General features: G+C 57.8%; 3 protein-coding genes and 1 long non-coding RNA gene across 9 annotated transcripts; 2 read left to right on the top strand and 2 right to left on the bottom strand.

Moving 5' to 3' along the window:
* The first annotated feature begins 31,338 nt into the window (after window positions 1-31,338).
* On the top strand, window positions 31,339-117,788 carry LTBP2 (latent transforming growth factor beta binding protein 2). Of its 3 annotated transcripts, XM_008272051.5 has the most exons (36): window positions 31,340-32,120; window positions 38,574-38,644; window positions 50,710-50,956; window positions 68,346-68,518; window positions 69,498-69,668; window positions 70,151-70,357; window positions 71,016-71,302; window positions 72,194-72,296; window positions 85,399-85,473; window positions 88,349-88,471; window positions 90,435-90,599; window positions 90,781-90,996; window positions 91,974-91,996; window positions 93,174-93,213; window positions 93,975-94,088; window positions 95,744-95,872; window positions 96,438-96,566; window positions 101,535-101,654; window positions 105,964-106,083; window positions 106,931-107,053; window positions 107,269-107,394; window positions 107,711-107,836; window positions 108,491-108,613; window positions 108,712-108,837; window positions 109,204-109,326; window positions 109,928-110,059; window positions 110,291-110,416; window positions 110,841-110,984; window positions 111,803-111,994; window positions 112,083-112,166; window positions 113,437-113,565; window positions 113,705-113,842; window positions 113,921-114,088; window positions 114,295-114,576; window positions 115,497-115,646; window positions 116,039-117,788. In XM_008272051.5, exons 1-36 carry the CDS (start codon window positions 31,636-31,638, stop codon window positions 116,182-116,184), a joined length of 5,436 nt encoding a protein of 1,811 aa, XP_008270273.4. In that variant the 5' UTR covers window positions 31,340-31,635; the 3' UTR covers window positions 116,185-117,788. The 3 variants fall into 3 exon arrangements, with proteins under 3 accessions (XP_089178496.1, XP_008270273.4, XP_089178497.1); XM_089322370.1 differs by lacking the exon at window positions 110,291-110,416 and having other exon boundaries at window positions 31,339-32,120; XM_089322371.1 differs by lacking the exons at window positions 31,340-32,120; window positions 38,574-38,644; window positions 50,710-50,956 and adding an exon at window positions 57,991-58,031.
* On the bottom strand, window positions 74,968-82,131 carry LOC149120111 (uncharacterized). Of its 2 annotated transcripts, none has more exons than XR_016226604.1 (4): window positions 81,964-82,131; window positions 80,637-80,827; window positions 79,863-80,478; window positions 74,968-75,353 (listed from the first exon to the last, which is right to left on the bottom strand). It is a non-coding gene; the product is annotated as an uncharacterized LOC149120111 (long non-coding RNA). The 2 variants fall into 2 exon arrangements; XR_016226605.1 differs by having other exon boundaries at window positions 74,968-80,020; window positions 80,112-80,478.
* On the bottom strand, window positions 96,264-123,611 carry ISCA2 (iron-sulfur cluster assembly 2). 3 transcript variants are annotated; one of them, XM_089322372.1, is made up of 5 exons: window positions 123,523-123,611; window positions 123,217-123,319; window positions 123,010-123,125; window positions 98,595-98,739; window positions 96,264-98,436 (listed from the first exon to the last, which is right to left on the bottom strand). In XM_089322372.1, the coding sequence occupies exons 1-5, from the start codon at window positions 123,591-123,593 to the stop codon at window positions 98,401-98,403; spliced, it is 471 nt and encodes a 156-aa protein (XP_089178498.1). In that variant the 5' UTR covers window positions 123,594-123,611; the 3' UTR covers window positions 96,264-98,400. The 3 variants fall into 3 exon arrangements, with proteins under 3 accessions (XP_089178498.1, XP_051682202.2, XP_002719694.2); XM_051826242.3 differs by lacking the exons at window positions 96,264-98,436; window positions 98,595-98,739 and adding an exon at window positions 98,863-99,096; XM_002719648.6 differs by lacking the exons at window positions 96,264-98,436; window positions 98,595-98,739 and adding an exon at window positions 122,098-122,603.
* Window positions 123,612-124,035: 424 nt separating this feature from the next.
* On the top strand, window positions 124,036-132,630 carry NPC2 (NPC intracellular cholesterol transporter 2). Its single transcript, XM_002719582.6, has 4 exons — window positions 124,036-124,152; window positions 128,978-129,085; window positions 129,897-130,069; window positions 132,003-132,630. Exons 1-4 carry the CDS (start codon window positions 124,068-124,070, stop codon window positions 132,087-132,089), a joined length of 453 nt encoding a protein of 150 aa, XP_002719628.1. The 5' UTR covers window positions 124,036-124,067; the 3' UTR covers window positions 132,090-132,630.
* Window positions 132,631-137,191: the final 4,561 nt, after the last annotated feature.

Raw genomic sequence — 137,191 nt, 5'->3', positions numbered from 1 at the left:
AGATAGGAAATCGCCATTAGGCAAGCAGCATAGTAATTGCTGTAGGCAAGACCCACCAGTAATGGATGCTGAAACCCCAGGGAGCAAATCGAAGGGGAACCAGGAAGTCTGCATCGTCTCTAGCCATCGCCGCTGAGACACGTATTAAGGAGGGAATGTCAATAGCACAATACTAGAGCAGAGACATATGGCGGACATAGGCTTAACGAAGTGGTCAAGGTTAACCTCACTGGTGATAAGCGAGGGCGACGTCACAGACCCCGGGCTGCCACCCAGAGAGGGGCAGCATCGTTCGAGGGTGCTCTCCCCAAAGGCACAGCCTTAACCTAATCACAAGGAAGCAGCGTGCCGACGGGAGTTGGGAGACAGAGAGCAGAAGAGGCTCATTCAGCGCGGCGAGGCCACAGGGACCAGGCAGACCGGGGCGCTGTCGCCCGGCAGCGGAACCGGGGACTCCGTTGAGTACATGCCAGGTGGTAGTCGGGAATGGGAAGAGGACGTCCGGGGGAAAACAGGTCAAATTTGGCCAAGATCCCTGGTTTATAACAGTCTTATACCTGTGTCAATGTGTCATTAGTTCAGCAGCTGTGCTATGGTTGCGGAAGCTGCTAACAGCAGGGAAGCTGGATGACGGGTCTGTGGGCACACACTGTGCTATTTCTACAACTTTCCTATAAGTCCATGACCTTTCAAATTAAAAATGAACATGCAGGGGGCCGGCACTGCAGCATAGCGGGTAAAGCTGCCTCCTGAAACACCAGTGTCCCTTATGTGTGCAGGTTCAAGTCCTGGCTGTTCCATTTACAATTCTGCTCTCTGTTGTGGCCTGGGAAAGCCGTAGAAGATGGCCCAAGTCCTTGGGCCCCTGCACCCACATGAGAGACCCGGATGAAGCTCCTGGCTTCAGCCTGGCCCAGCCCTGGCCATTGCAATCATTGGGGGAGTGAACCAGTGGATGGAAGAACTCTCCCTCTGTCTCTCTGTCTGTCTGTCTGTCTGTCTCTCTCTCTAATGCTGGCTTTCAAATAAATAAATAAAACTTAAAAAAGAAAGAACACATCAATTCCCTGACACCTGCTTACTGCCAACACCTGGGACACACAGGTGACAAGACGTCTCCAACGGGACTGACGCCGGCTCCCCAGCAGCAGTGCCTCTCACACGGTCAGGTGTGCACATGTTAATATTAATATCACACATTGTGACCCGGGTGTTGGTGGGGCCAGAGAATCTGCCTTTCAAACAAGCACCTCAGTGAGCTATTCATGCTGCTGGCCCGTGGACCACACTGTAGGAGAGTCAGCCAGGCAGGCACATGGCCAGAGTGAAAGCCAGCAAGCACACTGCACAGTGAAAGCTAAGAGCCCGTGAGACGGGCGCCACGAGGGTCTCGCGTGGACTCCTGAGCCGAGGACGATGCTCCAGGCTGTGTGTGCCTCCTGGCCTTTGCTCAGGCCTCAGCATGATGGTCAGTGTGTGTTTGTTCCAGGTTGCCTCTGGCTGTAGCCCCCCTCAGTCAGGCCAGGCTGGGCTAAGTGAAAAGGGACAGGTGCGGAGTTACAGAGGCATTCGGAGCCTCTATCCGTGCCCATGAGTGTGGGCCTCGGGAGCTTTCTTGTTGAGCTCTCAGCCGGCTAACACTGGCCCAGCTGTCCTGGGAGCTAGTCCTCGGATCAGCTTCCAGGCAACAAGTTCTCTGGGGACACACTGCTCTCTGGGGTCTAAGAATGCACACAGACACAGAGCCCGTCAGCCCACAGAGCCATATTATTTCGTCTGATCTCTGCTAGTGCAAATATGCTCCCCAAATGACCACAATGGCCAGAGATGAGCGGATCTGAAGTCAGGAGCCAGGAGCTTCTTCCAGGTCTCCCATGCAGGTGCAGGGGCCCAAGCACTTGGGCCATCTTCTACTGCATTCCTAGGCCATAGCAGAGAGCTGGATCAGAAGTGGAGCAGCCGTGACTTGAACCAGCGCCCATGTGGGATGCTGGCAGTGCAGGCCGGGGCATTAACCTGCTGCACCACAGCGCTGGCCCCTGATGTCTGTGTTTATAGTCAGAGAACCTCTGGGAGTCTGGCTGGCAGATCTGGACTCCACTAAGGAAGTGCATCCCCAAGATGCAGCCTGGAGAAGGTTGGCTGACCCTTGAAGGAGCACTTGCCGCATGCCAGATACGTGCCCTTTGACCTTCTCAGCCGTGCCTTTGGCAGGTAGTGTGCAGGGGAAGACTGATGCCAGCTGGGAGTCTGCCCAGCTTTGAATTCAGTTCTTCCCCAACCTTCAACATTTAGGGCTTACGTGAAGTTCAAGTTTTTCCTTAAGATTTCTGGGAATTTCTAGACTCGCATGTCTGTGGGCCCCTTTGCCACAGTAACAGCAAACCGAACCCAACTTCCTCCAAGCAAATCTGTGGCCAGTGTGCAGATGCCTGGGGTCAACGTGACCTTGGCCAGCCCTGTGCCCAGACTTCCCAGGGGATCTGTGGACATTCTCCCTCCCCCTTCTGTTGCTAGGTTCCTGTTCCGGCTCTGAATCCTTTGGACAAATTGGCGAAGTGATACTGCTCCTGAGGGGACGCAGTCCCTCCTGTGACCAGCAGGGGAGAGTGCCTCGCGTCCCAGGAGACATCAAGGATCTTCTTCCTGCCTGATCTCTCTTTTATTCACTCATCGTGTCCCCCTCCCAGCACACAGGGCCATCATCCTTCTCCGACCCCCTCGGTCTCAGGGTCAGACTCTTCTTGGGACGCAGGACCGTGTGGAGGTTACTGGTGCGGGTTCTGCACTTAGCTGTCTAGGTTCAAATCCCAGTCTCGCCATTTGGGAATTGTGTGTTGTTGGGAAAATTATTTAATATTTTCTTCTTCTTCTTTTTTTTTTTTTTTGACAGGCAGAGTGGACAGTGAGAGAGAGAGAGACAGAGAGAAAGGTCTTCCTTTTGCCGTTGGTTCACCCTCCAATGGCCGCCGCGGCCAGCACGCTGCAGCCAGCGCACCGCGCTGATCCTAAGGCAGGAGCCAGGTGCTTCTCCTGGTCTCCCATGGGGTGCAGGGCCCAAGCACTTGGGCCATCCTCCACTGGACTCCCGGGCTACAGCAGAGAGCTGGCCTGGAAGAGGGGCAACCGGGACAGAATCCAGCGCCCCGACCGGGACTAGAACCCGGTGTGCCGGCGCCGCAAGGCGGAGGATTAGCCTAGTGAGCCGCGGTGCCGGCCTAAAATTATTTAATATTTTCAGCCTCAGTTTCACCATCTGTAGGAGGATGGAATAAAAATAACTCTGGGGTGGGCACTGACCTAGCAGCTACGACACTGGTTACAACTTGAAGGTCCTACAGCTGAGTCCCTAGGTTTGAATCCCGGCTCCAGTTACTGATGCCAGTTCATGCAGACTCTGGGAAGCAGCAGGTGAGGGTTCAACTGGTTGAGTCCCTGCCACACCCATGGGAGACCTGGACTGAGTTCCTGGCTTCTAGCTCTGTCCCTGGACCAGTCCTGGCCACTGTGGATACTTGGGGAGTGAACCAGTGCATGGGTTAAAATGTACAGATGGAAGTGTTTTTCTTTGTAGAAAATCATTTGTAGTTGTTAGCAAAAGATAATGGATCTAAGCAACACAGACTAACACCTGGCAGGAAGCAGCAGCCTAATCAATGTTCCATTCCATAGCTGTTGGTGTCAACTGTTCGCTCAATACTTGATTTTTATGCTGCCTTAGAGAGGGGAGTCAGATGACTTGCCAGGAAGAGGTTTCCAGTTCTGAGTTTGTGCCAGGCCCTGGTGCAAGCCTCACTCACATTAACTCTGCATTTCAGGAACCACTAGCCCAAGGGTCCACAGAGCTTCTGTGGGAATGGTAGCAGATCAGGAGGGTAATTCAGCATGGAGGACACGTGCAAATACAAGGTTTTTTTTGATTTATTTATTTATTTATTTATTTGAATACAGAGGCAGAGAGAGAGAGAGAAGAGAGAGATAAATCTTCCATCCACTGGTTCACTCTCCAAATGGCCGCCATGGCCGGAGCTGGGACAATCTGAAGCCAGGAGCTTCTTCCAGGTCTCCCACGTGGGTGCAGGGACCCAGGTACCTGGACCATCTTCCACTGATTTCTCAGGCCATAGCAGAGAGCTGGTTTGGAAGTGGAACAGCCAGGACTTGAACCAGTGCCCATATGGGATGCCGGCACTGCGGGTGGCACCTTTACCTGCTACACCACAGCACTGGCCCCAAGGATTTTTTATTTTTTATGATTTCATGTATTTAATTGACAGAGTTAGAGAGAGAGAGAGAGAGAGAGAGAGAGAGAGGTCCTGCATCTGCTGGTTCACTCCCCCAAATGGCTGCAACAGCAAGAGCTGTGCTGATCTGAAGCCAGGAGCCAGGAGCTTCTCCCAGGTCTCCCACGTGGGTCCAGGAGCCTAAGGACTTGGGTCATCTTCCACTGCTTTCCCAGGCCATAGCAGAGAGCTGGATTGGAAGAGGAGCATCAGGGACAGGAACCAGTGCCCATATGATGTTGGCACCACAGGTGAAGGCTTAGCCCATTACACCACAGCGCCAGCCCCCCGAATACAAGGGTTTTAAATGTATTGCTTTGTTTGTGTGTGCTTTATTTCAGCTTGCATATAAGGGACTGGTAGACAGAGCTGCAAGGTACAAAGTTGCCAAGATTTTTCCAGACATGTCCAGGAGGTAAAGTGTTCTGATGATCTATTTTTATTTTTAAGAAGATTTATTTTACTTATTTGAAAGGCGTAGTGACAGAGAGGAGAGACAGAGAGAAACATCTTCCATCTGCTAGTTCACTTCACAAAAGGTTGCAACAGCACCAGCCCTCACTGGGCCAAAGCCAGGAGCCTGGAACTCCATCTGCGTCTCCCACGTGAGTGCCCAGGGCTCAAGTCCTTGGACCATCTTCTGCTGCTTTCTCAGGTGCATTAACAGGGAGCTGGGTGGGAAGCAGAACAGCTGGGACTGAACCAACACTCATGGGATGCTGGTGTCACAGGTGGTGACTTAACCTGTGCCATGACACTGGCCCCTCTGCTGACTTCTTGAGCAAAATCTGAAAATCTATCAGATGGAGTTATGGGGCCAACCTGTGACCCTCCGGTTTAGGTCCGAGGTAGCCTAGTCTAATTCCTCCCTCATTCCTCAGAGAGGCCTGTGCCCGGGAGTCGCCGGGTGCCACCCGGCAGGCCCATCTCCTCTGTTCAGGTGGTAGAGCGCTAAGGCAGGTTTGGCTCCCAGTTCTTCTCCTGTCAACTTGTGAGACCCGGACAAGGTGCCCCGCCTCCCTGAGCATCTGTTCCCTTATCTGTGGGATAAGGGCAATAATGCACATCCCCTTGGGTACCCTTGAGAATGAAGCCAAATAGCACGATGGAGGGCGCAGCATGCAGCCCGGTACTCGGCACTCCAGTAGTTTCCATTATTTTCCTCATCCTGGGACGTGAAACCTGCATTGTAAACTCCCCCTTCCCAGCTTCCTGGCTTTCCACGTTCTTAGGTAGTTCTGTTTCCTTACAACCCTCCTCGATAAGCTGCTGTTGGCGACTTCTGGCCAGGCGTCGGCTGAACTCTGGGAAGATGGGCGTGTCCCTGTGGAGCAGCGAGTGAGGGCTCTCCTTCCGGCTCAGCCTCCAGGGCTGCGCTGCGAATCTTAGGGAACTGAGGCAGGTGCTGGGGAGAAACTGAGGCGTGAGTCACTCCGGAAGGTGAGGAATAGCCCAGACGTTGCTGTTTTCACCCTGGGGCCATCAGCCTATCCCCAGCCAATCCCCAGCCCCTTGGTTAAGACCCTTAATCACCGTGTGCCTCAGTTTCTCCTCCTGTAAAACAGAAGCTCTGATACTATCAATGTCCTATCAGCCTCCTAAGTGGTTCTGGGGATTCCGTGAGATTGTATGCATAAATGCTTAGCGCCAAGCCTGGCACACACTCACCCAGTATTAGTGTTTCCTGTTTTATGGAGCCCACGATGCCTGGCATTGCTGGGCACAGGGTGAGGGTCACAGAATCCCGGCTTCCCGGCTCTCCCCCAGGAGGTGATGCTAAAAGCAGCTGGTGCTGTCTGGCTGGGGACCCTGGCTTGCTCCTGGCCCTTATCAGCGGTGTGAGGGGCCAGGCTGCGGCCCTGCTAATGAGGAAAGCAGGAGACCAGCCCTTCCTCCGCAGGAGACACGGTCTGCCCAGCCTCTTGGCCGACCTCCTTGCATTGCGAGATCTGACTTCCTCCCTCTGTTTTCTTTTGAATAGAAAATAACCCGTCCCTGCCTCTGGCCCTCACCTCCCGCTCTGCAGTCCAGCCTCTAACTTTTGGAAATGAGGCTGTTGGAAACACCCTGTTTTGAAAAAGCCAAAGCCCCCTCCCCCATCCTACCCCACTCCCCCTCCTCTCGCTAGGAGCGCCCAGGGCAAACTGCACCTGCGTTTCTCACTCAACGAGGCTGAGGTCTTTGCTGCAGATCACACAGCAGGAATGAGGAGCAGCCAGACTTGAAATCAGGCCGCGAGAAGTCTGCTCCCATACCTCCTTCCCCTGGGGGTGCAGGGCGGGGAGTCAGTGCTCCTGGAGTATGGAGCCAGGTGAGGGGCTGGAAGGAGGAAAGGAGAGGCTGTTGCCTGGTTTTGCCTCAGGCTGGCTATGGCTGTGGCTGGTGATACCAACTGCCAGGCCCCAAGGGACTTTTCTCCCTGGGACCTGGCCCAGGGTACTGCCCCTGCCTCTCCTTCAGCCCCTTCCCGCCCGCCCTACCCGCTTGGTGCTTGGCCCCTTGCAGGGTCTACAGTGCCTGTACCCCCCGTCTCCTGCTGGGGACCTCTGGGTGAGGCGGCTGTCTCCGAGCTGTGGCCGCCTTTGGCTTCTGCCCCAGGAGCTGCAGACTGGCCAGCCCCTGGTGTGTGTTAGATGAGGAGCAGCTGGGTTGGGACAGGAAAACCCAGCCTGGTGTTGAGGCAGACGGAACCTCAGTTCAGACTCCTGCACTGCCAGCTCTTTTTTACTTCCTGGGGGTGGCGGGTGGGGGTGGGGGCTCCTCCCCAGACCCCTACCCCTTGCAGGCCTGAGGACTGCTCTGGTCTCCAGCCTGTCTGCCCCAGTAGCTGCCCTTGTGGCCAGTAGTAACCGTAGCTATCTGGAGGCATTCCCCAGGGCTTGGGAAAATACCCTACCCTTGACCCTGACCCCTGGGGGAGAGGAATGTTGAGGCTGGGAGCTTGAGTAGGCTCTGCTGGCCTGGCAGGCAGCCTGCCTGTGCCTCAAAACAAGGATGGGGACAGGCCAAAGGGGACAGGGCCTCTCCCAGCACAAATAGACCGAGGGCCCCAGGGGCCGGCGACTGGCAGTGTCTTGTCCTTGGAGTGGGTCCCCGGGCCAGAGCCCCGAGCTGGCTCCTGAGGCTGTCCCCCTCCTTCTTGGACTGTTCACACGTGTCGTGTCCTGGGAGGCTGTCCCCAGAGCCCTCGCTCTCCAGGGAGGCTGGGTGAGCTGCCCGGGGTTAACAGGGAGGATCCTGGGGGTGGGTGACAGGCAAGTGTCTGTCTCCTTGTCTGAAAATGGCAGGCGGGGCTGGAGCTGTGATCTGAGAAGCCCGGTGATTCCTCCAGGGGCCCCACAGGCTGGGCAAGGGGCTGTGTGCTTGTGGCGGGGCGGGGAGGAGGGGCTCAAGGGTGGGCCCCTTTTCATCCACAGCAGCTGCTCAGCTTTCAGTTCACGCCCTTGACCTGGCCCAGGGAGGCCCCAGACGGCTCTGCTCTGAGCACCCGTCGCCTTCATCCTGTGCGGGCCTCTCCTACGGCTTCCTGTGGCTCCAGCGCTCTCCTGCCTCGGAGATTTTTCTCCTAATAGCTCCTGCCTGGTCCACTCTCCTCCCTCCTTTTCCTGCCCGCTATGCCTCCTTGAAGATCTCAGCTCCTCGGGGCTGCTTCCCCTCTTCCCTGTATTAGGTCACCTACCTGCAAATGCCCTTGTCTGAGCTCTCCTTCAGTGGCCACTCATTACTGACCTACTGATCTACTTACTTGCTCCATGTCTCTCTCCCCCACCAGAGGACAGGAATCAGGGGTGCATCGTGGCATTTGATGGATGCTTGTTGAGTGCTGAAACACTGTCCAAAGGTTTTTGCTGCTTAGTTTATATATATATATAAACATATATGTATATGCATGTATGTATATATGTATGTATGTATGTGTATGTATGTATGTATATGTGCAGTCACTTTTTAAAAAGATTTATTTATTTTGAAAGACAGAGTTACAGAGAGGTAGAGGTGGGGCGGGGGGTTGTCCTCCATTGTCGCTCCCCCTCTTCGTGGAGGAACGACACAGGACCCTGCGCTGTTCTTTCGTCTGCTCGGCCCTCCCCGGGTTTGCTGCTGGTTCTTCCCGGGTTGGCTACTATCCCTTCCACCTCCGTGGAAGGGCGGTTCCCCCTGGCCACATTCCCCACTTCCGCAGGGGAGCGGCACTCCGCCGGCCGGCTCTCTCGGGGGCTGCACAGGTGTTCCCCTTAGATGTTCCCCTTAGATGTTCCTGGTGCATGCCGTCTCTCTCCTCCTTTATAGTCCTCCTCTGCCAATCCCAACTCGGCTGCCCACATGCCGAGTACGCTGCTCTCCTCCAATCAGGAGCAAGTCCTACAGTTTATTGGTTGAACTGGAGGCAGCTGTGTAGAAGCTGTTTTCTTCTCTCCCAGCGCCATATTGTGGGAGAGCAGATGCATAGAATAAGTCTTAATTCCAGTAACTTAGTCTAGTCCGAGTTACTCCCAGTTGCTCCCCACAGATCCCCCTTTCTTTTTATTTTTTGGCGTTGATATGTGCCTGTCTTCGGTGTCCCGCGGCACACACTCTGCTCTACTTGCTAGAGTTGCCACAGGTTCTTACAAGTCCTATCAATCAAGCAAACCGAATCCGGGTCCTCTCTTCGCCATGTTGTGAGGAGGTTTTTAGGCGCTGATGCGTGCCTGTCTTCGGTGCCCCGCAGCGCATGCTCTGCTCTGCCTGCAGGGGCTTACAAGCCCTAACAATCAGGCAAACCGAATCCAAGCCTTCTCATTGCCGTATTGTGGGGGAGACTTATTAGTATTGATCCGTGCCTCTCTTCGGTGACCTGCAGCTCATACTCTGGTCGAGCTGCCTGCTGGTGCTTACCGCCTTACCAATCAGGCAGACCGAATCCAAGCTCTCTCATTGCTGTGTTGTGGGGAGGCCTTATTGATGTTAATTCGTGCCTGTCTTTGGTGACCTGCGGCGCACAAGCTGCCAGCCGCCCGCAGGTGCTCATCGCCTCACTAATCAGGCAGACCGAATCCAAGCCTTCTCATTGCTGTGTTGTGGGGAGGCCTTTCTATTTCTCTATTTCTCTATCTCCGGGCATTCCTATTTCTCCCATTTTGCTTCTATCTTCCAGCATTCCTATTTCTCTCATTTTACTTCTAAACTTCTGTTTCTCTTATCCCTGCAGCTTCCCGGCGCCCGCCCCGAGGCTGCTTCTCGGCGGCTTTCCGGCTGTGAGCCGCTTGGCTTCGCGCGCGCACTCCGCGGTCTCGCACTAGCCCTTTCGCGTCTGAACCACGGCCTCGCGCCAGCCCCGTGTTCCCTATCTATTCACGCCCCGTGCTCTCTCTGCACGCGGCGGCTTCCGCGAGTCACACAGCGTAGCTTGCGTCTCCGCCACTAGCATTCAATCCAAGTTCCCCGGGCTAACCTGGCGAATTCAACCCAGCTCACGTCTCCGCCCCACGATTTGGCTTCCCGTCCTTTGCTCCCCGGGCTAATCAGACGGATCCCAATCTGGCTTACGTTTCCGCTTCTGGTTTCAACTTTTCGCCCCCCATTCCCGGGCTAACTTGAGAATCCCAAAGTGGCTTTTGTCTCCGCCTCGGCCTGCCCCCCGCGGCTTCAATTTCCCTAACATTTTTCTCTACCCGGTATGTTTCCCCAAGCTTTCCTCCAACAATACTCCTCCCTCATTTCTCCTGGCCTCTCCCCACAGTCCGCATCCGAGTCTGTTTGTTCTAGCTTTCACTTTCGCTTTCGACCTTAGAGATTTCTCCCAGCTTCCCCCCGTAGTCCGTATCTGAGTCTATGCCTAGGCTTTCAATAGCTTCTTCCGGCACCTTTTTCGTCCGGCTTTTCCCTAGGCTGTTTGCTAGTCTCTCTCTCCGGTATTTTCCCAGTTCTTCCCGTTTCTTCCCTCCTAAGTTTCATATCCGTCCTAGGTTTCCTATCCGAGTCACGGCACCATTATGTCGCTCCCCCTCTTCGTGGAGGAACGACACAGGACCCTGCGCTGTTCTTTCGTCTGCTCGGCCCTCCCCGGGTTTGCTGCTGGTTCTTCCCGGGTTGGCTACTATCCCTTCCACCTCCGTGGAAGGGCGGTTCCCCCTGGCCACATTCCCCACTTCCGCAGGGGAGCGGCACTCCGCCGGCCGGCTCTCTCGGGGGCTGCACAGGTGCTCCCCTTAGATGTTCCCCTTAGATGTTCCTGGTGCATGCCGTCTCTCTCCTCCTTTATAGTCCTCCTCTGCCAATCCCAACTCGGCTGCCCACATGCCGAGTACGCTGCTCTCCTCCAATCAGGAGCAAGTCCTACAGTTTATTGGTTGAACTGGAGGCAGCTGTGTAGAAGCTGTTTTCTTCTCTCCCAGCGCCATATTGTGGGAGAGCAGATGCATAGAATAAGTCTTAATTCCAGTAACTTAGTCTAGTCTGAGTTACTCCCAGTTGCTCCCCACACTCCATCTGCTTGTTCACTCCCCAGATGGCTGCAATGGCCAGAGCTGGGGGGATCTGAAGCCAGGAGCCAGGAGCTTCTTCCGGCTCTCCCATGTGACTGCAGGGGCCCAAGCACTTGGGCCATCTTCCACTGCTTTCCCAGGCCAGAGCAGAGAGCTGGATTGGAAGTGGAGCAGCCGAGTCTCAAACGGGCGCCCATATGGGATGCCAGCATTGCAGGCAGTGGCTTTACCCGCTATGCCACAGCGCTGGCCCCTGTGCAGTCACTTTTACCACCAAAATATGCCAGGCCATCCCCCATTAAAACCTTGCTTGGCCTTTTCTTATCTCCTGGGGGTGCTTACAAGGCAGTGTGTGGGCAGTAAGGGGAAGAACAATACAGTGCAATAGACCCTTGCACTCCACTGGAGAAGTAGCTGAGGGTGGGGCCTGAGGAGGAGGGCGGAGCCTGTGTTCAGACCTTCCGGAGTCTCGGGTTGTGCTGGTGTCTGGGCACACCTGTCCCACAGTGCTCCAGCTGTCTGCTGGGGCGGGAGGGGAGGCAGCTCCTCAGACCACAACGACCACGGCTCTCAGACCAGCTGTTTCCTTGCCTTCCTTTCAGTGGCTGACCCTGTGTTGTCCCTAGCCTGTTCCAAGCAGCCTGGGAGACTTCCAAGCCCGTCTCTTACAGGCCAGCTGTGTGTCCCCTGGCTGCGAGCTCACGCATGAGGAACAGGTGGGTGGTAATTATCGTAGCAGGAGCGGAGCGTGACTGGAAGCTAAGGAGACAGCTCTATCAAGCTGTCAAGAGCAGAAACCGCCTTCTCCTGCGCTTGCTCTTGCAGGAGGAGAGGGAGAGGCGATTCGAGTCTGCAGCAGGAGCCTTGGCCCTGTGACGGATTCTGGAAGCTCCCATACCCCGCCCCCTCATCTCTCTCGGCTCTGAATGCATATCCCATGTGGAGTGAACATCTGTTGTGTGCAAACGCCCAGCACTCTGTCCCCAGCCTCCTGTAACAGAAACTCAATTTTCCTTTGGGGAACTCCCCGCTTCCCCTCCCCGCCCTCCGTTCTCAGACCTGGACACAGGACACAAGGTCCCAGCAGAGTGGGAACTTTGAATCTGGGTTGGAGTCGCTACCGACGGTGGAAGGCGAGTGGCCTGGAGTCATCCAGAGCCAGGAGCTCACGTGCCCCTGCCCCCAGGCCCCCAGAGCTGCCCGGACCCCTGGCTTCCCAGGCAGAGTTACTGAGTGCCTCCCTGAGTACCCTGGACCCGGCCACTGACTTCCGTTCCCAGTTTCAGTTGGCCAAAGCCGGCTTCTGTAACTGGCATCCCCTGCGCTGTATTCCAGCCATCTTCTCCTCATTCTACCTGCAAATCCGTTTTCTCTGCCCACGCCCTGAACACCTCCGTGTTCTCTCCCATCAAAGTCTACACCCACGGAAGGGTCTGCACCAGTCATTTGCGCTTCAAAGTAAAGGAAATTTGAGTCCTTTTTCTCCTAGAGGTAGATGCATTTTTAGCTCCATCTCTATGTGTTGGCTAAGGCTTGCCTTTGCCTCTTGTTTTAGGGATTAGGAATAGTCAAGAAGAGGTGGAATCCCCCCCAGCATCTCCAAGGGCCTTACTTTCCAAACCTCTCTCAGGTTCCTAAATCCATGGATGCACAAGTCCTTTATATAAATCAGTGTAGTATTTGCACATAACTACCCACATCTCTGTATACCTTAAATAGTCTCTTGTTAACATTCAATACCGGTACACTGTAAATGCTATGTAAGTGGCTGTTACGTTGCTCTGCTTAGGGGATAATGACAAGGCAAGGAAGTCTATATGCAGTCAGTACAGCTGCCACCATTGCAGGCCTAACTACATAGTACAAGAGCAGACGCCAGGCAAACAGTGCTTAAACAGTACGTGCTGGGGGAGGCAGGAATCTCTGGCCTGCTGGGGGCCACAGCACATGCGCAGTACTTGGTATGTGGAAAGTTCAAGTTTCGGCCTCTGGGTTTTTCTCAAATATTTCCTATCCTCAGTTGATTGAACCTGTGCACGGGGAGCCTTCGGATATGGAGGCTGCCTTTGTTCCAGGGGACAGAGTGGCCCTGACCACTGACCCCTGCATTTCCGTCACTTGCACGCACTAGGAGTTGCCTTGTCCCCGAACTGGTCCATCTGGTAGCTGTGTCTGTGTGCCACCCAAGTCTTATCCCCTGTACCCAGTGAACTTTGTCCCCTCTGGAGTCACCTGCTCCAGGCTGGGAGATCTCAAGGCAACACAGCTGAGCACCTGCAGTGCGTAGGGTCCTAAGCTAGGTGTATGCAGGCCAAATGCCTTGTTAAGCAAACGCTACTGAGCCTCTCCTCCATGCCCGGGGTGCTGGGGGAGAGCAGTTGGGGCGACCCAGGAGGAGTGCTGCAACCCGCCTCACCTGTCTCTCGGTGTCTATAAATGAGGGTTCTATGGTTGCAAGCAGCAACAAGGACTCTGACTGATTTGTATATATATAAAAAAGAAGAGTGAAGATACCTGAAACATTTTAGGAGCCAATAGAAAAGAAATAAGAACTGAACAGGTAGGAATCAAGAAAGCCAGGAATAGAGGCAGGCATTGTGGCATAGTGCCGGCATTCCATGTGGGTGCTGATTCAGGTCCTGGCTGCTCCACTTTCAATCTGGCTTCCTGCTGGTTCGCCTAGGAGGGCAGTGGAGGATGGCTCAAGTGCTCGGACCTCTGCCATCCACGTAGGAGACCCGGGGAGGTTCCTGGCTCCTGACTTCAGCCTGGCCCTTGCAGCCATCTGTGGAGTGGGCCAGCAGATGGAGTGGTGTCTTTCCCTCTCTCTGTGACCCCGACTTTTGGATAGATGAAATGGATCTAAAAAAAAAAAAAAAAAAAAAAAAAAGCCAGGAATCTAGGCCACGATGGGGCCAGCAGCCCCAGGAACTCACTGGAGCATGTCTTCGGGAGCTGAGTCGGAAGTTCAGGGTCAAGTCGTGGCAGAATTGGGCTGGGCCAGTTTGGGTCGTGTGCCCTGTGGCACGGAAGGGCAGGCCCCTAAAGGAAAAGAGATGCTGGTGGCAGAATAGGAGACAGGTGCTGGGCAGAGCCCACTGCAGGCAGCAGCCAGAGGGTAACGCCTTAGCCTTAGCCTAGTTCCATGGCAACCACAGGCGGAGCGAAGGCACCATCCCGTGAACCTTGCTGCAGGAGGGCTCAGTTTTCTCATGCGACAGGTGGGTAAACTGAGACCTCCAGAGGGGAAGCAGTCACAAGCTGGGCTCTGTGGGTCTCTGACCACAGCTGGGATTCTTTTTTTTTGACAGGCAGAGTAGACAGTGAGAGAGAGAGAGAGAAAGGTCTTCCTTTTTCCGTTGGTTCACCCCTCAATGGCCGCTGCAGCAGGCTCACCGCACTGATCCGAAGCCAGGAACCAGGTGCTTCCTCCTGGTCTCCCATGCGGGTGCAGGGCCCAAGCACTTGGGCCATCCTCCACTGCACTCCCGGGCCACAGCAGAGAGCTGGACTGGAAGAGGAGCAACTGGGACAGAATCCGGCGCCCTGATCGGGACTAGAACCTGGCATGCCGGCGCCGCAGGCAGAGGATTAGCCTAGTGAGCCACAGCGCCGGCCCCACAACTGGGATTCTAACCTGGAGCCTGCTACACAGGCTGGGTCCCCAGGCTCTGCTTCTGCTAGAAACTTTCCCTTCCAGAGGTGGGGCTGGGGTGACGGGCTCCCCATGTGTGTGCTCCACAGGTATGCATCCAGCCGCCCCGCCCTGGCCTGCTCGGTGCTGGGAGGCAGAGTCCGCTCCCTAACATTTCCGGCTCCATGCTCAGGGTCCAAACAGGAATCCATCCTTGAGCCCCTGGGTCCTGGGCCCCAGAGAGGAACAAACATTCGAGGGATGAGCTGCCCCTGCACGTGCAAAATACAGTCCTGGCTTGGGGGCTGTGGCGAGGCTTTCTGGGCAGTCCCTGGGGCTCCCAAAGGGCCCCTTTCTCCGGGGTGTCAGGAGAAATCCACAGTGAGGGCCGCCAGGCTCATCTCCTGCTGCCGGCCCGCCCCTGCCAGTCACGGAGCCAGACAAGCCCATCCCTCTCGGTGTTTACAGTCTGCGGATCCTTGTAGCCGTTTCTGCCACGCTGGGCTGCTGGGCCACCGCACCCCACGACCGCCCGGCCCTGATGAAGTCAGCGGCTGCCTGGCCCTATCCTCCGCTCAGCCTCTCTGTGCAGGGCCTGAGGCTGCAGCTGGCACCCCTCCCTGCCCTCCTCCTGGAGCCTTTGGCTCTCTCTCTCTCTCTCTCTCTCTCGCATGGCACGGTCCCCTGGCATCTTTCTAATCCCCTTTCCCCCAGGAGGCCGTGTTCCAGCCACATCTGAGCAGCCCTCGCCTCCCAGCCCCTTCTCCTGGAAGATCCAGCCCCAAGCCTGGGCACCCAGGGTGTGTGGGGAGGGGCGGGCCCTGTTTCCACCCAGCTTGTCCTCTCCTGTCCAGCTGGCATGGGGAGGCCCCTGCGCGAGCGCTGGCCTTCACACGCTGGGCTGCTTCCGCCAGCTTCCACCTCATTAGTGCAGGTATGACAGGAGCCAGACCTGCCTCCTGCCCGACACGGAGTCAGGGCCCCGCCCGGCTCCCTGTGTGTCCCACCCAGTCTAGAACACTTGGCACACAGCATCAGCTTCCTTGCCTCTCCTCCATCCCCTGTGGTGCACTCTCTCTCTCTCTCTCTCTCTCTCTGGCTCTCCCTGGCCTGGCTTTTTTTTTTTTTCAAGCTCTGGTGATGGGGAAGCCCTTCTGCCTGCACAACCTGTGGATTCAGTCCCACCTTCCCCAGCCAGCCCTGGGCTGGGGGCAGGGCCATGGGTGAGCCGAGCAGGACCTGAGCCCTGCCCCTGTCTCCTGGGAAAACGGGAAACCACCCCAGATGGCCAGGAATTTCACCAGTTCTTATGGCAGCTGCCTCCCCTCTCCGATACTGTCGCATGAAGCTTTCCTAGTGTGTGAATTCTCTCACTGTCCCTGCTCCCCATGGCTACTCGCCTGCCCATTCTGTTTTTTTTTTTAAGATTTATTTGAAGGAGTTACACATAGAGAGGAGAGGCACAGAAAGAGAGAGAGAGAGAGAGAGAGAGAGATATCTTCCATCCGATGGCTCACTCCCCAATTGGCTGGAGCTGTGTCGATCCAAAGCCAGGATCCAGGAGCCTCCTCCAGGTCTCCCACGCAGGTGCAGGGGCCCAAAGACTTGGGCCATCTTCTACTGCTTTCCCAGGTCATAGCAGAGAGCTGGATTGGAAGTGGAGCAGCCAGGTCTCAAACCGGTGCCCATATGGGATGCCGGTGCCCCAGGCCAGGGCATTAACCCACTGCAACACAGCGTCGGCCCGTGCCTATTCTGTTTTCCAAAGCTGTTTTTGTCCCCTCCCCTCCACTCTGTCTCCAGTGAGCACAGAGAATGCGACTTCTACATTAACCAGAGGCCAAGCCTTGAGAGAGAGAGAGGAAGACTTGGGGAAATCTTCCCTTGGCCTGCTTCTTCTCTGGGCGGAGGGGTTTCCAGAACCTTCTTCTGGGGAATTATCTATCGAGCAGCCCTGCTGCGTCTTCACGCCTTGTCCTCTTGACTCGTCCTCGTGTATCCCAATGTCTGCCACAGACTCCAGCGGCAGAGCCTAGGCACTGGGCTAGAGGAGCGCGGAAATGAGATTATGGGTGTGAAGTCACTGTAGTGAGTCACAGCCAGCGTTCAACAGATGAGAGCAAGTGGAAAACATGAGAGTGCAGCGCACACAGCAGAGAAGTGTCTGTTACAGATAGACGAGGAGACCGCCCAGCCTTTGTGGAAATGGAACTGAAGGACACGTTTAGGGCTGGGCACTTGCAGAGGTTCAGCTGCTGTTTGGATGCTCACATCCTACAAGGGAGCGCTTGGTTTGAGTCCCAGCTCCTCCACTCCTGTTCCAGCTTCCTGCTAACGCACACCCTGGGAGACAGCAGATGGTGGCTCAAAGTACTTAGGTTCCAGCCACCCTCCTAGGAGAACCAGGTGGAGTTCCTGGCTCCTGGCTTCAGCCTGGTCCAGCTCTGGCTGTTCTGGGCATCTGGGGGAGTGAACCAGCGGATGGGAGATATCCCCCCCACCTCGTCACTCTGCCTTTTGAATAAATAAATAAATCTTTTTTTTTTTTTTTTTTTTTGACAGGCAGAGTGGACAGTAAGAGAGAGAGACAGAGAGAAAGGTCTTCCTTTGCCGTTGATTCACCCTCCAATGGCCGCCGCGGCCGGCGCGCTGCGGCCTGCGCACCGCGCTGATCCGATGGCAGGAGCCAGGTGCTTCTCCTGGTCTCCCATGGGGTGCAGGGCCCAAGCACTTGGGCCATCCTCCACTGCACTCCCGGGCCACAGCAGAGAGCTGGCCTGGAAGAGGGGCAACCGGGACAGAATCCGGCTCCCCGACCGGGACTAGAACCCGGTGTGCCGGCGCCGCAAGGTGGAGGATTAGTCTAGTGAGCCGTGGCGCCGGCCAATAAATAAGTCTTAAAAAAAAAAAAAAGAAGCAGAGTGGGCGCTTGAACCCAGGCACCTAGATACGAGATGTGAGTGTCCCAAGCATCGGCCCTCACCCCTCCCCCACACCATCTGGCTGACTCCATGGGGCGGACTGAGGAGCACGCACTTAGCTCTGCATCTCCAGCACTGTCACCCACACGTCCGTGTGTCCCCGGGACTTTGGGACCATTTCCGCGTACCTCGGAAAAAACAGTGGCAAACTCTGCGAGGGGCCTGGCGCGTACAAGATGCTCAGCGAATGTCGGCTGGAAGAGCGGTCGCCTCTTGAGTGTCCCCTTTGATGCCAGACAGCACCCTATCTCGTCAGGGCCACTGTGGGAGCCAGTAAGGACTCCTTCCCTCTTGGCCGAGGCGTTGGAGGGCACCCTGGCGCAGTGCTGCCTGGTGACGGTCCCGGCTGGCGCTGGAGGGCACCCTGGCGCGGCGCTGCCTGGTGACGGTCCCGGCTGGCGTTGGAGGGCACCCTGGCGCGGCGCTGCCTGGTGACGGTCCCGGCTGGCGGCAATTCAGGAAGTGCAGAAGCCCCACCAGCTTTGCACGTCTTTGAGAACAAAATTCTTCTGGCTTCTAGAAGCTCCCACATGGGCTTTGATTTCTGCACCGTGGTGAGCATTCCCGGTGCGTGATTAACCAAGCAAACAAGCAAAGCCCCAATTAAGAAATCTGTGTCACATTCCTTTCTGGGACCCACTCGCAGGCTGGCTGTCCCCCAGTGGCCTCCCAGGAGGCGGGCACATAGACTTGTGTGGGGGGGTGTCTTTTATTTTTTATTAATTAATGAATTTTATTCATTTGAAAGGCAGCGAGAGAGAGAGAGAGAGAGAGAGAGAGAGAGAGAGAGAGATCTCCCGTCTGTGGATTCACTCCCCAGATACTCTCAACAGCCAAGGCTGGGCCAGGCCAAAGCCAGGAGCCTGGGGCCCAGCCTGGGTCTCTCACATGGGTGGCAAGGCTGTGATCTGCTGCCTCCCAGAGTGTGCGTTAGCAGACAGGTAGAATTGAAAGTGGAGCTGGGATTTGAGCCCGGGCACTCCAATATGGGAGCCAGCATCCCAAGGGAAGTCCTCACCACTATGCCGAATGCGCTCCCCGTACTTGTGTCTTGTGTCCTCCCCTTCTCCCTGTCTCGAGGGCCCTCGGCTTGGTCACCATGAACTTCGTCTTGCACCTTCTGCCTGCCGTGTCTTATCCTTGGGGGCGTGGTGGATGAGCCTGAGGCCCCTGTGGGGTGGGAATGGCCTGCACGGGGCCTGGTCTTCTCATGCCTTCCTCTGTCCCTTCAGCCTCTTTTCGCCTGACCTCCCAGGATCACTCAGTTCTCCCTGTTGACCTGGGTGACACCTGCTGCTGGGTGACACCTGACCACCGAGCCACTCATAGCTCAAGGCAGCTCTCAGAAGTTAAAGAACTCCTGGCCCCAGCAGTGCTGCTGTAGGGGGCAGGGCCACTCCACCTTCCACAGGACAGGCTCTCAGGCTCTTCGATGAGGAGCCAGAGGCCGAGGGTGGAGACGAGACCTTGACCGAGAGACAGAATGAAATCTCTGGCTACGTAGCCCTGGGATGTGTCCACACACTGCGTTTACTGGCAGTGGAAATCCGTGCTCCTGTGTTTTTCTTGATCCTGATCCTGATGTGGACGCCCACTGTGGACCACACTGCGACAGAGACGGTGGTACTAAGTTCCGCGGGAGGAGCACCCAGCAGCGAGAACAGCTATGGCCCTGGGTCCTTCTCTCACTCTTGGCTTCTGCGCCTGACCCACTCTCTACTTGGATATCCCGCCATTCTCTCCTTTCCCCAACCTCCAAGTAGCAAACCCTTAACTCTGAATGGGTTATATATCCTGTAACTCACCAATGTCAAGTGCGCCCTTCAATTACTGTTAGTAAATTTACCACATTTTGCAACCATCACCGTAAATCAATAGTAGAGCATTTTAATGACCCGCATCGCATCCCCTGTGGCCATGTATCATTAATCCCCTCCCTCAATGCCCACCTGAGTTCTTAGAATCTTCTTCCTGTATCTTTGCCTTTCCTGGATACCTCACATAAATGGAACCATGCACTCTGTGATGCTAGGTGACTGGCTTTTTTCACTGTGCATAATGGTTTTGCACTTCCTCCAGGCGTGTGTGTGTATTCACCATTTACACCTTTTGATCACCAAATGAGATTTCCACACGGGGCAATAACAGATCTCATCTGGTCCCCTGCTGACGGACATTACACCCCAGCCAAGGTTTGGCCTTTACGCCACTAAAAATTTCCATGTGCAGCTCTCTGTGCAGATCCAGTCGACCCCCGACTCTTCTCTTTGCTAAGATACTCTCTCCATGCCCGCAAGTGTGATTGCCAAGCTGTACAGCCCACAGCCGCGGCCTGTCCCTCCTGGTTTCCCTGTTGGGTGACATCTTCCAGCCTTCCTTGTTGTAAGGTACGACTGTGTCACTGAGCCCCGGCGAACGGCAGGTGGGGAGTGATGTTTGTCTCTCCCAGGCACCGCCCTGTGCAAACCCATGCAGTCTTCCACGTTCTTTTCTCTTCCCATCGTCGCTTGCCTGAATGTGAAGGAGGAAGAATCTCTTGAGATAGTGGAGCTCTGTAGTGGATGGATCCTAGATCCCTGAATGGCCCTGTGGATTGTGTAAGATGTCAATCTGTTATGAGTAATGCCAACACGGAGCAAGTGGACCCACTCTCCTACCCAGAGTCCTCAAACACTTGAAGGTTGTGTCTGAACAGCTTGGAATCCACTGTTACCATCTCTGTTCTGAGCCCTGGCTTCTAACCACGATGGAACCAGAGCTTTTGGAAGGTCGCATGTTAGTTTATTTTAAACCAGGAGCCAACTAGGCTCTGCCTCTTCAGCGGTCTCCGCACCACCACTCCCTCTCCCCAGATTCCAGCCTTTTCCCATGAACAGCTATCAAAGCAAGTATCTCCATCCTTAAATAAATGATTGATTGTTTTTGGACCAAGATGCAACACTTTTTCACTTATCGCCATGAAAATCTCAACTTATCTACATCAGTTGCTATCTTGCTTTCATGATTCAAGTTTTATAGTTTGTTCCTCCAGTCCTATGTCATGTGAAAATTTGATTAAAATGCTGTTTCTGACCTCAGGTTGTGAGAAGTCTTATGCAGGCCACAGCCCTGACTCATGCAGAGCCGTGGATCTCAATGGCGTCGCTATGGGGAACGGGAGTTTAAACATCTACCCATAAGTCCAACCACGTTACTGGGAGCTCTGCATTGTCTCCGTCTCTCCACATGGAACCTAGTTTTAATAGAATTAAAAATATTCGGCCGGCGCCGTGGCTCAACAGGCTAATCCTCCGCCTAGCAGCGCCGGCACACCAGGTTCTAGTCCCGGTTGGGGCGCCAGATTCTGTCCCGGTTGCCCCTCTTCCAGGCCAGCTCTCTGCTGTGGCCAGGGAGTGCAGTGGAGGATGGCCCAGGTGCTTGGGCCCTGCACCCCATGGGAGACCAGGAGAAGCTCCTGGCTCCTGCCATCGGATCAGCGTGGTGCGCCGGCCACAGTGCGCCAGCCGTGGCTGCCATTGGAGGGTGAACCAACAGCAAAGGAAGACCTTTCTCTCTTGTCTCTCTCTCTCACTGTCCACTCTGCCTGTCAAAAAAAAAAAATATATATATATATTGCAAAATGTTTCTAATCAAACACCCCTTTGAAAAAAGGAAATGGGCAGCATCTGATTTGGTTTATTTATTTTTTAAGGATATGGAAAGATACATATAGATTGTTTTAAAAAAGATTTATTTATTTTATTTGAAAGGCAGAGTTACAGAGAGGCGGGGGCGGGGGTGGTCTTCCATCCACTGTTCACTCCCCAGATGGCTGCAACGGCCAGAGCTGGGCCAATCCAAAGCCAGGAGCCAGGAGCTTCTTCCATGTCTCCCACACAGGTGCAAGGCCCAAGGATTTGGACCATCTTCCACTGCTTTCCCAGGCCATAGCAGAGAGCTGGATTGGAAGTGGAGCAGCCAGCACTCAAACAGGTGTCCATATGGGATGTCAGCACCGTAGGCAGTGGCTTTACCTGTTACGCTACAAGCAACATCCCTACAAATAGATTTATTTTAAGTACTACTCTATTTTTTAAAAAGACTTATTGGTTCATTTGAAAGGCAGAGTGACAGAGAAAGAGAGAGGAGTTATCTTCACTCTATTCCTTCACTCCTCAAATGTCTGGATTGGACCAAAGCCAGGAAGCAGGAACTCCACATGGTGGCAGGGATTCAAGTACTTGAGCCATCACCTGCTGCCTCCCAGGATGCATTTAGCAGGGACCTGAATCCGAAGCAGAGCAGCTGGGACTCGAACCAGCACTCTGTTATAGGCATCTCAAGTGGTGGCTTAACCCGCTGTGCCAGGACGAGCAGGTGGCTTGGGGTTGGGGAACCGGGAGCTCACCAGAGCTGAGCCTCACCTTGATCGACCCCAACCTACTCCTTCAGCCTCTTCTCCTTCCGTACCCCTTTCACATCGAGCTCCAGTCACCCGGGGTGGTTGTGACTCCCCCTGCAGCTCGGGCTGCCCAAGCACGGCCTTCCCCTCCCACCCTTCCCCACGTGGTGGACTCCTCTTTAGCCTTCAAGATCCAAGTTCAGGTCGTGACTCCTTGAGAAGTGCACCCTGGCCGACCCCTCCCTGCGTGGCCAGCACCCTCTCAGTGGGCTGGAGAGCCCGCGATAGTTCCCCTACAGAGCTACTTGGCTGCCACACAGGGTCCTGTCCATCCCAGTGTCTAGCACAGAGCCTGGAATCCCTGAGACCCCCAAAAATGTGTCGCTGCCTTGAGAGGCACCGTGATCCTCGCCAAACAAGCTGAGCCCGAGGGACAGGAGCTTAGAAGACCTCTGGGCCTCACGAATGGCCTGAGGCTCCCAGCCACATCTTCTTAAAAGCTTTACGATGTCTTTAAATTTTATTTGAAAGGGAGGGGGCAGAGAGAGAGAGAGAGAGAGCAAGAGAATCTTCCATCCATTGGTTCACTCCCCAATAGTCACAACATCTGGGGCTAGGCCCAGTCAAAGCCAACTGCTTGGGCCCCTGCCACCCACATGGGAGACCCGGATGGAGTTCTGGGCTCCTGGTTTTGGCCTGGCCCAGCCCTGGCTGTTGAGGTTATTTGGGTGTGAACTAGTGGATGGAATTTCTCTCCTCTCTCTCTCTCTCTCTCTCTCTCTCTCTCTCTCTCTCTTTTAAGTAACTATATGTATTTTTTCTGAAAAGGAGTCGGGGACTCATCCAGGGTCCCCCATGTGGGCGGCAGGGACCCAGCTGCTTGAACCATCACCTGCTGCTTTCCAGGGCGCACATTAGCAGAAAGCTGAAATTAGGCGGAGCTCAAACCCGGGCACTCTGGCAAGGGATGTGGCTGTGCCAAGTGGCATCTTAACTGCTGTGCCAAATGCTCACCCCACCAGCAAACACCTTAAGATCGAAGTTGCAGGTGGCAGAGTTGCACAGCTAGTGGGGGGTGGGTAGGGAATAGTGTGTGGGGGGTGCACATGTGTGTGTGTGAGAGAGAGAGAGAAGGAAAGAGAAAGGACGCTGTGAGCAATGGCTCAACCAGACATGGGGACTGTTTCCCCCGAGTCGTCACGGACCCTTCCTGTTCTTGCCAACCAGAAGAGGGGCGATGCTGACCGCTCACCCCCTGTGCTCCCTCGCCGCCCCCTAGCTCCTCTCCTGTCCTCCAGCAGCTCCGGCACTTGCCCTTCCTGTCCTGCTCGGCTGTGGGTGCTGCCATTCTTGGATGCGCACCTGCTTCTGGTCTGTCCATTCCTCAGATCAAATCAGCTCGGACTTCGGAATTCATTGAGTGAAATCCTTTATAGCTGAAAAACTGAGGCTTAAGGGCAGGGAAAAAGGCGTGATCAGGGAGACACGGGCGTGGGGGGCGTGGGGCTAGAATCCAGGCGTGTGCTCCCTGCTGTGACCCGACTCCAGCTTCCAATAGAAGAGCCTTTTCCCCCCGAGCTGCCTGCGTGCCCAGCCTGGGGAGACACGGGGCATGGTGACTCTGCAGTCTCAGGCCATCAGTTTGGGGGACACAGGGCTTTTGAGCTTGTAGCAGGAGCCACCCAAGCTAGGGGTCCTGAGACCTGCGTTCTCCTCCTCCATGTGTCACCGCCCAGCCGTGTGGCCCGGGGCAAGCCGCTTCCCTCCTCTGGCTTTGTGCCCTGGGATTTAATGAGCTGCATGGAATGGTGAGCTCCAGGGCACTGGGACCCGGCCACTCCCACCCACCCTGTTTTCAGAGGAACATTTCACAGCTCCCACTTTCAGAGACAATCTGATTGGTCCAATAACACATAATGTCTGTATTCAAGGGAGACCACAGAGTCTCATGCCGTCAGCCAACGAGAGGGCTGTCTGTGGGTCAGGAGCTCATTCCTGGTCCAATCAGCCTGGAGGGTTACGTCATTGGTAAATAGGAGGGGGCTTCAAAACATTCATGGAAAATAAAATTAAAGAACAAGTTTATTTCCCTGTTTAAAAAAAAAAAAACAAATTGAAATCCATGCATAGGAGGGGTCTTCAAAACATTCATGGGAGATGTGTCTTATGAAAAAGTTACGCTTGAATTTCCAAAAAAATTTTTTAAAGATTTATTTATTTGAAAGGCTGAGTTACAGAGAGACGAGGGTAGAGACAGAGAAAGGTCCTCCATCTGCCAGTTCACTCCCCAAATGGCTGCAACAGCTAGGCCTGGGCAGGCTGAGACCAGGAACCTGAACTCGGTCCAGGGATGGTGGGAGCCCAGGCACTTGGGCCATCTTCCGCTGCCTTCCTCCGCGCATTCGCAGGGAGCTGGGTCAGGAGCTGAGTAGCCAAGACTCTAACTGTTGATCCGATGTGGGATACAAGCATTGTAGGCAGCAGCTTAACCTGCCCTGCTATAATTCTGGCCACTCAAAAAAATTTTTTACATGAGCATAAACTTATCTTTTAATTCCATTTGTCTACAAATTTTATTTTATTTTATTTTTATTTTTTGACAGGCAGAGTGGACAGTGAGAGAGACAGAGAGAAAGGTCTTCCTTTGCTGTTGGTTCACCCTCCAATGGCCGCTGCGGCCGGCGCACTGTGGCCGGCGCACCGCGCTGATCCGATGGCAGGAGCCAGGTGCTTCTCCTGGTCTCCCATGGGGTGCAGGGCCCAAGTACTTGGGCCATCCTCCACTGCACTCCTGGGCCACAGCAGAGAGCTGGCCTGGAAGAGGGGCAACCGGGACAGAATCCGGCGCCCCGACTGGGACTAGAACCCGGTGTGCCGGCGCCACTAGGCGGAGGATTAGCCTAGTGAGCCGCGGCACCGGCCTTACAAATATTTTTTAAAAATTGATTTATTTGAGAGGCAGAGACAGAGTGCTCCCACCTGCTGGTTCACTCCCCCAAAACCTGCAATGGTTAGGGCTGGGCTGGAGCCAAAGTCAAGAGCCAGGAACACGTTCCAGGCGTCCCATGGGTGGCAGACGCTCAACTTTTTGGGACATCCGTGCTGCTTCTCAGGGTTTGCACTAGCAGGATGCTCAAGTCAGGAATCAGAGTGAAACCCAGCACCCTGACATGGGACACGGGCATCCTAACCAACAGAACAAATGCCCACCCGTGGACACGCTGCAGTACCCTCACCCAGCGGCTTTTTCTGGACGCTGTGTGTAGAAAGATGTCTAGTCAAACTTTTCTTTTTAAAGATTTATTTATTGGAAAGGCAGTGACAGAGAGAGAGGGAGAAAGATTCCATCTACCGGTTCACTCCCCAAACAGCCCAAGGACTTGGGCCACCGTCTGTTGCTTTCCCAGGTGCATTAGCAGGGAGCTGGACTGGAAGTGGAGCAGCCACCAATGCTGCCTTGGTCTTTACTGCTGGGGAAACTGGCTCACTGAGCCACTTAGCCCAGGTCTCATCACTGGCAAAGGTTAGAACTGGCTGAGGGTAGAACTGTAAAGCCTGGTGTTCTGCCCACTGTGCCAGAATCAAGGGCCACACCGAGAGGGACAGCAGGCTGCCTAGACAGAGAGAGGCATCTGGGAAGGCTTTCTGGAGGAGGTGGCCTTTAGGATGGGAGTAAGAGGACAGCTGGGGGGTGATGAAGAACATTCCAGAGGAAGAACGTGACGTGGGTGAGAGGACGCAGGGAGGGAGGAGGCTAGGGGGAGGCTCAGCCTGCAAGGAGGGGAGGGGTAGGGAGCCACTGAAGGTTGTTGAGCCATGACCTGAGCAGAACTCAGAGACTGTGCGGTTAGTTGTCACAGGTCTGCTGCTCCTGGAAGGCCCAGTCGGTGTGGCCCTCACTGCTGAGTCCCCTGGGGACTTGTAGCCCAGCGGAGGTGGGGTGGGGGTGAGGGGTGCTACGGAGATGCTGGTGGCACTGCGGTCTTCAGGCTGGGACCAGAGCGCGAGGGAGAGCACGTGGGCAGAGGCCGCCCCTGGCCACCGCCTGGGGTGGGGGTGGAGGAGGAGCTGCAGGCGCCTCTGCCGCCTGCCTTGGCCACAGCCACCCCTGGCCGCGGTCTGGCCTGGCGAGGCAGCGCACACAGCGTGCCTGTGCTGTCTGTGTGAGTTCCTGAGCGGTGAGATCTTTCATTTGTGTCTGCTGAGCCCTGATGGGCGAGGGGCCAGGCTGCGTTACAACCTCCCAGAGGCCTGCGGGCCAAGGCACTCAGACCAGAGTGGACGGAAACGGGGCGTGAGTCATGCAGCCCGGCGGGGGCCCGGCGGGACCCGGCTGCACCCATGTCTCCCCTCCCCCTCCCCCTCATGTCTGTGCCCTTGCCTGGGGGGCGGATTTCAGGGTCTGGCATTGACCCCACGGGCTTGGGGTCCCTGAGAGAGTAGCAGGCACCAGGGCGAACCCCAGTGAGGGTCCCCACTCCCAACACACACCCCAGGGGAAGACGGGCCAAAGACATGGGGCAGAGGGCCCCCTCATCCGTCTCTGCCTTGCTGATGAGCAGAAGGGAGCTTTGCAGGCCTCCCTGGCCAAAGCTGGTTCTGGAAAAGATCCCACAGCAGCCCCTCTTCTCTGTCCCCACAAGCTTCACCCCTCAGCTGTGAGAAAAGTCACTGTGTCCCAGCAGGAAGCCAAGGCTGGGGACAGGCTGGGAGAGCCCAGTGACGGCCAAGGGACATGGCTTCCTGTCCACCTTGTCCTCGGACTCCTGCACGGCCATGCCAGCCCCCTGGATCCGCCTGCACACTCCCCCAGCCCACTGAGCTAGCCTCTGGGGACAGTGACAGGGTGTGCCCGACCATGATCCCCCCGGAACTCCCCCAGCCCCAGGGGAGGGCAGGAAGCCCCTGTGGTCTTCCTGGGAGGAATTAAAAGGGGGGGGTGCCTCCAGTTACCCAGTGGTCCTGCTCCTGTCTTAGAGAATCTATCAGGAGAAGCTATGCTTCCATCCCCCCACCACCCCGAGTTCTAGAAGCTCCCACCCCAGCCAGAGACTGCAGGTAAGTAGGATATGACCTCTGAGCTTCTGCGAAATGCACAGAGCTTGGGGATTAGCCCCCTCTTGCAGCAGAGCCTGGAAACGGCGGGAAGTGTGTTATTTTGAAGGTGGTCCTGGTGGCAGAACATCCCGGAGCGAGTGCAGAGTGCCGTGGTGGGAAAAGCGCCGGCCCTGGAACCGGGCAGACGATGAAATGAATCCTGGCTCCACTCCGGGCGGTGGGACCTCGGACCACAGGCTTCACCCCTCGGGGGCTGCGGAGACGACCCAGGGTGGCAAGCTCCCGGGGATAGGGTGAGCTTGTCTGCCTTCTTCTTGGTGGGTGGGGATGGCATTCACTGAAACTCACCCTGATGGCATTCGTCTGTCTGGACCCAACGTGGAGCCCCAGCCGGCATGCTATGGCAGGGTATGTGACAGGGCCAGAAATTCAGCACAGCCAGCAGCACCCCCATCACACCACAAACAGCTGGCATGCAGCTGGAGGCGGACTCCCCTCCTCTGGAAGCTGGCATTGGCTTAGGGCCCGGGGCCAGAAAAACCTGAGTGACGCGCAGTGCAGTCACCGGTAGCCTTGGGACGGTGGGTGGGTCATTTTGCCTCCTGGCTTCACTGGCTCCTCTGACAGGTGAAGGTATGGTACTTCCTTCATGAGATTATCCTGAGCATCCAAGGAGACCCTGACAGTCACTTAGCACAGCACCTTGTACACGGCAGTGCTCTAGAAATACCCGCCGGCGAACAGCGCAGCCGCCACTCAGCGCTTTTTCTCTCTTAAATAAATAAATAAAAAGGAAAGAAAACAGAGCTTCATCCACAGGAGACAGAAACGCTCGCCACAGGGGAATGGGAAGACCCTTACCAGAATATTCTGCAGGGGTATCCACTCGATGGCCACCCAGCAGCAAGTCAGGCTTGAGGGGTGGGGAGTGGGGGGCCAGGGACAGGCACTGGCCGGCCAGGGCAGGGTGGTGGTGAGTTCTACGGGATGTCACACTGCGGTGTCTGAAGCAGAGGGGCTCTGGCAGCTTCTGTGGGCCCAGGAGGCCTCTCTCTGCTCAGTACCGGGGTCCCGGCCGCCGGGTGTCTGCACAAGGACCCCCGGAGCCTGTGCGCTGCTCCCATCTGGAAGGCTGTGTGTCCAGCTAGCCTTCCTTCAGCATCCCGACTCCTGATTAACCAGGAAGCCTGTTCTTTGTTCTGAGCAGGGGAGCAAGCTCTCCTGGGGAGAGGAATTCAGGGCTGGAGGTCTAGGCGCTTCCAAAGAAGAAAGCTCCCCAGAATTCCGTCTGCGGAGAGCCTGCGCCGGAGCACAGGCAGCAGAGACCGGTCCTTGCTCCGGGTCCTTATTTACCACATTAGTTCGGGTTCAGAGAGCCCTCCGGCCGCCAGCACTATTCCAGCAAGACGTGGGGGCACAGTGAGCTTGCCCTGGGCACCCAGCAGCCTGCCGACCCCGGCATCGTGTGCCTGTGCCGGAATCTCTTTATCAGCACCTTGGGACTCTCTCGGTGGGGCTTTCCAGAGATGACTTCCCTTCCTGGAGCCAAGAGATGGGCGACTGGGCTCGGCCACCAGCATTCTGTGGCCTCATTAGGGAGGAAGTGGGGAGCAGGGTGGGGATGCCGTGAGTCAGGCGCCCTCATAAACAGCCCCTGTTCTTTCACCGTGCAGAGCGCGGGGGGTGGGGGGAGAAAGTTCTGGAAACTCCCCATCTCCAGGGAATGGAAGTGTGACAAGTGTGACCATTCGGGAATTCAGGACTTTGGTGATGACACCCCCCACCCCCACCCCAGTGATGGACCACTTAAGAGGGGAGGTGGGAGGGTGCATTCCTAAGAGCTCGGGTGCCAGTGGGGAGAACCGACCATGCTTGAATCCTGCACTTGCCACCGAGCAGCTAGCTGTGTGATCTCGGGCAAGCCGGGAGTCGTTTCCAGCCCGTGTTCTTCGCTGTCTGTGTGGAAACCAAAACGCCGCCTTCCCTTGGTGAAACGAGCCAAGTTATGGAGCACGCTTAACACAGCGCTTGGACCGTAGAGGACTCCATAAATTTTGGCAGCTTAAAAAAAAAAATAAAAGAACAGAACTCGAGTGTTTATGAGAGTGGCGATTCCAAAGCGCGGCATCAACAGGTTGCAGAATTCCAGGCGAGGGGAGGGGCGGGCAGCCAGGGGCAGACGCGCAGACGGGCGGCTGCTGTGGGTCTTCGGAGTAGATCAGCCATGCTGGGGGGTCCCCAGGAGCACAGGGAGGGAATTTACAGGGACCCCTTGTCCTGGCTGCGGAGTGGGCAGGCACTGGGTGGCGAGGGAGGGTTGGGGCTGAGGTCACGGCGAGAGGCTGAATGGGCGGCAGACGTCCAGAAATGCAGACGGAGGAGACGGAGCAGTAATAATGACTTGGACACATAGGAGGAAAAAATAGCTCAGGGACGCAGATGACGCCAAGGTTTCTGGCCCGGCGAGGCTCAGGGGGCTGCGAGGTGAGCGCTGGGGGAGGACGAGGTGAGCTTCCTGAAGGCACGGGGCAGGTAGGGGCGAGCAAGCGAGCTGCACCTGCAGAGCCGGGGCAGCTACCTGGGCAAGGAAAGGTCGGCGTGGAGGGAACAGAACATTCCAGGAACTGGGATGTGACGTTCGTCCCCAGATGCAAGGGCTAGGGGCCTCCGGAGCCAATCCTGAAGACGCAAGGCCAGAAACTTGGACCAACAGCTACCACTCGGGACTCAGTCGTTCTCCCTGAAAATGGGCGTGCGGCTCCTAGCCCTTGACGGGCTTATTCTTTCCTTCAGTTAGCCGCTGCAGCCCTGCCACTGCTTGGCTGTCTCATAGAGCCAAGGGCAGTTCCAGGCTCTGGGGAAGCCAGAGCGCTCGTGTGGCCTGGGGAGCCGCACCGTGAATGGCTTTGTAGGATGCTGACCAGGACTTCTCCTGCAGGCTCAGGAGGTGTGCGGAAGCTGCCGAGCCCAGCCAGGAGAGGCTAACCAGGCTCACGCTCCACGAGGCTTCCCTAAAGGCAAAACAGGTTCCACAAGGATCAGAGCCCGCGCAGGAGCCAGGTCTCCAAATGAAAGGCAGCCAGCCGAGCGCCGAGGGCTGGAAAGCAGGGTGCAGAGTGCCCTCGCGCCCCCTACAGTGAGAGCCTGGCACAGGTCACCTGTGGAAGAGGAGACGGGCGGGCTCCCCAAGGCCAGCCCTCCACGGAGGCCGGCTGCGTTGCTGGAAGCTACAGGCACCCCCGTGTCCCAGATGGTAGTGCTGGGTGGAGGTCCTCCAAAGAGACCCCCCACACACACACACACCTCCAAGAGCACACAAGTGTAGGAGAAGCCAGGACTGGACACCTGTTCCAGTAGAGTTTGCTCCTTCCCTCTCCTGGTACCTTGACATGGAGAAACCTCTGCAGAAAGGGAGGCTCAGAAAGACAGACCACGCCCGGCTCCCCGCTGTGGGGTCTCTGGTCAAGGGACAGGCCTGGGGGGCAGGGGCAGTGTTCACTTGAATGGAACACTGACTCAACGGTGAGGTTTTGATTGGAACAGGAGCAGCCTCCAGTGCGTATGCACTGATCTTAGGAAACCACCCTGGCAGGGGTAGGCAGGCAAAGGGTCTTGCCCCAGGTGTCACCAAAGGGAGGGACCCCGGACATTCACCGCCGTGGGTTGAAGCCCCAAGCAGAGGAAAACGCAGCTGCTTCCGATTGTCCCTGCACAGGCTCCGACCATCCAAAATATCAGCTACAGAGGCAACCACGGGAGGGGACACAGAAACAGGGAAGATATCACTGGATGGAGAGACGGGAGCCAGCGCAGAAAGATGCACCCGTGGAATCCCACTCCAGGGAGTGAGGGCTGGAGTAGGACTCTGACCCAGAGGCAGGAGGCCGGCGTCCCTGCCCCCTCTTGGACACACAGCGTCTCCTTGTGTGCCCTTATTCAAGAGGCTTTGGGCCTGAACCTCTGTGAAAAAGAGGCAGGCCGGGGATTGATGAAGCCGAAGCTGCCAAGGCTGCTCCCCCGGCCCGGCTCCACCGCGGCCGCTACGCCGAGCCTGCGGCCGGCTCCACCAGGGGGCGCGCGCGCCCACGCGGCCCGGGCCCGGGAGCTCCCGGCGCTGCCCCGGCGCCAGCCCGCACTCGCGGTGGGCGCCCCCAGCGGCCGGGGCAGGCGGCGAGAGGGCCCGGGCGCACCTGCCCTGGGCTCTGTACCTGTTTCCCAGGCCTCTGGACCGCTCCCGCATCCCCCTGACTGCAGGCTGCCGCCCCGGTCATCCGTCCGGGAGTTTGTCCTCGAGGTCAAGGCCAGATTACCTCGGGACCGGTTAGCAGTGCGAGCTCGGCCAGGGCCGGAGAAGGGTAGCTCCGGGGCCCCTGTCCCGGCACACGCCATCTGCCCGGCCAGTCCTCAGTTCCTCACGGGTTAATCCCCCTCGCCGCCCGCCCGCTTCCCGGTGCCAAAGTGGGTGTTGCTGGAATTCCTGTCTCCCTCTCCGTAATGAGGGGGCCGAGCTGTCCCTCCGAGGAGGGGGCATGGTGTGGATAAAAGAGCCGAAAAAGCAGGAGGAGGTTTCCAAAAATAAAACCCTCCGAATCCCCTTCAGACGGCTGCAGCGCCGGGGCAGCGGCCGTGGGCGCCCGGCTGGAGACGCAGCGCCGACTCCAGACTCAGGGGGCAGCTCGGCCCCCCAGCGGCCGCCCTCAGGACCCCCTAGGCCCGCAGACTCGGACCGCCAGGCGGGTCGGCAGAGCAGTCCGCGGGCGGCCGGGCGCACCCACGACTGAGCCCGGCGCGGTCCCCCCTCGCGCTCCGCTCTCCAGCTGCCTCCTGCGCCATGGGGCTGCCGGCCACCTCCCGCCACCCGGGGCGCCCCCGGTGGAACCCCCGGCGGGGCTTCCTTCCACTCGTCCTGGCCCTCTTCGTGGTCATGGGCCATGCCCAGAGGGACCCGGTGGGGAGATACGAGCCGTCTGGCAGGGACGCGAACCGGCTGCGGCGCCCTGCGGTTAGCCACCCGGCCGCCGCTAACCCAGCCAAGGTGTACAGCCTGTTCCGCGAGCAGGACCCGCCCGTCCCGGGCTTGCCGCCCGCGGAGCGGACCCCGCCGGGCTGGGGGAGCCCCAGGAGGTCAGCCGAGGCGGAGGCCAGGAGGCCGCCCCGCGCGCAGCAGCCGCGCCGAGTCCAGCCACCTGCGCAGAACCGGAGAAACAGCGCCCTGGGCCAGCCGCAGCCCGCACCTTGGGCCCGGGCCGCGCCGGCTCTCTTGCGCAGCCGGACCCCGCAACGGCCCGGGGCCGCTCCGCGAGGGCGGCTCACCGGGTGAGCATGGGAAAGGGAAGCGAGCGGGACGCGAGGAGTGCGCGCGGGGGCTCCCGTGCGCTCCTTCGCGGAGGGGAGTGCGGGCGCGAAGTGGAAGCCGGCCATGCCCCGGTCCCTCCGCGGGGAAGCAGCCTCGAGTTTCCAGGGCCACGCTCAGACCCGCTTTCCGGGTGTCCGGGCAAAGCCCTAGCTCATCCTCTCCCTTTCTGGCCAGCTCGCCACGAGCCCCAATGTCCAGTGCCTTCGCAGGGCGCCTCTGGCGCGCACGCGCTCCTCCCGCGCTCAGCTCGCGCATCCGGGCAGCAGACGCCGGCGACGCTGCGACCAGGAAGCCCCGGGTGTCTGCGCCTGGAGCTGGGGGCACTGGGGAGGTTGGGCCGGGGCAAGGTTACGGGGGGCTACGGGGCCCAAGCAGACGACATCCTCTGGTAAGGGACTGACAACGAAGCCGCGCGCCCGGGCACGTGTATGGGTTAAGGCGCCAGTGGGCTGGGAGTGGAATGGGCGCGCGCTTGGGGGCACTGCGGACAGGACGTCGATCCGGATGTAGCGTCTGCACGGTGCGTACGTACGTGGAGAGTGGAGTGCTCTAGCGTGTGTGGCGCGACTTGCAGGGCTAAGCCTCGTTCCAATCCTCTGGGGGTGCCGCCCCCTGCTCGCTGCGGGGGTGCTGTCGCCCAGCGAAGACCCCCATCCTCCACCCCGGCTCCTCATGGCCCAGGGGGCTCAGCCTGGCCCGAGTCTGACAGGTGTCTCTAGATTGAAGACCCCGGAGCCCCGGGCACGGGGGACCCTCCGCAAGGCTGGGAAGGGCTCTGGCAGCCCTGCTTGGCCCGGGCGTGAGTTTTAGTAGGGTTTGGTCCTGGGGAGCAGCGTGAGGGCCGCATGCACCCCCAGTCCTGCTCCTGAGGCCTCGTGGCCCTTGCTTGCACTGTGGTCCTTGGCCTCATCCTGCTCTCTGCTGGGCCAGCCTCCTCCCTCCACTCCTGCCCGGTCCTCTCTCACTGTCCCGGCTGCCTTATGGTTCTCCACAGCGCTTTCTCCATCCGGTATGCTCTGTTTGTGTTTAGGATCTGGCCTCCCAGCCCGTACTAATGCAGGGTGTGGGAAAGCAGGGGCTTTGTTTTCTCATTTCTGGGTTACTGGTGCCTCGAACCGTGTCTGCACCTGGGGTTCACTAGGTGTCCGTTGAGTGACTTGTGAGCGGGCGCGTGAACCCCCTGCTGCCCAGGAAAGGGCCGGCTGGCATCTGGCAGAGAGTAGACCGGGCACTGCCCGGCTGCTTCCGCGGAGGGTCAGTCAACAGGTATTCATAGGGCACCTGTGCTGCTGTTTTTTTTTTTTTTCTTGTCCTGACTGCGAGTGAACAGATGCTCTAAAGAGAGTGCACGTGGAACGGGAGAAAGGGGATGGGGCCCAGAGACCAGGGCGTGGCTCCTGCTGGGAGAGCAACTCAGTGACTTAAAATCAGGTTGGAGGGACCGGAGGGTGTTGTAGTGCAGCGGGTGAAGTCACCGCCTGGGAGACCTGCATCCCATATCCGGGTGCTTGTTCCAGTCCCAGCTGCTCCACTTCCAATCTAGCTGCCCGCTGATTCCTCCTGGGGAAGCAGCCAATGATGGTTCAAGGGCTCGGGCCCCTGCCGCCCGGGTGGGAGAACTAGATGGAGTTCCTGGCTTCCGGCTTGCGCCTGGCCTAGCCTGGGGTGTTGGAGTCATTTGCTGGGAGCTAATCAGGAGAGGGAAGATTGCTCGCTCTCTCTCTCTTTCTCTCTGTCACTCTGCCTGTCAGGTAGATGACAATAAATAAACATTAAAAAACAAATTGGAGAGGTGAACAGATGCACGTGTGCAGCTTTCTAGTGCTGGAAGCTTTATGTTAAGTGTCGGGGGGGGGCAGACCCCCTGGGGATCAGTGGCCATCCTGGGGTGGAGGCAGAGTTGAGGGTAGCGTGCCAGTTAGCACTGCCAAGGTCCAGGGCTCTTTGCTGTTGGCACTGCTCCAGGGGCAGGACTGAAGCTCTGGTGTAGGGAAGCCACAGGGCCGAGGCCGGAGACAGAGATGGGGCTGGATCATGGAGTAACTTATTCTGTAGGCATTGAGCGCAGCTGGAGGGAAGGCTGAGGAGTGTGGGGTGGGGGTTGGATGGGGCGGGATCAGACTTTGTGAAGCGAGGTGTTGGTGAGCAAAGCAGTTTGGGACTGCGAGACCGGCAGGCATGCACAGATGTGTGTGTATGCGCCGGGTGCCACCCACAGGCCCCTGCTGTCCTCAGGTGCACACGGACCATACTGTGCTGCGTGTGGCTCCTCTCCCCCGCCGTCTTCTGTGCAGCTTCCTGGCACTCCAGCCAGCTACTGCGTGTCAGCCGCGTTGGGGCTGAGTGGCAGCTTTGTCCGTTGACTTCTTCTCCAACTCAAGTCCATTCTGGCTCCTGGCTTCTGGCCAGGCTGACTACTTTGGCCGTTGCCTGGTGGGATGCCACGAGCCAATGACCAAGTGCCACCTGCCGGTAAAGCTTGGAACTGCATCAGCACGACTGGTTCACTGCGTGTTTGCAGAAGGCTCGCTGTGTGCTAGGCTGTGCTGGACCCCAGGGGTGAGACAGTGGCCAAGACAGCCTCTGTCCTCAGGGAACTTTCAATGTGGTTGGCATTTAGTGCGCGCAGTGAGGGCTTACCAAGTGTGTGCCAGGCACGGCACTAAATATTTGGGACAGAGCCGTGACCAGAGCAGACACAGTGCCTGTCCTAATGAAATGTACTGTCTGCAGGGGACCTATTAAGTCATTGTTCCCCGATCTTCTGCATTTCCAGAACCAGTCTCGCAGCATGTGGCCCTCATATTTCCCTCTTGTTCTGATATTATTTTTTCTCTATCTACTGTTAAACTAACAGGGTCTAGAGTGTTATCTATTTTTAAGTACATTATGAAGTTTTTGAAAAAGATAAAGGTATTGGAAATACTAAAACCACAATCCAGGTTTACCACACCTTAATATTTTGGTTTATTTTGCTTCTGATTAAAAAATATTTCTTTCTGTCTTTATTTGAGAGGCAGAGAGAGAGAGAGAGAGACAGACAGACAGACACAGAAAGCAGGCTCCCTTTTGCTGACTCACTCTCCAGATCTCAGCTAGAACTGGGCTGGGCCAACACTGGGACTCAGAAACTCAGTTCAGGCCTCCAACATGGGCGGCAGCGACTCAGTTCCTTGGGCCATCGTTGCAGCCTTCCAGGGTCGGCATTGGCGGAAGCTGGAGTCAGGAGTCAGAGCCAAGTATGGAACCCAGACACTCGGAAGTGGGACTCAGGAGCCTGCACTTTACCCACCCTGCTTCCAGTATTTTTAGTTGAATTGAAATTTCCTCCATAAATTTGCCCTCCTCTGAGTTAACCACTAACCTGAATTTAGTTAATTCCAATGCATGTAGTTTATATATATATAGTTTATATATATGTATTATATATATATGTATATATATATATATACACACACACACACACACACGAAGCTGCAGTCAGGAGAGGAACTGGGACTCGAACCCAAGCACTCCAGTAGGCAGGCATCCCGGCCTGTGGCTTAACTGCTAGGCCAGAGTCTTGCCCCCCAATGCATGTTTTAATGCTGTTACTACAGACGCATGTATCCATAAAATACACAATCTTATTTTTGCATATTTAAGCCCAGAAAAATGATCCCATATTGTGTTCTTCCATAATTTGCTCCCCCCTCCTTATTAGATTCCTGAGATTTAATCATGTTAATACGTTCAGCCCAAGTTTATTCATTTTAACTCTTGTTTATTATTCCATTGTCTGAGTACACCACAGTTTATTTATCTGTCCTCCTGGTTTGGATCTTTGAATGAATTACATTTTTTTTGCTGCTATTACAAACAGGGCTTGACTCATTTTTCTACATAAATGAATTCATAATCGAAAGGAAGCTTTGTATCATTAGGGTAAGTTGAAAGGAGGACCACTTGCATAAGAGGCAGCGATTGTAGGAAAATTGAGAATGAAAACAAACGGTTCTTCAGTTCTGTTCAGGCACCATTCACCGCCTTAGAATAGAGCTGTGGAAGGGGGACTGGCAGGGCATCCACCCTCAGAGGGCGACACCCTGGCGACCCAGAGGGTCCTTACCATGTGACCCAGCGTCGCCGAGCCTGGTGATGCTGGAACCCCCAGGTTGCCTGTCCTCACTCAGTGTCGCTTCTGCCACTTTCGGGCAACGTGGGATGGAGCTGATGGAGACCGGGGAGGCGGGGTGGCCGTCACGAGGTTTGGCATCAGGCGGGGGACATTTGACCCGGAGGTCTTGCTGGTGGCAAGGGACATCACTCAGCAAGCACACGGGGCAGGCCTCGTGGGTGGAGGGGGTGCTGGCGTGAAGGCGTCGGTGCGACATCTGTGGTGGCCTCATGACCTTGGAGGAGTGCGGGGGCGGTGGGCAGGGTGGCCGAAGCAGCTGGAGGCACAGACAGGGGGCACCGCCCTGGACAGCCACGGGAGGATCTGAGCATAGGACCCGCGGTCAGGTCTGTCCCGGGCTCTTCCTAAGCTGGATGTCAGGCTGCTGTTTGCAGTGTGGTGTCATCTGGGAGATGTGTGGTCTCTGACCGGTATGAGAGCTGACTTCCGGGGGACAGAGTCCCAGGGGGTCACACTCATTTGCTCCCCCTGCTAGCCAGAGCCCCTGCCCAGCCACTTCCCACTGGCCCGAATCTACGTGTCTTGTTTGTACCGGCCGAGAGGCGACTCTCAGAAGCTCTCCCTGGGTGCTTGACCCCTCAGCTTAGCCCGGCAACTCTGCTTATGATTCTGGCTGGTCCCCATGTGTCATGACGGCCCTGGAGGCTTCCCTGTGGGCAGGCCAGGCCGGCCCAGCCTCTGCCCTCCTACATGCAGCCGCAGAGCCATCCTGCGGGAGCCTCCTTGGGCAGGGATCCATGTCGTGCCAGCCCTGCCAGGGCCCTCAGCTCTGATACTCCCAGGGCACCCATCCTCTTTCCTCGCAAGGGGGCCTTGTCACTGCCCCCAGGGCTCACACTCCAGAACCCCGTGTCGCGAGGGCAGCCTCTTCCCCAGGCCCCAGAGTTAGGGCCCTGGTGGGGAGGGGGCCTTCTTGGAGCCGGGAGGGGGGTTGGTCGAAAGCGGTGGTGGAGCGCGAGGCAGGGCTCTGGGACATCCTGGGGCGCTCCCTCGAGGCAGCTATCCACAGCTGAGGGCCCAAGGGCCAGGAATGGGCCTCGGCTTTTTGAAGTTGCAGGAATTTTATTTTGAATTCTTTGAAAGGCTCTCAAAACCACACAAGCTTTGGGGTCCACTCCAATGTCAAACAAACTCCTAACTGGGACCAGATGCTCGCCGTGCTGGCCACAGAAATCCCAGTCGTGGCCACCCCTGCTCTGCCCGTGGCCTCCCCCTCCACTGTCAGTGGACACTCAGTGGACAATCCCCAGTGGTTGTGATTGGGCCCAGCCTGGGCCGCGGAGTTGGGCCCCAGAGGGCTTCTCTGGAGGAGAAAGACTGAGTTTGTTAGCTGGAGAATCAGGGCTGGGGTGCTACTGGTGCCGGAGGCAGTTGGGGTGCATTGACTGAGCGCCCCGGTATTGCAGACCAGGGTCTCTTTCGGTTGCCCTCAGAGCCAGCACCAAGGTGTAGCTGGGCACAGGACTCCATCCCATGTACAGTGAGCCCCGTTAGCTTCCCCAGATGAAACGGCGTAACCACGTCCCCAGCCCCGGCTTCCCACCAGCTTGCTCTCCCGTAAGTTCTTCTTAAACAGTTTACTGCTTTCCCAGGCCACAGCAGAGAGCTGGATCGGAAGAGGAGCAGTCGGGACCAGAACCGGCGCCCATATGGGATGCCGCACTTAAGGCTAGGGTGTTCACCCACTGCACCACAGCACTGGTCCCAAGTTCTTCTTAAACAGTTCTAGAGCCCTGTTCCTCGGGTCTCAGTCTTATCATGCAGCAGCCTGCTGTGGGCCAAGGCTCCTCCATGTGCGAGTTTGGTGGCGGGCGACACGTCTGCCTGTCCTTGTCACTGTTTTATGTGTGTCTCCCAGCTGCCCCTTAGAGGGTCGGCAAGGACTGCGGTGTTTGCGTTTCAGTGAGCGACCCGGGTTGCGTCTTTGGCTGCGGCTCTTTCCTGTCCTTTCTCTGCGCTTGCTCGGTTGTCGTCCTGACGACCACTGTCCCTTTTGCCTTCTTTGTGTCAGGTGCTGAGCATCCGTACCTTGTTGAATCATCGCGGTCACCCAGTCAGGCAGGTTGGAGAGGTGGTGACAGGGACGTGTCTCAGGGGCCCGGGTTCCATCCTAGACGGGCACACTCCTGTCCCTTGGGTGTGCACAGTGCCTGCCCTGGGGCCATGGGGACAGTCTGTCCCCGTCCTGTAGAGCACTGAGCATCCTCGTGCTGACCCTGTGTTGCTGACCCCACAGGAGGAACGTCTGCGGGGGACAGTGCTGCCCGGGATGGACACGTGCGAACAGCACCAACCACTGTCTCAAACGTGAGTGCCCCCTGCCCGCTCCGCTGCCCTCTCCGCTGGGGTGAGCCGGGCTCAGGGACTTCAGCGTGGAGGCGCTTGCAGGGGGAAGGTTTAAAATGTCTCCGACTGGACAGAGCCTCTCCCAGCAACCCCCTGCTCCTGGCTTCTAGAGCTTCCTGCACACCCTCCGGCGCCCTCCCCCCACCCACAGGGTCCCCAGGGTGCTGCACCGCCGGCCCCAGACGCTCTGCACGTTGCATGGTCCCAGGGCCCCCCTTCGTGTTGTGTGCCTTGGGAATCCCCCTTCGCCCTGGCCTCCAGCTTGGTGGCCCTGCCCCATGTCAGGTACTCGGGCCCGAGGGCCAGGTGAGCCTTTGCCCCATGCCCACAGCCGTCCTCTCTTGGCCTGCTGTGCTGCTGGGCAAGCTGGCTCGAATGAGAGGGGACAGAGACTATCCCAGGAGAGGGAGGAAGAGCCAGGGCCTCCACACCTGTGCCATCCGCTTGTGGCTTCAGCGGCAGTGACAACGATGACAAAAGCCACTGCCTGGGTAGCACTCAGTTGGTGCAAGGTGCACTCTACACGGCCACTGCTACCCACCTGAAGAAACTGAGGCACAGACAAGAAAATCGCCCCAGGTCACAAGCCAGGAAATGCAGAGCTAGGATCTGAGTCCAGGCCACCTGACTCCAGGGTTCCCTTTCTTTCCTTTTTTAATATTTATTTTATTTATTTGAAAGGCAGAGTTACAGAGAGACAGAGACAGAGAGATCTTCCAAATGCTGGTTCACTCCCCAAATGGCTGCAGTGGCTGGAGCTGGGCCTATCTGAAGCCAGGAACCTGGAGCTTCTTCCAGGTCCCCCCATCAGCAGAGAGCTGGATCCAAAGTGGAGCAGCCAGGACTCACTCGAACTGGTGCCCATGTGGGATGCCAGCACTGCAGGCGACAGCTTTACCCACTACGCCACAGCACCAGCCCCAAGTTTCCCTTTCTAACACATTCTGGGGCCAGCAGTGTGACACACCTGGCTAAGCCGTCACTTGCAATGCAGGTATCCCACAAGGGCACCGTTTGGTGTCTGGCTGCTCCACCTCTGATCCAGCTCTCTGCTAATGTGCCTGGGAAAGCACAGGAGAAGGACCAAGCACTTGAGCCCTGACACCCATGTGGGAGACCTGGATGGAGTTCCAGGCTCCCAGCTTTGCAGCCATTTGGGGGGTGAACCAGCAAATGGAAGACCCCCCCCCTTCTCTCTCTCTCTTTCCTCTCTTTCTGTAATGTCTCTGGGAAGACAGTGGATGAGGGCACTTCACGAAGTTCATGGAAAATGAAATTCAAGGATAAGTTTATTTTGATATAAAAAATTTGAAATCCACGCATAGTTTTTCATAGAATGAATTTTTCATGAGCTCTTTGAGGACTCCTTGTGCTCGGTCTCCAGCTAGTAGTGGAGCCAGCACAAGGACTTTCAGCAATTCAAGGAAAATGCGTATTCTCAAAAAATGATGTGTGGGCTGCAACATTTTTTAAAAAAGGATTTATTTGTTTATTTGAAAGACAGAGTGACAGAGAGGGAGTGGCAGAGAGAGAGAGAGAGAGATCTTCCATCCATGTGTTTACCCCCTGAATTCCTACAACAGCCAGGGCTGGGCCAGACTGAAGCTAGCTGTTGTTTGATGCTTCCTATTTGCGTTAGCTGGAAGCCAGATCTGAAGTGCAGAGTTGGGGGCTCAAACCGGGAGGCAAGTGCCCCAAGTGGTGGCTTAACCCACTGCACCACAACACTTGCCCTGCATTTCAAAAACTTTTGCACCCAAATAAACTTATCTTTCAATTCCATTTTCTACCAAATGGGGGTGGCCAGGTGGCTTTATGCTAAGTCGGAGCTCTGGGGGCTGAGCCTGGTGCTGGTATTTTTCCAAAGTACTTTGGGTGATTCTGGCTGTGGCTGATAAAAACCACAGAGTTTGGGGTCCATTATAGGAAGCTCCCTCCCATTCAGATCCTTGGAGGCTCTTGGTAAAGGGCAGGTTCAGGTTCAGGTTCAGGTTCAGGTTCAGGTTCAGGTTCAGCAGAGCTGGGGTGGGCTGGCACCACACTCCAACCGCTCCCAGGGGTTCTGACGCTGCTGGTCCAGGGACCACACCTTGAGTTGCAGGGCCTCCAGGGACTCCCTCTCCACTGTGGAGGTGGAGGTGGGAGCAGGGCAGCTGTGGCCCCGGAGCTGAGCCTTTGCTGAGCACTGTCCAGGCACAATGTGGCTGAGATTGAACCGGCGGCTGGAGCTGGGGTGGGGACTTCTCCCCCACTTGCCTGGGGCATCTGGGATGGGCCTCACGGTGGCCCTCCAGTCCCCGAGGGTCTCAGTGTCTAATTTGCTTGTGATTCCCCAGCATTGCTGGATGCCAAACTGGAGTTTCAATCCTGGAGGCTGGAGGCTGGAGGCTTGGGGAGCCTGCGGGTTGTCATAGCAGGCTGCGCAGGACGTGGCCCGTCCCCACTGCCCTGGTGCCCCCTCTCCCACTCTGGCACCTGCTGTCCCCCTGGCGATCCATCCTGGCCCTGGGGTCCCAGACTGGCAGCTTGGTCGCAGTGGGCTTGCCCACTGGAGGACTGGTCCCTGTGCTGTTTGCTTGTTGCTGTTTTGCTGCTAATGAGCCTAATGAAAACCACGTGGGTGCTGGGGTGTTGGCCTGGATGACTGGGTCCCATGGGCTGGAGGACATGGGGCTCTTGGCTCGGCACCCCGACAGCTGGCTCCCTGCGTCCCCCAGTGACATCCCATCTTCCTCTCTCCTCTCCACGTCTGCCCTCTGGGTGCACACACACACACACACACATACACACACACACATGGGGTGCAGGAGGGGTGCATGGCACCCGCCCACTGCCAAGCACAAAGTCTCATTCCAGAACCACGGAGACACTCAGTCTCCCAGGCATCAGTGGGCCTGCCTCCCTGCCAGGCCCGTGGGGGTCCGTGCCGCCTGGCGTTCCGATGCTCACCTGGCCCTCTGTTTGCCGCCTCTCAGAGACTCGGCGCAGGTCTGTTTCCCACTGGTGTGTCACCCAGGCCTGCCGCCATCCTCCTTGCACAGTCAGTGGGACCGAGGAAGCACTGGGCAGCAGGTGTCCCCCGCCCCTCTGGGTGGGGTCTGGAGCTGGGCTCTGGTCCAGGCCCCGCCTTTCCTTTGCAGGCTCTCTCAAGGGATTTCTCTGTTTATGTGTTCATGGGGGCAGCTGACGGTGGCCTGCCCTGGCCTGGAGAGTGGGAGTGACTCCGTGGCTCCTTTGGGACAAAATCTTCTCAGGCTGGTTCATTCCCCACCCCCACCTCAACAAGGGCAGGGGCTGTTCTGAGGGGTTCTGGGCAGACCACTACTCCTCCGACCCTTGCATGCAGCAAAGCTCAAGGTTAGGACCATGCATGCTGTGTTCGGGGCGGATCTGGGAGGGGGTAGGTGTCTGAATCCTCGCTCAGTGTCATTGGGCAGGTGAATGTTTCTCCTAGCCCATGACACAAGGACAGTCCTCAATACCAAGTCGCTGGGAGGAGTTAGGGAGAGCATCACATGGTGGGTGCTTTGCCGAGCAGTTTATATTCTTAATTTAATTTTATTTTTAAAAATTTTATTTATTTACTTGAAAGTCAGAGTTATACAGAGAAAGAAGGAGAGATAGAGAGAGAGGTCTTCCATCCACTGGTTCACTCCCCAGATGGCCACATCGGCCAGAGCTGTGCCAGTCCGAAGCCAAGAGCCAGGAGCTTCTTCCGGGTCTCCCACGTGGGTGCAGGGGCCCAAGCTCTTGGGCTATCTTCCACTGCTTTCTCAGGCCATAGCAGAGAGCTGGATCGGAAGTGGAGCAGCTGGGTGTCGAACCGGCGCCCATATGGGATGCTGGCACTGCAGATGACAGCTTTATCTGCTATGCCACAGTGCCGGCCCCTGTGTTCTTAATTTTAAAAATGTATTTATTTATCCTAAAGGAAGAGAGGCAGAAACACACACACGCTCACTAACGCCTCCTTTCCTGGCTTCTCCCTCACTATCCAACATCTTTAAAAGAAAATTTTTTAGAGATTTATTTTCTTTATTTACTTGAAAGGCAGAGTTAGAGAGCGCGTGAGAGATCTTCCTTCTGCTGGTTCATTCCCCTAAATGGTTGCAAAAGCCATTGCTGGGCCAGGCCGAAGCCAGGAGCCAGGTGCTTCCTCCGGGTCTCCCACATGGGTACAGGGGCCCAAGCACTTGGGCCATCTTCTGCTGCTTTCTCAGGCCATAGCAGAGAGCTGGATCGGAAGCAGAGCAGCCGGGACTCGAACCCCAGCATTCCCATATGGCTTTACCCGCTGAGCCACAGTGCCAGCTCCGGTACCCAGCATCTTATGTGAGGCTTGCCCAAGGTCTTCTAAACTCCCACTTCTAAGGCGGGGGCCACGGGAGCCAGGCCACACATAAACCACAGCCCATTACTGAGCCCCACAGGTGCCGTGCCAGACAATGAACATGCACTATAACAATAATGAAATGATAATGTCCAGTGCTCGCTCTGCCAGCGACGCACTAAACGCCTGCCTCCTCCTCCAAGCCTGCGAGTGGCCACCGTGTGGTTCCCTGTCCTGGTGCCCTCCCGTGGCCCTGGCTGCGGCTTCTCCCCGACCTACAGCCAAACCCTGGGCTTCCTTGCCGGGGCTCCTGCCTGGGGTTCCCCCCTCTTTTGCTGCTCGCTGCTCTGCTCCCGGGCCGTATTCTCCTGAATGTAAACACCGTCTCCGAGCTGATGGTGCCCAGATTCACATCTATCCTCAGCCAGCCTTCCCTGCTGACCCCAGACTCGTGCGTCCGCTGCCGGCTGCACATCTGCTGTTGATCCCTCCCAGACGTCCCGTCCCCAGCCCATCCAACATGAACTCGTGATTCGCCCGCCCTGGAGCCAGCTCCCCTGCCCAGTTCCTACCCGCTCTGGGAGATGGCGTCTCTGTCTCCCTGCCCGCCTGGGGCCCCACCCCTGGTGGCCGTGCAGGACACCGTCTTCCCACTCAGACTTTGTCACCAGGCCCCCAGCAAACCCTCTCTGTTTTCTGTCACACGTCCAGCCTGAACACGGTGCCTTCTCTCTGGTCCCGAGCACGGCGTGGTGGCCTGGGTGCCCGCAGCAGGCTGTGCGTCTGCTCTTGCCCTCCACAGCCTCATCTCTCAGCACTGCCCCCTGCTGGCCAACCCCTGCCTGCAGGTGTTGCACAGGCCTTGCTACTCACCCCCTGGTTCGCTTCTCCTTTATGTACTGGCCCCTTGTCGGCATCTGGAGAGTCCTTGCTTCAAACCTTGCTCCTCCAAGGGGCTGCACCCCAAGCCCCCTGCCCCAGCTGCTTCCACCAACCTTGGCATTCTGAGTCTCGGCCCCTCATCTCTTTCCCCTTCTACTTGTGGGCTCGCTTGTTTTGGGACGGTCCCTCTGACTGTCCTGGGAGCCCATGTCTTGTCTACTGTCCTCGGTCGCGAGTAGCCGCTGAGTGTACCATCAGGGGAAGCTGGTCTGAGGTCACATGGTTGGAACGCAGGGCTCTGTGCGACCCCATGCATCTCCGTGCGTCCTCCTTGGCCTCTACTGCATCCTCAGTGGGGCTGGGGCCCCCTGCCCTCCTGACTTGCCCAGGGCCTGGGCGAGGAGCAGGTGCTGCGCAGAGGGGTGGGTGGCTCATGTCAGATGCAGAGCTATCTTCCACACCCTTCCCTGGGACACAGCTCCCGGGGCTCATCCCTCACGGTGGCTGTCCCAGGTCCCCAACTCGTCCTCTCTCTCACCTACAGCAGCCCCCAAAGCCCTGTCCTCTCCCTGAGGAGGAGCTGGGGATGGACAGGCGACTCTTCTCCAGCTTTGGGGCAGCTGCTGGGGACACACTCGGGCCTCAGCCTGGGACCACAGGCCATGGCCAGAGGTCCCCCAGCTCACGCCTTCTGGAGCCGGTGGGAATCAGGGCTGCTCCCTGCCCCAGCCCCCTGCCCCCAGCCCCCCAACTGGCCCAGCTTGGGGAGCATCTGTTAATACAATGAGTAGGGCGGTCCAGGCTGAGGGGCTGGGGGCCAAGGTCTGACTCACGCCTCCCCTTCCTCCCCTCCGGCCGCCAAACGGTAGAGGCCCACTTGGCCTTCCAGACAGTGTCTGCAGTGCGCGCGCGGGGCCAGGAACAGCATCTTACTCTCATTAGAAGCTTTTATGTGAACACAACTGCTATTTTGGAGCCGGGCACTTGGCCGGCTCAGAGCCCCAGCGCTGTCTCCAGCCGTCCCGAGCTGCATCCCCAACCCTGCGCAGCTGTGGTGGGAGCAGGGCGAGGCCCCCACGGACAGGCCGAGGCCTTGGCTGGATCCCAGGGCAGCAGGCAGACAGGGGTCCCTTGTCAGTGTCCCCTTCCTGTGCCAGGCCAAGGCCAAGGTAGTGGAGAAGTAGTGTAGGGCCCCAGCTGGGCCTCCCAGCAAGCAAGCTCCGGGGGCAAAGTGAGGGCTGCAGGTGGGGGTCTCGAGTGGGATGCTCAGGGAGGGGCCGGGGTAAATACTGGGTAAGGGAGGGCCCTGGGCTACAGGAGGGGTTGGGTGGCCCAGTGTCCTGGTGGGCTGCGGAGCTTCCGGTGTGGGAGGCAGGACCCGTCGTCTGGCCCCATCCTCTGGCCAGGAGCTGGGGTTCAGGTCTCAGACGAGAGGCCCTGGAGCTGAAGTCTTGGAGGAAGGCGGAGTCCCTGGGCCTCCTCCAGGGCCCTGGAGGGAGCAGGTGTCTCTGGGGCACAGGAGAGAAGATGACAAGCGTCCCGCCTGGGGGTGGGGGCTGTACTGTTGCCTGGAATATAGACTTCACTGTACAGTGAGTTCTTTTTTTTTTTTTTTTTGAAGATATATTTATTTATTTGAAAAACAGAGTTACAGAGAGAGAGAGAGAGAGAGAGAGAAAGAGAGGTTTTCCATCTGCTGGTTTACTTCCCAAATTGCTGCAACGGCCAGAGCTGAATCAATCCAAAGCCAGGAGCCAGGAGCTTCTTCCAGGTCTCTCACACAGGTGCAGGGCCCCAAGCACTTGACCATTTTCCACTGCTTTCCCAGACCATAGCAGAGAGCTAGATAGAAAGTGGAGCATCTGGGACTCGAACCGATACACATATGGGATGCCGGCACTGCAGGTGACGGCTTCACCCACTACGCCAGAGCACCGGCCCTGCAAGTTCTTACTTATCCATCAACTAGCCATGAGCTGAGCGGACCAGGCTTTTCCCTGGGGAAGAAGGCCCGGCTGAATGGTTCTAAGGCTATCCTGTCTCTAGGGATTCAGTGGGGTTTTGTTGCTATTGTACTAGAACTTTCTGTGATGATGAAAACATCTCTCTTCCGGTCCAGTAAGCCACAGTGAGCTGCTGAGCCCTTGCTGTGTGGCTGGTGAGACTGAGGAACTGAATTTTAAATTTAACTTTAATTGGATTAAGTTTAAGTGGCTATATATAGCTTGTGGCTACAGTATGAGAAGGTATAGGCGCGCCTAGCTTCAGGGTACAGAGTCCTCTCACACCCAGGATGCCTGCTGAGACCCACGCAACTCTTTAAGAGAGGAATGACCAGCCCGCTCGACGGGTGAGGCGGCTGAGGTGCCACGTGCCCAGGGTCACCGAGCTCGGTCCCGGCCGACGCCAACCCCATGTTCTTTCCGTTGCAAGTGGCTGATGCACCAGAGATGCTGGACAGATGAAGGGGGCAGCCAGCACAGTGAGAGCTGCTTCTGGAGCCTCTCCCAGGCCTGCCCATTCCCAGGTTGGTCTTCTCCCAAGACCAGGGTATTTGTGTGGAAAATCGGAGGAAGCCTGCCCGGCTGTTGTGTGAAGGCAGAGGGGGCACAGCCGGGCGGGGGAACAATGCCTTCCATTTCTGGCTTTCAAGGCACTTCCAGGAGTTTCCTTTTATTGCCCTGCCTGCTGGCAGCCGGCTCCCTCCGCAGCGAGACCTTGGACGCATCCGATGTTCAGTGAGGAAGAGAGTGCCAGGGAGGGGTGGCGAAGAAAGGGTTCTGGAAGAGCCCAAGTTATGAATGGCTAAAGGCTGGCGCCGGCGGGCGGGCACGGGGAGGCTGGGCAGCCGTGTGGCTTCCAGGCATCCGAGGGCACTGTCCCCCGCAACCGCTGCCCTCGGCCCCCAAGGAGTCCCCGGAGCCGCGGAACACACGGAACGCACGCTAGGCTGATTTCTCTGCACTCCGAGGGGCCCATGGGCGGGAAGGAGCTCCAGGGGCAAAGCTCGAAGACTGCCTAGCCCACCCAGGCTGGCGATTTCCGCTCTCTGATCCCTGCAGCCCCGGGGCTGCCCCTCCTGCTACCCCCAGCATTTCCTCCTTGGCTTTGCGCGACAGTCCCTGCCACCGGCGAATCTGAGATGCTGAATTTCCCTCGGGACACTTGGGTCTTGAAATCTCTGCTCATTTGACCTGGGAATGTTCTGGTCCAGGGTTCTTTACACAAAGAGCCACTTCCTGCCAGAGGGTCGCTGGATGATACAGTCTCCCAGGTTTCTTAGGTGCCAGCCGGTGGCTGGCTCTTCATTTTTCCAAGTGAGGATGTTAAGGGAGGAAAAGCAACAACGAGCAAAAAAAAAGGAAACTGTTTTCCACCACTTTTAATTGAAAATTTTAACATCGAAAACATAGGAAAGAAATCATCTCAAAACAAAAAGTGCTCTTTAAATAAATGGGACAAAAATAGCATTACAAACACGCACACACAGAGAAAACTGTATTCATTTTCCTTGTTTTCTGGCAGACCAGCAGAAACTAACAGAATGTTCCTTCCATAGGCAGACACTTGGAGCCACCCCTGTGGGCCATTAGGGGAGAGAGAAGGGGAGGGGAGGACAGGGGAGTTGAGTTTATGTTCCAGTCCCATAGTGTGTGCACTCAGCCCAAAACAAAGCACTTTATTTATTTATTTTAACAGATTCCTATTTATTTATTTCAAAAGGTGTAGTTACAGAGAGAAAGAGTGAGAAACAGAGAGGGAAAGAGAGAGAGAGAAAGTGTTCTATTTACTCCCCAAATGGCTGCAACAGCTGGGGCTGGGCCAGGCTGAAGCCAGCAGGAGCCTCAACTCTCCCATGTGGATACAGGAGCCCAAGCACTGGGGCCATCTCCCGGGGGAGCTGGATTGGAAGTGCAGCAGCCGGGACTCGAACCCCTGGTGCTCACACGGGGATGCACGTGTCCCAGACGGCAGCACAACTGCGGTCTAACCCACTGCAGCACAACACCGGCCCCAGAACAAAGCACTTTAGCACTGCAGAGAGGGAGCCATGACGGCTGCTCCATCTTGCTAAAACCTGTGAAAACCACCCCAGAGACATGGAAGCGGCGTTGGTAAGAGCAGGTTCAAAACCTCCGACTGCTGAAGCTTGTGGGGGCCCTTGCCCAGCACGTGGGGCGTCGCTACCGTCTCCGAAATGGCCACACTGTGTGGGGGGGGATGTCTCCTCCAGCGGTGTCTCCCACCAATGCGTAGGCTGGCTTTGAGGCTGTTGAGGTTTTACCTGTGCTACTCTAGACAGCCACAGGACAGCGTGTCCTGCCCCTGACCGCTCGCTGCTCATGCGCTGTCGCTGTACTCAGCAACGTTTCACGCAGGCCCCAAGTTGCTGCTCTGTGCGAGGCTTTGCTGAGCCAGAGGGAGGCCGAGCTTCCTCCACCCAGGGCCCTGCCTTGGCCGTGTTTCACTCCCTGCACCCAGTGCAACCCAGAGAAGGTGCTCGTGAAGTGTTTGCATAAGGCGTTCGCGAATGAGGCAGATGCAGAATTCAGCGAGGCACAGATAGACGCCAGTGTCTCAGCGGGTCCCTAGGGTGGAAGGTCTGATTGTTAAATCCAGGGCGGAGGGCCGGCGGTCGCTGCAGCGGCGGAGGCACCTGCCTGCTTGTCGGCGAGCCTGGGCTTCGGTCCTGGCTCCTCTGCTTCCGATCCAGCTGCCTGCTGCTGCACGCGCCGGGAGGCAGCAGCGACGCTGGCTCGGGCCCCTGGGCCCCTGCCACCCACACAGGAGACCTGGATGAAGTTCTAGGCTCCTGGCATCTTTGGGGTTCAGGAGGGGAAGGATGGAAGCTGGGTTTTTTGCCAAAGGCTGGCTTTGGGGCACAGACCCCCCTCAGAGGTGGGAGCTGCGTGAGCCTCTGGGTATCTGTGCCAGGTTTGGGGTCTTTGTCACCAAGGAGGGTGGGAATCCACCTAGGCCTCCCTTTCTGCTTCTCTCCAGAAACAAGAACCAAGCACATCTTCTCCCTCCCCCTCCCCCCCGACCCCATGTGTTCACTGGCCCTGCTGTGCGTGCTGGGTTGGCAATCTGATAGTGACAGCAGTGGGGCCTGGCAGGTGGTTGGACCGGGGCTAAGTCTGCTTGGCAGATGGAGTGGAGACCAGGTGATAACCCCAGACCTATCACTGTGGTTCCCTGCTCCCCTGGAAGCCTGGACACCTCCAGGAAGGGGTGCTGAGGCGTTGAGGATAATGCCTGGCCTTGGAAATCCAGCCGATGGCCAGTGCCCTGCAGGGAGGCCTTATTTCCCCACACTCTGCTGAATAGGTAGGCAGGCCCTCAGGTGCCCTGAGTGTGCCCAGTGCCCAATCTGTTCATCCTTTGTGTCTCGGCCAGCATCACCTCCTCTAGGAAGCCTGCCCTGACTTCTCCCTGCCTCAGCCTGCGTTAGAGGCTCCGATTGACCCAGTCCTTGTCCCAGAGTCTGTGCGTCCTGCTCTCTGTGCCAGGCAGGATGCAGGCTCTGTCGCGGGCTCACAGCTAGTGAATGCACGAGCTTGCGTTCATCCTCTCTTAACCTCTGAAAGCACTGGGTGGGCTCCAGAGGAGTCTGGGGTCCTGGGATACCAATCCCTAGGCCCACCTGGCACAAACCGTTTCCCAGGGAGTGTCTGGTGGCTGACCTGAAGCCAGCTTAGATCCTGAAGGTACTGGGAAGCCACCGACGGCCTCTGAGAGCCGGAGGGGACCCAGGCCAGGTGGAATCGGGGGAGATGTATCCAGCCTGTGGTTTGGGTTTGAGCTCAGAGAGGAGAGTTGAGGGTGCGAACCCGCAGGCACCTGCTCATGGCGTTTGTGCCTGGCGTTTTCACAGGTGCACCTGGAGCAACCGAGGCGACGAGGTCTGCGTGTCTGTCCCTGCTCCCTAGCTTGTGGCCGCAGACCCCAGCCCCCGGGTCCCTCAGGCTGCCTCGGAGCTAACCATGCTCTTCCCGCCTGCAGAGTTTTGTGCTGGCCTGGGCCGCCGCCTGGGAGGCCCTGCCTGGATCTTCCGGGCCCAGCCCCTTTGAGCCCCTCTCATCCCACCTCTCGGAGAGGTACCCTGACCACCCTTTGCCCCCTGAAAAGCCCCTGGGTAGGCCTGGAGCACCTGCCCAACCCTACATGGTGCTCCTGAGGACCTTCTACTTGTTGCTGTCCCTCATGGGCCTGCAAGCCCCATGCGGGCAAGGACTTTGTCCCAAGTGCCCAGCACCCAAAAACTGTGGAATGATGAGTGATGGGTGGATGCGACATTGGGTTTGGGAGGATCCAGTATGAGCAAGACCACGCACTCAGGGGTGCGAACGTGTTCCCCCGGGGCAGGGCCCCTGTCCCAGCGCGAGACCTGGTGTGCGACCGCCTTGGCCACTGAGCAGAGGCTGTGGCTCTGCACTTCTCCAGCTGACGAAGGGTGGTGAAGAGGGAAGCCGTGGGCTGGGGGCTGCTACACTGTCCTGGCTTGGAGGAGAGAGGCCAATTTCAACCACACCTGTCCCCAGGCTGGACTCCATCCAGGTCTCCGGTGTGGGTATCAGGGGCCCAAGCACATGACCCATCATCAGCACCTGCTACCTCCCAGCAGGAAGCTAAGTGGGAAGACGAGCAGCCAGGACTCAAACCCAGGACCTCTGCTGAATATGGGATGTGGGTGTCCCAAGTGGTGGCGTCACCAAAGGTGCACAGCCGGGAGGCCCTTCCCACAGGATGTCGCCCAGTGCTGCCCAGTGGCCCCGGCCGCGGCCCTTACCCCTCTCCCTCCCTCTATCCTCAGCCGTGTGCCAGCCACCGTGCCAGAACCGGGGCTCCTGCAGCCGGCCCCAGCTCTGCGTCTGCCGCTCGGGCTTCCGCGGAGCCCGCTGCGAGGAGGTCATTCCCGAGGAAGAGTTCGACCCACAGAACTCCCGGCCTGCACCGCGGCGCTCCGCCGAGGGCGCCCCGAACCTGCGCAGGAGCAGCGCACCCAGAGAACAGCCGGAGGCCAGAGCCCAGCTGCTGGCACGGCAGCTGCCACCAGCCAGGTGAGTCCCCTCTCTGGAGGGGCTTCTTCCTGGGAGTGCTTGGTGTAGCCCTTGATGGAGAAGGTGGAGTTGTCCTTGGCTCTTCCTGCCTGCCTGGCCAGGGCTGTGAACTGCGAGCAGGCATGGGGTGGGGGTGGAGAGTCAGGTAGTGGGGTGGCGGGGCGCCCTTGGCCAGGATGGGGGTGAACTGGAAGTGGGCATGTCCCTGGGGTCAGGTCTCTTGCTTTGGTTCCTGGCTTTGTCACTTCCTAGGTGGATGACCTGGGCCAAGTTACTTTCTATCAGTCAGGTGGGGGTGATGCTAATGCGTGCATGGTGGCCTTATGATAAGGATTACTGTGGGGTGCCCGTGACAGCTCTCTATGGTGTCAGCTTCCGCCCCCTGCCCTCTGCTGCTGCCCGCGGCCTCTGCGATGTCGGGAGACCCCTGTGCCAGAAAAAGCCCCTTCTGTTCCCTCACCACCCACTGGAAGGAGCGTGTGGGAGCAGAAAGTCGAATAAACAGCAGCGAGGGGACGCGGCCGGGCAGGCTTCCCTGGCCTGCTCGCTGGCCAATCTGGCCAGACTTCCTCGAGCTCAGGACAGGAAATCTGAACTTTGCAAAGCGGTCCGTTTTTTTAGGGGGCTGTGTTTTGCTTTGGGTTTTTCACGTTAGTTTTTCCATTCGCTGCCTCCTTAGGAAGCTCTCTCTGAAATGTTGCAACCCCGTCTTGCTGAACTAAGGGGAAAAAGGATTTGCCCTGTCAGAGGCCAGGGGAGCCGGGCAGGAGGCGACCTCGCAGGTCGGGCCCCCGGCAGGGAGGGTCAGGAGCGGCCGGCTGAGTTCTCAGGAGCGAGAGCAGAAGAGGCTGCAGGTGTCCAGTGGCTCTGAGAGCAGGCGGGGCTGGGCAGACCAGGGTCTCGGGGGAGTGGGCTTCCAGGACCTCAAAGGCAGCTGGAAGCAGCAAAGCCCAAAGCTGGCTTCAGGTTGAGGCCCAGGGAACCAGAAGAGCCAAGCCCAGAAGGCAAGGCCTGTGTGCAGAGCCCAGGGGCTGGGTGTGCCACCCAGAGGCCTGGGATTGGCTGTGAGCAGGTGGGCAGGGCTGGCGCCTTATTCTGATTGGTCCTGGCTGTGGGCGGGCCTGATGTGAAGGCACCTGGAGGAATGCTGGAGGCGCCAGCCAGGGGCGAGGTGGGCTCAGAGTCCTTCCTGCTGGGCTTGAGGGACTCACCCGTCTGTCAGGTGCTGATCCCAGTGTGTGCACGCTGCTGCTGCCGGCTCGCTCTGGCCCTCTCATTTGCCCTGCCCTGCCTCATCTTTCAGCCCATCTCCCTCCTCCCGGTCCTCAAGGCCTGGCCCTGCTTCTCCCAGCTCCCTTCCTGCCCCCTGCCTCATCATGGCTACACAGCTCTTTGAGCCCCTGCAGCCCTTACTGGCGCTGCACCTGCAGATCCATGGGCGGGGGAGGGGGAGGCCTGCGCCCCGAAAGGCAGAGACATCACTTGCTCTCAGAGCTTCCCCACAGCTTAGCTCAAAGAAGGGCCCAATTCCTACCGGATCTCCAACACTTGGTCCAAACCACAAAGCTAGGCTAGCAAAAGGGCCCGCTTGGCACTGAACGCTCGCCCTGCACCTGGGGCTGCTCATGGGGCGAGAGGGGTGAGCCCCCCCTCCGGGCAGGGGTGGTCTCTTCATTTGCTCCCTCACCCAGGAGCTCCCTGGGAGCCGACACCCTGCACGCGTCTGCGCGCCTGGCACACCAGAGGTGCCCGGTCGATGTGAGTTGGGTGGATCACAGTGAGCACGGGCACCGTGGGCCTCCAGCCCTCAGGGAAGGTGTTCTGTGCACCAAGACCCTGGGGGAGATCTCGGCCCCCCGCTGGGGCTGTCCCCTTCGCCTGTCACAGGCTCCCAGCCCAGGGGCTGCTGTGATGGTCTTAATGAGCTGCCACCCACAGGCCGGCCCAGTCCCTCTCTGCCCCCGGGGCCTCGGTGCCATGATTCTGGGAAACGCGAGCGCCCTGCTGTCGGCCCAGCTGTATTTTGCTTTGGGAGGCCAAATCCCACTTGCCTGGTGGTGTCAGACATTTCCTGTGAGCCTGGCCAGCTTTCCCAGGCAGCCGCTGGCCTCTCTCCTGATAGCAACTTGGACAGGCCCTGTGTGTCCAGAGGGCCCAATGTGGCCTAGTGCTCAGGGCATTCTCAGAGTGGGGGGGGGGGTGTAAAATGCAGGGAGACCCTGTGCGATTGAGGATCAGCAGAGGCCCCTCGGGCAGAGGCCGGGACACGCGTGTCCCCGACATGGACAGAGGGAGGGTCCAGCAGAACGCCCGACAGAGCGCCAGATGCAGACGGATGCCTTCCAGCTGCCGCCGGGGAGTCTCCCTGAGCCGCAGCCCAGGCTTCTGCCCCAAGGCTGGGCAGAGCGCCTTGCCCTGCCTGGGGAGCCAGGGGCCACGGGGAGGGACCTCAGAGATGGGGCAGCGGCTGATTCTAAGAACCTGGAACCCACAGGCTTTGGGAAACAGTGGTTCAGGCCGGGACGAGGGGGCACAGAGTAGAGAGAACCTTGCAGGGTGTGTGTATGTCTGTGTCTGCGTGTCTGTGTGTGCATGCACGCACGTGTGCAGAGCCCACAGCCAGCCTCGGGGGAGGAGCAGCTTTGGCTGACCTGGGGGCTGGCTGCTCCCCCAGACCTCTTGTTACCCACTCTCTGGGAGACCGGGTTTTGGGGACGCATTAGGCTGGGAGGGACCTCCGCTAGGTTTGCTGCTTCTGCATGTTCTGAGGATCTGGAAATTGAGCCCCGGGGACACTGCTCAGGCTCAGTCAAGGCGTGGACAGGGGCCTGGAGGACAGCCCTGAGCCGGACAGGGGAGGGGAGGGGCGTGTCTGTGACAGGCCCCGCAGGATCTCCACTGAAGGGGCTGGGGGCTCCTTCCCCAACTGCACCCCTCCCTCCGTCTCTGCTGGCCAGCCCCTCTCTGCCCACCCCACCTGTCCTCATGCTGTCCACACGCTCCTTGGCTGCTATAAGGAAACCCCACCAGAGACGCAGGTGCAGGCAAGCGCGGTTTATTGTCAGCCAGGGCCTCTGGCAGGCTGCGCTCCCGGAGGCCCGGGGCAGAGTGTGTCCCTGCTCCCTGGGGTGGCTGGCAGAGCTCAGGTCCTTGCAGCTGTGGGGCTGCAGCCCCGGCCTCCCCTGGCTATCAGCTGAGATGCTTCCTGGCCTCTAGAAGCCCCCCCACCCCCACCCCTTGGCTTGTGCCACCTTCCTGCACCTGTCCGCGGTCTCAGTCTCCCCTCCGCCTCACTCTTTGCTGGGTCTCCCCTGGGGCTCTCCTGACGCCCTCTCCCACTTTCAAGGGCCCCTGGGATGACACTGGGCCCACCTGGTTAACCCAAGACTATCCCTCTATTGTTTAAAAAGAATTGATTTCTTTATTTGAAAGCAGAGCGTCAGAAAGAGTAGGGGGACAGAGAGACAGACAGAGACCTTCCGTCAGCTGGTTCACTCCCCAAACAACTACAATGGCCAGGGCTGGGCCAGGAGCCTGCAGCTCCATCTTGGTGTCCCGCATGGGTGCAGGGGCCCAAGCACTTGAGCCATCTTCCACTGCCTTCCCAGGCCCATTAGCAGGAAGTTGGATTGGAAGTGGAGCAGCCGGGACTCCAACCGGTGCTCACGTGGGACGCTGGCATTGCAGATGGCTTAACCCTCTGCAATCACAACACCAGCCCCCCGCCCCCCTATATTAAGGTCAAAGGATGCCGCGAATATTTCCCAGAAATGGGGATGGGTTACCCGGGTACTAGGGGGCTGGCAGCTGGGAGCCACACTCCGTATGGCGAATCAGCTTGGTGCCTTGTCTTGTCTTCTTCCCCCAGCACCAGCAGTCAGGGGCTGGGTGTAGGGGGAGGTGGGACAAGGCTCCCCGTGGGGCTGCGTGGACGGGTCTCCTGGTGATGCTGTGAGCCCTGACTGGCAGGGAGGAGGCCCTGCGGCGCTGGTGTAGGGGAGGCAGACTGGTTCCTGGGCGCCCTGCGGATGGAGGGCTGGTTGTTGGAGGAGGGGATGAGTGGGGGTGCCAGGGCTTTGGTGCCCTCAGGAGTCAGCCACGCAAGCCGCTTCAGCCCCGGAATCCCAGTTCCTTTGACTCTGACATGGGCCAGTTCACGCCCATCTTGGAGGGGGTGTGGGAGAATTCAGAACCCTGCGGGTGGAGCCATGAGTGGGTGCCTGGCAGGCACTAGGTCCAGTGCCGGCAAATCTCATCAGCTACCTGCCCCGTTCCGTGGCCCATCAGTGTGGGGCACCCCATCTGCTAGGATGGGCTTTCCTCCACTCTGCTGACCAGGCTTATAGACGGGCAAACTGAGGCAAGGCGAAGGTTGGCAGCTGGGGTGCGGGCCCATCGTGGGGACCCGAGAGACGCTGACTCTGGGTCAGCGGGAAGCTTGCCCCGGCCCTCTGAGCCTGGCTCCCGCTCCAGCCCCGCCCCCGCCCCCCACCCCCGACCCCGTGGCTCCCTCCCGGGCTCCAGCGTGCCCTGGGAGCCTTCCTTCCACTCACTCCTTTGAGCCACGTGAATCCTGTTTGTCCTCCTTCCTCGTCAGAATGCTGCGCCCCTCAGACCCAAGACCACTGTCCCATTCCCGCGGGACATGACAGGGGTCCACCTTACAGAGGAGACCCTGGGAAAGCCCCCTGCCCGCCCTGGGCCAGAGGGGAGAGCATGTATCTGCCCTGAGGTCAAGAGCGACGGCGTCCGGTTGTGCCCTGTCCCGTCCCTGGTGCCAACAGGTGCCGATTCCCCACTTTGCCCCTCTCCAAGGTCACGTCCAGGCCAGGCCAGCCTTTCCTGGAGGAAGACCTCAGCTGTCGCTTTTTCCTGACCTGAGTCCTGACCTTACCTCCTGAGGTTTTCTGGAACTCACCAATACCTCGACCTTGAGAACACGATTCCCGGTAGACTGGGCAGCGGGAGGCCCCACGTCGCTTCCTCACCGTGCGATATTGTGAGGATGCCCTTGGACCAACGTGTGAGAAGGAAAGCTCGCTCTGCGGACCGCAGCATGCCTTGCAGATGCTTGGGGGTTTCTTGGCTGTCCTGACAGCAGGCTGGAGTGTTTGCTGACGCCTCGCGTATGTCTATGGGCCGTTTTTTGGAGTAAGCTTCTCCAGTGGGTCCTCGTCAAATGTCTCTGTATCCTTAGGGTTAACCTTCGCCGCTGGACACAACACCGGGGGTGTCCTTCACATCAGAGCCTGTTACAAGCATCCGGGGAGTTGCACAGTGCACTACTTGTGCAGCTGTCCCAGGTGACCCTGGACCTGGCCTCGTCCCAGGATTGGGATGGCTCCCATGTTCACATGATTGGATATCGTCAGCCCTCAACTTGAGAGTCCTTTCATCTGGTTTACTTTTGATTTTCCATTCCCTAACGTAGCGTATAATGTGATGATTTATTCTGTTTGTTTTCCCCCTGCTACTGAGAGCTCCGGGGCGGGGATCTGTGTTGTGTTCACTGACACATCCCAGGCTCCCAGAACAGCGCCCAGCAGGTAGCTGGCTCCCGGGAAACAAGGATCCAGCGAGTGGACATTCCTTCCCCACGCATCTTCCGCTGCTGCCTGGGGCAGGGCTGGTCTGAGCCCACTCTGAGCTGACCTTCAGCCGGCCCCCAGCTCTCCTCACCGGGGGTTGGGGCTTCAGAAGCCGGAGGCTCTGAGGGGAGGAGTCGTGGGTGGGTGCTCGCTGCAGGCCCCCAGCCAGAGGAGTGACAAAGGTTTTATTTTCCCAAGCCCGCAGCTGCAGGCGCCCTAGTACCGCTCTGTAAGGAGCGCAGAGACCTTGGCCTCTGCCGCCCAGGCCTCTCGCAAGGCATGGGTTCCGGAAGTGCAGTGGGGCTGCATCAGGGTTTCCAGAGGGTTCTTTGGCACTCGGCCCGGCCAGCCCCAAGCACATCCCTGCCTGTTAGGGACTGCTGGGCGTGGCCGGGCGGGTCAGAAGCACTCTGTTCCAGCCAGGCGGGGGAGGGAGGCAGCCAGTTCGGCCCTGGACCTGTCAGCTGCTGGACACAGTGCTGGGGCTTGTCCTTCACACTGCCGTCTCTGTGATAGGCATCCTGAGAGTTGTGCAGTACACAGCGTGCGCAACCGTACGTGGTGACCCTAGATCTGGCTTCTTTGTTAGAGAGACAGAGGGAGAGAGAGGTATCTTCCATTTCTTCCACAAAGCATGTGGCTTCAAGGGAATCCTTTCTAGTTGGATTTAGCTACTGAGGTTCCTTCTAGGGCCCTCTGAAAGAGGGTGGACATCTGGCTTTGTGCTATTGATGTGCATCTCCAAAGCCACGCACATACCTGAGACCCAAGGCGTTCAGTCCCTGGGCGGGGCCGAGGCTGGCCTGAGGGTGAGCTTGTATGTAAAATCCCTGTTCTGGACAGAGCGTGAAATGTGGCTCTGCTTTGACCCTGGACCTTGGGGCCCCAGCAGAGACTGCAAGGGGGGTGGGGGCTGGGTACCTCCTTCCTCCTCATGCAGCCGCTGTGGGGCGGGGCTGGGGCTGGGTGCAGAGCTCAGGTCTCTCAGAGCTCAGAGCAGCACTGGCAGATGGGGCGGGGGGCGGGGCAGGGACAGCAGACTGAGGGGGTGGCAGGCTCGGGGGCCACTGGGGCTGCTTCCTGCTCCCCATTCCTAGTGGAACCTGACAGCAGACATCCAGGCCGAGGCAGCCACCACAGCGCTGATGAAGGCCCCACCTGCTCCCTCTCCGAGTCTCCCTCTCTGTCCGTGGGATTAATTGCATCCACAACGTTCTGACTTCGCCATCCCCTCCTGTCACAGTCCCCACGTCACAGTTCCCCCGGCTCGAGGCAGGCAGGAAGTGGGTGTTGCACAATGTCTCAGGGCTGAATTGGGCACAGATGTTGTATCCAGCGAGTGGAGTGCAGGTGGGGTGGGCTGGCGGGCTGCACCTGCCACGGTGGGCAGAGGGGCTGGGAGATCCCCAGTGCTCGCCACAGTGCTGTCAGAGGTGTGTTTGGACCGGAGCCCCAGGGTGGATGTCAGCCAGGACGGTTACGGAGCGGTGGGTAGGGTGCAATTAGGGGTGTAGCTGAATGAGGCATTGGGCTGAGGTTTTAACCTTGAGGTTGCGGTTGGGCTGGGTTGGGGTTACGCTCCAGGGAGGACTGTGGGTGTGTGGGGCCTGGTGTGGTTGCCGGGTGCATCTGCTGTTTGGGGGCCCTTTCCTGAGTGGGCCGGCACTTTGCAGGCTTGGGGGGGATTTCATCCTTGGGACACTCCGGCCGAAGTGAGAGCCTGGCTCGGGAGCCACCCAGCCCGCCCTTTCATCCGGTTCTGCTGCTCTCCGGCCATTGGAGGCCGTGTGAGCTCTTTCAGTGTAAAATGATGCTGACGTTAATACCGGCCCCACAGGGCTGTGGTCAGTGTGGTCAGGAAAGTGGCTACAGGGCTGAGTCACATACTTATGTGCTCAATGCTCGATAAGAAGACTTATTTGAAAGAGAGACAGACATACAGAGACCAAGACAGAGAGAGATCTTCCACCTGCTGGCTCACGCCCCAGATGCCTGCAGCCAGGCACCAGGAACTCCAGCTGTCTCCCACACGGGTGGCAAGCACTCGAGCTGCCTCCCAGGGTGTGCATTCGCAGGAAGCTGGATTGGAAGCCGAGCCTTACCTTGACCCCAGGCGTTCTGATGTAAGAGATGGGCATCTTCCTGTCCGAGTACTAACCACGCCCAACCCGGCTTAGCTTAGAATGTCAGGCGCGTTCAGGGTGGTATGGCTGTAGACGAGGCAGGCAGCATCCTCAGTGGCAAACCTTAACCTTAACCTTAACCTCTGCACCAAATGCAGGGTGGCCTGATAGCTGATATTCTTCTTGTCTGGATCAGAGCTCCAGCAGGGAGGAGCTGTCACACTTGGTGGGCATGGATGAATAAAGGGTCCGTCTACCAGGGCTTGAACAGGGCGAGAGGCAAACAACACAGGGGGCGGAGCATGCCTGGGGGAGCCTCCAGGACCAAGGAGCAAGGGACCAGGGGTTCCTGAACCCAGAGCTGCCACAGCCCCAGGACACGGCCACTGACAGGGCTGTGGGCTCTGGCAGAGGAACCGGCCCTGCCCACCTGTTTGGGGAGGGTGGTCCCTCTGCTCACCTCTTGCTGGGGCTCCCTGTCGGCTGAACCAGACCGAGGGCAGTGGGGGGAGGAGCCTCCCAGGGCCCAGAACGGGCTGGAGAGGGCCGGCCAGGGTCCCAGGAGCAAGTGGAAGGTCTCTGGCACGTTCTGCAGCCCTCAGCGCCCCTGTGAGCAGGGTAGAAACCAGGGGCAGGGGGAGGGCAATCCAAGCTCTCCTCTGTCCCAGCCGAGAGTCTGTGTTCCCAGGCACTGTGCCGTCAGCCCCAGAGCAGGTAAGCAAGGCCAAGTGTGGGGGCGTGCAGCTGGCGGGCACTGCGCAGGGCCTGGCAGCCAAGGCAGAGACGCGGAACGAGAGCCTGGGGCAGCCTCGCTCCCAGCCACATGGGGGAGGCCAGGGAGCCTCGTGAAAGTGGCTGTGGGTGCGGTTTCCAGCATCCGGCCTCGGAAGAACAGGAGCAGCACGCGGCTCGGGCTTGCGCTGTCCTCGGAGCCCTGGACTGACTTAAGCCCTTTAGGATTTTTGTTCGAAAGGAAGAGAGAAGGAGAGATGAGGCAAGGAGGGAGTGGATGGACAGCCCAGGGTCTCTTTCAGGCTGCTCTTTGCAGAACCGTGATGCTCAGTGAGTCCCTCTCTCTATATATATGGGAAAGAGAGAGAGAGAGACAGAGAGACAGAGAGAGAGAGAGAGAGACAGAGGCAGGATGTGGGTGGGAAGCTGTGGCATGAGCTTGCCCTGAAAGTCCTCGTGGAGATTTTGCAGACCCTGTGAAATCCCCTTTTGAGCTCAGATACACATCGGGTTTGCCCCTTGTCCTGGCTCCGGGTCCGATGGGTTTTCCAGGTGCTCCATCTGTACATTTGTCATCAGCGGCTCTGAACGACCCCGGTGACAATCCCTTTAGCAAAGCAAAGCGGTATCCTGAGAACAGTAATAAAAAGAGCGGCTATGAAATGGACACGTGTTTCCACTTGGGGAGCGAACTGGATCAGTGCCCCCGCCTGCCCCCACCCCCGACCTCCCCCCAGGCACGGCACACGCAGCCCACCTCTGCAGGGATGGCTAAAGGGGGAGGTTGAAGCCTTGCAGGGTAATCTTCCAGACAACGATTAGAAAGGGAAAACGGATGAAGTTCAAAGTCATCTGATGACCGTGGTGTAAGGCGGCGGCCCTCGGGTCCCAGCAGGGTGCGGCTGTGTCCGTCCATTGCTCTATCTGCAGATGACATAGTGAAAATTACTAAATGATTTGCAATCATCAAAGGAGAAAACACACGGCTCCTTTGTCAGCCGCATAGCTGTGGTTTGGTACCCGTGATTCACTGTGGAAGTGAGTGGCTCTAACAGGCATTCTCTCGAGTTTTTTTTTTTTTTCCCCTCTCGTCTTTTTCTTCTTATTTCTCCTAAAAAAATATTTGTGAAAGGTCTAAAATTCGAGGAAGTGAAGTACTTTTTAAGAGAAAAATCCCCGGTCCTTGCAAAACAGAGATTACAAATCAAAACCTCCGGGCAACCGCATCTCTGTGTCCAGCCAGTTCGCCCACGCGTCATTTTCCTCCTGGAACCTCCGCCCCTGACCACTGCCCGGGGTGGTGCCCATGAGTGCCCCATGCAGGGGGGAGGGCTGGCTCTGTGGGGTGGCCGTGTCCTCTCCACACCCCAGCCAGGCCGCCACCTGCTGCGAGGAATGAATGAACCCCCAGCCAGGCCGCCACCTGCCGCGAGGAATGAATGAATCCCATATTTCTTTTTCCTTTGATGTTCCCGGGTTGAGGTCACAGGCCCTCCAGAGCACAGGTCATAAGTGAGAGCGGAATTGTGAAATCACTTGTGTCCTACAGGGAGGAAGCCTGAGTGTGAATCTCAAGGGGCTTAGCTTCCTGGCCTCAGTTTTTCCATCTGGCAGATGGGAATGACCACCACACCCTTCCAGAGTTGTCAGGAGGACTCCTGTCTGAATGCGTGTCCATGCTTCAGGCACTTTTTAGGCCTTCTGCGAGTGGTACTTCTCTGGGGCACTTTTGAGTGGCACCCACTCTTAATTGTCCCTGAAAAGAAGCAGCCGCTCAAAATCAGAGTTTGCCAGGGCGGTTGTTGGAGTTTCAAGCCCTGGTGAGGTTCCGGTCACAGCTTGGGTGGGCAGCAAGGTGGGGGGAAGCCATTTGCCGAAGGCAGGAGAGCTCTGGCCTGGAGACCCCGCTGGGCGTGACCGGGGCTGGCTGACAGCTCCTCCGTGCTTCCACTTTGTCTTCTGCAAAATGGTCAGCTGCGGTCAGGAAGCTAAAAAGCTGAAGAACGGAGCTGCCACGGCAGGTGTCACACGCCTGGCAGTTGACAGGGTTGGGCTGCTGTGTGGCTGTGCACAGACTTTTTGGGTCAGGGTCCTGGCTTATGGTCCTGGTGTATCTGTGCCCCTGGAGGAGCAGGCAGGGCTTTGGCTGTCCTTGACCCAGGCCCCGCTGCTGTTGTCTGCAATAGGCCGGTTCAGGCAGGCCCAGGAGTGGGGAACCGCACGTGAAGTCATAGGCCTGGGTTTGCCAAGTGTGCACTGTGGGAGGGTGTGTCATGGCGGGCGGACAGCACCCAAGGGCTGTGAGCTGGGAACCCAGGGTTCAGGAGGCTGGCAGCTCATGGCCAACTTGGTGGAGGTGAAAAGACCACACACGAGGATCCTGGCTTTGGACAGTGGTCCTGCTCCAACCCCCTCAGCCTAAGGTCACCTCCTCCCCTCCCCCAGCCTCCGGCAGCTCGTGCCACACTCCTCAGACCCCTGTTGGCCCGTTTCTCTTCCTTCCAATCGTTTGCGTCTGTCATGTGGGGAGAGTTTCAGAGGCTTCCGCTGCAGGCGAGAGGCCGGGCGAGCTCCAGAATCGTGGGTTTCTCCGTGTCTGAGCCCAGTCCAGCCTTGAGCTTGGGCTCCTTTCCTTCTCCGACCCCCAGGGTGGGTAGGGGGCCTTGGCAAGGTGATGTTTTGGGGGTGGGGTGGGGAGTGTCTTAAAAAAGTTCATGGAAAGTGTGTCTTATGAAAAACTAGGCCTGGTTTCAGTCTTTTGCACCGAAATTAACTTACTGTTGAATTCCGTTTCCATGCACTTCCTGAAGCATCCTTGTATGTTTGCTGCCTGGTGCTCCCTGTATTCAGCAAGGGTGGTTGTGTTGGTCTGGGTGTGGATTGGCGGCTCCCAGAGACTCCACCGCCCCACCCCAGCCACCCCTGGGACCCACAGTCCCCCGAGGAAGGATGCCACCGCTGGGCAAGTTTCCTACGGGTCAGCTCCCTGCCCCTCTGGTCCTGGGACTAGGAGCAGTAACTTCCATTGCACAGCCAGGAGCCCCCCAGCCTCGCCCTGGTCCCCAGCAGCTCCTGGGCACACCCGTTGTTTTCTGCAGTTCAGATTCCTCAGGGGTGTGCCCCACAGCACTCCTGTGCCCAGAGCTGCACCCCAGGAGGAGAGATACCCTCTCCAGGGTGGCTACCGCGCTCCCGATAACCGCTCCGCTGTGTGTTGCGTGGGTCCTGTATGGATTTCCTGGTCCGTGGGGAGAAGGGATGCTCAGAGGAGGAGCAACCGTGGAAGCAGGCAGCTGCCAGGGCTTCTGCTCAGGCCCTGCAGTCCTCCCGCCCCGTCTGGATCCCAAGTCCTTTCGTGCCAGCTGGGACTGTGCGTCTTGCGAGGGGCTCCCCAGCATACTGGGCAGTGGCTGAGTGATGAATTCATCAAAGCCAGGCTCTCCCCGAGCTGGCTGGGGAGACGGCTTCCTAGCTGGGAGAAGCCCTGGGGAAGTCCCAAGTTCAACGTGACCAGTATCTTTGGGGCAGCAGCTGTGTGCTCGGTGCTGTGGTGACTCCATGGAGGGAGCACGTGTCCCTGGCCAAGCTTCCGTGCTGCGGGTGGTCCTGTGGGCCAGAGGCAGGCAGACAGAGGGTTCTGGAGCGGCCCTTCCTGGTGGAAGGAGGAGGCTTTTCCTGGGGCCCTGGGCAGTCCCTGGGGGCCACCTTGTCCTGCCACTCTGCCCCCAAGGTGCCCCAGGGGGAGCCCCGGCAGCCTGCCCCAGCTCCCCCACCTGCTCCCTCTCCCAGGCAGGAGGGGACAGGGAGACAGTGTCGGTGGAGAAGTGTTCACAAGGGACGGAGGGTCGAAGGATCTGGGAGGCAGAGGAGAGGACGAGGCTAGTGGGAGGCTCTGGGCCCTTGGGAAACGGAGGCTGCCGCTGAGGCAGGGGTTAGGCCTCCCAGGGCCCCCCACCTCACATTCACCCACTGTGATCAGGGACGCCATGTTGCCTCCAGAGCCGGCTGGGAAGCAGAGAGGGGTGCAGCAGTGGGCTGGAGAGACTCCCAGGGTTCCACGCCCTCCCCATCCCAGCCTGGCAGTCTCCTGGGGCCTCTCCAGCCCTCTCAGCCCTGGTGTGCCACACACAGAAAGAGCTAGGGGCCCAAGGGGGATGGGACTCATGGCAGCCGCGTGGGGGCTTTGGGCTGACTGGGGAGGCCGAAGGGGCTGGATGGGGGAAGGCACAGCAGGCACAGCAGTGGCAGTGGTCTTGAGACACCTGGGAGCCACCTGCGGATGCCAGTGTAGACGCTGCCCCCATCAAGTATGCCAGGAGCCGGCGGGTCTCCCCCTCCCCCGACATGGACCCTCTGAGCACGTGGCCTCCCAGTATCCTCCAGCTGGCCCTGGCGTCTGGCCTGGGGGGTGCGGAGCTCTGCAGGGGAAACCAAGCCCCTTGGAAGACGCCCAGGCACTGGGTGGGGCTGCAGTTAGAGGAAGAGCAGCCCCGGAACCTGTGGCCAGAAGCCGAGAGAGTTCTGAAAGGCCCTCCTCACGGGCCTTCTCCTTGCCCCCTCCCCCCCTCTGGCCACGCCCCCTCCACCCTTCCTGCTCCTCTCGACAGGTGTCAGAGCCCTGGAAGTCACAAGGAGTAACACAAACTGTCCCCAGGGTTAATTCCACGATTGGGGCCGGGAGCAGTTTTATCAGCAGAAACTGTGACGGACGTCTGCGTGCACAAAAGATCCCAGGCTCACCAGTAGCAGGCCCACATGTCCTCAGCGAGCAGGAGGGCTGGTGCTTGTTCATTGGCCACGGCATGCGCTAGTGGACAAGCGCTAGCAGGTGCCAAGGGCTGGAAAAGACTTCCCTTTTTTAACCCAGGAGACACGAGCAGAATCAAGGCCCCAGGCTGGCAGTGACAAACTCCCCTGCCCGCCCCTTAGTTCTGCAGCCACCACCTCCTCACGTGGGAAGCCCCCATCCCACGCCCACCCTCATGGGGTCTGCAGCCCCCCAACTCTCTCCCAAGTCCGGCCTCCCAGTGTTTCCACGTTGAGATCCATCCAGAGGAACGGAACCCTCAGCATGTCCCAAACCGAGCCCGTCCTCTGTTTCTGGGGTCTCTCCCATTGAGGTCCTGGTTCCTGGGCCTCCATCCACCCACTTGCCTAAGCTATGGCTGGGAATTATCTCCGTCTCCATGCCTTAAATCTTCCTCGAACCCACGCATCCTTCTCAGTCCTGTGCTCGCCCCCTGCCGGCCCAGACCTTGGTCAACGACCCCCCCCCCCCCCCCGCATTCCTCCACCAGCAGAATAGTGATCACCGAAGCCCTCTCGCCCTTCACAGCCTAGCCCTCCCTCCCGGGCCCCCTCACCCTGCCTGGGTGCTGGTCCCTTTGTTGGACCTCCAATGGAGCTGAGACCCGGGGGCACGCATCAGACCTTCGGCGAGCGCTTCTTGAATGAGTGGGAGGAGAGGAGTTGGCCTTTCCTCCTGCAGCCCAGCCCAGACTCTAGGCCCTCCTCCCTGCAGGCCCAGGCCAGCTCTTCTTCACCCCTTCCCAGCCTCTGTGCCCTCATCTGCAAAATGGCCATGGGGGCAGATAGTTGGGTGGGCTTAGGACGGCGGAGGGGGGTGCCTGGTTAGGCGGCCTGGCCTCCGCCCTTCAGCAAGGTATGGCCCCTCGGCAGCCTGGGTTTCCACTTCTCTAAAATGGGCACGGTGAGTGTCAAACTCCTGGGGGCATGGCAAGGCCTACACGAGAGACTGCCTGGGACGTGCGTCCTTGGCACGGGGCCTGAGTTGTGTTTATTCCCCACCCCGCCCCCTCCCTGTGCACAACCCCCTCCCCCATAGGTAACTCCTGTCACTAATTTTCCGGGGCATTCTTCCAAGGTCGCTTTATGAATATGTGAAGCAATGCAACATGCATGCGGCTGATCTGTGTTTTCACCCAGAAGTTCATCCGCCCTCTACCAGGAGCCAGCAAGTCTCTTCCATAAAAGGCCAGACAGTAAATATGTGGGCTCGCTGTGACAGATGGCCTCTGCAACTGCTCAGCCGCACCGTCGGAGAGCGAAAGACTCAGACAATGAGTGTGGCTGCGTTCCAATTACACTTTATTTATGGAAACTTAAATTTGAATTTTATATCATTTTCTCATGTCATGGAAATATGATTCTTCTGATTTTTCCCCCCAACCATTTAGAAATGTGAAAACCATGGTTAGGTCTGTCTGTCCAAAAACAGCCGGTGGGTTTGGTGGCTGCGGCGGAAGGTGGGGCCTTTCCACACCAGTGGGTGGGAGGTACCTTGTTCTGACCCTGCTTAGCTTAGCCAGCTCTCTCCCACAGGACACTTAAGTTGTTCCTATTCTCAATAACAACATAACATGCCCTTGCAAAACAGGGCCTCTGGGAATAACCCTGCTCATGTATCATTTGGGACATTTTCAGGTGCCTTGGTTGGGGCTCCTGGGTGTGGGCTCAGGTGTGTGTGATGTATCGGGGGGGTGCTAAGGGAGGAAAGGAAACAGCGGGGGGAACATGTAGAGGGCCGTGCAAGAATGTGGTGTGGATAGGGACCAGTGCTGTGGCGCAGTGGCCTAAGCCCCCTTGTGATGCCGGCATCCCGTATCAGAGCGCTGCTCCTCCTCTTCTTTTTTCATTTTTAAACACTTATTTATTTATTTGAAAGTCAGAGTTTCAGAGAGAGAAGGAGAGGCAAAGAAAGAGAGAGAGGTCTTCCACCCGCTGGTTCACTCCCCAAATGACCGCAACCGCTGGAGCTGGGCTGATCTGAAGCCAGGGGCCAGGAGCTTCCTCCGGTCTCCCACATGGGTGCACCAAGGACTTGGGCCATCTTCTGCTGCTTTCCCAGGCCTAAGCAGAGAGCTGGATTGGAAGTGTAGCAGCCTGGACTCAAACTGGCGCCCATAAAGGCAGCAGCTTTAACCGCTATGCCACAGCACCAGTCCCGCTGCTCCGCTTCTGATCCGGCTCCCTGCTAACGTGCCTGGAAGATGCAGCAGAAGAGGCCCAAGGGCTTGGACCCCTGCCACTCATGTGGGACACTTGGATAGGATTTCTGGCTCCTGGCTTCGGCCTGGCCCAGCCCTGATGTTGCGGCCATTTGGGGAGTAAACCAACAGATGGAAGATCTCTTTCTCTCTCTCTGGCTCTACCTCTCTGTAACTCTATCTTTCAAATAAATAAAATAAATCTTTAAAAAAAAAAAAAGAGCAGAGCGGGGCCTCAATCCCAGGCGCTCTGACATGGGATGTGGGCCTCTCCAGTGGCATCTTAGCCACTGTGCCAAACTCGAATCTCGCTGTGGGCCAGAGCTTTTGAACTCCTTTGGCGGTGCTGGAGCTGCAGGGGCCACGCATCCATGCCTCATGACATGGCTATGCTGCTCTCCACAAGGGCCGTTCCAGTTTGCACCTGAGAGTGTGCATCTGTGCCATCTCGCCCAATGAGTATGTGATTAAACTTTTGCAGCTTTGCTAAGCGATGGATTAAAAATCTTTCACCTGCACGCCTCTTCTAAGGAGAAAGGCTGAGCGTATTTTTCTGGGTTATAGGAAACATTTTTCTGTGACTTGCTCTTTCACATCCTTTGCTTTTTTTTTCCTTCTAGGGCTGTTAGTCTCTGGTTTTTTTTTTTTGTTTCTAGGAACTCTTTTTTTTTTTTTTTTTTTTTTTTTTTGACAGGCAGAGTGGACAGTGAGAGAGAGAGACAGAGAGAAAGGTCTTCCTTTGCCATTGGTTCACCCTCCAATGGCCACCGTGGGCGGCGCGCTGCGGCCGGTACACCGCGCTGATCCGATGGTAGGAGCCAGGTGCTTCTCCTGGTCTCCCATGGGGTGCAGGGCCCAAGTACTTGGGCCATCCTCTACTGCACTCCCTGGCCACAGCAGAGAGCTGGCCTGGAAGAGGGGCAACCGGGACAGAATCCGGCACCCCGACCGGGACTAGAACCCGGTGTGCCAGCACCGCAAGGCGGAGGATTAGCCTAGTGAGCCGCGGCGCTGGCCGTTTCTAGGAACTCTTTAGATATCCTAGAGGTTGTTTCTTGTCCACAATAAGGTTGTGCATATTTTCCCCATTTTGTCCTTGTTTGGTCATTGGCCACCCTCTGCTGCTTTCCCAGGTGCATCAGCAGGGAGCTGGATTGGAAGTGGAGTGGCAGGGACTTGAACCGGCACCCATGTGGGATGCCGGCGCTGTAGGCAGCTGCTTTACCCGCTACTCCACAGCGCCGGACCCTACGTTGTGTTTTATCTGAAGATAGACTACATGTAGCAATGAGCTTGATAAATATAAAAATCACAGAATTGCCTACGCTGTGATGTAACAGGAAGTGAAATCAGCTTCAGTTGCATCTGCAGGTGATGCTACCAGGATGTGGGCGTCTATGAGACTACAGGCTGAAAGAAGTGTTTGCTGCGTCAGTGTGGGAGGCTGTGATGTGTTCATGCCCCCAGTTAGATAGCACTGTTCTACTGTTTATACAGTATAAACAAGTGAGAGGCAGATTCCAGGCTCTGTGAGCTTGCACCGTTGGGCACCTCTGGCACAGGTGATTCGGGTGAAGGGCTGTGTTGCAGGGAAGGTGACGGGACTTGGTTTCAGGGTGGGGGCTCATCCATAAGTGGGATCTCAAAGACTCCCAGAGTGTCAGAACCACCTAGTCTAGCACCTTCATTTTGCAAACAAGGGCTTGGAGGCCCAGAGAGGCCAAGTTATTTGCCCAGAATCACCCAGCCAAAGCCTGGCTCCATCAGGGTGGGTAACCCCAGAGCCGGCTGCCTAACCTTAGCTCGGTCCTCCTGGGCCTCAGGCACCTCCGTAGCCAGGAGTCGGCTGGGGAGGGGGCAGCAAGCAGCCAGCAGGAGGGTGGGCCCGGAGACCTGCTCCTGGGATAGTCAAGCACCTGTGCCCCGGTTGCCTCCACAGGACCCTGAGTGGGCTCAGCCAGACCAGGCCCCCCCAGCAGCACGCGGGGCTCTCCCGGACTGTCCGACGTTACCCGGCCGCTGCCGCCAGTGGCCAGCTGACTTCCAACGCCCTGCCTGTGGCCACTGGCCTGGAGCCGAGGGCTAGCGCCCCGCAGGCCGCATCCCCCTGGGGTAAGGACGCCCTGTCTCAGGGCTGGCCAGAGTTGAGCGTCTCCATCTCTGACCTTCCCTCTCCCCCTACCTCTCACAGAGGGGCTACACTGTCATCTCCCCTCATTCTTTCAGCCAATCAGCACCTGGTATTTGAACACCTGCTTTGGGCCAGGTTCCAGGGCTCCCAGCTGATCAGGGCTTGGTTGAGATTTCTGCCCATTTGTGATCCCCTCCTGCCTTTGCTGCCTCCATAGCCAACCTTGAACCTGAACTCTCAGGCCTCAGTCTTTCCTCCTCCTGCTCCCTGCCAACTCCACCCCTTCTAGACCAAGCCAGCCAGTTGCTTCCTTTGCACGGGGCCTCTGCTGCCCACAGGGGTCCCCAGCATCCCCTGGAACTCACACCTGCTTTCCCACTCCGTTCCTGAGAGCGGCTCCTGCAGGCCTGCCTTTCCTTTTTCTTTTTCTTTTAAGATTTATTTATTTATTTTGAAAGTCAGAGTTGTGAGAGAAGGAGAGAGGGGGAGAGAGAGAGACTTCCATCTGCCGGTTCACTCCCTAGATGGCTGCAACAGCCAGCACTAGGAGCCAGGAGCTTCTTCCAGGTCTCCCACATGGGTGCAGGGGCCCAAGCACTTGAGCCATCCTCCACTGCTTTCCCAGGCCCACTGGTAGAGAGGTGGCTCAGAAGTGAGGCAGACAGTGCCCATGAGGGATGCCAGTGTTGCAGGAGTGGCTTAACCCCCTGCACTGCGACTCCAGGCCCCCTTCCCTGCTTTTCCAAGCCTCCATCCCATCAGTCCGTGGACAGTCCCCACCTCCCAGGGACTCCTCCTCTTCCTGCCACCCCTCCGCTATGCACACCCCTCCCTTCCCTGGGTCTGCCTGAGCCTGCCTCCTTCTTTGGTTTGTTCTGCATGAAAACGGCCTGCCACCCAGGTGGGAGAGGTGGACCGAGTCTCAGCCCCGCCCCCTGGACCCAAGCCCTCTCTCTGCAGGGCTGAACCTCACCGAGAAAATCAAGAAGATCAAGATCGTCTTCACGCCCACCATCTGCAGGCAGACCTGTGCCCGCGGGCACTGTGCCAACAGCTGTGAGCGGGGTGACACCACCACCCTGTACAGCCAGGGGGGCCACGGGCATGACCCCCAGTCCGGCTTCCGCATCTGTGAGTCCCTTCGCCTGAGATGGTTCCAGACTGGCCCTGGGGTGGGGACAGAGGGACAGGCTGCCCTAGACTGGACCTGTAGGCAGGAAGTCCCCTGCTCCCATGACATGGAGAGCCGAGTTCACCAGCTCTGCCTTGGTCTAGCTGTGGGACTCTGGACGAGTCACCTAACCTCTCTGATTCCTCAACACAGGAGTGAGTGGGTTCATGTTAACGCCACTGCCGCATACCCCAGGTTGTTGTAGGGGGCAGGGAAAGGTTTGAGAGTGCTTTTTAGAGGGGCAAGGTGGGGAGGGGGCTACTGTGGATCCTTCTTCGCTCCTGGGCCCTGGAGAAAGTCCCTCCATTTCAGCGGATGCCGGGCTCTCCAAGCCGTGAGATGTGGGGTCTTGCGCCCCTTGCTGATCTGTTGTCACCTGCTGGCTATGCGGTGGGTGCTGTATGTCTTTCCCCGCCGGTCACCCTAAGGGTCGACCTTGTAGATTTCTGCCAGATTCCCTGCCTGAACGGAGGCCGCTGCATCGGCAGGGACGAGTGCTGGTGCCCCTCCAACTCCACCGGGAAGTTCTGCCACCTGCCCATCCCGCAGCTGGACAGGGAGCCCCCGGAGAGGGGCTCTCGCCGTGGGGCCCTGCTGGAAGGCCCCCTGAAGCAGTCCACCTTCACCCTGCCTCTCTCCAACCAGCTCGGTGAGTGCCAGTGCAGCTGGGACTGGCAGGCGCGCCGGGGAGGGTGGCTGGCGTCCCTGTGCCTGGTGCTGGCTGGGACAGGGAAGCTGCCTTCACTGCCGAGACCCCTCGGGGCTCCCCGACATTGCCTGACCTTCTCTAACCCCTCCCGCTGAGCAGTCAAGGATGCGCGACAGAAGGAGGCTGGAGGGGAAATCAACACACAAGATGTCATTTTCCCCGCTCCTATGATTAGTGCCAAATGAAGGGTGCAAAAATCATAATAATATGGATTCCTGCAGGAGGCCAGGAGGGGAAGAACCCTTGAACCTGGAGCTCTGGGGGAGGCCACACAGCAGGGGTGCACTTGAGTTAGCCTTCACCACTGGGTAGCGTTTGGTTAAGCAGAGGGACTGGCGTGAGCAAAGGCCCGGGGGTGGGAGCAGGGGTTTCTGTGCGCACGACTTCATAGGCAAAGTCCACAGGGAAGGAGTTTGAGCTGCGCCCCGTCCTCATTGTGGGGACTTTCCTGGGGTTCCAGGCAGGGAGTGAAGAAACAGAGGAGAGTTTTGGTGAGGCACGCAGTTGGTGGCCCACCGGGCCCAGGGCACTCCTTCTGGGTGGGAAAGTGGGGGCGTGGCCCCATTTCCCCTGCACTAAGTCCCACCCCTCCGTCCAGCCTCCGTGAACCCCTCGCTGGTGAACGTGCACATTCACCACCCGCCCGAGGCCTCCGTGCAGGTCCACCAGGTGGCCCGGGTGCGGCCCGAGACCGAGAGAGCTCCGGATGACAACAGCGTGGAGACGCGGCCCCCTGCCCAGCCTCCCGCCAGCTCCGGCCGCGGCCACTGGCACAGGAACACCATCCCGGCTCAGTCAGGAGAGCCCCCTCGGCCGCCACCCCCAGCAGTGCTCAGGCCTCAGGAACTGCTGGGCCGGTGTTACCTGAGCACCGTGAACGGACAGGTGAGCGTCGGCTCATGCCCCAGTCATGGAGGCTTCTAGAACGGCAGTCTCCCCCTCCCACCCTCTGTGCTTGCCTTCCTCTCTCTCTCCTTCTCCTTCGGGGCTGTGTGTCTGCCATCTCCTCTTTCCCACGTGGGAAAACCCAGGGCCTGAGCGTGGAGGGGCTGGGCCTGCTGCCTGGGCTCTACGTGGTACCTGCCGGTACCAGACACACAGCAGAAGACCCAAGGACGTGGCCATCTGGAGGATCTGTCCCCAGCGTCTTCAGGCCCAGGCAGCCTAGAATCTGAGCCCAGTGAATGCTGGCTGAGCACTGACCACCCAGGCACATGTACAGCAGGGCCGTGAGGCTCTGGGGACAGAGTCCTGTGTGCAGTTGAGACAGGGGTCCCAGAGGTGGAATTGGCAATGACAGATTCACCCAAGCCCTGATGGTGCAGATGAGCTTTGGGGTGCCAAGCACCAGGGTGAGGCCAGCCCAGGGTGCTATTCCTTGGGGTTGCGGTTTGGTATCTCCTGGAAGTCCTTGAGAGGTTAGGGACTCCCTGCCCTTCAGCTCGTGGTGTCTCTGAGCCCAAGCCGCTGTTCACAGCAGGGCCCACACCACACGTGACCCTGCAGGTGGGCCAAGAAAAGCTGTCCTTGGGACCCTCTGGCTGCGCACCGGGGCGGGCCTTGGAGCCAGCAGGGCAGAGCTTGGGCGCCCAGGGTCTGGGAGGGAGGACTGCAGGCGTCTCTGTTCTCTTCTGGGGCATCAGCTGACTCCCTCGGGAATGCCGTGGGCCGCCACAACATGAGGGGCGAGCTGGGTGTCCCGGGCTCTCCTGAGACACCCCTGTGCGCCGCAGGGGAGGGGAGAGGGGGTCACAGGCACCCATACCTCTCTTCCAGTGTGCCAACCCCCTGCTGGAGCTGACTGCCCAAGAGGACTGCTGTGGCAGCGTGGGGGCCTTCTGGGGGGTGACCTCGTGTGTCCCCTGCCCACCTAGACCAGGTGAGTGCTGGGTGCCCTGGTCAGGGGAGGTGGGATGCAGGACGCACCCCCAGGGTCTCAGGGTCGGGCAGGTGGCCAGGCTACTAGACCAGGCAGGCTTTGCAGCTCTGCCTTCAGGGTGCTTCTGGGGCCCCAGGAGCTCCTGAGTGCAGCCAGCTCAGCCCTCCTGCCCCACTGCCTGTGAGGGGCTCCTCCTTCTAGCAGCGGTTCCTGCTTGGATTTTGGGGGATCCCATGGTACGGGGCCCCCTCATAGCCTTACCGTGCCACATGCACCCCTGCACAGGCACCAGGGGCCCAGAACACCTGGTCTGGTGACTCAGGAACTCCCTCCTTCTCTCTCTGGAGGGGCCCCCAGGCCTCGTCCTCACCCTGCCTCCTGCCCCCCACCACCCCTAGCATTGGCCAGTGTTGAGTATCTGCCCCAGGATCTCTCCGTCTCGTGGCATGGAGACCCCAGTTCCCTGTCCCCTTGTGGATGGTGGGAGAACTCTAATGTGTGTTCGTTCACTCATTGAGCAAACGCTGCCCCGCTGCCTCAGGCTTGTTCCTGCTGCTCTCGTGGGTCTCGACGCCATGGCTTTGGGGGGGACCAGGTGCCCGTGTCTGAGCCTGCCTGCCGCTCCAGGCCTCATGCTGGTGTGCATTTCTTCCATTTGTCAGCAGTGGGCTCGCTGAGGAGGCTTTGAGGGGGTGCCTGGCCTGGCACCCAAAGATGGGAGGGGCAGGGCTGTTCCCTACATCGGACTCAGCCCCGAGCAAGTGAGCGAGGACTATAATTTCCAAACTGCAAATAAGCACAGGCGGCTTCACGGTGTGGTAGCAGCAAAGGGCAGTCAGCGCTAAGCTGCCAGACGTCAGGGCCAGCCTGCCCACTGGACATGGACGCCTCCGTGTCCCCCTCCCCTGCCCTGCGAGACCGTGGCAGTAGCAGCAGCAGCCTCTTAGGGCTGCCGAGGGCATTGCTTGGGATGCTGTGTGCACTCAGCATTAGGTCAACAAATGGAAGCTCTCACAGTCGGCCTCGGTATGTGTGGGCTCTGCGTCCACAGATTCCACCAACCGCACAGCAAAAATATCTGGGGAAAAATTCCAGAAAGTTCCAGAAAGCCAAACTTGAATCTGTCATGCACTAAGGCTTGTGGTGAATTCACGTGCCCTCAGGGCTGTGTGGCATCCCCTGCTGTAGCCCCCGCCCTGCACAGATCCTCGTTCGTGCGAGCAGTGCTCCCCTGCTGTCTCGGTCATGGGCTGCCTGGCTGGGCCCACAGTGGTTGTGTCTGTGCTGAATGCATTCAGACTTCCTTCTTTTCTTGTCATCGTCCCCTAAAGAATACAGTAGAGCTAGTGCATAGCATCTACATTGTGTAAGATGTTAAGGGTGAACTAGAGATGATTTAAAGTCTGTGGGGGTAAAAATGGAATGACAACGTTAGTTTAGGGAGTGAGTGCGTAGCCTGGCATTGAAAATGCATCCCATATTGGAAGACCTGGATTCGATGCCCAGCTGTGGCTCTGACGCCAGCTTCCTGCTAATGCACACGGTGGGAGACAGCAGCGAGGCTCAAGTGACTGGGTTTCTGCCACCCACCTGGGAGGACTGGACTGAGGCCCTGGTGCCTGTCTCTGGCCCTGATCCAGCCCCATTTGTTGCGGGCATTTGGAGAGTGAACCAGCAGATGGGTATGTGCATTCTCTCTCTCTCTCTCTCTCTCTCTCGCTGTCTCTTAAATAAGCAAATTTTTTAAAAAAATTAAAGCTAGCTTTATTTCGGTGTAAAAATTTTGAAACCCATGCGTAATTTTTTCGTAATATACGCTTGCATGGACTTCTCAAATTTGGATTTCGATGAACTTTGCACTGAGATAAATTCCATTTTCCGCGAATGTGTTGAAGCAGCATCCTGCAGGAGAATGTGCATATGTGCAAGTACTTCTCCCTTTCCCATGGAGGGCCTGAGCGTCCGCAAATGCCGACATCCTCTGGGGCCCTGGAACCAATGCCCCAGCGTGCCAAGGAACAGCTGTGCTATTTTCTTTGTCAGTGTTAGGAGAAAGGGCAAAGGGGGCAGACCAGCGCCCCCCAGAGGAGTGCGTGCGCATCTCCCCTGCAGGCTCCTTTGCTCTTTCCTGCTTTTTCTTCCTCTTTCCACCAGGCCCACCCCTGACTTCTGCATCTCACATGCCAGTCAATCACGCTCATATCGACCGAGCCCCCACTAGGTTCCCAGAGTGTGCAGGCCCCCGCCACACGGCGGGGAGTGAGGAAGAACAAGCACCTCGTGCTCGTGGTGGTGGAGTGGGGGCCGCACACCACTGGTGGCATCAGAGAGGAGCAGGCGCAGTAACTGGACAAGTGCCAAGGGCAGTGGGGACGCAGACAGTGAGGCCAGGCCACTCCTGTCTCCAGGGACCCAGCTCTGGGCAAGTCTTCCGGTCCTGAGCTGTCTGAGGTTTGGCCACCAAGCACGGTCCTGAGCCCTGAGCAGTCTGCTGGAGGGTCCTGTAGGGTCACTGGGGTCACTTCCTCCTCTTCAACTCACGAGCCAACTTGACAGCGATGTGCGAAACCAGAGTACCTATCAGGGACCCAAGAGGTGACACTAGTGAAAATGAAAATGGAAGTCACTCTGGACCATTTATTTATTTTTAAACGTTTATTTAAAAGGTGGTATGACACAGAGAGACAGAGAGACAGAGACAGAGAGACAGAGACAGAGAGATATCTTCCAACTGCTGGTTCACTCCCCAAATGGCTACAACAGCTTAAGCGGGGCCAGGCCAAAGCCTGGAGCCTGGAACTGTCACGGTCTCACACGTGAGTGAGTGGCAGGAGCCCAAGTACTCAAGCCTCCGGGGTCACTTGAGCGGGAGCTGAATTGGAAGTGGAGCTGGGACTCCTGTGAAATGTGATGGAGGTGTCTGGAGAGGCGTCTTAACTGCCATGCCGCACACCTGCGCCCGGAGTCTTCGTTCCAACGCCACCTCATCTCTTACATGACTGAGGCAGGCCGTGTGAGCACAGGGCCCCGGAGCCAGCAGGGACCCACGCATGCTGCCTGTGAGGCCCAGACAGTGATGGCTGCTGTCAGGGGAGGTCCTGGGCCTGCCCCCTCGGCACAGCGACCGCACCCACAGACCGCAGGGCAGCCCTCCCCTGGGAGGGTGGGGAGCAGGAGAGAAGGCCAGACCCTGCACCCTGAGGGTTGCCTGCCCACCCACGCGCCCCACGCCTGGTCCCGCCCGATGCCCAAGGACCCTGCTCCCAGCAGAGCGGCACCAGCTTTGTTCGTGCAGGACTGGGGCCCTGAGGCGGGGGGCGTGGACGCAGAGATCTGTGGGTCATGAACACAGTGCTGTGAACCCCCCAACACACACACACACGCACACACACACGCATCTCCAAGGCTCAGCCTCCACCTGCCGTTTCCCAGGTGCCCCCTCCCCTCCCCCACTATGCTCGGCACACTCTGTCAAGCCGGGTACCAGGGGGCGGACCCTGGAATGCCAAGCATGCCAGCACACTGAGTGAGAAATAACAAAGACCAGGGCAACATAAACATATAAAGCACAAGAAAACGCAGCTGGACGTTGTGTAGAGAAGGGCAGGGAGGCTGGGAACTGTGTTTGAGTTGACAGGGTGCCAGCACCCAGCCGTGTGTCCACGCCTGGGGTCAGGGCGCCTCTTCAAGCAGTCATGACAGCGAGCTACTGTGCGAGGACTGGGAGAAGACAAACTGCTCGGAGGGTTTCGGGGATGGTTGGCAAGACGACTTCTAGGTTCTGGAATGTTCTTGTTCCTAGTGACTTTGCTTCTCTGAGCCTGTCTTTCTCTGATAAAACAGGGCTGTGCTTCTCGATGGGGGGTAGGAGGGTGGGAGATTTTGTCATCCCCGTCAAGGGGGTCCTGATGGAGCAGCCTGGGAGCCACGTGACTTGCCCATGTGACTTCACAGCTTCCCCCAGTCACATTGTGCTTCTGAGGCTGTGGCAGAGTCCTGCAGACCACAGCTATGCTCAGTCACATGGCCCAGACACGCCTTTCCTCCCAGGGTCCCGCAGAGCCCCCTTCCTCAGGGGCTGGGCTCCAGGAGGCAGTGTTGGCACCTGTGGCTCCCCCCTCTCTCTCTCTGAAGCCACGCAACGTGTCCCCAGCCAGCCTCCCAGGCCCTGGCTGCACCATGCCTCTCCCTGACCCTTGAGAGTTATCAACAATCCCACCCCAGAGCTTGCCTGTGCCCCGCCAGAGTCTGGAGACCACGCAGCTCTCACAGCCACGTGGACCGAGGCCACGTTTTTGAGTTTTCATCTGAGAAAGGCAAACATCTGGGTTGACTGGAAAGTTGGCCGCGGCCCCATCTGGCTTGGCACTGGCCGTGTCAACCCCAAGGCCCCTTTGCTGGGACAGGCGGAGCTGGCGCAGGGCTCGAGGCCCGTGGCGGTGGGCTCCAGCTGTCTGCCCGGGGATCGGCTTTCGTCTGCCTGGTGTGGATGGGTTCACCTCAGAACCCGGGCCCCTCCCTGCAGCTCCAGGGAGAGCTGACGCTTGCTGTGTCCCCCCAGGGAATTCTGGCCCTTTCCCTCTTGAAAACAAGGCAGGGCCGCCAGTCCCAGAGCTTTCACACCACGCTAGAGCCTTCACCTGCAGTATCTCAGTGAATTTGCACGACCAGGGTTTAATTTGCAAGCTCAGGGTTTTAACCCTCCTTTGACAGACTCCAAGGAAGCTGAGAGAAGGTGGAGGAACTCGTCCGAGGTCACTCAGCCAGGACAGGTGGAGCTGGGATTCACTCGCACGAGGTTTCTGATTGGCAGCTGAGCCAGACTTCCCTAACCATTGCCCTGAGACCTGGGGCTGCCCGGAGGGCTCAGAACATCAGGCTCCCAGACTGGAATTTTGTAAGCAAGCAGGGTGGTGATAGTCCATGCGTTACTTTTGCATGAAGAACAATGCGTGTCGAGGTCAGGGTTGAACAGAGAGGCAAGGTTAGCAGCACAGCGCCCAGGCCGGAGAATTAGCAGAGACAAGTTGAAAAATGCGCCCCTGGCGGGGGATGGGGAGGAGGTAAGCTTGCATCATGTGCTTCAGGAGGGGGAAAAATGCACAGCTGTTTCTGGAAGCAGAGCTCAGCGTGCTGAGCACAGAGACAGCCTATGAACAACTGCAGGTGCCCAGCAGTAAAACATTGCACCCGGAAGTACTGAGCTCCCCGTCCCAAGGGGTGTTCCTGCCGAGGCCGATTTCTCGGGGGAGCTGGGCAGAGAAGTTGATTTTTGAGGGGATGGGGGTTTATGTGCTCAGCGATGCCTGAAGATCTGTTTGGCGCCTTCAGCTGGAAGAAAGCTTGGCTGTGCTTTGGTTTGCTCCTGTCCCTTGCGCATGAGGACTGTTCTAGGTGTGGGTCTAGGATGCCTGCTCCTGGGGAGGGTGGGTTTGGGAGGCTGATGTGGGCCAGGAGGGCATAGGAGCAGAGAGCCGAGGGCAAGTCAGAGCAGCGGCCGGTGCGTGGTCACCCCCCTCATCTCAGCAGGCGTCTGTCCAGAGCCCTGATGGCACAGGCGCCAGGCCGGCTGCTTCCCCATTCCCTGGCATCCCAACGACGTCTCTGGGCGTCAGGTGTCATCATCCCCATTCAGGCCTGGAAGCCTCCAGATACCTGCTCCCAAGCACCCTGTGATGCACCTGCCCGTGAATTTCTTGTGCACTGGCCCTAGTGTCTGCTCACCCAGAGGACCCCGGCTTGGGGAACAGCTGTGTTGGGGTGGGGCTCCTGTTCTCCGGGACGCCCAGTTCCTTGCCCTCAAGAAACGAGATTTTCAGAATTCCAGTTGTTGGGCTGAACCAGCCCTGTGACTGTGGCTGGGAGAGATTCTGAGAGCCTCTTCCAAGGGGCTGGAAGCCTCCTGGGAATGGCGCCTCCGGCTGAAGCTAGCACCCACCCTGCCCCAGCAGGGAGGCTGTTGCCGACATGTGGCATCGTCTCTGGCCTGGGAAGGGCTGGGAAGGGCTGTGGTGGGGATGGCGGCGGGGGGCGGGGCCTGTCTGAGCCAGGAGCGTGCCCAGACCCCTCTCCTCCTCGCTGGTGGTGGTGCCCACTGGGGCAGTGAGGATGGGTTCAGAGGGAGCGTGCGTCATTCCTGCAGGCGAGGTCGGAAGGGCAGGCGCTCTGGCCATTGTTACGTGTGACAAGGACGTGCTCAGAGTCTCGAATGCTTGCTTAGTGTCCGCAGCAGCCCCACGAGAGAGGACTTTTCACTTCCGATTTGCTGATAAGAACCCCCAGGCTCTGTGAAGTTCGAAGTTCGGTAACTTACAAACTCATGCAGGGCAGCCGGCCAGCAAGCTCTCCTTGAGACCATGAAAGGAAGGTGGGAGATGGGGGGTGGGGAGAAGGAGGGAGGGAGAAGGCACCTACAGGACCGTGCTAGGATCGAGCTCCACTCAGTCTGCCCGTCTGTTTCAGCAAAATGGCACACACACACACACACCCCCAGCCACTCCACAAGAAATGTGCCCCAGGTCACACACGGAGCCAGTGTAGACCCAGGAATTAGAAGTGGGTCTGGCTGCCCTTACACCCACCCTCTGTACCAAGCCAGTAGATGTTTCTCTCTCCAGCTCACCCGCCTGAGGTTTGCAAGGCCAGGGGCCGAGGCTGCAGCCTGCTTGCAGGTCCCTGCGCCACTGACCCTGGCCCTGACCTCAGCGGCCATGTAGGAGTCTGTTCCCTGGGCAGAGCGGTTGCTCTCATCCTTCTTCCTCTTGCCTGCTGCAGGCACCTGTCATCGCGGCTGAGACAGCGCAGCCTGTAAACAGCCCTGGGGCCAGACGCATGTCTTCACCGCCTCCTCCCTGCTCTGCTCTCACAGTCAGGGCCAAAACTGTCGGCCGCGATTAGCATCACAGCTGCTGAGGGGGAGTTAGCAGGGCAGGGGCAGGCTGCAGCCAGGGGTCGGGGGCCCTCTGCTTGCTTCCCAGATCCGTGAGGAACCAGGGTGCAGCGGCGGTTGGCCAGGGCCAAGGTCAGGGGCTAGAAGAGCTGAGGTCAAAGACCAGAAAGCTCATGGCCCAGATTCCCTCCCTGAGACGGTCCCCCCACGCTGACCCTGCACGCCCCACAGGCACAGTGCCGAGCTTAGACCCCCAGGATCTGCTCGGGTCCCAGCCAGCCCTCAGCAGACACTTGACTCTCTCACGTCTCCACCCCAGGTGTCTCCCAGAGGCATCTGTGGTCTGTGGGAGTCACAGCTTTGCTCTGCTCGCTCTCTCTCTCTCTCTCGATCTCAGGTCCTCTCCTCCTCCTCCCTGGCCTTTAGGGGCCCTGAGGGGTTCTACACCTCATGAAGCGTGGGATTCACACACGGACATCTCATTAGTTCCTCTCCCCACCTTCTGAGCATCCCTGCCATTCCATTCCCTCTTCTGATCCTGTATTAAGAAAAACTTAATGCGCAATGGCTTGGGAGAGCTTCCAGGAAGAGTGGCAGGCTTCCTGTGGGGCAAGGGTCTCCCTGTGGCCTCCACTGCACCCAGGGTCCTCTGGACAGCGCCTGTGCTTGTCACTTACTCATTTGGAGGTAGCGGGGAGAATGGTTCCGAATTTCTCCTCTGGAGCCAGGCAGCCTGAGTCCCCGGTCCCAGCTCTGTCCTCCAGCTGGGTGACCTGGGCCTCTCTGTGCCTCTCATCCGTGAAATGGGGGTAATATTAGTGAGCATCGCCAAAAGCTGTTAGGAGGGTGATTTGAGTGAGTGGCTATAAGGCATTTCCGTCAGGGCCAGGCCGTGGCAAGTGCCATTCTGTGTTGTTATTACTTACGGCCATTTGGACCAAGTGTCCGTACTGCTCCAGGTACCTGCACTAGACATAGAAATGATGATGAGCACAAGGTCCCTGTCCTTGTGGCGCTCACACTGTAGTGGGGAGAGGGATGAGTAGGCAGCAGGTTAGGTGCTATGACCAGGGAGGGGCAGCTGGCAGGGGTGGCAGGGGTGGGGACACGGCCCACCCGCCTCCTCTCACTGGGAGCCACACAGCTCACCGGCCGCTGAAGGCTCCCCTGAGCCACGTGGCAGTCTGACCCTCCGCTCGCTTTCTCCCAGGGAGGCTCAAGCTGATTTTCCTGGATCGCGTGCTGCACTTGGCCTTACAAACTGGCCTCGTAAGTGCCTCTGGGCACCCTGGTCTGGGAACCAGTGGGGAGTGACAAAAAGGCAGTGTCACCCAAGGCAGTGGTTGTGTTGCTTTCTGTCCCGAAGCCTGCCTTTGCGAGGCCTGGCCCTGGGCGGTGTTCCCCGCAGCGCCACACGCAGGCGGGAAGCACTTCACAGAACAAGCACTTACCTGTGTCCACACCGGGGCCTCGCGGCTTAGCACAGCCCTCCAGCTGTCACCACCTCTTCAGCGGCCAGCAGCTGCTCCCGCTCCTGCTCCCAGCTCTAATCCAAGTTCTCTGTCACTTCTCCTGGTCACCTCCAAAGCAATGATCTTCTGCCAGCTTCTCCCAAGAGGTGACACTGGGACGGATGTTTGGCCTAGTGAGTAGCACACTGGCTAAGACGCCCAGGCCCACATTCCAGCTTCCTGCTAGGGCGCACCCTGGGAGGCAGTGGCACTGGCTCAAGGGGTTGACTCCCTGCCACCCACATGGGAGAGCTGGACTGAGTTCCCGGCTTCCAGCTTCAGCCATTGCTGGCACTTAGGGCATGGACCAGAGAATAGGGTTGCTGTCTCTCTCTCTCTCTCTCTCTCTCTCTCTCTCTCTCAAATGAGCAAATAGTATTTGTAGATCCTTAGTCTTAAAAAAAAAAAAAAAAAAAAAAAAAAAAGTGACACTGCTGGCTGTCCCGGAGCCCCCTGACCTCTCCCTGACTCAGGTGAGTGGAGAGGATGTGGTCTTGGCATCTGGAGGCTTGGATTCAACCCAGATGCAGCTCCAACCAACTAGCTTTCTTTCTTTCTTTTATTTTCTTTTCTTTTTTTTTTTTCACAGGCAGAGTAGACAGTGAGACAGAGAGACAAAGGTCTTCCTTTTGCCGTTGGTTCACCCTCCAATGGCCGCTGTGGCCGGCACACTGCGGCCGGTGTACCGCGTTGATCTGAAGGCAGGAGCCAGGTGCTTCTCCTGGTCTCTCATGGGGTGCAGGGCCCAAGCACCTGGGCCATCCTCCACTGCACTCTTGGGCCACAGCAGAGAGCTGGCCTGGAAGAGGGGCAACCGGGACAGAATCTGGTGCCCCAACCAGGACTAGAACACGGTGTGCCAGCGCCACAAGGCGGAGGATTAGCCCATTGAGCCACGGCGCCGGCTTCCAACCAACTTTCTAACTTCAGCAAGTTACTTAGTCTTTCTGAGCCTTGCTTTCCTGATCTGCAAAAAGGAAGGTGATGAGCCCTGCCCCCAGGGAGTTGTTGTGAGGGACAGGATGACACCTGCTGGCCTCACAGCTCAGGAGCCTCGGGCACCTGTCCCCTTGCTGGGACTCCACCCTCTGGCAGTGACCCCACCCTATCCTCGCCATCCTCTGCTTTTCACGGTGTCCCTGGCTACAGCTCAGCCGTGGCTTTGTGGGTTTCTCCAAGCAACGTCCTCTCGTTCTTCCCTCGTCCCTGTCCTCAGTTGGTGCCCCCTGGGGCGCCAGGACAGGGACAGGCACGTCCCCCAGCTCACCCATTGTTCCCTCTCAGTCCCAGGATTTTCAGAGCTGAGTTCCCTGCTCCCACCAGAGCCGCAAATGCAGAGTGCGCCAGTGCACAGCAGGAAAAAAAATATTCTAACTTCACTCTAACATTTCTTAGTTGTTTTTTTTTTTTTTTAATGGAGCTTTGCTAATTTATGTCCTCGCTTGCTCTGTCCGTTTGTCAGACCGTCACATGTCAGGTTTGGCAGCCGCTGTGTCCTCAGGGAAGAGTGGGGGTTCCAGGAAAATGTGGCACCTCCTCATGTTTGTCCTTGTCGTGTTACAACACAGGGCGGTTTGCAGCGTTTGGCTCGCACACCGCTCGGTTCTGTTGCCTAATGCTCACTGAAGAGCGGAGAAGTGCCTCAAAAAACCTCCTGCAAAGCAACTGGGTTCAAAATAACGCGAACAAGCAGCCATGGACAAAATGCAGGGCGGGCACTTCTCGCCACGGCGGTCGGCTGTGTCAGCAGGCGTGTTCCAGGGTCGCAGTAGTCGGGACCCGGTGCAGGCAGGTGGCCAGCCTCGTGGTTACGGCACTGGCTGAGATGCCAGCTTTCCCCATCTGAGTGCCCAGTTCAGCTCCCAGCTCCAGCTGCTTTCCTGGGAGGCAGCCGTGTAATTGGGTCCCTGTCGCCCATGTGCCACACCTGGATTGGGTTCCTGGTGCCTGGCTCTGACCTTGCCCGAGCCCCAGTAGTTGTGGGCATTTGGGGAGTGGACTGACTGATGGAAGCTGTCTTCTCTCTGTCTCTCCCCTTCTCTCCGTCTCCTCTGCTCTCAAATCATCATAACAACCAAAATGTCCCCAGCGTCCGAAGGTTCGAAAAGACTTTGTGAAACACAGATTTCTGTCTGCAACCAGTAATAACAGACCTTGCTGTAAGTGTCTAATAGGCCCCAAGCAGCAGCGAGTGCTAGCAGAAATCTGTAATCATTAGGAAAAAGCATTCTAAAACACCAAAACCCTCAAGCTTGGCCGTGCAGTTGGATGAAAATATAGACATTCCCAACATGTCTCTTGGTATTTGCAAGATTCCAGTTCAACAATAAGGTAAAACATCTTTGTGTAAGCCACTCAAGGAAGGCAGAACCAGAAAACTTAGATTTTCACCAGTAGGTGACTCCTTGGATTAAAAAAAGTTTTACCAAACAAATGTGCACGTGGAGCTGCTGACGTGATCCCTGGAGTGGAAAGGAAAGGGGCTGGGGTGCCAGACGGAAGGCGCTGAGTGGGGAGTCCCTGGCTGCAGCGTCCCCAGACCCGCCAGAGCAGAAGGCAGGAGGCAGAGGCGCAGGCAAGGCCCTTCCCTTCAGGAGTTCCCTGTGGAACTCGGAGTGGAACAGGCTCTGTGACAATTGCTAGGACCACTTGAGCATCCCTGGCTACCTCTCGACAAAGAGAGCCTCAGACAGAAAGATGACGTATTCCTTGTTTCGTTTCCTAACAAAACGGATGGTGTTCCCCATTTGTTGCTGTTCTGGGGTGGCCAGCGGCTCCTGTAGGAGGCTCTCAAGAGAGTGCACAGGGGCCTGCTTCCTTGAGTACCCGCGTGCCCTGCCGGAGTGCCTGCGCTCAAGCCCCCAGTGCACTTCCAATGCCTGCTTCCCCTGGGAGGAAGCCATGTTGGCTCAAATCCCTGGGCCCCTGCCACCCGTGTGGGAGACCCAGATGGAGTTCCTGGCTCCTGGCTTCAGCCTGGCCCAGCCCCAGATGCATGGGGCATTTGGGAAGTGAACCAGTATATAGAAGATACTCCCCCCATCCTTTTTCTCTCTCCCTCCCCCTTTAAATCAAATGAAAAATAAATAAATCCAAATTATTGAAAAGAAACAAAAGTGGAGCCCTCGAGGTGGGGACTGATCCACTTAGAGACCAGAGGTGCCCACACGTGTGTCGCTCCACAGTGACCGACATGCTTTCCCTGTTTCTATTAATGCCAGTAGTTTGGGATTTTTCTCTATCAGTGGGGAAATTGTGAGATCAAGTCAGGATCAAAATACTGAAAATTGTCTCCTTGTTGGGCGATCTGCAATCAGACATCTCCTGGGTGTCTGTAATTCTTTCAAAATAAAAGTTTGACGTTCCCCGCTCAACCATATGTTGTATTGTATAATACATAGTATAATAGCTGCTATATGTAATGGTATAACTATATTTGAGGTATATAATCAATTAGTATATTTTCTTAATTGTTTTAAAGATTTATTTAATTTATTTTGAAAGGCAGCATTAGAGAAAGAGGTAGACACACACACACACACACACACACACACAGGTCTTCCATCTGCTGGTTCACTCTCCAGATGGCTGCAATGGCTGGAGCTGAACCCATCTGAAGCCAGGAGTCAGGAGCTTCTTCCTGGTCTCCCATGCAGGTGCAGGGGCCCAAGCACTTGGGCCATATTCCACTGCTTTCCCAGGCCATAGCAGGGAGCTGTAGGAGGTAGAGCAGCCAGGACTTGAACCAACACCCATTATTGGAAGCTGGCACTGCAGGCTGGGGCTTTAACAGGCTGTGCCACAGTGCTAGCTCCTTCTTCATGTTTTTAAATATGTTTTTAAGTTGACAAACATATATATTTATGGTGTAGAATATGATGTTTTGAAATACGTATACATTGTGGAATGGCTAAATCAAACAAATCACCACATGTATTACGTCACATGTAATTCACATTAATTAGCTTGATTAAAAAGTTTTTTTAATTTCTTAACTTTTTTATATAAAAGGCAGAGACAGGTAGACAGACAGAGATCTTCCATTGGTTCACTCTGCAAACGCCCACAACAGCCAGGAATGGGCCACACCAAATGGTTCCAGGAGCCAGGAACTCCATCCGGGCCTGCTAGGGGAATGTCAGGGACCCACGCACTTGAGCCGTCACCTGCTGCCTCCCAGGTGTGCATTAGCAGGAGGCTGGAAAGGAGTGACGCCAGGACTCAAACCCAGGCCCTCCTATAAGGCTGCAGCCCTCCTAAGTGGCATCTTAACCACGGTGTCATATACCTGCCCCTAGTATTTTGTGGGTGGTTATCTTTTTATGCTGAGAATGCAGATTGTCAAGCACACAGCACCTAGTTGTTAATGATAGACACCATGGTGTGAACAGATCTCCAGACACGCCCCTCCCCCTAACGAAGTTCTGTGCCCTTTGACCCACGTCTCCCCAGCCACCCCAGCCCCTGGTAACCACCATTCCCGCCCTGCCTCTTCCGCAAGTGAGAGCGGGCGGCATTTGTGCTTCTGTGCCTGGCTTATTGCACTCAGCGCCGCTAATGATCATGCATACAGGTGATGGTACATGGTGGCCTCTCAGAGCCCCCTAGGGCGATGGCTGGGGGTGCGGCCAGGGCTCACAGCTGCACCCCGCCTCCCGGCCTGGGCCCTCTGGTGAGACCTGTCCATGTCCTCCCTCCGCAGCCTCCCCGGTGATTGCAAATGGCCAGCTGGAGTGTCCCCTGGGGTATAAGAGGCTGAACCTGACTCACTGCCAAGGTAAGCAGGAACCGACCCTGCTAGGCACGGGGAGGGAACATGGGGAGGGGACAAGCGCTGAGACAGAAGCACCGCCTGCCCCCACCCCACCCCACTGCAGGTGCTTCTAAGCCCCAGCTAGGAGTGGGTAGGGGCTCCATTCCAGGAGCCTAAGGAAGCGGGGAGATGGGGGAGCCACAGAGGGGGCCCAGGGAGCTGTGCCCACCTCTCCTTCCCCTTCCCACCCGGCACAGGGCAGGGCCCTCCCTAGGCCGACCCTTCACCCCCACTTCCCTCCAGGGCTGGTGCGAGAGGACACGGGGGATGTGGACGGGGGATGCGGGGAGTTTCCACTGCCTGGTGGTGGGTGGTCAAGTGGGGGCCTTTGAGGGCTTTACCCAGCAAGGTCCCTCCAGCTGCTTGGGCTGGGCTCCCACCTGCCTCGGGCCCCAGCCAGGGAGGCAAAGGGCAGGGCGCGGCTGGCACAGATCAGGGAACATGAAGCCCGGCGCCCGCCCTGGGCTGTGAGCGGCAGTGTCGGCTGGGGTGCAGTCAGAGGGCCCACAGAGGGGCTGGGCCCTAGGGGCACCTTGGGACAGAGCGGGGAGGTGGGATGCAGCGATGGCTTTGTTACTGGTAGGTGGGAGTGGGCCCCAGATGACCAAGGGCCCAGGGGCCTTCACTGGTTGGCAGCTGCTGGCTCCGAGCCCACTGACTGGGGCGCAGCAGGGGTGTGACACGAGCAGGGTCTCCCTCTAGTGAGCGGCTCCTACAGCTGGCGGAGCTCTGGCAGCTGGACAGGTAGCTGTGTGTCTGGCTTGCTTTGGGTGAAGCTGGGCTGGAGACAGGGGGCTGCCCCAGATGGCCTCCTAGGACCCTCTCCTGCCCCCCCCCCCCAGGAGAGAGGAGCCCGCTTCTGTGGGGTCTGGGCTGCAGAGATGATTTCTGGCCCATGAGTAAGAAAAAGGGATCAGACAAGGCAAAAGAGCAGACCACGGCAGGGCAGTGGGCGGTGGGGTGGTGGCCGAAACCTGCCCGAGTGTGGAGAGCCTGTGCACATCTCAGTTGGTCCCGGAGGCCTCTCCTCCTAGCTGGGGCCCCCAGGTGGAGCTGAGGGTGACTCTGCCCTCACTCCACTGAGCCCCTGCCCTGCCGAGAGCACCCTGCCCCTGAGCGTCCCCCTGCTCAGGTCAGTGGTTCTCACCTGACACCTGCTCACCACCACCCCCACACGTACCACCCCCCTCTCTCTCCTTCCTCCCTTCTGATTTCCATGGAGTTTTTTGGGCTGTGGGGTTTACCGTGAGCTGCAGCCATGGTGCTAGGTGCTAAGTACTCAGAGATGGGAAAGACACAGTCCCCGGCCCTGGGTGAAAACAGACACCTGAACAATCGCACACAAGGAGAGAAGGTTCTTGATGGAAAGAGGCACTGGGTGCTATGGGAACCCACGGTGAGGGGCCCCTCCCAGACTGAGAGGATCAGGGAAGGCTTCTTGGAAGAGGCAGTACCGAAGGAAGGACTTTGAAAATGAGTACGAGTTGGCCAGGTAAAGAGCTGCAGGCCTTCCAGGCCGGGGGAAGAGCGTAAGGAAAGGAACAGTGCTGGCTGGCTGCACAGCCCGAGGGAACACTGTGTGCACAGCCTGGGCACAGCCAGGAAGGACCGCAGGGCCTCATCACAGCCACCTGCTCACCCAGCCCTGGGGATGGGGAAGGGGAGAAGGTAGGAACCAGGGGCTTCCCGGAGGAAGGGAAGACGCAGGGAGGCAAGTGAGCTTTGGGTTCCCGCACGTCCCCCTGGCCGCTGTCTGGGAGTGCACGGATTGGTTTCCCTTCCCAGCTGACAGCGGCATCTCCCTGGGACCCCCGTCCCCACGGGGTGTGCTGCCAAGGACCTGTCCTCTTGGTGCCTGAGCTGGGTCATCTCTCAGCCCTTCATTCCTGTGCTTGGTGCCAACTTCCCCAGTGCCCATGGCTTCGCCCGCCTCAGGGGAGGGGCAGGGTGACCTTCACACAGCCTCCTTGTAAGCAGCTCTGCTGTGTCACGGTCCACAGAGGCCCCGTTGCCAAGGCGCCCCCTCCCCTTCCCAGAGCTTAGAGAGCGTGGGTTGGGATGTGTCCCGGGGCAGGAAGCCACGTGCAGCCTCAAGTTCCCAAGGTCACAGAGGAGGCTGCTGTTCCGCCCTTGTTTGATGGACAGCTGTGTACTTGCTGACCTTGGGGGGCTGTGGGGGAGCTGCCTGGACAGGGGGCTCACAGGCGCCTGTATACTCATCCTCCCAACACTCTGCCCGCCCCGCCAGCCCCTCCAGCCCCTTGCCTCAGCCTCCTGTGTCTAGGCCAGGGTCCCTGGCACCTGCAGCTCTCTGCACACATGTTTCCCCAGTCTTGAGCCCCACACACAAGCTTCAGGGACCCCTCCAGGAAGGCTAAATAGGGCAGACTTGGCAGCCCATCGCCTGCTACCCTCCAGCCCTGAGAGTGCTCGGGGCCAGTCTCCTCTGCATCCTGGGGGGCCACATACAGGCCTGGGGACACTGGGCAGGTCACTCCTGGGGCCATGGGGACACGTGGGTCTACTTCACAGCATGTGGCATACAGTAGGCACATCTTAATTGTTAGCGTTAGTACCAGCCAGTTACTGCTCCAAGTGGTTTGCCAATTTTATCGTATCTATCGTATGATCCTTCTAACAACACTCTCTGCTGCTATCATCATCCCCATTTTACAAATGAGAAAACTGAGGCCCCGAGACAGGGATCACCTTTAGTCAACAGCCACTGTCTTCCCAGTGCTCTCTTATCTGGACAAAGCATATGAAGGCCCCGCCCAGCCCGTCCCCTCCCCTCCTCTCAGCGGGGGCGGGCACCTGCTCATCTCCTCCAACTCTGCAGATGTCAACGAGTGCTTGGCCCTGGGGCTGTGCCAGGACTCGGAGTGCGTGAACACCAGGGGCAGCTACCTGTGCACCTGCAAACCCGGCCTCATGCTGGACCCGTCGCGGAGCCGCTGCGTGTGTGAGTGCTGGCGGGGCCCAAGGCTGGGGGGACACCCGGGCTCTAGCCCAGGGCTGTTGTCTGCTGTTCAACTTGGAGTTGGCCCAGTGTCCCGCCCCTGGAACAGAGCCCGCTCCTACTGTCCTTGCTGCCCAGGGCATGTCCTCCTCCTGGGCTGAGCGGTTTGAGATTCCTGCTTTCTATTCCTTAAGAGTTTTTTCTCTGTCCCTTTGTTGCCTTGCACACCCTGGGGGCTGCAACATCTGGCCCCTATGTGGCTGCCTCTTCCAGCACCTGGGGGAACAGCCTGGCCACAGAACTGCAAAGTGACCTTTCCTAAAGGCCACTACCCCACCCTAGGGCCTTCCCACAATCCACGAGTCCCTGTGGTTCTGAACGTGCCCCCACATTCACGGACATGGATGTGGGATGAGCCGTGAGCATTAGCAAGGTCCCCGTGTGTGCACGCCGGTGCACCAGGGCGGCCGTGGTTCCCAGCTGGGAGGGACTGCACTGGCAGCTCTCCTAGATGGCAGAGCTAGTGCTGTGGCCCAGATGGGGCTTTCCTTGGGTAGGACGGCCCGACCACCTAGCGCTGAGTAAAACCAGCCCCCGCTGGCCTCGGGAGCAGCAGCCCGGGTCGGATCGTCCCCCACCAGCCAAGCAGAGCTGTCTGTGGCCTGCCAAGCCCTCGGACTGCAGACCGCCTGGTGCAGGTCTGGGGAGGCCAGGGAGAAGAACCGGACTCCAGCGCCACTGAGACACTGAGAGCCTAGGAGAGGGGACCCCCAGGAAAATCAGGATGCTAATGCAGAATGTGGATCACAGAGGCCGGGCGGGCAGAGAGGCAGGCATCCACTACCATGGCGTTGTCTCTGCCATCTCCATTTAACCCCTGTGGGAGCTAAGGCCTGGGGAGGTCCCGGAGCTCACGGCGCAGCAGGGACCTGGCCTTGGTCTGCCGAGTGTTCCCCAGGATTGGCGATTCCATCGCTGTCCTCTGCACCCCAGCTGTCCCCTTACAGTCCGGTCACCCCGTGAGGACTCAGCCTCTCCCACCCAGGCGTGGCCTCTGGTCTCCCCTCGAGACAGGGCATGAGAATAGTCTCTTGCTCTAACTGAACGCCACACACTGGGTGATTTGTGAAGAACAAAGGTTTTTTTGTTTTGGCCCACAATTCTGGGGGCTGCGGCGTCTAAGGGCATGGTGCCCACATCTGCTGCTTGCCCTCTGGTGAGGGCCTTCTTGCCGCACTCGACCCTGGCAGAGGGCACCACGCAGCCACACGGGAGCTCCCTGGATACCAAAGCCACTCCCGAGGGAATTCATCACCCACGAATCCATGATTGGTCCATGCATGAGCCAGTCATCTCCCAGTGCAAGAGGCCCCCCCCTCGAAGACCAGCCACATCTGACTTTGGGGATTAGGTTTCTGGCACATAATGTTTGAGGGACACATTCAAACCGCAGAGAGGGGAGCAGCACACTGTTGCCTACAGTATTTGGAGTCAGTGTCCTAGCCACCCATCTGTCCATTCCATCAGCAATTACTGAACAAATAGAAGGTGCCTGGGTGCAATGGTGACCGTGACAGGGTCCCCGTCCTCAAACCTCCCCATCAGACCTTCGGTTTTTACCTTGTCTCATTGTCCCAAGGAGGCTGCCTGTGGGTCACTCTGCTCCCCACTCCACCCCGGGCGCACGTGGGGCCGTCAGCGAGCTCTTGGAAGCTCAGTGCCTGGAGGCAGCAGCTCCATCCTCACTTCCCGTGCTCACTTCCTGTGCTCAGGTGGTCAAGGGTCTCCATGAGCAGATGACACGAGAGCGGGCCCACGCATTCCCTATGGCTGCACATTCAGACTGAGGTGTGAGCCAGGCCAGCCAGGGTGCACGCGGCCAGCCACGCCTGCGCCCTCTGCCCTCCCACCACGCTGTCCTCTCTGGCTGGCACTCACCCAGCCCCACGTGCCCTGTCTCTTGCAGCGGACAAGGCCGTGTCCATGCAGCAGGGCCTGTGCTACCGGTCACTGGGATCTGGCACCTGCACCCTGCCCCTGGCCCAGCAGATCACCAAGCAGATATGCTGCTGCAGCCGCGTGGGCAAAGCCTGGGGCAGCGAGTGTGAGAAATGCCCCCTGCCTGGCACAGGTAATCCCCTGTCCCCATCCCAGCTCTGGCCACCAGGGGTCTTCCTCGCCCCCCACCATCCCCACCCCATCCCGGTATGACCTCCCTCAGTGGTCCAGGCCCCTAAAGGGAGGGAAGGGAGGGCCTGAGCCCTGGTGGGAAAAGGCGTCTCTCAAGTTGTCCATGGCCGCTGGTTTCACAGAGGCCTTCAGGGAGATCTGTCCGGCTGGCCATGGCTACACCTACTCCAGCTCAGACATTCGCCTGTCCATGAGGAAGGCCGAGGAGGAGGAGTTGGCCAGGCCCTCGAGGGAGCAAGAACAGAAGAGCAGCGGGCCTCTGCCTGGGCCGGTGGAGAAGCAGCCACTCCGGGCAGCCACGGACATCTGGCTCGAGGCCACGAGCCCCCCTGACAAGGGTATCGGGGCCGGGGGGAGGTGACCGGGGGACTCCTCTGGCCCCCAAGGGTGCAGCACCTCAGAGAGGCACAGGGTATTCCTGTCAGGTCCCTGGAGTCCAGCTCTGGGGCCTTAGGAAAGAGAGCTTGGAACAGCAGCACCCAGCCCTGGAACCGTCTCTCGTGGCCGGGCGCGGCAGGAAGGCCTCATCCCGCCCTCCCCCATGTTGGGTCCCAGGAACTTGCTAGTGGGGGAAATGGACAGCAGCAGCCTGCATCCCAGCTGATCAAGCCTCTGCCGCCCCTGGCAGAGCAGCTTCTGGGGCTAGGGCTTGCCGCAAAGCCGGAAGCTCTGGCGGGGGCTTCCCGTGGAGTTCGGAGGCCACTGACCCCAGCCCTGGGCTTGGAGTCAGATCACTCACTCCGGCTCAGGGCCTTGGACCAGAAGGCACAGGGCTGGAGAGGAACTGGGCTCGAGCCTCCTCTGGCAGGTGCCCTGGAAAACCATGAAGAAGTCATGCCCAGGTTGCTGGCAGCACTGAGGGCAGGAAGCCAGGCGTGGATTAGGACCGGGTGAACTTTGTGGTCACCAAAACTGCTCCAGGAGTCTGGGACAGACAAGGCAGTGAAGACAAAGCCCAGGGCAGGGGCTAAGGGGCCCAGTGTGGCTGGGAGGCAGGAGAGGAAGGGGTAGGCTACAGGATTGGTGGGTGGACGGGCCCTGGGGTGGGGGTGGGGTTCCAGGGAGGACCTTGAAGGAAAGCAGCAGGCTTGCTCTCCATGAGGGAGAGGTGAGCCAAACTTCCTTCCCCATCCCTGGCAAGACCTGGGATTCTGGGAATCTGTGCTGGCCAGTTTCCCCCGGGCTGACAGTGGAGACAGGGAGAGAGTCTGTGCTCTCTCCGTTGCTGCACCTGCTGAGGACCTGTTTTGGGGTGCAGACTGTGAAGCAGCCCCGGCCATGCTCAGAGCTCATGCACTTTCTCTTCCCTTCCCAGGTGCCTCCCCGGCGGCCGGCCAGGTGAGTGACGCCTGCCCCTAGGGAGCTGGGCCAGGGTGGCAGAGAGCTGGCAGTCCCTGAGGCCCCAGGGCAGTGTCCCACAGCAGAGGGAGAGGAGAAAAGATGGAGGCTACGTCGGGTTTTACCAGAGCAATGGCTGGTGGGAGGGTTGAGCCAAAGACCCAGTGTCACCACAAAGCGGGGAGACAGCAGGTCACATTCACGGAGCAGCTGGCCTGCAAGCAGCCTCCCATTTGCCGTGCTCTGGGCCCTTCAGAAAGGAAGTAGGACCTCATCCAGTGAGTCCTGGCTTCCACTGCACAGGAGGTCCACAGCCTGCTCCGGTTCCTTCTGGATCTGGCACTTTCTGACCCAGATCAGCTGAGACTTTAAGGTCTCTGTGAGTGGCTCCTGGGGAAGTCGAGGCACAGCTGTGAATAACCTCGGACCGCTTTGCTGCAAAGGGGGCATCTGACTCCTTTCCCTGTGCCCAGGGTACTCCTATGAAGAGCAGGGTGTCCTCTTAGAAGAACTTTCTGGAAGGGCTGATCTGCTACTTCCTCTGCCGGTCTCCAGCCCTGCCATGTCCCCTGCCCCTCCGACCTGCATAGCTGACTGAGCCCCAGCACTGTGTCTCTTGCGGGCTGCTCTCCCCCTGGAGCACTGTGTGGTCCTCCCAGGCCAGGAATCTCTTCCTGTGTGCTCGCGGACCCAGCCGCACCCACTGCCTCTGCCCACGGCTGTGGGGAGGGACACCAGGTGCGACCCTGGGTCCTGGCTTCACCACGCTGGTCCTGTGGCCCGAACTGTTCTACTCACCTTCTGGGTGTCCATTGCCCTGTCTGAGACACGGTGACTGTAGCACTCATACCCCGCTGGCTGAGAGTCTCCCGCATGCCAGACCCTGGCGCAGAACACAGCCTGGCTCACGTCATCAGTGGGCCACTGTCCTGGGAGTGAGCCGGTGTGGCAGGAGGTGGAAGAGGAGGGACCATGTAAGGAGGCGGGTTACAGGCCAAGCTAGTTGAGGTTAAGAGGCTGTTTAAGACTGTGGGCATTAAGTGCCCAGCAAAATGCCCAGCATACATAAGAGCTCTCCCATACCTGGAATGAATGAAAAAGCAAAAGAGCAAGTTGGATAAGAAGCCCAGAGGAAGGGTGTGCGTCATGGGGGTGACGCTCTCTTGTTCCCATGCAGGTCACAACCAGTGTCGCCCACCTACCTGCCTGGGTCCCAGGTGAGTCCCAGCGGCTCCCAGGGAATAAAGAAGGGAGGGGAGGTGGGCCCTTGACCTGGTGGTGGAGTGAGCTGGCCCCTGGGGCTCTCATCAGGGGAGGTCATGAATGACCCGACTTCAGAGTGTTCCTTCCAGAATGTCCATATGACTGCGGGCTTGTGAAGCCAGTGAGAGACCCCCTAATGCTTTCTAGCCACAAACTCTGGATTTCAGGGTGTCACCCAGTGCACAGCTCAGGCCAAAGAGAAAGCACACTCCCCAGGATGGGAGTGGGTTGGGTCCCTCGAGCTCTTTCCCCCGGGGGACCTTGTGGCTGCCTCCCTGAACTGAGAGGGTTCTGCAGAGCCCAGCACACAGCCCACAGGCTCAGAGACCACAAGGCTAGATTTCAGCTTCCTGCACCCATGTGCTGGGCACCAACTCCTGTCCTGCTGCCTCTCAAACACCTGAGTCAGTGGCAGAACGCTGTAGGACCCTTTGCAAACAGGAGGAGGAGGAAGCTGCAGTGGGGATCAGCTCTGCCTCCACCCAGCTGGCTGACCTGGGACTGTAGCTGTTTCTGCCAGCCTCAGTCTTCTTGCCTGTGAAATGGGTGTGCTCCAAGACCTCAGCAAGCTCCTAGATTCTCTCTGTAGGGGGCCCGGTCACATTTCAGGAGGCTAGGAAGCTCAAGGGGCGACCCACCCTGGGCAGCACCCCAGGTTCTAGAACAGCAAGGAGGAGGGCATGGCCACTCACCTGCTGCCCTCTGTCCTCTGCAGAGGACGCCACCGGAAGACCAACGCCACCACTGCCTGCACGGGAGGTTGCAGAGCCCCAGGAAGAGGAACAAGTGACCCCTTCGGCCGCTGTGCCTGTGACCACAGGCCCCCCAGGTAGCTGCAGGCAGCCCTCTGGGGCTCTGTGCACCCTGCTTTGGGAGACACGGCTGTTGGGAGCAGGCTCCAGGGCGCAGGTACAAGCAGAACCCCTCCTGCCCAGCAACCCCCATGCAGGCTCTGCGGCCCCAGCCTCGTCTTTCCAAGAGCACAGTGCCCTCCCCCCAGACAAGAAGCCTTGTCTGCGGCCCTGATGAGCCCAGGGGGGCGGCTGCTGGGAGAGGGCCTGACTCAGAGCCCTCCGTGGAAGCCAGGGGTCTCCCGGGGGAAGGCTGGTTTTCGGGAAGGAACGCGGTTCTGATTCTTAAGATTGTTTAGCTGCATTGCTGTCCCTCTGGCCGGCGATGGGGGCAGCTGTGGGGGAGACCCCTGGCAGATGCACCTGGCTCTGGAATGTGGCCTCCTCAAAGGCTCATTGTGTGGGGACAGGGTGCCGAGGAGCCAGGCGGGTACCGTGGCGGCCACCCCCACCCCCACCCCCACCCCGTGCTAGAATGGGCCTGCCCACGAGCTCTCTCCCAGGGCTTGCTGCTCTCTTAACCTCAGGCCCCGAGAGGAAGGTGAGGAGGGGTCTGGATTTCCTCCAGCAAGAGGGGAGCCCCTGCAGCCTGGGGGGACCGTGCAGGAGTAAGATGGGGCATGGCCTCCCTGGGATCCCTGCTGACCTCTCCCCTCCTCTGCTCAGTGGGCCGGGCTGGGCCGGGCTGGGCTAAGCTGCGGTAAAGCCAGGAGGAAGGGACAAGGCAAGGAAGCCAGGCCAGCTCTCGGCCCTGTGGGAGACGGAGGCCTCCCAGCCCCCAGCCCCAGCTTTTTGCCGGATCTCCCTCGTGCCCTGCCATCCCCCAGCCTCACCCCTTTTGGGTGCACACAGACTCGGGCTTGGCAAGCAGGCCAGAGCGTGCATTCAGTTCAGCGCAGTGTAGCAGAGACTGAGTGTGTTGTGCACCAGCACGGGCCCTTCCCAGCCTGCTCCCTTGGGGATCCGGGTTCCCTTGGAGCTGCGGGGCGGGAGGGGAACCCCTGGGGATGTGGGCTTCAGGCTGTGACCTCAGGGAGCACAGAGGCTGAAAGCGTCCTGCCTTCATTCATCCATCATTCCACCACCCAAACACCCTCCTGTGATGGTTTCAGCAGACTTCGAAGGCCCTCTGCATCCCGCCATGCATGGGCCCTTCTGCCACCCTGCTGCCAAGACAGTCCCTTCTGTGACCACCTCCCTTCTCCCAGGCCACTCTCAAAGTGGCAGCCTGGGTCCCAGTCTGCCCCTCCCATCTTCCCTGGGCAGTTGTCCCCATGCACCCTTCTCCTTAGTCAGTCTGTAAAGGAGCCTGCCCGGGGATGACCAGGCAGAGATGTGCCAGGGGTCACAGGGAGGTCACAGGGAGGTCAGGTGCAGGCCTCAGCAGGGAGGCTGACCACTGGGTTCCTGGGACCTAGCAGGTCTCCATCAAGCAAGGCATATCTGCAAGTCCATCCCGGGCCCCGGGGTCTTACAGGAGGCCCTGCTGTGCGTGGACAGGGAAGGGCTTGGCTAAGGAGCTATGGACTTCGTTGGTCTTCTGAGGCCTGACCCCTCCCCACCCCTGCCAACTCCACTGCCCTCGTCCACGCCGCACCTGGCTGTAACCTCCACTTTGCCCTGTCTCCCACAGGCATTGACAGATGTGCTGCTGGAGCCGCCACCCTCTGTGGCCCTGGAACCTGCGTGAACCTCCCAGAAGGCTACACGTGTGTCTGCAGCCCCGGCTACCGGCTGCACCCCAGCCAGGCCTACTGCACAGGTGTTCACTCAGGCGCCCTGGGCCGACTGTGTGCCTACTGTAGACGGGAGCGGGGCTGGGGCACCGAGTCAGGGGTCCAGGTAGCAGAAGGCCCGGGCAGTGCTATAGTGTCAGTGAGCTTATGAGGAGCACGGTCCCTGTGGACAAGGCTGACCTTGACCTTCAGGGGAGGACCTGCCTCTGTGAGCCTCATCCCATGAGTCTCCAGGACTTAGGAGAGTGGGGGTGAACCCCAGTGTACCCCACCAGCATCTGGCAGCCCTCCACCCACTCCTCAAACTGGACATTTTGCTACCTGCAGAGTGGACCCACATCTGCCCCAGTTGTAAAAGCCTCCACCAGGGCCATCGCTGGGGAAGGTTTGGGGCAGATAAATTAAGAGTGGACATCATTCCCCATTCCCAGTAGCTTTATATAGGGGAGACACATCCACCATGGTCTCCAAGGAGAGCAGGTGGTCAGCAGGCCCCTGGGGAAGGGGACAGGGGCAGGGACGAGGTCCTAGCCGTCACCCCAGACTCCACTGCTGGTCGCCCTAACCTCGCTTCCACCCTGCTCTGGTCAGATGACAACGAGTGTCTGAGGGACCCGTGTGCAGGAAGAGGGCGCTGTGTCAACAGCGTGGGCTCCTACAGCTGCTTCTGCTACCCCGGCTACACGCTGGCCACCGAGGGGGCACCACAGCAGTGTCAAGGTAAGCTGTGCCCACCCTGGCCCCGGGATAAGGACAGGACAAAGCGTCTTGGCTGGGCCCACATCTCCTGGGGTGGAAGAGGCCTGAGGCATTCGCAGTCCCTTGCCACCACACTGCAGTGTGGGGAGTGTGGGAGCTGGGGGAAGAGAGGCCAGACTCTGCCTGGGCCGGGGTGGAAGCTGATCCTGCACCCAGATGTGCAGAAGGGACAGGAGTCCACCAAGCAGCGATATTTGCTAAAGGACCTAAGGAATTCTGAGCCAAGAGCGTGAGAGGGGCAGGGGACAGGCTGGAGACGGGGACCAAAACCAGGTCTCTGCACTCAGAGTGACAAGGAGCTGCTTCCATCTCGGGGAGGGCGGGTGACCCATGACCCATCTGTGCTTTGGAGAGAGGGGCACGGATCCCAGCGGCTTGGAGACACCCGCACGGCTCCGAGCTTCCCTGGGAAGGCCTGGCCCTCTGCTAGGGGACGCTTGGTGAGCTCAGGTGCACTGCAAGCCCCGTCGTGACCAGAACATTCCACGTACATTTCTGTGACTGAGTTCACACAGAACATAACGCAGCACTCTGCAAGCAGAGCCTTTGGATTCACCCCAGCAGGACATCCTTCACCTTGACCTTGAGAGCACTGCTGCCCCCTCTTAGGGCTCACACTGCTGGTTCTGGCCAGGGCAGCCCCACGGTCACTCCCAGGAAGCTGGGTGCCCCACCCCTCATTGCCAAGGTCACCTCGGTTCTAAGCCCCTCAAAGACCTGGTCTGCCATCCAGGGCCTCTGATTTGATCATGGTGGGAAGGGGAGGGGCAGAGAAGACAGCACCCAGTCTGGTGGAAGAAGGGAGCACTCCAGAGCGAGCACATGTGGGCCAGGCGCCGAGCTGAGCCCTGAGGATGCTGAGCCCAAGGAGGCGGGAACGTGGGCACTGCAGGATCCAGACGGGGAAGCAGCTGGTTCCGTAGCAGAGCATTCCGGAAGGTTTCCCACAGGGGCTGCTAGAGCTGGGGCAGAATAATATTAATTTCCATTTAACGAGTACGGAGGTGCCGGCCCTATCCTGTGTGAAGTTCATCACCCCAACCCCTGCAGTGGAAATCTTTGTCCTCATTTTATAGTTTAGCAAACTGAGGCTCAGAGAGGTGAATTGAAACCCCAGGGACCTCACGCCTAGTCACGGCTGAGCTGGAAACAGCGTCCAAGTGATTCCAACTCCCAGGCATGGTTGGCTGCCAACCATACGCCGTGCTGGACGCCACGGTGGAGTGTAGGTAGGAACGGGGGGTCCAGGTAAGAGGGGGTCATTTCTGGAGAGGCCTGTGACGAGGTCGGTGTGCCCGGAGCACGGGGGCCGTGGAGGTTGCAGAGGAGCTGGGGCCAGTTCGGAAGTTTCGAGTGCCAGGCTGCAGTGCCTGGGCGCCGTCCCGCGGGCAAGAGGGGTCTCTAAGCAGCAGGGCAGTGACGCGATCCGCTGGCCTTCAGGGAAGTGACTCGGGCAGGAGCGGGCCAAGGGGGCCCGGAAAGAAGCAGGGAGCAGGCGGCTTCTGCAGGCTCCAGCAGCCTGCATGTAGACCCTGCCCAGGGAGCCAGCCCAGGGCAAGCAGTGGCCGCCGTAGGGATCAGTGTCACCAGCACTGGCCAGACAAGGGTTCTGCCCTGTGCCAGCCTGGCGTCCAGATGTCTTGGCCAGCCCCGCCAGCTGGGGCAGAGGAGGTGGGGCTTGAGGTCGGCTGTGAGTGCCTCTCCCAGTGGGCCTTGGCTGCTGCTCGCGCGTTCTCATCCAGGGGCATGTGCACTTTCTGAACGTTGCCATCCCAGAGTGATATTTTCGGTGACTTTATTTATTGTCTATCTTCTTTATGAATTCGCTGATCTGTATAATTAATACAAACCGTAACAAGCCATAAATTAGTACATACAGAAACAACTAATATAAATCATTTAAATATTTAAATATAAGCTATTTGATATTTAAAATAAGAGGCACTTTCCTAGCGAGTTCGTGCACTGGCCTTTGGGCGAGTGACTCACCTGGGAGTCGCTTGCTCCCGTCTCTTGCTTCAGTCTTGGTTGCTGCTTTGCCTTTCGGAGTCCCTTGTGGAGTCTAGACGTGTGGCTGGATTCACGTCCTGCAGCTCTCCCGGTCGTCCTCTGGTTGTTGACCTGATCCAGGTGTCTTAGAAAAGCAATCCCTCACTTTGATGTGTTGAAACTCAGGGCTTTGCCTTACTGCTTCTGGTTTGAGGGCTTTATTTAAGGAGTCTGCCCCTCTCTTTAGGATCAAAGATCTCCTATGCTGTTTTTTTTTTTTTTAAGATTTATTCATTTATTTGAAAGGCAGGGTAACAGAGAGAAAGAGAGGGAGAGACAGAAAGAGAGAACTTCCATCCAGTGGTTCACTCTCCAAATGTCCGCAACAGATGGAGTTGGGCCAATCCAAAGTCAGAAGCTTCTTCTGGGTCTCCCGCCTGGGTACAGAAGCCCGAACACTTGGGCCATCTTCTGCTGCTTTCCCAGGCCCGTCAGCAGGGAGCTGGACAGAAGTAAAGCAGCAGAGACTTGAACCGGTGCCCATGTGGGATGCCAGCACTGCAGACGGTGGTTTAACCCGCTACGCCACAATGCTGGCCCACTTTTTTTTTTTTTTTTTCAAAATTCGGTTATTTGTTTGAAAGGCAGTTATAGAGACAGAATCTTCCATTCACTAATTTGCTCCCCAGAATGGCCGTGGTGGTCAGAGCTGGGCCAAGCTGAAGCCAGAAGCTTGGAACTCCATCCGGGTCTCCCACTGCCTTGCCAGGTGCACTGGCGGGAGCTGGATGGAAAGTGGAGCAGCCGGGACTCACGTGGGATGCCGGGCAGCGTTGTAGGTGGCAGCTTAACCTGCTGTGCCATGATGCCAGCCCCTCTCCTACACTTCCTTCCCCTGGGGCTACGGTTTGAGCTTTTATGGGATGCTTTAGTCCACCTGGAGCCCACGTTTGCGTGGCTGTGAAGAGCGCAGTTTTTCCCACTCCCGTTTCCTTTTCCCCCATGGAGTGAGTCCGTTTCCCAGGCACCAGGCCCCACCGGTCACAACCATAGCTCTGCCTGAGTTCCCTCTGGCCTTCCACTGGGGTCAGAGCTTTTCCAAACGAGGCCTAGTGGTTTCCAGATGGCCTGACGGTAGTTGCACTGCAGGTTCCTGGGCCCACCCCGTCCTGCCAGGTCAGATCTCGGGGTGTGGGCCTGGGAAGGCTCACGTCATCCCTTCTGCCGGTGACCCTGGTCTGCCTGGAGGCTTCTGAAGTGCTGCAAACACTGTCCACAAACAAACGCTGTTGCTGGAGTCCCTGATGCGCTCTCGCTGGGGCTCTGCGGGGAGTAGCGGGGTGAGGACACTGAGGTTCAGCGGGGAGAAGCAAACAAGGGAACCCACAGTTATGCTAAGGGCTGGGCTCAGGGAAGCCTGGGAAAGGGCAGATGGCCCAGAGGGAAGGGGTCAGCCTCCCTGAGAGTGGAGGAGGAGGCAGCTGCGGGGCAGGAGGCAGAAGCTCTGAGGAGGTCCTGGAGGTGTGCAGGAGGCAAGAAGCGAGGTGGGAGAGGCATGGCCAAGGCATGAGGATCTCCATGCCAGGCTGAGCAGCGTGGACTTTGCAGGGCGGGCTTAGCGCTGGAGTCATGTCAGCAGCTGACATTGCTTCCGTGCTGACCTTAGGCCAGGTGGGCACCGAGCCAAGCCTTTCACCCGGATTATCTCAGGGAATCTTCCCAAGGACTCCATGAGGCGTTTGAACCAGTGCTGGGGACAGGGGGCACCAGGGGGAGGGGCTGGGGAGTGGCCTTAGACGCCTAGAGTTAGTACACTGGGCCAGTCCTCGAAGGGGAGGAGGAGCCTGCTGCCCTCGAGGTGAGGAAAGGTGCTCCAGGTGGAGGCATTTGTGGGAAGAAGGGCTTGGAGGCTGCTCCCAGGGGATTCTGCCATGGCCAAAGCCAGGCCAAGGAGCACAGGCAAATGAGCAATTACAGCAAGTCTGGGGCCGAGTGGTGAAGGCCTTGTGAGCCAGGCTGTGGGGGAAGCAGGGGGCCCCGGGAGCATAAGCAGAGGTCATGGTCATGGTCAGGGCTGGGTGTAGAGCCGCCACGGGGCACCAGTGTGCCTTGGGACAATGACATAAACCGCACTCTGCAGCTCCATAGCTGCCTGGCGTGCGGCCTCCCTCTGTCTGCTCTACTCCTAACCTTTAAGGAGGCCCCGGAGAGGGGCGGGCATTGTAGAGCGGCAGGTTAAGCTGCAGCCTGCGACGCCAGCATCCCGTTTGGGCACCAGTTCAAGTCTTGGCTGCTCCACTTCTCATCCAGCTCTCTGCTAATGCTTCTGGGAAAGCAGCAGAAGATGGCGCAAGTGCTTGGGCCCCTGCACCCATGTGGGGGACCCGGAGGAAGCTCCTGGCTCCTGACTTCAGCCTGGTGCAGCCCCAGCCATTATAGCCATTTGGGGAGTAAACCAGCAGATGGAAGATCTCTCTCTCTCTCTCTCTCTCTCTGTCTCTGACTCTTCCTTTCAAACAAATAAAATAAATCTTTTAAAAAGAAAAAAAAGGTCCTGAAGACAACCGTCGTAGCACACCCAATGATGGGGACCTTGGACCTTGATGGCCTCCTAGATGGTGCTGTGTGGATTGCCATCCAGCCTCAATACCAGCCCTCCCGCCAGGTGGCAGAGACAGCTTCAAGGGCCTCCGTGTACCCAAATGTATCCGCCCCCCGAGAGAAAGTAAGTTAGGGTTAGAGGAAGCCTGTGCCAGACCAGTGCCAGTGTCAGCCCTGGCTGAGAGCCCTCTCTGACCCTCCCAGCTCTACAAAGAGCCTGCCCTGCCTGGGCCTCTGCACAAGTGCCCTTGACCTCTGGAAAGGATGTCCCAGGCCCCCCCCCCCCGCACCCCCACCCTGGGGCCGGCTGCCACTCAGGACTTTTCTGTGTGTTCGCAGATGTGGACGAATGTGCGCAGCCCGGAGTGTGCAGCGGGGGGCAGTGCACCAACACGGAGGGCTCCTACCACTGCCAGTGTGCCCGGGGCTATGTCATGGTGCGGAAGGGGCACTGCCAAGGTAAGGAGCGGGAGGAAGACGGGCAGCCTGGCCCCCCCACACCCTCCCCACCACTAGCTCCCTTCCTAGCCTGTCCCCTCCGGGCCCATGAGGCTGAGCCCCTCTGATGGACAGCGGCATGTCTGCACATAGCTTCATCTCCCTGTCTCCTGGGGACCTCTTCTCGGGTGGCAGAGGTAGAGTCTTGGCCTCGCTAAAGCTTGTTAGACCATGTGCTATGCCATGTCCTTAGCTGGCCAGGCACGGACGCCCATCAGCTCCCAGTCAGTGCTGGTTGGATGAACATGAACGAGATCCAAGAACTCCCTCCTTCTCCCACACCCGGCCAGAGGGTGGCTGAGATGTTGCTAGCTGGTCTCCTCCCAGACCCTCTCCTCCGCCCGCCTGGAGCTTGCCACTGTCACACCGGCTCCACCTCCGCCACCTGCCTGCCTGGGGTGTCGGATGCTTGCAGGAAGGCTAGGCTGTGTGCTCCTAAGCCGGGCTGAGCTGAGAGTGAATGAGAACCAAGCAAGGCTCAGTCTGGGAAAAGCCCTGCCCTGAGTCCGAGCCGAGGCTCAGACCCCTCCCCGCCACCCCACCACCACCACCTCCACCAGCCTCCAGCTTTCTCCCAGCCCGAACTTGCCTGGTCTCAGCCTTAACATTCAGGCTTCCACGTGGTCAAAGCCTGAACCCTGCCCCTGGCCCTCATGAGCTCCCTGGAGACATTTCCTGGGAGAAGGGAGAGCGACTGGGGGTGCTGACTGCCCCAGCTGGCTGTACAAGCTCCCCTGAGTGTCACAGCCACGCTGTGTTAGACAGAAAAGCAAAAGGGCAGGAACTGGACCCAGAAAACACCAGAACATTCAAGATGCCAGATTCACCCCAACCAGTTGGGTTAAGGGCACAGCTCCGGTGCAGACAGGCCTGGGTCTGGCTCCTGTCTCCTGTCTGGAAATGGAAACCATAAGGTCCATCTCAGAGGCTCTTGCGAGGACCGAGATACATGAGGGGCTCGCCCCGTCTCCAGGGTCCCTTCCCTGGCCCAGCAGGACCCCTGGCCCCCACCCCCTCTCTGGATCGTCCCCTCCCGTCCCAGAGGAAAGGCTGCCGACACACACCGCGCCTGAGAGGTCAGGCCGGTTCCTGGCCCAGGGCGGACCCCGCGAGTCTGCTGAAAGAAAGAATGATGCAGGCGGCGCAGGGCTCCAGGTTTCCATCGGTAACCACAGGCCCAGCCCGGCACCCCCAGCCAGTCCACTTCCTCCCTCTTTCTTCTGTTTCCAACCCAGAAACCGCGCTCTCTGCTGCAACCCAAAGTCTCTGGTGAAAGGCTGCGCAGTCTGGCCCAGGGCCCCGGCCACAGTCTCAATGGCATTTCCGTTGTCCCGAACTCCGGGTTCCCACGGACAGGGGTGGATCCCCTGTAGACTGTCAGGGCCTTCCCTCTGCCCCACCCCCAGCCCACGCTCCCATGAAGGCAGAGGTCCCCATGCCAGAGCTGCACCCAGTCTGAGAACATAGGACCCTCCCATGTCCTGCTGCCCTCTGGGGAGCCCATTGCCTGGGGGCCTGGGGGCTCTCTTCAGCAGCCTTGTCCTGAGAGGACCAAGGATCCGGTTGTAGGCAGCGTGGCCCACTCCTTGCCTGGCTAATGTTGGTTGAGTGCCAGCTATAGCCACAGACATAACAGATACCTCCTGCCCCTGACAACCAGAGTACCAAAGCTTGCCAAAACATGCCATAATATTAGACTAAAAGTCAAACTCCAGGCGTGGTCTTGAGTGTCTAGCCATTCAGATGCCACTGAGGAGGCCCACAGCCCTGTCAGGGTGCCGCTCTGGGTGCCAGCTTCCTGCTGATGCACCCTGGGAGGCGGCGGGAGACAGCTCAAGTCCCTGGATCCCTGCCACTCATGTGGGAGACAGACTGAGTTCCCGACTTCCGGTTTCCACCTGACCCAGCCCTAGCCAGTGCAGGTATTTGGAATGTGAACAGTGGCTAGATCTCTCTCTCTCCCCCCCCCCATGCCCCCTTCAAATGAATCACATAATAAATACATAATTTTTTAACGTAAAATGAAAGCCAAACCCTAGACTAGACAGAACAATCTCCGCTCCGTGACTGGCTCCAGTGCAGGTCCCAGGAGGCTGGGGAAAGAGTCCCAGGGAATCTGCTGCTGCGATCCAGAGCCTTCAGCTGGCTCCTTTGGGGAACCACTGGGTCGCATCCACTGCCACGCAGGGATCCTTTCCCTGCTCAAGTGGAGCTGAGGGGCTGCTCTGCTCTCCTGGCCTCCCGCGCCCACCTGCTGTCAGACTGCACACATGTGGCCATCGCAGAGGTGCCAGGATGGACTGGGTTCTGCTGCATCAACAGGCAAGCCCAGCCTTAGCCCGGCTAGGGTCTCATCAAGGCCTCATGTCCAACGCGGGTCAGCTGGGGGCTCTGCCGCTCCCTCCAGGACTCGGTTGAGGGAACAGCCAGTCTCTGGGATGTGGCCAGTTCCCTGGACAGAAGAGGGAGCCGTCTGGAGAGTGGAACACAATTAACAGGCTTGGTCCACAAATCACACACATCCTGCCCACTCGCAGCTCATCAGGCAGCACTAGTCTCCCAGCCCTGCCTGACCACAAGGGACCAGGAGGCAGACACCTGCCGTGGCCCAGAGCGTGGAGGGCTGGAACACTTCCTGCCCAGTGTTAATAAGCACCCATGTCTCCTAGAGATGCAGCACGGGACACTCCCTGCACCAGCTCCAGGAGAGGTGCCCAGCACGGGTGGGACAGGGCACTCGGGCCCTCCACTCCTGCTGCATCTGGTCTCCTTCCTGAGCTGTCTGGCCCCTGCAGCAGGGGGAAAGCCTCTGTTTTTCTCGGCAAGGACTTATGCTGCTTTCTTTTCACCTGCAAAGCCTCATAGCTCTGAAGCAGGAGTTGCCTGTCATTCCCAACGCCTTTGCCCACGTGTGCAGAGAGATCAGCCAAGGCCAGCAGTCCAGGGTGCAGCCTGCCCTCGTCTGGGGGCAGGTGTCCTGATCCTACTCATTCTCTCTCTCAGGAACCCCTTAGAAAAATGTTTATTTCTTTATCCTATTTGAAAGGCAGAGAGACAGAGAGAAAGACAGAAACAGATAGAGATCTCCCATCCACTGATTCACTCCCCCAAATACCCACAACAGCCAGAGCTGGGCCAGGCTGAAATTCCTAAAGCCAAGGGTTCAATCCAGGTCTCCCACGTGGGTGGCAGGGACCCAACGACTTGGGCCATCACCTGCTGCCTCCCAGGGTGCCCATTAGCAGGAAGTGGGCATTCCAACATGGGATGTAGGCATCCCAAGCCGCATCTTAACCACTGCCCCAAACGCCCGCCCCTAGAACCCCTTAGGAGAGTCCCGCCTGGTGTCATCACAGCACCACTGGGACTGCTCTGGGCTCTCTGCAGAGATGAGCCTTGTCCACGTGTCCCCAAGATTGCCTCAGAGTCATGGGCGTCTCCCCGTAGACACCCACCTGAGTCACCGCCTGCCGAGGGGCGGGGGGCTCCCTCTTCTGGACACTCAGGGTGGAGCTTGAGAGGATCCAGGTCCCTGAGGACCGATGGCTTTGATGTGTCCTGACTCTGCAGACCCTGCCACCTCCACTTCCTGCCCACGTCCTGCTCTTTAGTGACCTCTGCTGGCCTCAGCCCCCTGCAGGCAGGCTGTGCTCTGACCCTGCCTGACCAGCTGGTGCCCAGACTCATCCCTCTGTATCATGGGTGTGGGGAGACCTCCATGGCTCTCGGCTGGAAGGAGGGTCTGACCCCTGCCCGCCAGAGAAGCCTTTGGGCTGCACCGAGCTCCAGGGCTGGGCTTGGCGTGCATCCTCACTTCCTGTGCAGAGCAGCCCATCTCTGCTCCCTGCCCCTGGGGGGGATCAGAGCCCCAGGCAGCAGCCCCCACTGGCCACTGCAGCAGGCATGTCCTATCCTGGTAGTGGTCCCTGCATGTAAAGGATCCAGAACTGACCCAGGGCAAGGTGGAGGCCCATCCCCGTCGGCTCTCCCACCCTCCCACAGCTGGTGGTGACCACAGCCCCCTGCGCCCACCCAAGGAGTGTCTCCCTTTCTCACAAGTTCTTCCGTTCATCTCTTTGGTCTGGGACAGTGGGTGGGAGGTGGAGTTGGGAACACAGGGAGACTCTCACTGTTTCCTACTCTTCATCTGTGCAGAAACTCACGTCCCTCCCCAGCCAAGGGCAGGGTCAAGGATGTGCGTGGTCGCTGAGCTGCCCGTGGGCTGGGGTTCCCAGGGACCGCCGCTGAGGGAAGGGCTGTTGTTTTGCAGATATTGACGAGTGCCGTCATCCTGGCACCTGCCCCGAAGGGAGATGCGTCAACTCCCCGGGCTCCTACACTTGCCTGGCCTGTGAGGAGGGCTACAGGGGCCAAAGCGGGAGCTGTGTAGGTGAGGGCTGCCTGCCAGGGCACAGGGGAGGGGGCTCGGGGAGGGCGAGGCGGGCAGATGCGAGCGGCTGTGCTCCGTGATCCGGCACCGGGCATGAGATGGGTGTGCTCCGGGAACTGGGGCTCTGCCCGCTGAGTCAGCCAGTTTGGGGGGGGGGGGCTCTTCTGCCACATCCGCTCTGGAGCCGGAGTCCAAGCTCCCGCGGGGTTGGGTGGGGTGGAGAGCCGGTGGTGAGAGCCGGCAGCCGGTCCCTCCGCGGTCCTGGGGCCGTGGGGGCTTCTGCTCCTCTGCTTGTCACAGCGGCATCTAGATGGCACCCTGAGCTGAGCGGGGGCTGGGTGTGAGTGGCAGGAGGGGTGTTCCCTCAGCCCCCACAGGAAGAGGCTTCAGGATGCTGGGAGGGACTGAGTTTTGAATGGATTCTTTGAGGCTCTGCAGAGGGCAGATGTTTCCCAGGCCCCGGAGACAGCCACAGCCACCCCAGCACTGCTGGCTTCTGGTCACGCTGCCCGCCCACCTGCTGAAGCTGGGTTAGGGCTGGGAACATGCACTGGGTGGTTGGCAGGTAGGAGGCCAGCGGGGCTCAGAGCCACACTGAGATGGGTCAGGGGCCTGGAACGCCTCATTCCAAGTGTCCTCAGCTGGCCAAACCAGCCCCAGGGCTGAGCGACCCTGTCCCCCTTTCTAGAACACATGGGGGCATTGCTCCATGATGCGGGACAGAGCTGAAGTGAGCGCTGGGGTGGACTGCGGAGCCTGGCCTCGTGGCCTCCACAGTGGATGCTGATTCCCTGGCCTGTGCCTGAGACACTCTAAGCCAGCCCGCTGGCTTGGGTTCTCCCCCCAGATGTGAACGAGTGTCTGACCCCCGGGCTGTGTGCCCATGGGAAGTGCGTCAACCTGGAAGGTTCCTTCAGATGCTCCTGTGAGCAGGGCTATGAGGCCACCTCCGACGAGAAGGGCTGCCAAGGTACAAAGACGCCCCAGGCCCCTTCCTGCACAGACAAACCCGGCCTACGGCCCCTTCCCCTCGGCATACGCCCCCAGCCCCGTCCGTGCCCAACCCTGCATCCTTAGCCACGCTGACCCAACACTTCCCTGCCGAGACCCATCCTCCCCTGTGCCCCTGCCCGCCTGACAGCTGCTGGCTGTCCTGGCACATCTGTCCCCGACGGCCTGTTTCAGATGTGGACGAGTGTGCCAGCCGAGCCTCGTGCCCCACGGGCCTCTGCCTCAATACCCAGGGCTCCTTCACCTGCTTGGCGTGCGAGAGTGGGTACTGGGTGAATGAAGACGGCACTGCCTGCGAAGGTACCCTGAGGAGGGTGGGCTGGGGGTGGGCGCAGGGCACAGAGTGTGTGGGCCTTCTTACCTGCACCCGCCCCCAAGAATTCTGTTTGCCCTCAGCTCTGACACTGTCAGCCCTCAGGCTGACACTGAGGGGTTCCAGGTTAGGCCAAGGACCCATAATGCCCAAGAGGGAAGCCGAGGGCAGAGCTGCTCCTGCAGCATCCTAGGGACGGGGCACAAAGGGAGAGGGGCTGCCCCTCACCAGGGGCCCAGAAGTGCGGCGAGGCCTTGCTGGTCCCTCACGGTCACTAACAATGATGGCCCTCTCTCTGCCCAGACCTGGACGAGTGCACCTTCCCAGGGATGTGCCCCACGGGGGTCTGCACCAACACCGTGGGCTCCTTCTCCTGCAAGGACTGCGATGCTGGTTACCAGCCCAGCCCCCTGGGCCGCACCTGCGAGGGTAAGAGCCCCCCAGGGGCAGGGGGCGCACAGCGGGGATGCAGGGGGCTGGCCCTTCACTCTTGGAGAAGGGAGTGAGCAGGGTGCCCCCTCCCACCCCCGACCTGAGGACAGAAACCAGAAAGGTAGCTGCAGGTCTGGGTGCAGTGGGGGCGTGGAACACCGCATCACCGAGGGGCCCTGGTCTCCGGCAGCTGCCTGGGCCTCGTCCTGGCCCTACGAGACCAGACTCCAGAGGGGCCCTGGGAATCTGTTGTCTGACGAGTGCCCCGAGTGTTCCTCCCCAGGATGGGTGTTGGGACCTTACTTTGGAGAACACTGGCCGGTCCCGAGCAATCTGTAGCCGACTTTCAGCAGGGAGTTTCTGCCGCCTTCTCAGGGTCTCTGTGTCAGTTTCTGGGTTTATTTCGTACTTGTTTTCCCCTGGCTTCTCTGAACTCCAAGCCTTTGCAGACATGATGCGGTCAGAGGGTCCTGGCCACCCCAGGCCGAGGGTCCTGGGTGTTGTGTGGGCAGAGCTGGAGAAGCCCAGTGGGAGGCAGGGGAGCTGCCAGGGCCCGGGCAGGTGACAGGGCCCCGAGAAACCTGCCCTTGGCCCCGCCCTTGGGTGCTGCTGCCATTGGCGGCCTCCCTCCCTCCTCCACGTGGCCTGCAGATGTGGATGAGTGCGAAGACGCCCAGAGCATCTGCCTAGGAGGCGAGTGCAGGAACACGGAGGGCTCCTATCAGTGCCTGTGTCCCCAGGGCTTCCAGCTGGCCAATGGCACCATGTGTGAGGGTGAGCGGCCCAGGTCTCCCCGCTGGCGTTGGGGCGGGGGCAGCGAGGATGGGAGGACACACACATCCGGGACACCCACTGCCCGCCCTGTCCTGCAGATGTGGATGAGTGCCGCGAGGAGGAGCACTGTGCGCCCCACGGCGAGTGCCTCAACAGCCCCGGGTCCTTCTTCTGCCTCTGTGCGCCTGGCTTTGCCAGCACTGAGGGAGGCACCAGCTGCCAGGGTGAGACGCCAGAGCGTGTCCAGTGGCCGGCCGGAGGGGCCCTGGAGGCCGTGTCTAGAGCTCATGTTAATACCAATCCCGGAGTATGCTCATGCACCCCCTCCTGACTCCCCCCCTTAGGGATGAGAAGGTGGGAGGTGGGGGTGTGTGGAGGGAGCCAGCAAGTGGGACAGGAAGGGACCCAGGATCTTTCCTGGGGGCTCTCCATGCACCCTTTGCTGCCCAGCTCCAGGGCCCCTCCCTCCAGCCCAGCCTCTGGCTTTCCTACCCCAAGCCACTCCCCAGCCCTGCTGTGGGCTACCCAGAGCCCAGAGGAAGATACCCAGACCCCACAGCAGGGGCCGCTGATGGCCGTCTCTGTTCCAGACGTGGACGAGTGTGCAGGCGCAGACCCGTGTCTGAGAGGGCGCTGTGAAAACACGGATGGCTCCTTCAGCTGCCTGTGTGAGCCTGGCTTCCAGCCCTCCCCCGACAGTGGGCAGTGCATGGGTAAGGGCTCCAGGGGAGGTGCGCACCTGCACCCCTGCCTGCTCCTCAGCCCCCTGCGACTGGGAAGCAAGTGCTGGACACAGATGGCTCAGCCGGGGGCGAGTGCATTTGCTGGGCCTCTACAGACTCAGGAATGGTCTCAGGGTGACAAAATGAAGACGATCATAGTTGTGTCCGCAGAGCACATGATCCAGCTGTAAAGGCCAAATCGACGTAGCCAACGTTTACTAAGCTTGCTACGCTCAGTGGCTTTTGCTGGGACAGGCATAGACCCCCTTGAACTTAAACCAGGCAGATAGGAAGATGGCTCTCTGTAATACAGTGCAGGCCTCCTGTAAAGAAGTGGATGCACTGGCTGTGGGGGCTGGGGGAGGGGAGAGGGGAAGGAGTGTTCCAGAAGGCCAGGAGCTCAGTGCTTCCTAAGCAGCATACAGTTCTCCCAGATGCCTACCCCTGCTGGCTCAGCAGACGGTACCAGGGTCCTGGTGTGCTGGGGTGGAGCTCAGCACTGGACCCTGGAGGCTGTGGGACATGACCTTGTACGGCCGGGGGCAGAGCAATGACCTGGCCACCTCTGTCCCTTCTCATGCTCCGAGGACAGATATTGATGAGTGTGATGAGCACGAAGAGCCAGTGTGCAAGGCTGGGAAGTGTGAGAACAGCCTTGGCTCCTTCCGGTGCATCCTGAGCTGCCAGCCCGGCTTCTACAGGGCCCCGACCGGAGACTGCATTGGTGAGTCTCAGGGTTGGGGACACCCTGAGCACATGACAGGTGCAGCTGTCCAAAGTGTGCGCACTTGCACCCAGCACAGCTAATGCCCAAATGGAAGAGGTGTGTTGGGGTTTCTCTTGCCTGATGTTTGGAGGCTGCATTTGCAGGCCTTGGTGTTGAGAGACCACATAAGAAAGCATTGGCAGTGAATGGGGAGGGCCGTGGGGTGCTCATGCACCCTCTGTCCCACAGACATAGATGAGTGCGCCAACGACACCCTGTGTGGCAGTCACGGCTTCTGTGACAACACTGACGGCTCCTTCCGCTGCCTCTGTGACCAGGGCTTTGAGACCTCGCCCTCAGGCTTGGACTGCATTGGTGAGAAGCCTGCGGGCTACCCTAGGTCTGGGCAAGGGCAGGCTGGGGCCTTAGCTCCGCCATTCTTGCCTGCCCTGGATGGGGGCCACAGCAGGTCTCCACAGAGTGGCCAAGAGCCAGCTTGGCCACACTCTGCCAGCCGAAGATCAAGCCCACAAAGGCAGGTGGGCCCCTCCCCAGAGGCCGACGTCTGGAATGTGCAGGGCAGCCCTTCCTTGTGTCCCACTTTTGGGACCCTCCTCTGCCTCACCTCTCTTCCTCTGCAGGCCCTCTGTGCACAGCTTCCCTCTTCCCGCTAATTCATCCCCGCTTCTGCTCTCACCCTAAGACCTGGCCTGTTTCCTTTGGGGGGACGAGGGCTGGAGTCAGGGCCAGGGCTGGGCCACCCTGCCCCCACCACTGAGCCCATCCTCACGCCTGGCAGACGTGAACGAGTGTGAGCTCATGCTGGCCGTGTGCGGGGCCGCGCTCTGCGAGAATGTGGAAGGCTCCTTCCTGTGCCTCTGCGCCAGCGACCTGGAGGAGTACGACGCCCAGGAGGGGCACTGCCGCCCGCGGGGGGCTGCAGGTGAGGCCTGGAACCTTCAACACGGTGCCCAGCTACATCTGCCTGTGTGGTGCACAGAGCTCAGCCACTCCTGCAGCCTCCAGCCATGGGGGCACCTGGGCCTGGGCCCGGGGCCATGTGGAGAGGTGCAGGGGAGGGGAGGAGTGAGGTGGGGCAGTGAGTCTGAGCATCGCCACATGTCATGACAGAGGGGTCATCTGCTCCAGGCCAGGCGATGTTCCGAAGGCTACGGGGCTCCAACGACCCTAGAGAAACCTCAGGAAGCCACTGCCTCGGGGTCGGGGGAAGGGGTCCCTGAAGTCTGATGGAGCTCTGCAGGGATGCTGACTCCGTCCAGGCCCTGCGAGTCGCCCAGCTGAGGGAGGGCTCCACCTGGACTAAGCTGGACTCTCCCCCTCCCACCCTGACTCCGCCCTAGAGCCGCCACCCAGGCCGGGCTAGGACTCAGCTGGCTTGGCTGATGGGGAAGAGGGGCCCTAGAACAGGGAGCTGGAGGTGCTGGGCTGTCCATGAGGCAGAATGGGTCAGAGGATGGACAGCCTGTACGGCACACACCCCGGGCTAGGGCCCCCACGACTGGGCAGGAAGGCAGGCGGGGTGCTGGGCCGAAGGAGCTCAGTGCAAATCCAGCTCCCTAGTGTGCAGCTGCGTGGCTGTGGCGTCATGAAGCTCTCTGTGGTAATTCCAGCGCCCACCTCCCAGGCTGCTGAGGCTATCGCAACGTTTTGTATACTGTAGTGCGATTTGCTTAAGTGCTCATTTCCAGAAATAAATTCACAGGCTGAGTCCGTGCCTCTGAGGGCATCTGTCACACGCAGGTCAGCACATCCCCGAGGCCCCGACAGGGCACCGCCCCGCAGGCCCCATCCGCATGGCGTGCTACTCCGGGCAGGACGGCCACCCGGCCTGCTCCAGCCTCCTGGGCCGGAACACCACGCAGGCCGAGTGCTGCTGCACCCAGGGCACCGGCTGGGGAGACGCCTGTGACCCCTGCCCGTCCGAGGACTCGGGTAAGGCTGGCTCCACAGTGACGCTCAAAGAAGGCGGGAGAGGGGGAGGGGCGCGAAGGGCTCTGAGTTCTGATGCTTCCCTCCACAGCGGACTTCAGCAAGCTGTGCCCTAGTGGGAGAGGCTACATCCCTGTGGAAGAGGCCTGGACGTTTGGGGAGACCATGTACACAGGTAACTGTCCTCCTACTCCTCCCAAACACCGTGTGCCTGAGTGGGCCCAGCCTGGCCCTCCAGGAGGTCCTGGGTGTTTCTACACCCAGCCTGGGCCCCCATGTCACTTCTTGGAGATTTTATTTACCGATTTCTGTTTAAAGATGCGTTTCTTTATTTGAAAGGCAAAGTGACAGAGAGAGAAACAGACAGACAAAGAGGGATCCACTGTCACTCCCCCAAATGGCTGCAATAGCCAGGGCTGAGCCAGGCTAAAGCCAGAAACCAGGAGCTCCATCTGGGTCTCCCATGTGGGTGCAGGGACCCAAGTACTTGGGCCATCTTCCTTTGCTGTCCCAGCACATTAGCAGGGAGCTCGATCAGAAGTGGAGCAGCAGCCGGCGCCGTGAATCACTAGGCTAATCCTCCCACTTACGGCACCGGCACACCGGGTTCTAGTCCCGGTCGGGGCGCCGGATTCTGTCCCGGTTGCCCCTCTTCCAGGCCAGCTCTCTGCTGTGGCCCAAGAGTGCAGTGGAGGATGGCCCAAGTGCTTGGGCCATGCACCCCATGGGAGACCAGGAGAAGTACCTGCTCCTGCCATCGGATCAGCGCGGTGCGCCGGCCACAGTGTGCCGGCTGCAGCGGCCGTTGGAGGGTGAACCAACGGCAAAGGAAGACCTTTCTCTCTGTCTCTCTCTCACTGTCCACTCTGCTTGTCAAAAAATAAAAAAATAAAAAAAATTTTTTAAAAAAAGTGGAGCAGCCAGGACTCGAACCGGTGCCCATATGGCATGCTGGCATCACAGGCCACAGCTTAGCACAGCACACGACACTGCCAGCCCCCGCTGCGGAGCTTTAACCAGAAGCCCAGACCCGAGATGCTCACCTCCATCTTCTGCTCCCCCAAGGCCTACCTTCAAGAACAAACCACGACGTTCTGCCCAGCCCCCACCTCCAGCCCCTGCTTAGGAAGGCAGAGCCCATACGCCCGCAGGGGTCAGGTACCAAGCCCCTCAGTAGCCCAGGCCCGAAGCCAGCCTTGAGAGGGACACAGCAACCCAAAGTGGCCTCCCTCCAGTGCCACTGAGGGCCAGGCACTATTTCAGGCACTTACACGAATGTCTTACCATTTGTAATGCTCCTGTCGACTGTGAGAGGTTAAGTCGTCTCATCAGCATTTTCGGGTAGACAGAGGCAAGGTCCCTAACCAGTCAGAGGCAGATCTGGGATCCCAGCTCCTGCCTCCCAGCGCTTCCCGGCAGCCCTCACCCCAGCGCTGCCTCCACAGATGCCAACGAGTGTGTGATGTTCGGGTCCGCCCTCTGCCCCAACGGCCGCTGCCTCAACACGGTGCCCGGCTACATCTGCCTGTGTGACCCTGGCTACCACTATGACGCCTCCCGCAGGAAGTGCCAGGGTGAGGACCCATGCCACCTCCCCCCGCCCCTTGCCCCTGGTGAGGGGCCTCCAGGCTGAGCCTGTCTTCATGGTCGGTGCCAGGATAACCCCCTACCCTGAGCAGGACCCACACCTCCTGCCCCCCATGCCCCACCCAGATCACGACGAGTGTGGGGACGTAGCCTGCGAGGATGGCGAGTGTGTGAACACGGAAGGCTCCTTCCACTGCTTCTGCAGCCCGCCCCTCACCCTGGACCTGAGCGGGCAGCGCTGCGTGAACAGCACGGGTGGCCTGGGTGAGCCAGCTGGGGTGGCGGGCGGCGGGCACGGGCCTGGGCTGGGGGCTCATGCGCCTCTGTGCTCTGTGCCCACAGAGGGCCTCCTGGACCACGACATCCACATGGACATCTGCTGGAACAAAGTCACCAACGACGTGTGCAGCCAGCCCCTGCGCGGCCGCCACACCACCTACACAGAGTGCTGCTGCCAGGACGGCGAGGCCTGGAGCCGGCAGTGCGCTCTGTGCCCCCCCAGGAGCTCCGGTTGGGGGGGAGCGCCCCAACTGGGAAGGGAGGAGTAGGGCAGCCAGAGCAGAACCCCTGCTTTCCACCCCTGTTTGGGAACAAAGGGTGGGGGAGGGAAGGGCCCGCCCCCCGGAACCCGCATGTCCCCTCTTGCCCAGGGGAGTCGGCCACCAGGCTTCTGGGAGCAGGAGCTGCAGCCCGGCCCGTCTCCTCCTCCTTGACAGAGGTCTATGCTCAGCTGTGCAACGTGGCCCGGATCGAGGCGGAGCGGGAGGCTGGGGTCCACTTCCGGCCGGGCTATGAGTATGGCCCTGGCCTCGACGACCTGCACTACGGCCTCTATGGCCCAGACACAGCCCCCTTCTACAACTACCTGGGCCTCGAGGACGCCATCCCTGAGCCCCGCTTCCCCAACGCGGCCAGCCAGCCAGGAGACCGCACCCCAGTCCTGGAGGCTCCGCTGCAGCCCTCAGAGCTCCAGCCCCGCTACGTGGCCAGCCAGTCAGGTCTGTGTTGGTGCAAAGGTGGGGAGGAAGTGGGCTGAAGCTGTTCCCTTCCATCTCCCCCCTCACCCTCCACCGCCTGCCAGTTACCCTGCCAGCGGGGGGGGGGGGGGGGAGGGCAGGGAGGGGAAAGACGCACCTTGCCAGGTGTCCCTGCTCCAGACGCCTGCATCACACACTGACAGCTCCCTGGGGTGAACTAGCACAGGGACACTAAGAGGCCAGGTGCTGTCCCAGCTTCAGGAGCTTCCCCTGGGAGGCGAGGAGGAGAGGAGGTGCGTCCAGTCTGGCCTGGTCTGGTCTTCTCTCCAGCACCACTCAGAGGATGCAGAATAACCCGCCCGCTCCAGAGAAACCTGCACTCCAGCCTGCAGCCCACCCTGGGGAGCGAGGCTCTCCAGTGCTGTTAGAGGCCCCTGGGGACTGTGACGGGGACAATCCCAGCACTCAGGCCCTGGGTTCTCAGGAGGAAGTCTGGCTGGCCCCAGGGCAGGGGGCATGGCGCAGCCACCCTGGCACTGCCGTGAGGGGTGGGAGGTGCCCAGAAAGAGGGTCAGGCACATCTGGTACAAGTTTGGCTTAGTGTTGGGGGAGGCCCCTCTGCTGTCCAAGTCTCCCCCCAAAAAACAATGCAGATTCAAACAAAACTCCCCATCACCACTCAGTGCAGCCACTACAGAGAAACACTGAACCGGCCAGGAGCCTGGCACTGTGACAGGGACTCCCCACCTGCCTGGTACCCTCACTGAGGGCGCAGCCTGCTCCCCCCTGAAATGACCCAAGGTGACCCATCCCACCCCCTGAGTTCTCTGCAGCAGGCCCTGGCGTTGGCGGGGAAGGTTCCAGCGCTGGGAGTGATCAGAGTCTGCGTGCGTGGCCAGAGGTGCACAGCTCCCTTTCTCCTGTCTCCCCCCTCGCCCCAGAGCCCCAGGCGGGCTTCGAAGGGCTTCAGGCTGAGGAGTGCGGCATCCTGAACGGCTGTGAGAACGGCCGCTGTGTGCGCGTTCGGGAAGGCTACACCTGCGACTGCTTCGAGGGCTTCCAGCTGGACGCGGCGCACATGGCCTGCGTGGGTAAGCTTGGGTGCATGGACTTGTCCCCCTGGCCCACTGCCCAGGGAGATGACTCAACCTAGGACGGCTGGGAAAGCCACTGCTGCCCCCTAGTGGGGCTTCCCGGCTTCACAACAGCAGGTAAAGCCATGAAAGAGGATGCTAATGCTGGGCTTGGACAGGAGGTTCCTACACAGAACCAGGACAGGGGCCGGACAGCACAGTCACGGCGCCCTAGAGCTCGCTGCCCCTGCTTTCCGTCCTTATGTACTTGGTTTGGGGCAGTGATGTCAGCTGGACTCCTAGGTCTGGCTGTCCCACCTAGGAGTCCACTGCAGGGCACAGCCAAGGGCTCAGTGACCAGAGGGGCGGGGCCCATCACTCCAGCACTCTCCTCCTTCCCTTCCTCGTAGACGTGAATGAGTGTGACGACCTGAACGGGCCTGCTGCGCTCTGCGGCCACGGCCACTGCGAGAACACAGAGGGCTCCTACCGCTGCCACTGCTCCCCAGGTTACGTGGCTGAGGCAGGCCCCCCACACTGCGCTGCCAAGGAGTAGCAGTGAGGGCCCGTGTGGGCAGCTACAGGTCGGGGCCCCGAGGAAGCTTTCCCAGCTGGGACGACACCGTGATGTCAGGCCAGGGCCCAGCAGCCCATCTCCCAGCCAGGCTCGCCAGCTTTCTTCTCTCCCAGCCTGGGCTCTGGCTGCGTGCTTCCATCACTGCCTCCCTGCTGCCGCCGTGCCCTGCTTGGCTCAAACACCACTTCAGCTTCAGCCACTGGCCACGAGGCCCGAGCACCACCTGTCCTGGCCCTGTTCCGGGATGCTCACCAAAGGATGGCCTGCATCCACTGCAAGTTGTGCAGAAGTGCAAGGACCTGTGGCCTCACGCTGTAGACATCTCCGCCCAGCCATGATCCGGGTACCACATGGGTGGTCCCACAGCTGCCGTGGGACGGTCCTTCAGAATCAACAGGACAAGAAGGGTTTGGGGACGTCTGAGGGCCGACTCCAATGCCGCCGCCCAAGGACCATCACCACCACTCAGCCAGTCTGGGCGAGGCCCTGCCACCTCTCCATCCTGTAGCTGGTTCTGTCGCAGAGAGAGACAGAGGAGCCCCGCATCCCAAGACACTTGGTATCAGCTTGCTGAGCCTAAGGGACGCAGATGAAGAGCAAGAGCCTGAGGAAGCTGTGCGAGGTGAGGGGAGGAGACGAGAAACGGAGAGCCAGGACTTCGTACAGGCCTGAAGAGACTCGGTCACTTCAGGTAGACATTCAAAATCCACGCAGGAACAGCCCACGTGCGCCAGCAGCCAGGGCTACTGCAAGCCGGTACCCATCTCCAAAGACCGCTATCACACACACACTGCCTCCCACAGGAAACAAGTCTTCCGGGCTCTCCCTCCGTGAACGCCGGCTTGATGTGCTGACAATAAAAAGGTCTATTTTCTGGCACGGCTGGGTTCGGGGGAAGCCACATTTCCAGCGCTGTTTGTCCCCTCGGAACGTGGCTGGCTGGTGTCCCTCTCCATTCACAAGCGGAGACCACTCCCGCCTGGGCTAGCCGGGAGCTCAGAACCACGGTGGAATAAACAAGCGCACAGCTGGGCTCTCCTGGTCTCGTGTTCACTTTATGTTAGGCCACCTCTCTTGTATGTACTACGTTGGCTACGTCTCAGTGTTAGAGACGAGGCTGGCCCGCCCTGTGCTGGCCCTGCCTGCCGATGGCCTGTGATGGGTTCCACCAGGGAGGGATCTCTGCTGTTGCAAGCCGGGAAGCTCCCACGACATCCCTCTGATGACTCGCAAAGTAGATGGACGAGGCCTGTGTGACTGGGGACAAAGAGACGACTGCCACTCTCTCCTAATGTGTCCTGTCCTGCCTGCTGCTCTGATCATCAGCCATCAGATAATAACTTATTGAACGCCTGCCGTGCGCCGTGCACTATGCCGAGTGCTGTACAGAAATTCCCTCACTTATGCAACAATCCTACTGTTCTCATTCCCAGTGTACAGGTGAGGCAACCAAGGCCCAGAAGCCTTGAATAATTTGCTCTAGGTCGTTATCTCTGTTGAAATGTTCTCAGTAGACAAAAATAAATGGCTCTTAAACACATTAACTACTATTTCATTCCTAATAAAACACATGCAACATGAAACCACACTGAGATCATCTTTTTTAATTGTGAGATTAGTTTGTGGAGATTCCTGGACGGCAGCATCCAGGAAAACAGGCACCCACCTCAGCGGGCATGAGAAACTGCACCTCTGAGGAGGGCGCCGGAGAACCGTGAACACACTACTCTTCATTCGGTAATCCTTCTAGGAATCTTGACCTTCAGATATATTCTCATCAACTGTGACGTAACATGTAGGTTACTTATTACAGCATCAATTCTAATAGTGAGAGATTAGAAACACTTCATGGCCATTAAGCCTTAAAAGAAGAGTGACTTTCAATGCCTCCTTAAGAAAACTATCCAAAATAGACCACGGGAGAGAGGGAGGGAGGGAGGGAGGGGTTCGAGTGTCACAGTGTGCAACATGTCACTGTGTACTTGTCTCAAGAGAGGGGCAGAAGTGGACAGCTGCTGCCTCCCCCCTGCTGCTCCGCCCACGCCCAGCGCTCAGAGGACTTCTCACCCGTCCCCAGACGCACCCGCTGACGCTGTGCCCTCAAGCGTGTTCCCACTGACGCCCACAAAACCCTCTACCCTCACCTTCCTGTCACCGACACCCCACAAAACCCTCCCCTCCCCTTCCTGTCTCTCCAGAAACCACACGCGTCCACACACACTTCCGACCGCAAACACCACGGGTCACTCTGTGCTTACACACCATGCCCTGCCTCGTTCTGCGCCACTGCTGCCTACACTCCACTGATGGGTAACGGGAATTTGTGTCAACAGTCCCGAGCCGGTTCCCATTTTTCCTGTCTTTTGCTATCATAAAGGCGGTAGTGCATATTCTTGTGTGTGTGTGTGTTATTTCACATTCTATCCATGGGATTTTACCTGTCGCATAAATTCCTAGGAGCAGTGGTGGTTTTGAGGAAGGGTTAATAGGGTGGCTAGGTACAGGATTTGCAGATTTCACTGTATCCCTGTTTTGTTTGTTTGTTTTTTAAATGTGTACCATATATATTACCTATTCAAAAAAAAATAAAGTATTTCAAAAACACGGCTACTTGCCAGACTGCTTAAATGCTTTCCCCTCTATATTTATATATTTGTTTCAATATAATTTACAATTAAGGCCAAGTGATAATTATTCCAAAATTTCTTAAGTCAAACTTCCATAAACAGCCCTGTGGCATTTTTGTGAAGAATGGAAAATAGGGATTTTAAAAAAGCAATCCTATGGGGGGGCTGGCACTGCGGCATAGCGGATAGAGCTGTTGCCTGCAGTGCCGGCATCCCATGTGGGCGCCGGTTCTAGTCCCGGCTGCTCCACTTCTGATCCAGCTCTCTGTTATACCCTGGGAAAGCAGTAGAAGATGGTCCAGGTCCTTGGGCCCCTGCACCCGAGTGGGAGACCTGGAAGAAGTTCTAGGCTGCTAGCTTTGGGTCGGCGCAGCTCCGGCTGTTGCGGCCAACTGGGGAGTGAACCAACGGATGGAAGGCTTCTCTCTCTCTCTCTGCCTCTCTGTAATTTTGCCTTTCAAGTAAAATAAATAAATCTTTAAAAAAAAAAGTTAAAGGCAATTCTGCAACAAATTGGACTGTGACAACTTCTCTTGAAAGTAACGAGAAGGGTGCAGGCGTCTGGCAGGGCAGGTCAGTCTCCGCTGCGACACCGGCATCGCGTGCCACCATGCTCCTGGTCCCCGAGGTCCTGCTTTCCCCTCTAACCACAGCAGGTTTTCTTCTGAAAGTCCCATGTATTCCCACACTTGTAATGAAAGTGCCTAAGTTTCTGTCTCGAATACTCTGTTTTTAAACTCTATTTCCTGTTTTTTGTTTGTTTGTTTGTTTTGTAAACTGTCTTACTAAATGACCTGAATCTCAATCTAGTCCAGTAATTCAAGTTTTTGCTGTGTTAAACTTCTAGGTACCAGAGCAAAAGATTAACCAATAATTCTTCCAGAATCAACCCGGTGGTGGTTTCCCCAGCATTGAAATTAGTAAGTCACTGGTGGTGGTGGACTATTTTTCAGCTGCTTGGCCACACAGCTCTTGGCCCCACGCTGCAATTTTATCATTTCAAGCTGGGAAGCCTATTTAAGTATCACATCTAGCCAAGTACTTTAAAATTCACCCTGTGTCAGAGTGCCTGGTCTGAGTCCTGGCTCTGCTTCTGATCTGGCTTCCTGATGATGTATGTCACAAGGACCAGAGCTCCTGCCATTCCTGTGTAAGACCCAGACTGAGTTCCAGGTTCCCGGCTTCAGCCTGATCCAGCGCTAGCTGTTGTGGGCATTTGGGGAATGAATCAGCATGAATATTCAAACAAAAATAAAATTCACCAAAACTTACGGTTTAAAAGCTTTTCTTTCAGTGACCCTGAAGTAGGGTTGCCTGATATAGCAACAATACAGGATGGGGGCCGGCACTGTGGCGTAGCGGATAAAGCCGCCGCCTGCAGTGCCGGCATCCCATATGGGCACCAGTTCAAGTCCTGGCTGCTCCACTTCCGATCCAGCTCTCTGCTATGGCCTGGGAAAGCAGTAGAAGGTGGCCCAAGTACTTGGGCTGCTGCACCTGGGTGGGAGACTAGGAAGCAGCTCCTGGCTCCTGGCTTCAGATCAGCCCAGCTTCAGCCAGTGCAAACATTTGGGGAGTGAACCAGTAGAGGGAAGACTTCTCTCTCTCTCTCTCTCTCTCTGTAACGCTGCCTTTCAAATACATACATAAATCTTTAAAAGAAAAATACAGAATGCTAGAGGCCAGCATTATGGCAGTGAGTTCAACTACAGCTTAGGACACACACATCCCAATTAAAGTCCTTGCATTTCCACTTCATTCCAGCTTCCTGCTAATGAATACTGGGATGCAGCAGAAGCAGACGATGGCTCAAGTACCTGGGCCCTGCCATGCATGTGGAGCACCTGAATGGAGTTTGGGGTATTTGGCTCTGGTTTGGCCCAGCCCTGGTTGTTGCAGGCATTTGGGGAGTGAACCAGTGGATGGAAGTTCACTCTCTTTGTTGCTCTAATGAAAATATTTTAAAAAAATATATAGGGGCCGGCGCCGCGGCTCACTAGGCTAATCCTCCACCTTGCGGCACTGGTACACCGGGTTCTAGTCCCGGTCGGGGCGCCGGATTCTGTCCCGGTTGCCCCTCTTCCAGGCCAGCTCTCTGCTGTGGCCCAGGAGTGCAGTGGAGGATGGCCCAAGTGCTTGGGCCATGCACCCCATGGGAGACCAGGAGAAGCACTTGGCTCCTGCCATCGGATCAGCGCGGTGGGCCAGCCACAGCGCACCGGCCATTGGAGGGTGAACCAACGGCAAAGGAAGACCTTTCTCTCTGTCTCTCTCTCTCACTGTCCACTCTGCCTGTCAAAAAAAAAAAAAAATATATATATATATATATATATACACACACACACATATAGGATGGGGCCGGTGCTGTGACGTAGTGGGCTAACCCTCTGCCTATGGCATGGAAATCTCATATGGGCACTGGTTCAAATTCTGGCTACTCCTCTTCTGATCCAGCTCTCTGCTATGGCCTGTGAAAGCAGCAGAAGATGGCCCAAGTCTTTGGGCCCCTGTATCCACGTGGGAGACCTGGAAGAAGCTCCTGGCTCCTCAGCTCTGGCCATTGCAGCCATCTGAGGCATGAACCAGCGGATGGAAGACCTTTCTTTCTGTCTCTCCTTCTCTCTGTAACTATACCTCTCAAATAAATAAGTCTTTTAAATATATATATATGTATATGTATATGTATATGTATAGAGAGAGAGAGAAGGAGGATGTCCAATTAAATTAGAATTCCAGATAAACAATAAATAACTTTAGTATGTTTTGTGCACTGAGGCATACCCATACTAACCAAAATTACTTGTTCATTTGAAATTCAAATTTAACTGAGCATCCTGCATTTCATCTGGTAACCCAGTCTAAAAAGGTCCCTATGTATCTATTATCTACACAAACCAAGAACCACTTACTGCTATGTAGAAACCAGAGTCAGTTTACATCATAAGTGAATTAGCATATCCTAAAAATAGTCAGTTGCTGAACCTTGACAAGTCTTTATGAGTATACAGTAGGGAGGAGTTTTTCAAATAATTCAGCTATCAGTGGAGGGTTGGTCCAAATGTCCTGGGTGATGAGCTCTTGGTTTTGACTCCTGGAGCAGAGTAAAATGCACCTGCCCTCTCCTGTCAAATGGGAAGTGGAGAATGGGGCACATCTCGGAAGGAAGAGAACATTTCATTTGCTTTTCTCACCCTGTCTAGCCTAGCAACTGGTGTCCAAGCTGCCCAACCTAGGACCATAATCCAAAACACACGAAAATGAGGCCTTTCTTTAAAAGGAGGTTTTTATACATAGCTATACACATATGTACAAGCAGCTTTGAGGCCCAGAGAAGTGCTTCCAAATGATGGAGTCTTGGACAGTCTATCCATTATACATTAAACCACTATTGTATTGGGGATGGGGGGGCAGGGGTGGAATTTAGTCAAGAGTAAAAGCTCACATTCTGAAATAACAGTGGCAAAACACAACACTCTTGGATCCTGCATCGAGGGAAATAAAACTGGAAGAGGGACATGATTAGAAGGCTACCTCCAGAATTCTACCAACCCAGGCTCCTCCGTCGGCAGCGCGCCTCGGGGCCACCTACGGTCCCATCACAGCTTGACAGAGAAGGATGACCCACAGGAACAGCCCTGCTGTGCCTGAGGATTGTTCAACACTTGAAACGAGCTCCGGATCAGTTCTTGGCTGAAGTCCACCTGGGCCCCTTTCACGAAGGCCAGGCTATCAGAGTCCACCACCACTCTGGCTCCACCCTGCTCAAAAACCCTGCAGAGACAGCAGGAAGCCGTGAAGGAGCCTCACCCAGGGGTGCAGCCCAGGGGTGCACAGTCCTCGGCTTTCCGATCGCGTTAGGCACCACCTCCCTCCAACAGGGGCTGATTTTCTTAGGAACGCTGGGAAACGCTCAGGGACTGAAGCCTGGAATGCAGCCCAGCCTGTCACGCTACTGTGGACCTGGGCGGGCCCATTTCCCCCACTATAAATCAGCTACACTGAATCAAGACCAACAATTCTTGCATCCTCACTGTGTGAGAAGGGCGGTGCTAACCACCCTTAGGGAACTCTTCAAAAACAACGCAAACCCTTTACGCTCGGAATCAGAGTGCACCTTAAACTGGACACACTCTGTCCCTCCCGCGCGTCCGCTGGGGGCCCGTCCCCTTCTCCTTGCCTGTCGTCGGGGTTGATGACCGTGTCCAGCGAAAACTTGTACTGGAATCCGGAGCATCCTCCTCCCTCCACCTCCAGCCGGAGGAATTCTGACCCTTCGGTGATTTCCAGGAGCCTCTGAAATTCAGGAACCGGGATCGGAAACGCCGGCCAGCGGAGGGAGAGGGCAGGTGCGGGGCGGGCTCGGCGTCGCGGGCGACCCCCTTACCTGGACGCAGCTGTCCGTGAGTCGGATCTGCCCTTCGCCAGCCTCGGGACCGGAGGACGACGCTTCCCGACGCGCCTGAAGTCCCGGAGAGGCCGCCAGGAGCCTGCGGCGCAAGGGAGGAAGACGAGTCCGGGAACAGAAGGACGCCTGGCGACCCCCGCTGAGGCAGCTTCACGCCAAGCCCCGAGACCCCCACCGGCACGGCTTCACGCCACATCCTCGCTTCCCCCTCCGGCCTCAGTTTCCCCTTTCCCCCGGAGGCGCCAGACCTAACGTCCACCCCAAGTGCCCTTCTAGCCTTAGTACCTGCCCCTCGGCCAGCGGGCGACAGCTTTCAACGCCGAGGCCGCTAGCGACAACACGCGGGCAGCCGCCATCTTGCCCCCAAGAATCCCGCCCCTCGCACCGCCTTTATCACCGCCTTCGTCCGGGTCTCGGAGGCGGAGAGAATACGCCGGAGGGTGGAGCCTCGCTGATTCCCCGCCCCCCGAGCGTGCCTATTGGGCTATGCAGGAGGAGAAGGGGTTTGATTGGCTAAGAAATGGTCCCGATTGGAAAGCAGGGGCGGGCCAAGAAAACTGGGGCGGAGCGCTCAGGGGAGGAGCTGGGCAGGGCGGAGCTGGGACGGCGTCCTCCAGTGCTCTGAGCGGACCTGATGGGCGGGACAGCGAGCGTCTGGGCCCGAGCGCTCGGGGCCTGGCTCCCGCGGGCGGGGCCCGGGCGGACCTCGGCCTCGTCGCTGGTGACCGGTCGCCTGACGGGGCCCCTCCCCTGGCCCGCCCCATCAGGTTTATCTTGTGACCGCGGCGTCCACTCCTTGCTTCCTCGAGCCTAGAGCCTGGTTAACCACCATGCGCTTCCTGACTGCTGCGTTCCTGCTCCTGGCGCTCGGCGCCGCCGCGGTCCAGGCCGAGCCGGTGCGGTTCAAGGACTGCGGTGAGCCCCGGGCCGGCCCCAGGGTCCCGCCCCGCGCTGCCACCTCAGGCTGGGTTGGGGTGGGATCCTCGGACGGCCAGGCTCAGCCTCGGACCCGGGGGCTTCTGGGGGGAGAACGTGCTGGCCTCGAGGCAACTCGGCCGCACACAACTTTGTGTCTCTCCTTGGGACGCGTGTTTTGGGGTCCCTGGGCCTCTGTCCTAAGTTTCAAGTTTGTGGGGCGGACAACAGGTCGGGATCCAGGGGGTGAGGGTGCAGACTTCCTCCGGCTTCTTTTGCTTTCTTATTCCCTTTTGCTGACAAGACGCAAGTCAGTTCCCCTCCTCTGTTCTATTCTTACTACTGAGGGCTTCCCCTGTCACACATTCTCGGGATTCTAAGTCATTTTTTTCCTCCTACGAAATGCATCGCGTTTCCAGTCGCGGCTTATGACCCTCAACTGCCTCTCGCGCTGCGGTCGCACTCTGTTGGAAAATAACAAAGGGGGCAGTGGACGCATCCGGCCATGGTCTATAGAAGTCATTGTGGAGACTGACTCAGTGGTGTTGGGAGGTGGGGCGGAGCGGGGGGGGGGGGGGGTGGGGCGTGAAAGGGACGGGAAACCGATCTTGCAGAATACCTGAGCAGGAAGGAGGCTTGGAGCTCTTGTAGTCAATCATTGACTTCCTGCCTCCTTCGCTAACTTACCCGAAGGCATAGGCAGAAGAGAACCGGAATATGCCGAGAGCAGTCCCTGCTCAGTAGCTAGGAAAGAAGTACAAAACGTTCCTGGGAAAGGTATTATAAAAAATAAATAAATAAATTTAAAAAAAACTATGCATGGATTTCAAAAATGTTTGCACCCAAACTATCTTTTAATTGCTGTTTTCCCATGCAGTTTTTTGAAGTGCACTCATACGTGTTGAAAAAGTGAATGAGTGAGTGGGTACTCTTTCCACGGCATCTTCAAAATGTGTGTGGAGACATAAGTAAAATCCTGGGCTGGGGCAGGACTGTCTAAGGACTAGACTCTGCCGGGCCGTCCCACCCAACTGGGAGGCCGGCACTTGAAAAATGCTATTTTTGCCTCATAGTACTGCCTTTTCCTCCACTAAACTCAGTGTCTATGTGTGGAGGAAGACACTGTATTAACTCATCCGGTCCTTAGACTCTGTTACAGATGAGACTGAGGCACTAGCCCATGGGAGCCAAGTAAGCAGTAGGAAAGTGGTAGGTCTTTGTGAGCTTCAGGTTTCTGAGGGAACATTGAAAAAAACCAATCCAGAAGTCGTTAGTCATTTGAAAGGGGAAGGTACACACCTGGGGGAAGAATTTCTCCAAGGGAAGGGGGCGGCTGCTACAGATTCTCAATTTACTTTCGAATTAGGAAATACAAGGTGACAACATCCGCACCCACATCAAAAGTCTCTGTGGGACTTCCCCTGCTGTGAGATTTCCTGAAGTGGTGGTGCCCGCAGAGCCTCTTAGACTTCAGTTTTGCAATGTTTGAGGGTACAGCTAAGGAGTTTGTTCTGGTGGCATTTGAAGTCCAAGAACAACATGGTAGCTAAAAACCAGGAGGAAAGGACTGTGAGTGGCGCCTTTTGCTTCGTTCCTGCCGGGTCACGGGACCTGTGCTTGCAAGAAGCGTGTAGAAACCGGACAACTCAAAGCCTCCACATCAGCACCGATTTCTAACAGGTTGTTGATTCAAGGTCAGCATAGATATAGATAGATATTTTTTCCTGTCCACAAATGATGGGATGGAGTAGAAGAGTGCTTCTCAAACTGTTTTGTGTGCTTAGAATGTGCACAGCTTGAGAACTGTGCAGTGTTGGAGGAGCAGGCTGGGGGGCTGGGGGGCTGCAAGGGCTTACTTACAGGCATGGCTGGAGCCAGTCTCAAGATCCCCAATAGGGGGTGGCGTTCGGTGCTGTGCTTGGGATACCTGCACCTCATGTCAGAGTGCCTGGGTTCCAGTCCAGCTTCCTGCTAATGTGCACCCTGGGAAGACAGCAAGCCGTGGCTCGGGGACTTAGGTCCTTGCCACCCCCGTGGGAGACCCAGATTGAACTCTTGGTGCCTGGATTTGGCCTGACCCAGCCCTGGCTATTTTGAGCATTTCGGGAGTGAACCGGTGGATGGAAAATCTTTCTTTCTCTGCACCCCCACCTCGCCACCTTTAAATAAAATGGGGGAGAAAAAAATTACAAACGGGAACAGGAGCACTAGACTTGAGCCTTGCTTGTGCCACTTTAAAATCCTGGGTTGGCGTGGAAGCATTTCTGATCCAGCCCTCGCAGGACACAGAGCAGGGCTGCTGGCTCTTTGTCCTTCCTAATTTACTCCATTCGCCTTCATCGTATATGAATAGCTTATAGCTCCTGTTAGAGAAAGCGGAAGTTCAGAAACTTGTAGAGAATGTGTAGGTTACCCCTGGGTGCCCTCTTCTTCCTGTTGGAGGACTCCCGAACTCAACAGAGCTGGTGAGTGATAAGTTTCGAACCTGCCTGGAAACAACAGTAGAGGTCAGATGAGTCCTGTTTCTGACTTTTCCCGGTGCCTTGCTACTTCTGACCCTCAGGGAGTACTGGCAAGTGAATTATTTCCAGCAGTGATGGAGACCAAGACCACAGGAGTGCTTCAGGGCAGAAGGAACCTAGACTCAGGTGGCAGGGTCGGGCCTCACTGCAGCTGCCCCTTCTGCTGTTTGTGCTAACTGACCCTATTTGGAGTTAGGTCTGATTTGGGCCCTACGGTTATAGGGAAGCCACAGAAAGACCATGACCTCTAAGCTCATCTTCAACTGTTGGAAAAAGCAAGGTCCTAATAACCTAGTTAGGGGGGCCAGGGTTGTGGCTTAGGTTAAGCTTCCACCTGTGACGCCAGCCTCCCATATGAGTGCTGGTTAGAGACCCCTGATCCAGCTCCCTGCTAATGCACCTGGGAAAGCAACAGAAGACGACTCAAGTGCTTGGGCCCCTGCATCCGCATGGGAGACCTGGAAGAAATTCCAGGCTCCTGGCTTTGGCCTTGGCCCAGCCCTGGCCATTGCGGCTGTTTGGGAGGGAACCAGCACATGGAAAATTCTCTCTCCCTTTCCCTCCTCATCTCTCTGTAACTGTGCTTTTCAAATAAATGAAAACAAACAAACAAACCTGGTTAAGGTTTGAGGTACTGCCTTTTATTTTTAAAACCAGAATATTTTGTGACTCACAGGTTTTTTTCCCCCACAAAGAACATGGCTAAAGAAAACATAGAAGTGCAGTGGGGCTACTGTGTGCTTCTCTGTTTAGAAATGCAAGCCTTGGCGTAACATGTTAAGCTGCCGCCTGCAATGCAAGCATCCCCTGTGGATGCCTGTTCGAGTCCTGGCTGTTCCACTTCTGATCCAGCTCCCTGCTGATGCGTATGAGAAAGCAACAGAGGATGACCCAAGTGTTTGGGACCCAGAAGAAGCTCCTAGCTCCTGGCTTTGGCCTGGCTCAGCCCTGGCCATGCGGCCATGCCATTTGGGGAGTGAGCCAACGGATGGAAGATCTCACTCTATTGCTCCCTCTCTCTCTCTCTCTCTCTAACTCTGCCTTTCAAATAAATCTTTTAAAAAGGGTCATTCCCAGTTCGGAGACCGTAGGAGCTTCCTCTGCGAAGGGGGTAGGACCTCAGAAATTCTGTAGTCTGCTTGTTTGCAAGCGAATGGAATCAGTGGAAGCTGAAAAGCCAGGCCTGGGTACCCTGAAGGTCCTGTTTGGCCCGTATCTGTAACGGCGCATACAATGTGGGCAGATGAGATTTCATCACTGAAGTCTCCGAGGGTCTGGGGGGAGGGTCTGGGGGTTGAACCTCTCGGAGGACAGCAGTGAGGGGCAAAGGTGTGAAACCGCATCAGGGGACCCGAAAGGGCTCTGTGTAGCTGAGTTTGAACCTGGGTCTTCCCCAGAGGCCTCACAGAGTGGTCACCCTGGAATTCCGTGGGGGTCTCCTTCCATTTGTCACTCTGGCTACAAATTCGAAACTTCCCTCCTGTTCCAAGTCCGGCTGACCCACAGAGTCCTGGGTCTACCCTCTTCAGGCCGTGTGATCTTGGACAAGTCACAGCCATCTTTCCAAGTCCTGAGACAAAGCCAGAAACCCCAGTGTTGTGCGCCTTCTTTCCTACAAGTGCCTCAGATTTTCCCGGTCCTTGCTGCCCAAGACACAAGTTCCATAGTTTCTGAGAACAGATGACCCAGGAACTCCGAACTCCTGGAGCCAGGAGCTCCATAGAGGTCCTGTCGGTCCTAAGAGCCGGCAGACTTTCCAGCAAACGGGAACAGATCCCTAACTTAGCGCTTGCGAAGCTGCTGGGGCTCCCTCCGTGGAGTCCTGCCTCTGCTTTGCCTTCCAGAGCGTCAGTTCTCCGGCACAACTTTGACTACTTTTGCATGTGCTTCTCTGCTAGAAAATGAATGTGGAAGTTGGAGTATTTTAATTAACAAGAAGGAAGCAAGCACCTTCCAGGTTTGGGGTTGAGCTCTGAGCCCTTACGATTAAGAATGGGAGACGAGGATCTGGGAACATTTGGAGTTTCTTCGTTGTAGTTTAGCCCCTTTCTATGACCTTGTATGGGCATGGCCTCTGGGTACTTGGCTTGACAAATATTAACACCCACCAGCTCCCTTTCCGTCTGATTTACAGGCTATGATTTTAGGGGTGAGAGGAATCGGGGTTCTGCGTTGTCATGTAGACTCCCTCCCTTGTCAGGAAAGCAGCCGTCTCAGAGAACAGAGCACCTTCCCACGAGGTGGGGGTGGCGCCTCCTTGGTGGAGTTTCCCTGCAACTCCAATTCACTCTCCTTTGCTTCAGGTTCCGAAGCTGGAGTTATCAAAGAAGTCAATGTGAGCCCATGCCACGTGCAGCCCTGCGAGCTGCAGAAGGGACAGTCCTACGGCGTCAACGTCACCTTCTCCAGCAGTGAGTAAACTCGGGAGTATTGCCATAAGCACGAGAATGGGGGACGGGGGAGGTGGGGGGCTGGTGCGCGGCGTTCTGTGACCTCCCTGCCAATCTGCAAAGCTAGGATTCGTTACGCCATCGGCTGCTGCTCTCGTGCTGGGCTCCAGGTGCCCGTTCCCCAGCGTCCACGGCTGCCGGACTCCCTTTAAGCAGGCAGCGCGCTGGCTGTGTGTTCCCGGGTTAGAGCACCACGTTGGGTTTTCCCGGTGCTATCTTGGCCCCTATTGCACAGCAGGTGTTTATGGGATGTCAGCCCTGTTTGGCTACAGGCTTCAGAGCGTTAATGCAGACTCCAAGTCTGCAGACTTTGAAAACTTCAGAATGTTCTTTTCAGCAATAAACCTTTCCGTTATTGTCCACGTTCTGAAAATAAGGGTGCCTCTAATACTGAACAGTCTGCAGGGTCTGAGGACCCACCGGACCCTCGGGAAACCAGGACTTGGCTGAGGTCGTTTATCCAGGTAGCTGTGATGTTCCTGAGAAACTATGAAAGGCAGGAAAGAGCAACACGGAGTTGGGAGCCAAAAAAACCAGCTCCTGCCCATTGCTCCTTTCTGCATCATTCAATGGCTGCTCATGGCTGAACACCTGCGCTGCGCTCACCATCAACCCTAACTACAAGCAGAAACAGACCCTAGGAATCAGGACACACAGGCTCCACAGTCTGCCGTTCGAGCAGTGCTGTTGCCTGAGAGTGTGTCTGAAGATTTGGCTCGGAGTCTGGACACGGGCTCTTTTCTTCACCCTCTCGCTGGCTTTTTCCTCTTAGATGTTCAGTCTAAGAACAGCACGGCCGTTGTGCACGGCATCCTGTTCGCGGTTGAAGTTCCCTTTCCCATTCCTGAGCCCGACGGCTGCAAGAGCGGGATCAGCTGCCCCATCCAGAAAGGCCAGACCTACAACTACATGAACAAGCTCCCAGTGAAGAACGAGTACCCCTCGGTGAGTGCCGCTGAGTGCCCCCGGCCGGGAGAGCCTTGTGGTTGGGGGCTCCTCTGCTTTACGGGGAGGGGGAAGAAGTAGGTGCGAGGGTTAGGAATCGCGGGCGAGGGCAGGTTCTTCTTCCTGCGTGCATTTGTTCCGTCACACTAGCCTAATGCTGCCTTCTTGCACAGGGTATTCCGCTGGAGTCTCGTGGCCACCTATGCAAGCTGATATTCTTTCTAGTTTACAGATACTGTTGTGTGATACGGACAGAGTCCGCTCCACCAAGAAATGCCACATCCTAGGTTTAGAGCCAGCTCTTGTGATCTGAAACCTGTGCAGTATTAAAAGGTTATCACAGAGTTGAAGATCCAGGCTGTCTCGGCATTGTCATCAGAGGATCCTGGCTTCCCCACTGAATGTGGCATCAGGACAGCCAGAGTTTGCTGACGCTGTGACAGAGAGGTGGCTCCTCCCCACTCCCTCTCCAGCCCCCATCTTCACCTCTGACCCCCTGCCCCTTGACCTGCTGTTTTTTCCACCGAGCACTAAAGATAGGTATTCTGATACGAATAGAGAAGCCAAGGAATTGATTTTTTTTTAAAGATTTATTTATTTACTTGAAAGTCAGAGTTACACAGAGAGAGAAGGAGAGGCAGAGGGAGAGAGAGGGAGTCTTCCATCCACTGGTTCACTCCCCAGTTGGCTGCGATGGCCGGAGCTGCACAAATCCGAAGCCAGGAGCCAGGAGCTTCCTCCAAGTCTCTCACGCGAGTGCAGGGACCCAAGCACTTGGGCCATCTTCCACTGCTTTCCTAGGCCATAGCAGAGAGCTGGATCTCTGTGTCTGGTGGAGCAGCCGCCCGACACGGGAGGCTTAACCTGCTACACCACCTACATGTGCAGGCCCCCAGCACAACTTTCAAGAAGCTAGGTATCATTGTCATGCAAATACTGCATTGTGAAGAAGCATTTGAGTACAAAAGAGAGGTGGTAACTAGTGCCCAGAGAGCTGACTTTGTCCTCATAAGAAGGAACTGCAGGACCCAGCGTTTGGCCTGGTGGTTAAGGCTTCAGTTGGACCCACCTTCTACATCCAAGTGAGTCCCAACTCCACTTCCAACTCCAGCTTCCTGCTATGCACACCTTGGGAGGCAGCCCTAATGCTTCCAGTGGTTGGGTCACTGCCACCCACAAGGAACAGCTGGACTGAGTGTCTGGCTCCCAGCTTTGACCTGGCCTGTCCCTACCTAGCCTTTGTGGATATCTGGGGAGGGACCCAGCAGACAGGAGTGTGTCTGTGTGTCTGTGTCTGTCTTTCTGCCTCTCAAATAAAATTTTAAAAGGATAGAAACAGTACAGTATCAGTGAGTCAAGAATTAGAGCAGCTCAGAACATGAGTTTACCAAGGCAAGGCAAGGCAGGCATTTCCTGAGCGAACAGTTTAAGGAATTCAGCCGAAACTATTGCTGCACAGATGGTTGTCCTTGACATCGCTCAACAGCCTACACCTCTTCAGCTCATCCTTTGACACCACTTTGACATTTCTTTGTACAGCTAACAAGAGCGTTTCCTTATACATAAGAATCTAAGTTTACTTCTCTGCTCTTCATGGTTGCGGTTGGGAAAAGCTGGATCAGGTTGACATACGGGAGAGACTGTTTACATGTAAAGTTGTTATTCATGCAAGGTGTTGTTTACATATGCAAGTCATCTGAGAGGGACAAGAATGCTGTAGAAATTATATTTGATCACAGGGAAGTTGCGTGGTGTTGCTAACTGTCATTAAGGCCACGCCTGAGCGGAGCGGGCATTTGATGGCAGGATTTAAGGGGAGTGTGAGGAACTGGGCAGTTGATTGCCCTTTAGACCTAGGACACACAGTGAAGCCAGTTATGGCTGAAGTCAATTGCCAGCTTCATGTTTCCCTATTCTTGTTCTCTTTCTCCAGATAAAACTGGTGGTGAAGTGGGAACTTAAGGATGACAAACAGAGAAACCTCTTCTGCTGGGAAATCCCCATCGCGATCGTAGCCTAGAGCCTGGAGCTGCTTGATGGCCGCATGTCTGTCTGGGCGTGCGAGGGCCAGGGCGGAGGGAGGGAAGACATCAGACCTGAAGCTTAATCCATGCCCCTGGATGAAAGGAATCGCAAGATGCTGCTTCCTGCCTCTCCACGTCCAAAAGCATCTAAGACCCTATTTCCTGAGCTCAGAACTGTTGCCTTACGAGAGAGAGGGAGAGGGAGGCTGTTGGGATAAGGCGGGCCCAACCAGGCAGCGCCTGAGGGGATTGCTGTGGGGCTGTCAGGTAGCTCGCCCTGTGGGTCCTGGCCGCGGGGGATGGTCCCCAGATCCTCCCTCCAGCTGGGCCGTGTCTCTGAAGGCTCCTGTTCTCTAAGTGCCTCGTGGAGTCAGCACCTCCGACTCCGACGGTGCAGCAGCCGTGACTTCTCCCACCCTGGTCCAGGAACTGGGTGCAGAGGGGGTTTCAGCAGTCAGCCCTGCGCGGCTGCTTTTCCGTGGTGGTGTCGTCTCTTCTTCTGTCTAGGTGGTTTTCATTAAAGACAGCACTTGGTTAGCTGGTGTTTTGTTTGTCTTTTTTTTTTTTTTTTTTTTAAAGAACATGAACTTGTGGCCTCTTTCTGTAGCTGGACATGTGTAGCTTTGAGTAAATAAAGTCCTGTCAGGCTTGTCTTCATTTGGCCTGGGGTCACCCGCTTCCTTCAGACAGAGCTCGTCCCCTAGGCCTGTGGATGCCAGCACCCAGCTCCATGGTCCCAGCGGCCCCGCTGAAAACCCGGCTCTTTCTGAAGTGACCTTTTCCGCCATTTTTCCCAGTTAGACCTTACCTGTCTTACACAAAATGACCTTGTTTTTCTTTTTTTTTTTTTTTTTTTGACAGGCAGAGTTAGATCATGAGAGAGAGAGAGAGAAAGGTCTTCCTTTTCCGTTGGTTCACCCCCCAAATGGCTGCTACGGCCAATGCTTCTCCTGGTCTCCCATGGGGTGCAGGGCCCAAGCACTTGGGCCATCCTCCACTGCACTCCCAGTCCACAGCAGAGAGCTGGCCTGGAAGAGGAGCAACCGGGACAGAATCCGGTGCCCCAACCAGGACTAGAACCTGGGGTGCCGGCACTGTAGGCGGAGGATTACCCTATTGAGCCGCGGTGCCAGCCTACCTTGTTTTTATTTATTTTACACAATCGCGTCCCACCCAACACAACTGAAAAGCAGCCATGAAAGCATTCAGCACACCCAGCTGAACACTGCTGATACTGGACAGGTAGAGGACGATCCGGGTTACGGGTTGGGAAGAGGCGTGGTGACTTGGGAACCCTCTGCCGTGATGGGGAAAGCCTGGAAGGTTAAAAGTGAAACGGAGGGGCAGAAGTTTAGGCTAGCAGTTAGGATACCCGCGTCCACACTGGCGCACCTCGGTTCCATGCCTCCTCTGGCTCCTGACTGCGGCTCCCTGCTAATGCAGACCCTGGCAGGCAGCAGGGTTTCTGCCACCCCTGTGGGAGACCTGACTGGAGTTATCAAGCCTCGGCCTCGGCCTCCGCCCAGCCTTCGCTGTTGCAAGCATCGAGGGAGTGAACCAGCAGGTAGGTGCTCGCTCGCTCGCTCTCTGAAATTAATTTTTTAAGAAGATAAAATGCGAAGTTGTAGCAAGCCATGGCTAACTTGATGAAATCTTGGTGTCTCCTACAGTTAAAGCACAAGCATGATTATGAGACATGTATTTTTCTGTTTCTGTCACCAAAGCTTCAGTGCCTGCCCCCAAAGCCAAATTAAAATAATGAGGACAAGATCTGGGGGTAAAGGAATGAGAATAATCTATTGATAGAAGAGAGAGTGACAGACCTCTGGTCCCTAGAACTGCCACTCTGCTGGAGGAGGGAGTTTGGGGGGTCTTTCCAGAGGCTACATGGAAGGGGTGTCAGTGTAGCAAAACCATCCGGGAGCCGCAGGAGGCTGGCACCATGGTGGCCGAAGGTCCTTCCCTGAGGTCCACAGGCTGGCTTGGCCTCCTCTAGGAAAAGAGTTGAGATAAGAAACAAAGGCAGAGTGAGCCTTAGGACAGGGCAGCAGAGCCCTGAGGCATCAGCTTCCTGGCTCTGCATTGAATATAAGTCGCTCAAGTGTAGTTGATGTTACTTTATACCTAGTTACACATTGAAGCCGCATACTAGCAATCAGATTTTTGGCACAGGGATTGCAACCCTGTTGATAATTGAGTTGAATGACATGGATCTTGGAAGTTCCTCTCTCGTTAGAGCAGAAACCAAGAACGTCTTAATTCATACAAGGCACTTACAGTTGTTTTCGTCACCGTCACTTCACTAAACCCTTGTTTCTCAGGCCTGTGAGTTTCCCAGGAGAACCATCAGGGGGCAGGAAAGCTCCAGGTAAAAAGTTATCCACAGCAAAGCCTTGATGGTCGATTCTGGCGCCATTCACCCACTACTAGCTGAGGTCTCTTGTGTTTTCTATCTCATTGAGTCTAAGGGACAGCCCGCCCTGTCCCCCCAGGCAGGCCGGAGGTGTGAATCCTAAAGGGGTTAACTGCTGTGGTTTCTGGCTTCAGACCCCTTGGAACTTCTACTTGGGTGCCCTTAGTTGTCAGCCAGGGAGAGTAATAGTGAGGTGGTGCAGATTAAATGAAATGAGGCACGTAAAACACTTGGAATGACCCCTGGCGTGGAACGCACACTCTGTGACTGCTGGCCATTGTTCTAGGAGACAGACTCTGTTCTTTGTCTAGAAACAGTTGGGCAATCAGAAAATTCAATCTCCCGTGTGATGATGTCTCCTCCCAAAAATGGGGTAATTCTCTGTGCACAGGAACTTCCTACAGGGCCTAGAAAATTCTAGCTCAGCTCTCGTGTGCGTGCCTGCTATCTCCCTATCCCACAGGATTCCTCCTGGCTACCTGCTTTGAGGCTAACAGCCACCCACCCTCATTCCATGCTCCCGTGCCTCACAGGCTACCTGCAGAGGGGACGAGTAGTTCCACTGCCCTCCGGCCAGGACAGCTTGTGACCATTCCCTGGCTTTCGGGAGACTCCGCGGCTGCAGCAGTGAGCCAGCTAGGGCTCTGGGCGGGGGTGGATTAGTTTGAAAGGTCGCCCTCCACAAACAGTTCACAGTCATTACAACACTTGGGAGCATGGGGTCTTAGGTCTCTAAAGTAAGCAGTGCTCTTTCCCATGCCCGTCTCCTGCTCTTCTAGTCCCTGAGCAAACCTCGGAGGCTTAGACTCAACTCTCTTGCATGAATTCCAAGGCAGTTAAATCCCAGACTCCCAGGCTGTAGCAGTATTAAAAAAGAAGACGAGCACCACTCCTGCTTACAGAATGAAGGGAGCCAAACCCCTCAAGTCCCCAGGGTGCGAGGTCAAGGGTGAGGCCTGGTGGTCAGTCCTCTCTTCATCTAACAGAAAGCAACAGCATAGAGTAATTCCAAATCCTGCATGTTGGCTTTTGAAATCTTAGTTGATTTAAAAAAAAAAAAAGAAAGAAACAGCTGGATTATGCCTTGAGTGAGCTGATAAAACGGACAGTTCTCCGAGGTGGCCCTGGGCATAGGAAGGGCGACTTGGCAAAGCTGAGGCTGACGAAGAATGGGTTAGCCATTCACTCCGGGTAACCCGGAGGTGCACAGTGCGTCAGTGATCGGCTGCTATGAGCGCCAGGCCGTGGTGCTTAGGAAGGGAACGGAGTCGTGTGCACGGAAGGCACCTGGGTGACAGTCCCAGGGACCCTCTGGGCAGCAGACAGAACAGGACACAGGGAGTGGGGAGCACCCCGTGAGAAGGCCTGGAGTGCCCAGCTGAGGAACCTGTGAGTTGGGAAGGCGGTGTGGGACCAGTGGCATGCGCCCCAAAGTAGAAAGTGGCTCTGCACCTCCGGGTGGGGGCGGCGAATGTACCTGTTTAGGGGAGCTGAGTCGTTTGGGGTGGTTGTGTCTTTATCTCGGAAGAGAATCCCTGACCTACCCCTCAGCTTCTAAACTGAATAGGATTCACTTACAGCTGTCAGTTGACTAGCAACTAAATGGTCTGGGTGTTGGTTGCCATGGAAACAGCTGAAAGGCCCATTGCTATGGGAACCTACCATGCTGTCTAAACCAGGGGTTTGAGTCCTAAAAAGGGGGTGGGGGGGCAGAAGGATGGGAGGAGCCCAGGGGATGGGCTGCATAGGTGGCTCTAGGGTCCCAACAGAGGGTGGGGGAGTGGGCCCAGCTGCCTCTACTTTCCACAGGCGTTCCCTGCCTGTTCTCTGCCCACTGCCCCGTGGTAGGCCCCAAGCACAGATGTTTGCTGTTCCACATGGACAGGAAGGGCATGAGATCCAAGAGCGGACCTGGCATGACAGCACCACTACCCTCACGTGCAGGGGCTCTGGGAGGGAAACTCAGCTCCTCCCCGGCAGGCCCCTTCTCCACAAACCGTGTGTGCCAGACAAGCAGCCAGCAGGTGAAAGGATCAGCTTAGCTCCCACTGCCAGCGGGTCAGGCCCATAAGGCGCTTGGCAGACAAATGTGTGGCTGCTGGCTTCCAGCATGGCAGAGAGGCTGACGTACCAGGTCGGCGAGCAGAGGCGCAGGCCAGCCGCAACAGTGTCTGTGTTCGGCATTAGGGAAACGCACGGCTCTGCTGTCTACACCCCCTCCCCACCCATATCGCCCTCGCAGCCAAAGCGGGACTGCAGGTAGATCAAAACACCAAGGACGAGGGTTGACGGAGATCCCCCGTGTGCATGCACGAGGGCTGTGAGAGTCTCTCCCATAGCTTGCAGCCAGGGAAATCATGCATATGTCGGCTGTTCAGTGGGGAGATCTTTCACAGAAACAAACAGAACACTTCCCAGTGGCTCTGCCCTTAGCCTCTGTTAATATGTAGCCTATAATAAACCAGGGGGTCAGGCTAGATCATCCCTAAAGCCTCTCCCAGGACCGACAGCTTGTGATTCCTTGAGACTGGCAAAGGGAAACAGCAACCCTTGGCTGTTTGCAACGAGGCCAGAGGAGCTTGGGATTGAGACCAAGGCCAAGACCCTGGATCTCAAGGCCACCTCAGAGACGTTGGGCCCACGAGATTTTGGCCTGATCCTGCAGAACCCTCAGATGTGTGGTGT

Source organism: Oryctolagus cuniculus, chromosome 20 (genome assembly GCF_051225735.1).
Source record: "Oryctolagus cuniculus isolate XC-2025 breed Fujian yellow rabbit chromosome 20, ASM5122573v1, whole genome shotgun sequence".
In the NCBI taxonomy this organism is placed as follows: Eukaryota; Metazoa; Chordata; class Mammalia; order Lagomorpha; family Leporidae; genus Oryctolagus; species Oryctolagus cuniculus.
The sequence above is the reverse complement of the archived record's forward strand: the minus strand, read 5'-3'. Positions and strand labels throughout refer to the sequence as shown.

What these genes read in the sequence shown, in the direction of transcription:
- LTBP2 (XM_008272051.5), top strand. Translation starts at nt 31,636, where the DNA reads ATGGGGCTGCCGGCCACCTCCCGCCACCCGGGGCGCCCCCGGTGGAAC. An exon ending in TGAGCACCGTGAACGGACAG is followed by an intron (nt 71,303 to 72,193) that starts GTGAGCGTCGGC and finishes CCTCTCTTCCAG; the next exon opens with TGTGCCAACCCCCTGCTGGA. An exon ending in CAATGGCACCATGTGTGAGG is followed by an intron (nt 108,614 to 108,711) that starts GTGAGCGGCCCA and finishes CCTGTCCTGCAG; the next exon opens with ATGTGGATGAGTGCCGCGAG.
- NPC2 (XM_002719582.6), top strand. Translation starts at nt 124,068, where the DNA reads ATGCGCTTCCTGACTGCTGCGTTCCTGCTCCTGGCGCTCGGCGCCGCC. An exon ending in GGTGCGGTTCAAGGACTGCG is followed by an intron (nt 124,153 to 128,977) that starts GTGAGCCCCGGG and finishes CCTTTGCTTCAG; the next exon opens with GTTCCGAAGCTGGAGTTATC. An exon ending in CAACGTCACCTTCTCCAGCA is followed by an intron (nt 129,086 to 129,896) that starts GTGAGTAAACTC and finishes TTTTCCTCTTAG; the next exon opens with ATGTTCAGTCTAAGAACAGC.
- ISCA2 (XM_089322372.1), bottom strand. Translation starts at nt 123,593, where the DNA reads ATGGCGGCTGCCCGCGTGTTGTCGCTAGCGGCCTCGGCGTTGAAAGCT. An exon ending in TCACGGACAGCTGCGTCCAG is followed by an intron (nt 123,126 to 123,216) that starts GTAAGGGGGTCG and finishes CCTGAATTTCAG; the next exon opens with AGGCTCCTGGAAATCACCGA. An exon ending in GTCATCAACCCCGACGACAG is followed by an intron (nt 98,740 to 123,009) that starts GCAAGGAGAAGG and finishes TGCTTTTCTAAG; the next exon opens with ACACCTGGATCAGGTCAACA.